A 137,164-nucleotide genomic window follows, 5' to 3' on the forward strand; every position below is an offset into this window, starting at 1 on the left:
CATGGCAGTGAGAGTTGCACCTCATTGGATACAATTACCTCCCGAGGAGCCGGTGTCCCCTTTCATATTGGTAGGGGGCCAGGACGTGACACAAGCAGCCAATAAGGACTGTCATTAGGAAGGGTTGAAGTTACAAATCAATCGATGACCGGATACATGACCCTGACATAGTCCCCTCGGCTGAGCTTGGGTTAGTTGTGGACATTATGTGTGTGTTCATGCTGCAGACTCCACTCACTCCGGATTTATAAAGTTGATATTTAATACAACATGAGTGAGCTGCTGGGGACGATTCCTCCCAAGAGCTCACTTCCTGTCACTTTGATTTGACGCAGTCTGCCTTTTGTCCCGCCGCTCTCGTCTCTTTGCTTTAACACAATACCACAGACACGTTGAACTGCTGCCTGCGAGGCTCGCTTCTGCGGTCATGTGATAGGGAAGATGAACTCTTGTTTATTTTCAGAGAGGCAGTATGAAAAGATTTGGACGTGAGACAGTTGCAGAGTTGCACGCGATGAGGCAGGTGTGCACAATCCTCGCCTTATAAATCTCAGCTTACCTTCATATCCTGCCTCTTTGTTTGGCTTTCCAGAATCCACGCTTCTTTTCCTCATGTCTTTGTACTTCTCTGTATGTTTAGAGATCTTTTACAGCCATCTCTGCTGACCTGCCAGGCCACCCTGAAGACCAAAACATCACCTGACCTCACTTAAGAGCAGACTAGAGGGCAAAGGTCGTAAAGAGGAAGGGTACTTACTCTCAGAAACACGTACTTGCAGGTTGATGCCTCATCTTCTTCTGTCGGTGCTTGTTTACCGACAGCTGATGCTACCTCAGACAAGTCGTCTTGATTGATGAGGCAAGTCTCTGATTGGTTGGACAGATGGATGAATGGATGAAAAAGCTACGGTATGTGTTTGACTTTGAAAGCGCATCCTCTTACAGGAAATATCTCAACAATGAGAAAGTGGGATAGGATGAAAGGTGAGACACATGAAAGAATGAAGTGAATAAATCATTAAAGGAGGATAATATGAGAGCTAAAGCATGTGTAAACATAGGAGAGAAGAAATGAAGACAGACGCTTCTGGAAAAGTAGAAGTGAACTATAAATACATACAAAGAGAAGATGAGTGTTTAAACATATGAACAGTGTTTTATTCACGTGTGTGTGTGTGTGTGTGTGTGTGTGTGTGTGTGTGTGTGTGTGTGTGTGTGTGTGTGTGTGTGTGTGTGTGTGTGTGTGTGTGTGTATATATATGAGACTGACAAATGCTGGTTGGCACGTTGTCCACTCTTTATGGCTCATACTAACTATGCCCGGAATCTGAAGTCATCCAGCATGAGCCCTTTAACGTCGGACCAAAACATCCTCTGCTGCCAGTGTGGGTGTGTCCCCGTAGAGCGGAGAGGATAGAAATATCTTGTGCACAAATATACGATAATATTGTAACACTGATCTATTTTTTTCCTTTTCTTTTCCTCTAAGTACACACTAGGTTTGCACTTAAAGCAAATGACTTATGACTCTGTGAGACCTGAAAACTGTAACATTTGAGACCCCTTTACAACCTTTGATTTCAGTCCAAGAGAGCAAGAGTTACTTGCCTCGAGTTACTCCCTCGCTCTTCTTCAAAGCTTCAATAAGAACATCCTCCCCTGCTGTGTGCTCCAGCAATTAGTGTGATCTGGAAGACCATCTGCCATAAATCAATGAAGTAAAAGACCCCTGAGGACCAATTGAATGTGTACTCCCTCAGAATAAAGGGGTTGGCAGTGCTGGCTGAGCAAAGGGCAGAGCTGTCGGTGTGTGTTCGCGTCTACTGTCGCTGGAGAGCAGCGAGTCTGTCAGAACCATAACGCTTCACGGCCTCCAGTCCCACCGACTTTAGTGCCATTTTGGGAATAAACACTGCCAGTAAAGTCACAGAGCAATAACAAAAAGTTGGGTAATGAGAGGAGAAAAGAAAGCTCAGGACAAGAATATCCAAAGTGGGAAAGAGCCAAAGGGATGGCATGACGATTAGTTTTTTCCCTCTTCACCTCCAGCCATCTTCTTTTTTCCCCCATTTACCTTTTCAAAGCTGTTCTCCCTCTGATTGCTCCATCCATCCTCCTCCAAGGAAGAGAGCCAACCGAATAAAACCAGATGAAACCAGACCAGTGCCCTTTAAAATCACTTTATTTCAGAGCATCCGTATATCACAGTCTTCCAATGCAATGCCAGAGTATTGTACATCATTACCAATATTTACAGCTAAAATAAATTACAGTCAAAATAATAAAATTACAATGTATTATACAGTTCATTAATCCAGACACAATGACACCTATGTTTGTTTCACAGCTCAACTTCTAACTTGCATCCATTAAATCACTCCTGCTTCAAAATAATGTAACAATACAATGAGTCAAACTCAGTGGCGACAGGAACACCAGCATCCATACAAGCAGCACATCGAGCGCCCAGAGAAGAACTTTCAAAATGAGGGGGAAAAAGACAGAAGCAGTATTAAAACTGAAGAGAACCATGTGCAGAGTGAGAAAACGGTTTGATGTCACCAGCAGGAAAGTAGGACAGCCGTGACCAGAGGAGGAAGGTGAGATGGTGAGAGAGTCGAGGGCCGAGGAGACATTCATAACCCGGGTGTTTTAGTTTGACTGTAGAAGATAATAAACTATTCATGGAACAGAATCATTAGAAATATGATGTTCTTTCTAGGCCCCTTTCAAGTCATCTGCACTGATAATGACAAATACCTTATAGATGAAATCACTATCCTGTCAGAAACTCTTTTTGATGATTAAAAGAAGCCAACTATGCAGATGAACCTCAGATGTTCCCTCTCCTCGTGTTGAACGGTGCAATGTGCTTGTGCTCACAAAAATGTTCCCTATAAATGCTCTCATCCTCCGGCACAGAGAAGAGCACGTGGATAGACATCTGAGGTTCATTCGATAGATGCTAAGGCCCTCTTTATGTGAGGCTGCTGCAGCAGATTCAGACCAGCTAAAGTAAGAAAACAGTTGGCATGGACTTCCTGTCTTTACAGTGTCTATCTATATTGTGTAATAATGCAAGACCAGGAGTTTCCCTGTTACCAAGGCAAAGACAGGGCCCTACATGTGATATGTTTCATGGCATGGAGCCCTCCTTCACATTGACTAGAGGGGTAATTTACTCCCAAACTGCACTAAAATATCCCCGCAAGTCGCCTGTGTCCCCTTGCTGTGGATTAGTTTCAAACCAAGGGTCAAACCAAGCCTTAGTACTGATCTCACAACAGATTTATGTGGAAATACCAATGATAAGATCGGTATTAAGGGCAAGTTGAGGTCAGATCCTTGGGGGTGCACAGGCTGACACTGAGGAGGGTGATTGGCGCCCCCTAGCTGGAGTGGAGGACTGTGTGCAAAAGAGAGAGATGAAAGATTCTCCCCCATCCTTCTCTTCAGACACTAGCGATATCGCAGGATCACTGGGACTGAAAGAGAGAAAAGAACAGGACATGAAATGATAAGTTCTGCACATCAAGTCAATTTCATCTGCATGTTGATCTAATACTCACTGATGATTATGAGCAGGAGAGCAATGACTACCAAGGCAATAATCAGCTTCATCTGTGGAAGAAACAACACACCATGAACACATTCCTCAAAAGTCTAGAAAGTCAAAACAAGTGGATGAAGAGACGCAGTCAAAAGGTGTCACACGCTTGAACACACACACATAAAACAGACAGCCCCACCTTCATGTCTCGCCACCACATCCTCCTGTGCAGGTGTTTGGCTCGGCTACTGAAGGCCGACGCGTTGTCCGATAGGCTCTCTGGGACATTTCATGACCGCAGCGCAGACGAGGACACGCGAGGAGGAAAATCATTGGAGAAAAAAACAAAGAAAAAACATTAGTTAATCACCACGTAAACAAGAACCAGGCTATTGTTTTGGCATTGATGCGGGACAAGGTGACTCGGTCTTGAACTGTTGTCAAATGTTATGTAAGAAGTTGCTATGCTGGTGAGATCATTCCTATTAATAGTTGTTTTTTTGTACTTTAACTCAATTGGCATTAAATGGTAAACAACAACTTGCCGAATTTAAACACATTTCGTCAATCTTCCTCTCTTCTGTCCTGATATTCCACTCCAAAGCACTCGCCCACACAGGCTCTCTGTTTCTTGGATACCGTTGTTAACTGGAGGTTTATGCACATTAGCAGGAAAGTTACAGCTCCATAGCGTGCAGTGATGTGCTGGTCCAAGCCCCCGACCCTCTTTAAAGTCTCTGTGCCCGTCATGTGTAAGCTGTTCCCACATGCATGTGCCAGTTAACGGCCGGCCGCTACCACAAAAGAGAGGCACTCAAGACGAGGCTACTGAGAAGATGCTTGTTAATCTGCAGGAATTTGACAACAGGTTACCTGCACATGGAGCTGAGACCTGTCAATCACAGGATTTCATATTGCTCACACACTGCAGACACACACAGACCGAGAAATACACCAAACTCACATGTACACAAAGCCTCATTCACACAAATGTGTTCCAGATGTGCATCATTGTTTTGGCTTGCTCGTGGATATGACGGGGAGAAGCAGTTATATAACATCTGTGAGGATGAGATGATGAGGCTGAAGAGACAGGAGCACTGCAGCCTCTTCCTCTGGTCCATGCGGAGCAGAAGGAGTAGACCTGTGCGTGTCCTGTTGAAAGCTTGGCATGTGTGTGAAGTTGAGTAACGGAGCGAGCTAAACACATTTCACACACCTGCTTGATATACACAGGGTCAAAAGAGAGGGGGGCGTTCAGAAAGAGAGTGTGAGACGCACACCTGGTAAAACACTAAACCTGGTCATGTCATTAAAACCTTAAATGAGCGTGTTTACAGTACACCTGCAGGAGAGATTCTGGATCAAGTTAATGCTTTTCAAATGAAAATATGTGACATATTTCTAAAGAGCTGAAAAGATGAGTTGCTTTATTGATTAGTCTATAAGAAGAACATCAGCTGCTTTTAGTTACATAATCAAGTTTCAGCTTCTCAGGTGTTAGGATGTAATGGTTTTTCTCTGATATATTTTAGTAAACTAAATTACCTTTGAGTTCAGGACTGTTGCTCAGACAAATATAATACATTTGAAGATGTCAGTGAAAGTCTACTGCTTTTTAACATCGGTTTTTCTGCAGTTTTTTTTAATCAAATAAATGTAACTACTTTATTAAATGATTTGTACAGGCACACACATACACTGTAAATGAAGCAAATTCAATCACTCATTGCTCTTTGGGCACATCCACCAAATAATGATTGAGCCCATCATTTGTCTATTCTTGCTTAAATGTACTTACTTTACACGCAACAGATGAGAAGTTTGTCTCATTTGCAGGTTTGAGATCTCACCAGAGATTTATATACCTAAACTTTCTTTGCTTGATTTAAAAAGATACAATTAAGATAATTGGGCATCTTCAAACAAAATGTCTTTCAGTTAAACGGAAGCACATGGGCAGATTTTCCCATTAACAAATACCAAATGGCAAAATAAGCGTGCATACAGTGAAGATAACAATCCTCAGAGCCATGTGTAAACCATGTGTGAGCTACCGGGGGAGACTAACCATTAAAACAAATGAGACTGATAAAACATTCCCTGTAGAGTTTGTCTCAACTTCATTTCACTTTGTAAATAAACACACATTCTGAACATGTGGACACATAGGAGAACACGTGCTGTCTCAGAGTGACTCACCTGACTTGTCCTGCAGGTCCTCGAGCCGCTCGCCCCTCTCTATCACCTTGGAGATGTTCTCCTGCATCACATCGATCACCTCGTCAACCTGCGACTGCACCCTGGGGACACACGTTGGTGTAAGACATTGATAAATAATAGAGATGAGGAGTAGGATTTGTTAATGATTGAGATCTTCTTTTGTGGTAACCCACCACATCACCCGTGTTCCCAACAATATCCTCTCCTCTATATCCAGCTTTGACAAGTTGGCAGGCAATATAAAAGCCTTTCAAGTGTTTTTTTTTGCCTCACGCTGACCTGCCTGCACCTGTTTTAGTATCTGAGTGAATCTTTTATTCATGGTGCCTCATCTGGGCTAGTCATGGTTGCATGACTAGCCCAGATTTCCCCTCAGTCGCTATTATTTCAAAGCAATACATCTTGGAGGAATTCAGAATCAGTGGGAGGGGCCACATTGTCAAAGAAGTGTAAAAGGAGATGCAAGACAAAGGACTTTGTATTTTAAACAACTGATCACATTTTCCAGCACCATAACACTGATCGTCTCAGACAAGGAACTGCAGGAATTTATCAGTCTTGGACTTCAACTTGATTGCAGGTCGAAGACGGTAATATTAAATATAAAAAAACCATAGCCAGAAAGAGATCTGGAGGACATAGAGAAGCATGAAACTACTGCAGGGACCTGACCTGACCTCGGGGGTCCAGACAGACGCAGAGGTGAAGAGCCTGGGTAATGTGCAAACAACATTCCTGCAGTCTGTAATGATGGCATCTAGTTTCAGGTACTCACAAGAAAATGACAAACTGTCAAGGACAAACAGAGCGTGGAGAAATGCTCCGGGTGCCAGGGAGTCTTAACAATGACCGTGTTTGTTCTCTGGCCATCTCTGTGGAGGTTAATGTGGAAACAGACTGCAGAGGGACTGGGGAGTCTTGGGAAGGTTACACAATAACATGGCGGCCTCTCTTACTCAATCCACTATAAACCGCAGCTCCTGGTAAACATGACGGGCCGCAGTTGCATAACACCCACACCAAAGCTCAAGATCGTTGGCAGTACTACTCTGACCTCAGGCTTTGGGTTCTTATGAGCAATGTGTTAATACTTACTGTTTGAACTTGTCATTCTGAGGTCCAAATCTGGGTGCCGTGGGTCCTCTCCTGAAAAACAAGTTTCAGTGAAGCCAAGGGTTACCAATTTATAGTCTTTCTACTAAAACAACCTATTTTACTGTTTATTTTGTATACTCTGTGTTAGTATTACTGCTGTCATCGTAGAGGTCAATTGTACTTTGTATATATATATATATTTGATTTATTTATAATAATCTCAGTGACTGAATGGAATATAAAACTCACAGAAAGAAGTCTTCCTCCTCATCAGAGTCCTCTTCAAGTAGGTTCCTCTGTAAAGTGGAAAAGGTCAGATAAGAGTAAGTTCTGGATACTGAATGACTGTGATTTGAATGATCTCAGATTTGGTTCAGCAACAAGATCCAGTTCCAGCACCTCAGCAGCTGAAAGGCCTCACCAGAGTACATTCTTGGCACTAACAAATGATGGTGCTGATACAGAGAAATGAAATTGACCTCCAGGGGCAAGATAGCTGATAGATAACTTTCTCTGGTCTGTCTTCGGAGAGCAGATATTCCCAGACACTATGCTATTCTAGTGCACTTACATTATGATGACTTGTACAAAAATAAACGACTGTTGTTGCTCTGTTATCCTGCTTGCCAGACTCCGTAAAAACTCTTCCTCTTAAAACATGTCTACATCTAGTTCTGGCAAGGAAAATCCGTCGGTTTGAATCCAAGCAAAATGCATCTGAACATATTCCAATAAAATATAGAAAGGGGTTTCTGCTATCCAAGAAGTTTTAAGAAAAACTTTACCAGGATCACAACCATGTCTTTACCACTGATGGCTTCAATAGAGGCAGGAAGCGCCCTGTGTAAAGGGCTATTCGTAGAGAATTAGTTAGGCCAGCTGCATTCAATTCTCATAGGAGGAGAATTGGACTAGCAGAAAGTAAGGGTCTGTTTCTCATTGGATGGCACACCAGGACGTTCATTGCTACAGGAACAAATAGAGGCATACATGCTTCCTTACATTGTAGTGTTCCATGAGTTTAGAAGCAATAATTCATTACATTTGAATAACAGTATCCAGAAGTAGTTTAAGGTAAATGTCAAATGTTTCTGTCATTGGTCATCACCTTATAATGGCATCCTGCGACTACAAAAAAGAAAAATCCATGGCTGTCCAGTAATGCTGACAGCCGCAAGAAATGCCAGAGCAATATAGATATTTGACTTTCTTGTAAATACAGTGTCATCTGCAAAACAGCTGACCATATGATTATAAAAGACTTTATAAGTGAAGGCACTAACACTCTCCTTCTGGTCAACATATTTGTTTTTACTTTCTTTCCACTGTCTAGGATGAGAGACATGAGGCAGGACTGGAAGTTATTAGCATGGATAATGAAAACCTCCCCGTAAGCCCTGTTTTTGATCCCAGTTCGCACAATAGCAAAAAGGATTGGACTTAGAAACAGAGGACTGAGTGAAGTACAAAATCAGTGGGAGGACAGGAAGGTGGAATTGGGTGGGGAAGCTCATTTCGATGAGAACCAGATATTTGGCTCGAAGAGTTGTTCACTTTACCTCCTTCAAAGATCCAATGTCTTGTGTGCATTCCCTGTAGTTTTTCTACTACTTCTAACAGTAGAATCTGCATCTCAAATCAACACCTGTTTTTGACTTTATTGGACATTTCTAAAAAGGTCTATCAATTTCTAAACCTTGTACACTAACTTTTTTCCCATTTTGTGTTATGTTTGCTTCCTCCTGGTGATAGGCCACAAAACAAACACCGCCACTTCCTCCATCTATATCTTACCCTCTCGCTGCGAATCGATCCGGTGACCTCGTCATCGTTGAGGTGTCGTTTAAACTTGGGGGGCATGTTGTCTTCAGGCTGCTCCTCCTGGTCTGGCTCCCTCTGTTGGATTGGAAGAGAAGAAGGTCAATACATGCACAGTCTTTGACGTTGCAAATCATCAAGTGTATGTACTATGTACAGAGTTAGTAACCTCTATCTAAACATGCTCGGTAATGATTCCATCAATGAAGCTGGTCATGGTTGAGCAATCTGAGGAAACTTCTAGTCCCAAAACTTTGTGGTAAACAGTCTGACATCATTATGAGTCACAGAGCGGATTACATTCATTTTATTTTTAGGAAAAAGAAGGTGGTTCACTCATTATACCAGCTGTCTTTGAAATTATATTCCTCTCCTCTCATACGCATTTTGAGAAAGCAAAGAAATACAAATATTAAGATGACCTGTTAAGATGTATTCATTGGTTATATTTCTGGTGGGAGCCGGTTTAAAGTCTCGGAAATGTGGTCATTGCAATGTGCACCTTTGGGTGAAAGACTTTAAAAAACGGATTTGGAAAACATGCTGTTCTTCCAATGAAACCCCCTGGAGTCAGGGTTTGGGTGTTTCTCGTTGCCAACACCGTTTGTAACACTGCAGCTAATCACAACAGGGCCTCATTAAAGTGCTTTGGCAACACTGAACTAAACAACATGTGCAGAGTCTGCAGACCCTTCCGTTACGACCGGTGGGGGGAAATCACAGCAGTCTTACACATACACACCAACTCTCTCAACACAACAACAGAAGTTGTACCATTGAATCCAGTTCAGTATGACACTGTGGCTTTCACAGCAGCGTCCTTTCTGGCACTGCAATTTGGAAAAAGGCCTCAGAAGCCAGGAGAGGAGAGGAACTTTCCAGTAAACAGAGTTGAAGAGAAGCAGGAGACACGGCACGCTCTGAAGCAGTGACAGCGTGAAGAGAAACAGAAAGAGAAAGAAGAGAAGCCAACTCTAACATGTTAGGGTTGCAGAAGGAAGCCGTTTTCAAGAGAGGAGGTTTAAAGTGCAATCCACAAAAAACGGAATTAAATGATGTCAAAGCTGTTATTTATAAAATAGACAACTGACAGTCAAGATTGGACCAAACTGATTGGAATAAAACTAAGAAAATGACCTCATGATGACCACGTGAAGAGGATTATAGATTATCGTTGATCAAATCAATTTATTATGGATTGCAATTTCTCTCCTTTCAGAAGAAAAGCGTTAAATTAAGTTAAGCTATTCTTAGCTGTTTATACTACTAATGTATTCCTGTTAAAGTCTAATCATGACTCCTTAAAAATGATCTATTACTGAAAATGAAACCGACATCTCAGAGTCCTATGTTCCCGTGCTCAATATCCTCTTAATATGACAAATTAAGGAGACTTTTCAAATATACTATGTTCTCATTTCCTGGGTCATTATGTTAAAAATCACCCACCTACAGTTATTACCAACTGATGTCATACTACTTAATACACCCTTACATTTGCAGGCAAGTCTGTTTACTTGACTTTTGACATTTCACAACGACTGTACAGTTTTCCCCTTCAAACTGCATTTGAAACGCCCATCTCCCTTCTTTCTTTTTGCAATTTGAGCTCTAAGGAAGCTCCAACCAATCTCCACCAAAGTACATTCATGTCAAAAGACCAGAGGTGGAAAAAGTACTCATATGTTGTACTTGAGTAAAAGAAGAAAAAACCCCAGTCTAGGAGTAATCTGTTACAAGTAAAAGTCCTGCATTGCAAATGTAAAAGTACAAAATTATTAGCAAAATATACATAAAGTACTGAAATTAAAAGTACTCATTATAAAGATTTTCTCATTTTCTCATTTTCATATTATATGTTTTGATTATAATAAATGATGCATTGATTCATGTGTTTATCAAAGCTGGTAAAGGTGCAGCTAGTTTTAATCACTTTGTATGCTGCAGGGTAGCTTATGAATGTTCCTCAAGGTGTGACTAAAGTCTTATTGAAGTGTTGATTATATCACATCATTAATCCAAATCCGTAAAGTAACTAAAGGGTAAAAGTACACTTTAAACCTCTGAATTATAGTAGAGTAGAAGTACAAAGTAACATTAAATGAAAATACTCTAGTACAAGGTCTTCACAATTGTACTTAAGTAGTGTACTTGCGTAAATGTACTTAGCTACTTAACACCACTGCTGGGAACATAAGATCCTGGGAACATGATGAGATGATCCCAATTAACGTTAGATAACAACCTCTTTCCGAGACGTTAGCTGGTGAAACGTTTGTTAGCATACATGTAAATACGTCAGAATATCGTTGTGTACCACACTCAAACTATTTAAATGCTACACCACAATAATTAAAATTAAAGGGGGCCACTGTTAATGCCAACACAGCTAGCTATTAGCTAATCTAGCAAGAGAGGCCACTTGGTACATTGACAAATATAGCTACCGAGCTAAGCTAAGCTACTAAGGATGCTAACGGGGCTAGCTACCTGCTGTTTTCCACAAGATCCGAAGCCCGATGCTGAAAAACACAAACACGAGAAGACTCAGGTGTTAATCCAGGGTATTCAGGGTTTAGGTTGGCTCCTTCACGGTGTTGATACTTTCATTTCAAATGCTGTCCGTGACGATGAGACAGGATAATCATTAAGGATGTTAGCGGTCTGCTGTCTCTGCTCCGTCAGAATCAGCTGACCAGGAAGCACCAACAGCTGGAAGAGGAGAGGGACGATGCAGATGTTTCACAGCCCGGAGAAATATTGATATTTTGGTTTTTTCTACACAGCAAATATATTTTTAAAGGTTTTTATTAGGGTTCTTCAATTATAACACATATTACATAATCATAGAATGCAATAGTTGTATGAGTAGGCTGCTCATATCTTTTAGGCAACATTTTATCACTTTATCCCAGTTTCCCCCACATGTTGTATTTGTTTTCATTCATTCTTTATGACAGAATGTTCCTTTAGCACTGTTGCATTAAAGCAGGGCTATTCAATTAGTTTGGAATGGGGGCCGGTTGATGAAAATGATCCAAAGCAAGGGGCCGGGAAAAAGATGGCTTGAAATATGAGCAATCATATTTAAGAGCTTCAGATACAGTAAATACTACAACAGCATAGTGGAGTGCATATATTGTGTTTAATTCAATCAAACAACATAGCCCCAAGGCCTTTATAGATCTAAATGGCAAGTTCAGAACTCAGTAGGCCTACATGTTTCATTTGATTTCATTTAGGTGAAATGATCTAATCATTCACGCAGAGATGCAATCAATGACAGGAGTTGTCACTACAGTATAGTAGGTGGGTTCGAAACCCGAGCCCGTCGAAGTTTTCAGGCATTGTCTACCCCTCTATCTCTCAATGTAACACCCTCTCTGGAATAAAGGCACTATGGCAAAAAAAAAAAAAAATCTTAAAAAAAATTTGTTATGACTTTTTAACATTATACTCAAAGGGCCAGTAAATATCACCCCGGGGCCGGATTTGGCCCGCGGGCCGCCAATTGAATAGCCCTGCATTAAAGCATGTATGTATCATTATGCATCTTTTTAGGCCTACTTCTGCTCTAATGCATGCCAGAAGGAATTATTATTCTTTGTTAACAATGAAAATAAAACAAGTGAAGACTCAGCAAATAAGATAAGCAAAAAATAATACGTTTTTTAGATTTATTTTACTTTAATAACAATATGTTATTGATAATTTCACTACGGCCTGTTTTCGGGTGTTTGTCCGCCTCACCTGTAGGTGGCAGCTGTGCGCGTGACATGCATAAGGCGTGCCAACAATTCACCAGAAGAAGAAGATAAACTTTCCCCGGAAAGGAGTTCTGGCTTAGTTGGTAAGGTATATCTTTATCACACTTGATTTATAGGTTTATTATAACGTTTTCCAATGTTATTTATTTAAGCATACTGAGTGTCTGTCACTGCAGGTAGTTAAAAGCAGGCTCTGTTTGTTGCATGTCTTCACATAGAGATGCAGAGCAGAGCCGATCAGTCCCATCCTCTGTTCGGAGGAGCGCTGTCAGCCGTCCTGCCTCACAGCGCCAAAGACACCAGCGAGCTGAGGGAGATCCCAGACAACCAGGAGGTGTTTGTGCATGAACACACCGACCAGAGCCTGATCGTGGAGCTGGTGGAGTATCAGAGTCAGGTGGAAAACGAAGACGCTGCAAGGTATCACTTTGAAGACATCGCAGGGAGTAACAAAGCTTTAGAGCCAGATGCTTTTGAGGTGACCAGTGTTGTGCCCCTTTCCAAATCTGAGCTGTCCCTGTCGGACTGCAGCTCTGCCTGGATGCTGACTGGCACTCAGTGTGTGTCCAAATTCAACGAAGAAGCGAGGAATTCAGTGACCCTTCACCTGGGTCTCTTCCGTCTGCCACAGTTCTCCACAGATGTCCTGATAACCTTCAATGACCCGCAGAGAATCAGCCCTGATAGCAGCAGTGCAGCTTCAGCAGAGACACACAGACAGCCATGGACGGTGCAGGACTTCCAGCGCCTGTTGCAAACTCTGACTCTGCACAACCCAGGGCTGTTTGGATAGAACTTCTGCTACTTCATCAAACCCCCTGAGTTAAAGATTTAGTCTCAAGCTCATTTAAACCCCTGGGTTTAGCTGGGGCCCCACAGGAATCAGGCCTGCAGCATACTTTGGGTCCCAACCTGAACGTTTGGGAAGCAATTCCTTCTAGCTGTGGTCCGGTTGCTGCATGGCACAAATCCTGTTTTCGCCTTGGTGGTGACTTTGTTGTTACATATACAAATGAATTGAAAACCAAACATCTCATGATATGAAGATCAGAAGTCATAATAAATGTTTTTGATAGAAAAACCTTGGACCTTCTCTTTATTTCTGGATCACCTGATTAGAAAATATTTGTAGGTTGAAGATGCTTTAAAATAGGTCTGTATTTTGGAAATCTAAAGTAATTCACTCATCAGAACAATCTGGTCACATATTTTTGTAAGGCATGTCTGTTTTATTTGAAGCTATTATGCACATAAGAGAAATGTGAGATTCGAGACATAACGTCATAATGCCGTAGACACATTCTCCTCCTACTCACTCAAGCATTTCCTCCATCCTCATCATGCTTTTTGTCCTTTTATTTTATTCCAAAATACTGCCACCTTCTTTGCATACACTATATTTATGCCCCGATACAAACATCTACCAGTATCCGTAACGCACAAACCTCATACAGGCCACCAAATATTCACTCGCTAACAGCCTACCAATGCTGCTTTGCTCTAACCTTCCCATTTTTTTTACAGTATGGCAGTACAACAAACATACAAGTGATGGCAAAGGTAAAAAAAAGGGGTTAAAGGTCAATTGAGGTTCCACATATGACCTCCCTCTGGAGCCATTCAAATGCAGTTAATACTCATAAAGCTTTCAGTAGGACCTGATTGGTCATAAACCGTGAAGATTTAGCAACTCCCAGCAGGAATATGTATTAGGTCAACTTTTTCCATCATTCACTGCAGTGGCCTCATGGTGGAATAATTCATTAGCCTGAACCGTGACAAAAACTTTGGAAATACTTCAATCACTCAAGGGTGAGTTTGGAGAAACACAAAATGTATGGAGTGAAAATTGACCCTCATTAATTTTTGCTTTGAAGTCAAACCAAGTTAAAACTTTTCCACAGTTATACGTGCTGTTATTTCAAGAAAAATAGTTTTGACTTGAGTCTGCTGTTAAATAAAACTCATCACAGCGAAGGAATTCAGGTAAGCCTTGCATAACAAATAAGAGGAAGTACAGTCTGTCTCTCCAAAGCCACATCAAACCCTTTTTTTATAACGGATTAAGATCTCATAAAGTCTGGTCTCCTCTCACTGATCCCAGTGTAGAACATTCCTTCATTAACCAAAACAACATTTGCAGTAACAGCAAAGACTACCTTGGATAAACATGCTGTTGTCTTTTAAAGTCTGAAAACATCCTGTCTTAAAGAACAGAAGCTTTTGGAACATGCTTCGGATGTTCAGGTCATGACAGGAGATGATCCGATACATCACAGACTTTTTTTGTCCAGGCCCTGAAAAGGAAAACAGAACATTACAGAGCTCATATAGGGCAACTATTGAGCAGTAGTCTCCAAAAAGTTGCCTCGTGATGCAGAGTGGTAAACTGTTTAACAAAAGAATGATTGTCTAGGTTATTTTATCATTTAATACAGCCATTCCTTCAGTTATTTAATGGCCCTCCAACAGTTTACACAACTGCTCTGGATGTCCACAAATAAAAGCTGAGGGCAAAAGCTAACTTGGGCAGCTGCATGCATCTTTTAGGATTGCTTGGTTAAACTCTTAAAACTGCAATTCGGTTAGTTTGATATGTTAAATATGTAGTGTAATTCATGGTACCACGGCAGACCACTGTTTGAATAACTTTGAAAGAAAAACCTAAATAAATTGTCCTTATGGGCAAGGTTTAATATTGAATTAATTATCATTATGTTCTTATACAACAGACAGTGTGCAGTGGAACAAAACACAACAAATGTAGAAAACAAAAAGCGCACATATTGTGGTTAGAAATGTAAGAACAATGCTCTGGGTTCCCTTTAAAGTAAAAATACATTTTCAAAAGTCGACAAAAGTGTTGTCAAAAAGAGACAAGGCTTTTGGAAGAATCACTGTAAGCTGGCTGCTAGAATAAAGTGAAATTAAACAATATTATTTATTTTTGCACTGACATCCTTAGCATTAAACATCTCCACCATACATCTACTCCTGTATAGGCAGTAGCTTTTGGGGCCCCAGTGAATAATACAGCACTGACAGTAACTGTGTTGACTTTAAGTCACTGAGGAAAAAGCTTCATAGCAATGTCTTTGACCTCCAGTGAGCTGACGTCTGGCACACATCTTCGCTGTCCTGTTGAAAACTTGGCTGACAGGTGAATTGATGTTTCCCTGATGATGACAAATACAGCTTTCCGGTTCATTCTCACAACAACTTGCCATTTCCAGGCACGTCCTCAAACAAAACTTGAGGTCCAAGCAAACAGATTGTTCCAGTCACATTATGACAAACAGCACCTTTTCTTCAAGAAGTGTCACTTTTACTTGTTGAGTAGCAACAATCACCCATAACCAGGTGCAAAGGTTTTTCTTGTACACAATTGAAAGGTTTCATAGGCAACAGATAAATTAGTGGCAAACTCAAAACTGCCATTAGATCTGTGTCGGGGAAGGTTGTTAAAACATATTTAAAAACACAGATAATAATTAGCAAGTATTTTTTGAACGTCTGACATTTTCAGTACATCTGGGAGGCATCAATCACAAGTGTATGCATAGTTCCTGCTCAGAGACTCAAAGCTCCAGGGTAATTTATTACTCAAACCCCCGTTATCACTGTTGCGTTTGTACTATACGCCGCCCCCAACTCCTTCCGAGACCCTCTTCCACAACCATCTCTTTGGAATCAAGCCTGAACATCCTTCCCTCTTCAACTCCAGCAACATTCTCTGCAACAGAGCGATCTGCTTCTCTCATCAGATTCCCATTACTCCTCTTTTTATAATTTATGCTTTCTTCAATTATGTCTACCTTTGGAAGCATAATCCCAAGAGGCTCATTGTGGAACAAGGAAAAAAGTCTTGCAACAAATTCTGCAAGACATTCTTTTTATACGATAAATTATTCAACATCTAACATTACAACAGCTGACACATGGTACTCTTTAACATAATAACAATGAGAGGGAATTTCTTTAAAAAATACTTTATTAAAAATGAGGCAAAACTGATATTATGCAGCACATTTTCTACCAGATTCTATACGCGTGATAATAATCTTTGTTATCTGACAACCGTTTCTGACCCAACAATAACATGTCTAAATATGAACAAGTATCCTCTACAATGTCAAATCGAATGACTTGAGGTTTGTTACATTTTTTCTCCATATTCTGAACCTGTAGATGGTTTTAAATTGCGTTTTAATCCTGCGGCTTCTTCTTCTTGCTCTCGGGTGAGGTATTGTTGGTTTGGGAGAAGTGCTCGGACATGGCAGCAAGCGCCCGGTAGCGATGAGAGATAGTGTTCTTCACCTCTTTGGGAAGTTCAGCATAGCTGCAAAAGAGAGGGAAGTAGTTACAGTCACTAAGGATAGTTCTTATTGTTGGCATGAGAGTGACAAATAATCTCTTATGCACAGCATAAAGTGAAAGGGGTCCTCACAACCACTGGCCTTTGACTCCCCCTTGTGGTTTAAAGGGGATATTTCAAGCCGTCTTTGCTTACGTTTTGTCATATCCCTCTGGCTGAAAACAGGGATCCCATCCAAAGTCTCGAGGCCCTCTGGGTTCAACAATGTGTCCCTTGAAATAACAAGATAAAAAAAAGAGTGAATATTTAATAATAATGATATGACACATATAAGAGAACATTGAGGCAGTTTTAGAGAGCCTTTTACCTCTGTTATCCCTCTGAAGAGCTGTACTGGTTCATCTTTCCCAGCAGAGAAAGCAAAAGTACAGAGAGCCCATGCTGATTTATCTTCAAATCCAGCTAGGAGTTTGTACAAGCCTACAACAAAACAATTACAAGATTGAAGATAATAATAATAAAGCTTTATTTATAGCACTTTTCATACAACACATGCAGCTCAAAGTGCTTTACAAAATGACACATCACAAGTTAAAAACAAGAAATTCCCCTCAGATTATTTGTTAAGAACTTTAAAAAGGTACATGCAGCAACATTTAACATTTGATCAGGTTAATAGACACAAAGATGTAAAATGTATGATAATACAAATAAAATAAAATAGAATAAATAAATGGTGGAGATGCTGTGTTCATCTTTTTTACCCAGCTTTAAATAACTGTTAAACAACTCATGAGGGTTTAATCAACTAAAATACTTGCCTTCTGGCTTGAGTTTATCCAGGAACCATTTTCTACAACAACAAAAAAACAAGTTTGGGTTTAATTATTACTATTCACTTCCACTACTAAAGATACAATGGTTATACAGATATAAAAGTTATTATACGAACATGTAAGGACCAGGCATGCCTCCCAAAGCTTTGAAACATAGACAGGTGTCCTCCACTATGACAGGCCCTTCAACCTGAGGGTGGAAAACAAACAATGCATCACTTTCAATCATAGAAATGTACATACAAAATATTCTCTTGCATCTTGTATGCAGGGTTTAAATTGGGCCGGGGCTGTCCGGGGCACATAGGACGATGCTCTGACGTCATCACCCTCGCTCATTTGTCATTTGTTTAAGCCATATGCTTTAACAAGCATCTCTCGTTCTTAATATAGACTTTATTTAGGGTCGATATGTGTTGACTTCACTTTAAAATAGCAGATCTCTGTGACCGGATATAGTTTTTCCGCTTAGTGAACGTGTCTCTGCTCCGATCAGGAGCTGCAGCACCGCGGCTCCTTCGTGCAGAGAGTCTGCAGCGCGGTGTGTGTGTGTGTGTGTGTGTGTGTGTGTGTGTGTGTGTGTGTGTGTGTGTGTGTGTGTGTGTGTGTGTGTGTGTGTGTGTGTGTGTGTGTGTGTGTGTGTGTGTGTGTGTGTGTGTGTGTGTGTGTGTGTGTGTGTGTGTGTGTGTGTGTGTGTGTGTGTGTGTGTGTGTGTGTGTGTGTGTGTGTGTGTGTGTGTGTGTGTGTGTGTGTGTGTGTGTGTGCAGAGAGTGCAGCAGTACCGCCAAACCCCCGACCCCTCTTGTAACACGGAGCCCGTTTCCCATCAGGGCCGGTTCTAACCAATTTGGTGCCCTAGGCGAGATCTTAGCTATTTTTGTTGTTCATTCATATCTTATTTTACCTGGTTAACATTTATTTATGCATATTTTTTTATCTCTCAAGTTTTAAACGATATTTTTGGTTTACTGTCCTATAGTATACATTGAAATGATTTCAAACCTGTTCATCCCAATAATTATAAAGGAGTGCCTTGGAAATATTTGTTTACATAAATTGCATTTATCTCTCTCGCTCGCTCCCACGCCCACTTTAGCTGTGAGCTGCGGACGCCTGATAAGCCAACACCACCCACTTTCATCACTTACAGCGCCCATCGTACAGGGCAAATGAAAAGTGTAACCGGGGTGAAAAGGGTGTTACCTTTACTTAATTATGAATGTTGTTACATCAAGGCCGAAAATTAGGATGAGCGCAAACAGTCAAAAAAATGTTTTTCCCTCCCAGAGCTGCCAGCGCAGCGCCCCCCAGATCTGGCGCCCTAGGCGACCGTCTATGCCAAAAACCGGGCCTGTACACCATGCTAAATGTATGTCTGCATAAAGCTGAGTTATGATCGATCATAATAACACAGAATTTGGTGATGATTAAATAGTTTACAGTGAGATTTACTCCCATACTTTTGGCCATACTCACGCAGCCCTACAAATGAATTGAGATTTCCACACAAATGTTCTTTAGCAAGTGTTGATTTAAAAAAGCAATTTGAAGGTTGGATATTTGTAAACCTTTTTTTGTATATATATATTAATAATTTAAGATGTAAATGAATTCCAGTTTATTTATAGTACTTTCTATTTTTATTGTGACATTTGGTGGCATCAATGTGTGCATTTGATACAGATAATGGAGCAGTTGCTTTAGGGCCACAGTGTATAATAATGAGATCCTCGACCTCCGCCCCCCTCTCGCACCTCCACACAGAGCCCCCCCACATATCAAATCCCAACTTAACCCCTGCTTGTATGTAGTTACTGTACCTGCCGTGCAGCCTCCTTACACTTATGTATGGAAATCTCATCTGGCTCTCCTTGGTATTCAGGCACTGGATAAAGAAACAGTAAGGTGAGCATTGACTATAGTAAAATATGTGTTCTACCGGTCAGTGTGTCTCTTTTTTAGATACTTACAGTCAATCTTTTTGGACACCAGTTTGTAAGGAAACCTATCTCCAAGTATCTGAATGACCTGATGGACAAAAAGAGTAAAGAGTGAATCTAGCAGGACTGATTTGTTGTCAAATGAAACCAGATAGTTTGGTACTTAATTACAACTCATATTCACTATATATATTTAGCTGACACACTATGGAGCAGCATGAAAAAGGAAATACGTATAAATGTATCCTGCCTGAAAAGGTTAAGACAGTACAGGAAAACCGTGAGCATACAACCTGTATGTGGAGTATAATTTTTAACTCTTACCTCTTCGAGCTTTTTTGCATTTCCAGTCACGAAAACCACAGACCTTCCAGCAGGCACAGCCATGTTGAAACAAATCCGGAGGACTAACAATTCCGGACCGAATGCTTCCGGCTAAGTAACAGCCAATCAACATAGGTCTGGGAGCCACAGCCAATCGGTTGACACAATGTAACTCCGCCTCCTGATACTTCCTCCAATCAGCGAGCGGTACTGCCGTCAATGTTGTCCGGCTTCAAAAGTCAGAATTGCCATGTGGAAAAGTGTCTGTCAAGAAGCTTAATCTGAAACGTTTTGAATTTGTTGTAACCACTGCAGCTGACAATGAGTCTTTTACCTCGCACTGCCGAGGAGTTTAGCTCCGCAGAATACTGGGAGAGGTTTTTTAAGAAACGCGGAGAGAAAGCGTTTGAATGGTATGGAGACTACAACAAACTCTGCGGCGTGCTGCATAAATACATCAAAGTCCAAGACAAGGTACGATAGCTTGTTGTCCAGGAAACGCCTAATATACTTTGTTTGTGTGTGTCTATAGCCCCCGCTTAAAAAATAGATGTTACATCTCAAAGGTCTTTAATAAATTAAAATAGTCTAGCTCTAACATGTCATTAAAGCATACAAAGTTTGTGTTGACAATTTGTATGTTATGACCATCACTTCCAGCTAATGTTTACTGTAGTGTATAAGTGTAACATTCATTTATTTGATCTTTATTAATAAGGCACTCTCGCTGAGATGAGGAACTCAACAAGAACCATTCAGCAAACCAAAGACAACACACCTACATAACAAAAAGGAATTCAAAACAGATAAAAATAATCCTGAAAAGCATTTAAATGCTGTAGATGTTAGAAGTGAAGACAATTTAATCTACATTATGAACTGTTGTGTAGTTAAATCTATGCATTACAGTGCATAATAGAAGTATATTTTAGTATAAAATTGATATATTTAAGTAATTAACAAGTGTCTCAAAACCTTACTTCCAGTACTTAAGTAAATGTGGTTAATCACTTTTCAACACTCCAAATGATAATTACTGATTTAACAGTGTTTTGTATATCTGTCCTTCAGGTGTTGGTGGTCGGCTGTGGTAACTCTGAGCTGAGTGAACAGATGTATGATGTTGGCTACAAACATCTAACTAATATTGACATCAGTGAGACAGTGGTGAACCATATGAACCAGAGAAATGCTGAGCGCCGGCCGGGCCTGACCTTCCAGCAGATGGATGCCACACAAACTCCTTATGAGGAGGCCAGCTATCAGGCTGCTCTGGACAAGGGCACGCTGGATGCCATGGCATCAGAAGAAGAAGGGGCACTGGCCAGGAACATGCTCACTGAGGTAAGAAAACAATGGCTCAGGCTGTGAACAGACGATTTATTATTTACTCAGTTGGTACTATCCTCAACATAGTCTTTGCATTTGCGTCAAAGCAGTGTTCTTGTGTCTGCAGGTGGCTCGTGTGTTGAGTGTTGGCGGCCGGTATGTCTGTGTGACATTGGCTCAGGAGAGTGTCATCAAGTTAGCTGTAGATCGTTTTGTGCAGCTGGGGTGGGCTGTGAGGCTTCACTGCCTGCAGGAGGAGAACCGGAGCGTTGAGGACTCCTTTGCTCTGCCTGTCTTTGTTCTGGTCTGCACCAAGTTTCGTCAGCCTATGCCCATGCCTATTCTGGAGATGTGTCTTGGGGAGGATGGAGCCCCTACTCGTCTCACACAGGTTTCAGATTTGTTGTCCGCTGTGAGGGAGCATCAGGCTTACTCAGTCTTGAAAAAGAGGCTCCGTACAAGCACAGACGCCAGCTCGAACCTCTCACTTACTCTCTCCCACACCAAGACTGGCCTCCCCAGATACACTCTCACAGTACAAGATTGTCCTCCAGGTGCCAAGGTGCCAAGATCAAACCAGTTTGCTATTTTTATTGGTGAGCTCTCCTGTTATTTGATCATGTTTCTGCCTCCATATGTTTCTGCCTCCCTATGTAGGTAACAGTAAATGTGTTTTGTTCGTACTTTGATGATTTTTTTTCTTTCTGCTCATCCTGTCAGTGCCTCAAGGCAGTGAGACAGCTTGGCTCTACAGCTCCAGTGAGGGGCGAAGGCAACTAGCAGCCAGTGCTAACTTTCGCCGTCTGGTTATTGTGGCAATGCACAGGAATCAGGAGTACACAGACATGCAGGATGTCCAGTCAGAACTGTCACCAATGGTGATGGACCTGGCTCCCCCGGGTATGCCAGCCAACCAGCAGGTAAACTCTTAAAATATTTATTTTAGAAATATTCTTCTCCTATATGAAACATTTTATGCTGCAATAATGTGTCAGTAAATACAGTTGAGATCTCATCCTCTTTTAGGTGCCGTTTTTGTCTGTTGGAGGAGACCTGGGTTGGCGAGAGGAGGTTAGCAGGGGTGTGAGTGAGCTGAGCGGGGAGTACTGTGTGGAGAATGTCAAGGGAGAAGACGGAGAACTCTATCGGAGACTGGTTTTCTTGTCCAATGCTGCCCTTGTCCAATCAGAGAGCCGTCTTGTCCCTTCAAATACTGGTCAGTTATTTTTCCCTGATTATTGCATTTTATTATGCTCTTTTTTTCTAATAAACTATTTGATTGCTAAATAAGCAAAACTAAACATTTTAAAATTGTTTTGTAAACATTATATAGCAATATTGCTATAAGACAGATGTACATTGATTGTATGAATGAATGTTTAAGTCTCTGCAGCATCAGGTCACAAGAAGAAAAACAAAAAGAAGGCCAAGCCAACAACTGCTCCATCAACATCCTCCACCTCTCTGTCAGTGGACAGTGGCTTCCTCTGCTGCGCTCACCATGAAGTTATGGTGGCTGGCCTCACCATGCTTGGGGTTGGCACGCCACAAAACAAAGGTCAGTTCAGATGCAGTCTTGTCGAGGTCATAGAGGGCAATAGCAGGAGGAAGTACTAACTATACAGCATAACTGTTCCAGCGCCTTGCATGAAATATCACACTTGATCGAGCTTTACCTTTTACTTTTTCCTCCCCACTATCTTCTCCCTTAGATGTCCCAGTGTCAGTGCTCCTGGTGGGGCTCGGTGGAGGAGGCCTGCCTCAGTTTCTGCGGGACTTTGTGCCAAATGTAACTGTCGAGGTTGTAGAACTGGACCCTGTTGTGATGCAAGTAGCAAATGAATGGTTTGGGTTCCGACCAGATGATCGCTTGACTGTGACTCTCGGGGACGGCCTCGAACGCATCTGTGCCCTGGAGAAAGAAGGTTAGTGAGGGAGGAGTCAGAGATGGGGCAGTTAAAAACAATGCTATAGGCTACACCAGTTAATATATTACCAAGAAGTGATGAGGTTTTTTCTTCCTTTGTAGGTGGTCGTTTGTTTGATGTCATCATGTTCGATGTAGACAATAAGGATAGCACTGTGGGTATGAGCTGTCCTCCTGCTGCCTTTGTAGAGACCTCGATCCTGCAGAAAGTCCGCAGCCTGCTAACCCCCAGAGGTAAAATATTTGTATCAGTTGATTTACCTCAATCGTCTGGAATGTGGCATGTTTACGCTTGCATAGGTTTAGACCGTTGTGGATTTTCTTCTCCATGTAATCTTCTCTCCTATCTGTCTCTCTCTGCCATTCAACCAGGTATATTCACATTGAACCTTGTGTGTCGTGACTCAGTATTGAGGAAAAGTGTGTTGGAGCGTGTAAGTGCCGTGTTTCCCACAATCATTTCCCGAAAGATTGAAGGGGAGGTCAACGAGGTTCTTCTGTGCTCTCATGGAGAAAATGCGACATCGAAAGCTGCCACCATCCTACCATCCCTGAACCAAGCAGGCAAAAGTCTGCAGAGCGCACTGTACTCCAACAGGACTGGACCCAACAGCAGCCCACACATAGACATTGCAGAGTTGTTAAAAGACCTGAAAATAGAGTAAAGCTTGCTTGAGACCAAAGTGTGATGGGATTTAAGACAGTCTGAGACAATATTGTGAAGATAATATTACAATAAGTGCTTTGACTTTGCCATTTAGTTCAATGAAATGTATTATAATGTTCATCAAAAACAAGTAAATAACATTTTATCTTAACATCTCAATGTGGTGCTTCTTCTGTTTTTCTTTCACTTGCATATGGACTACAGTGTACCACAGTGCTCACTCCCTCATTGCCAAAGAATGCAGCAGTGTTATTTACAGTAGATTAATTTTACTCTCTGGTTCCAGTTGCAGTGATCACCCACACCCTGGATGCATGGGATTTAAAATAGCTGTATGCTAGAGGAGTGAATTCTTACTAAGCGTCTGATATAGGTCACTACTCTCAATTGGCAATGAAGCTCCCTCTTCTGAAGGAGGGGATTGCCGTGTTGAATTTTCTTTTCACCGCGCATGCGCACATCATTTGATTCCCTTAGCTGTCAGTAGAAATGTTTTCCTCATGTCCATGGACCAAACTCGGTTTAGCGACCTGCGGCTAGCCACTTAAATGTATCCTCGGTTTAAGGGAAACAACTCACCGCTAACTTTTGGAGTTTTAACCCAACAAAAATGTCTATAGCGAACTGTTTCCGGAGGATTGGGCACAAACTTGGACACTACTTTCGTTACCAGACGCACCCACGGTAACGTACTATCAACAGCTAAAGTTACGGAGCTTTCAAAAGTTGGCACCGTCCTTTAAGTAGAGTTTTATTTTTAGTCGTTGTAGTTATCCGTATTAAAAATAACTATGGTAGCCACTTCAACGACGGGGGTAGCATAGAAAAGGGGTGAAACAGGATTTAAAGGAGCCGCTGGGCTGCTCGGTTGCGATGGGCAACCGCGGGATGGAGGATCTGATCCCGCTAGTCAACCGCCTCCAGCACGCGCTGGGCTCCGCGGGGCAGAGCTGCAGCCTCCACCTGCCGCAGATCGCTGTGGTGGGTGGCCAGAGCGCGGGCAAGAGCTCCGTCCTGGAGAACTTTGTGGGCAGGTAAGACACACAATGAACTCGGAATGACCTGTGCAGCAAGGGGAATCCTCAACATAAACAACGCTTTTTAATAATTTATATTATATGTGAACATGTGATTTCTATCTTGATAGTTCAGGTTAAAACCTCATCAAAATCTGAATTGGAAATATACTGCAATCTTCATATAAAAATCCATGGCAACTGTTTTTTAGAAGCTGGGACTCGCTTTATACACAATGATTTTGTGTCACACTGAACTGAAACCAGGACTTCAGGCAATTACTGCCACCATTCACAATGCACTGCTGAAATCACTGTGTTCATATATGTCACATTCCCCACCCAGCAGTAGTGATATGGTGTGAATTGCCTGTGTGAAGTAGTTGATGCCAGTATGCCTGTATGACAGTAACCAGTGCAGCGCCTTATCTCACTCGTGGGCTGTGTAGGTGTCGAGGATGGTTTTAACATGACTCCTGGAAAAGTAATCAGAAATATTTTAATGAACCAAAAAGTATTTTAGTCAACCAATAATGAGCTAAATAACTGAGCTTTGTTGTATTTTCATCTTATTCTGACCTTAAACAAACCTCAAACCTTAACAAATAAAGACTACACATGAATACCAGTGTTGTTTTGTAAAGTTTAAATCCTAGTGAGACAATTTGATTTGAAAGGAGGAGACTAAGTATTTCCATCCTGTTGGAAAAGAATGCTGGTGAGTAACTGAGTTTCCGGCTTTCAAGACAGTCAAGCTCTGTCTTCTAAAGGAGATGTATATATTGTCTACAGAAGAAGAATATGTGCCATTGCCAGATGTAGAAGGCTATTATTGCTTGCTATTCAGAGTGTGTATTGATATTTAAACACACATTTTTGTTATTTTCCTTAGCTATGATTATGTTATGAGTATGACACCCATTTTGTCTGGGACTCTGCCAGCTGTTTTATGTGTGACAGGATGCAGTAAAACAAACTTCCTGAACCTGATGTTAATAGGAAAGAGGAGGATATGCCTGAGGAGTGTATTCCTGTGCATTCTGTTTCTTTAAAAGCAACACTTTATTTAGCTTTCATTCTTTATATATCTGATGGGGCAGATCATATGACAAATATGTTCTTAGCCTTCCTGTTCATGTTGCTGATGTTTTAGATAGTATGACAACGTAAACACAAATACTTTACTGCTTACTGTTGGTGCCCACAATGCTTTATTCTGCCTATTAGCAGCTTACACATACTTTTAGGGTAATAGTCTCACCTGTGCATGCACAATATTTAAGGTAATTGTGGATAATATATGTCAAGCTAGTGTTCAGACTAATCTTGATGCAAGTTTGCTTTGACATTTAATGTGCCAGTGTGTGTCTGTGTGTATCCAATTTGCTCCAATCTCTTTCTATTCTCACAGAGACTTCCTTCCACGGGGTTCAGGAATGGTCACACGCAGACCTTTAATCCTCCAGCTGCTTACCGCTGACACTGGTAGGTAAGACACACATCACAGTCATCACTGCCATTCTGAAGCTGCCTGCCACCAGATGGCAGTATGACATTTTACAATGGCTCAGCCCGACTGCTGGGACAGTGCTTGAATTGTCATCTTGTGATCTAATATGGTTTCATATGATCCTATCCTGTATCATTTGGCCCTCTTGCAATCTCATATGGCTTTTAGGACATGGACTTTATGAAATAGCATTTAAGTATCCTGCTGTATTGTACTAGGCTTTTGTCGTCTGGCTCAAAAACTTTTTTTTTTGGACTGGACAGGCTTGATTACTCTATGATTCTACCATTGTTTAACTGATCATGTTCCCCCTGCTCATTCTTTATTTTTCCAGAGCACGGTGAATTTTTACATTGTAAAGGAAAGAAGTTCACAGACTTTGATGAGATTTGCAGAGAGATTGAGGCAGAGACACAAAGAATCACAGGATCAAATAAAGGCATCTCTCCTGTCCCCATCAACCTACGGATTTATTCACCAAACGGTAACACAATGTGTACTTGTGTGTTCAACTAGAAATATCCAATTCAGTTTATTTATCTGAGATATGAATGACTTGTGTTTATTTGTACCTTTGTGCATGTGTGTGTCTGCAGTGCTGAACCTGACTCTTGTAGACCTGCCTGGCATCACCAAGGTGCCTGTAGGCGACCAGCCGGCAGACATAGAGTACCAGATACGAGACATGATCATGCAGTACATCTGTAAGGACAACTGTCTCATCCTGGCTGTCACGCCTGCCAACACTGACCTGGCCAACTCTGATGCACTCAAACTGGCCAAAGATGTTGACCCACAGGGTAAGTCAGGCTTGTAGAGTATGGGGGGTTTCATTATGGCCTGAGAATAAGGCTCGTCCCGCTAATGTCTTCACAGGAATTAATGATCAGATTATTACAATGGTAATGTTTATGTCTAAAAGGTTAAGTGGTTGTCATTAATCTTTTATACTTGATATGATTTTACATTTGGAGCCCATGAAATGTCCTTATATTCTTCATCTTCTTTTTAGGCCAGCGCACGATTGGTGTAATCACTAAGCTAGACCTGATGGATAAAGGAACAGATGCCCGGAACATTCTAGAGAACAGGTTGCTTCCCCTACGCAGAGGTAGGTGTGTGTGTGTGTTGTGTGTGTGTGTGTGTGTGTGTGTGTGTGTGTGTGTGTGTGTGTGTGTGTGTGTGTGTGTGTGTGTGTGTGTGTGTGTGTGTGTGTGTGTGTGTGTGTGTGTGTTGTGTGTGTGTGTGTGAGTGTGTGTGTGTGTGTGTGTGTGTGTGTGTGTGTGTGTGTGGTGTGTGTGTGTGTGTGTGTGTGTGTGTGTGTGTGTGTGTGTGGTGTCGTGTGTGTGTGTGTGTGTTGTGTTGTGTGTGTGTGTTGTGTGTGTGTGTGTGTGTGTGGTGTGTGTGTGTGTGTGTGTTTGTGTGTGTTTGTGTGGTGTGTTGTGTGTGTTCTCAGTATGCCATTGAGTATGTGCATGCACATTTGGTTCTTGTGTGTAAAGACAGATAGACAGAGATCATATTAATGGCTTGTAAAAATGTGGAGAGAGAGAGAGAGAGGGGGAGAGAGAGGGAGAGAGAGAGAGAGAGCTCCTGTGAGAGTGTAATGCAGACTGAGTAAAGCCTCACCAGGTGCTAGCTCCTTCATGCTTCTCCTCCAGTGCTAATGCATTAGCCATGGAGGCCCATTGAAATAACTGCCCTAGTAGCAGCAGAGAGCTAAAGCATTAGATATGGAGCCTGGTTCTATTACTGCACTAAACAGGGATGTTTGGCCTGCTCTATAACACATGCTGTGCTGTTTAACACACATATTAATATCCTGCTTATGTGATAGTCCCACTGGAACAAATGGCAGTATGGGAAGAATTTTCAAGGACATGTTAAATGAAAGTTGAATCTGTCTAACAACAGAGACCTTGATTGTTCCTTCCTCTTGTTGCTCATTGTCTCACTTACAATGATCACATGCTCTTCATTTCCCTTCTCATCTCTTCCTCCCAAGGTTACATAGGGGTGGTGAACCGCAGTCAGAAGGACGTTGTTGGGAAAAAGGATATAAAGGCAGCCCTGCTTGCAGAGAAGAATTTCTTCTTGTCCCATCCGTCCTACAAACACATGGCTGAAAGCATGGGCACCCCATATTTACAAAAAACACTTAACCAGGTTCAAAATGCACACACACATAGAGAAATGATATATTATGTGTGTATGTATTGTTACTGATAATGTCTATTTGCAGCAACTGACAAACCACATCAGGGAAAGTCTGCCAGCCTTCCGCAGTCACCTGCAGAGCCAGCTTCTGAGCCTGAACAAAAAGGCTGAAGAGTTCAAACAGTTTAGTCCTGATGACCCTGCTCGGAGGACCAAGACACTGCTACAGTCAGTCAGTCAAACGTTTTTGAAGTGTGTGTGTTTGTTGTCTTTTAAACTATTTATGTCAGTGTTTCTCCTGGTTTATGTGTTTCTGTCTTCCAGGTTAGCTCAGCGCTTGGCTGTTGACTTTGAGAAGCTCATCGAGGGCTCAGGTGACACAGTGGACACTGTCAATCTGTCAGGAGGAGCTAAGATCAACCGAATCTTCCATGAGCGCTTTCCCTATGAACTGGTCCAGGTGTGTGGGCGTGTAAAACTTATGTTGTAGGGACATACATCTGTAGTGACATTGTGCTTTTCTTTTGGGGACAAAATGCATGTCCATATAATGTAAGTCATTACATTTTAGAATAAGGACTTGTTTTAAGGTTCGAGAAGGGTAAGTATTAGGCAAGTTACAATAATGGTTAGCGTAAGTCTCCAGTAAAGTTAAATCAAATTAGAATCCACCAAATATATAAGTGCTCATCTTACAGTAGGTCCATGAAATCTGTACGTGCATCAATAACTTTTGAGCTTAACTGTGTTCAGCTTTGGCTGACAGTGTACTCTGTGTCGTCTTCAGATTGAGTCAGATGAGAAGAAGCTGCGGCAAGAGATCAACTATGCCATCAGAAATATCCACGGTGTCAGGTGTGATATAGAGTACTGAACAAATGCTAATTTATAAGTAATTATTTTTGTATCTACCTTATTTATTTGTTCTTCCTTTCCTCCATCTTCCTCTCTCTGCCTATAGGACAGGTCTGTTCACTCCTGACATGGCCTTTGAAGCAATAGTGAAGAAACAGTTATTATGTTTAAAGGGGCCCTGCATTAAATTTGTTGACATGGTCAGTCAAGAACTAATCACCACTCTGTACCAGTGCATCAACAAGGTACACATGTGTATGTGTGTTGTGTAACTGTGTGATGTAGTGTGTGTTTGAATGTGTCAGAACTTGCTTTAACTTCTGGTCTGATTTCCCTCTGTAGCTCAGTTCTTTTCCCAAACTGCAAGAAGAAACGGAGAGACTTGTTACCACTGAAATACAAGAGCAAGAGAGTAAATGCAAAGAGCAGGTTGTTCACACATATTGGAATTGCAACTTATTTTCAAATAACTTTATTGGATACATCATGTTTTTCTAATTAATGTATATCTATTCTGTTCAGGTATTGATGTTAATTGAAATACAACTTGCCTATATAAATACCAAACATGAAGATTTCATTGGCTTTACCATGTAAGCATCCTCTTCAGTTTTGAAATAAAAAAATATACTATATATTATAGCATGTTAAAAGAGTGAATAATATGACCTCATCCTCTCCTTTAGAGCCCAGCAGACGAACAACCAAGCCAACAAGAAGACTAATGCAGGGATGGCAGCAAACCATGTAAGTCTTTCAGTAGTACTGAATTAATTCATCCATATCTATCTATCTATCTATCTATCTATCTATCTATCTATCTATCTATCTATCTATGATTAGCCAAACATATATATTTGTACAGTATTTTAAACCATTCTTACCCAACTGGCAGTTATATGGTGATGGCAACAGATAGACTAAGTAAGCCAGGCCAATAGTCCATAACTTTTGTCAGAGTGAAAGATCTCCTCCACTGTTAAATACATCGACTTTGAATTGAGTAAAAACACACATGATCCCAGGAGGATGATTCAGAATTTCTGATCTACAGTAGTGTCACCAGAAGGTTAGGAAAAGTCTGTCTATACGCTTTTAGTCTTGTTTTACTCAGTGTTATCCAGAATCTTAGTCAAATAAATAAACACAATCTGTGCATGACAGTTTACTCCAATTAAATGATAATACTTTCAGGTTTAAACACTCATATTGCACATCTACTAGCAACGGTTCACTGCAGTGCAACATTGGAATGTGCATGGTTATGAACTGAATTTGTATCATCCATCTTACATTTTGCTTTATTTTCAGTAATGTCACCCTCCCATGTGTTATCCATTAGTCGGCACACATTAGAATTCCAAGCAGCAGATTAATTAGATATTTTGTGATTTTTACAAGAGGGGATTAAGGGTCCAATCACGCAACCAGAGTTGATCTTGGCTTCTCATAGGAATGCAGGAAAGCGAAAACGAAGCAGGATTTTGGTTTCAATCTGTTATGATTAATTTGTAACAGAATACTCGTGTGACACATTTTAAAGCAGGAATAATTAAAAACACTATCCCACTATTATTGTGCTTTGGTCTGGATCCTTAATTTGAGATTATAAGATTTGTGAACAGCAGTAAATGTTAACCGCAGCATAAGAAATCTTGTCAGTTATTTACATAACTTCTCATGTTGCTTTCATAGTAGCAAGATCAGTATCAGTGTCATCCTCGAAAAAACGCAATCGCCCCTTATTATAGTAAACAAATTAACTCTTGATTTTGCTCCCTCATCTCCTTGTGTCTCCAGGGTGTGGCCGCTCCTTCAAGACTAATAGTAGGAGTCCAATCTCTTTAAGCCTCCTCACTCACTGCTGCCTCTACTGGAAATATTTGTGTGCGGGATTCAATCTTAAAGGGTTCTGGGTTGGCATGCGACTTATAGCAAACATGCACACTGGCACATGGCTTATTGCAGCTTTCTTTATTACGTATTTCATCCCCTGCAACTGATGCACTGCTAACCTTTCAAACTATTTTCCTCTTACAGTTACAGTTAGCAGTGTTTCTTCTCTGTCAAAACCTAATCATCTTCACTGTTTGCAGTTCCTCTGCGCCATAAATATGTGCAGATGTTAATATCCTCATAATCTGCAGGATGTCTGTTTCATTTCTTGGTATCTTTATGTTATCTCATACTTCCTGTTCTCTTATTCATCACATATCTTTCTTCCAGTCCCTCGCATCCTGTTTCTCCAAATGTGTTTGGTTACTTGTGTTTCTATGCTTACTTTGCATTTCTTTGTGTGCATCCAGTTTCTCTTTGACTGGTGGTCAGTGGAATGGTAATAGGTCATGGCTGCATTATCAGTCATATATCTGTCCTTCAGTGGCAAATATTTACTTTCTTCAGTGTCAACTATTTACTGTGACCTGCTTTGCACCATCATACTAGTTGTTAATTGCTATCTTTTTTTCCATAAAACTGTCCTTTGAATGCTATTGTGGTGTTCCTATCAGTTCTGCCATCTGGTCTCCTTATCCTTGGCTGTTGTGCAGGTCATACGCAAGGGCTGGCTGACCATCAGCAACCTCGGCATCATGAAAGGTGGAGCCAAAGAATACTGGTTCATCCTCAGTGCAGAGAGCCTGTCCTGGTTCAAGGATGATGAGGTGAGGCACTCACACTTGAAAAAAGATCACACCAAGACAACACAACAGTACACTATTTAATTAACACATGTTTATTAACACATATCTCAGCTTGAAACAGAATATCAATTTGGAGGATGAGAGATAATTAAACACAAGGGGAATCTCTCATCTGTTGATTCTGTTGTCACAGTTTTGGTCAACCCTCTGCCGTTTTGTTTGACGTTAATTGAAGATGTTATGGCCCTCTGTTGTCATGTCAGGTGGGCTGCCATCTGTCTGCCTGTCTGTGCCTGCTGTACAGGAGCAGAAGGTCTGCACAGCAAGTGTAGACAGGCAGACACATCACAACAGACTCATCCTGTCACTGTTGATGTCATGGGAAGAAGGAAGGGCAGAGGGCAGGATGTGTGATCAAAAGAGGGGAACAGCATTTGTAAATGGATATAAACAAGAACCACATCTGGATGCAAATGCTGTAGACGTGGTTGTTGTTTGTTGTGGATTAAATTGAGTTGTGTTTCGGTTGACAGTTGACTCTGTCGTGGTTACATCTAAACAGACAAACCCTCTCTTTATAAATTATTTGCGACATAAAAAAAGCAAACTAAAAGAGCATCTGTAACCCAGTTTGCTGTCCAGCTAACTGTTTGCTTTGCTTTTTCTCCTGCCACCTGGACCTGCTAGTGAGCCCCTCCGTTTCCCCCATTCATTCCTCTGACACCCCCCCCCCCCCCCCCTTCCCTCCCTATTCGTCCCGCTCTCCGCTCACTCTTCCCCTCACTCCCCCTCTTCTTCCTCTTCTGGGAGTTAAGGCATTTGGAGCGGCTCACTCTGACACAGCTGGAGCTGCCCCAAGCCAAACTGAGACACACACTTACACACACATGCACACGCAAACACACACAGTGGACAGACTTGTATATACAGTATATAGTACACATGCAGAGTCTGATGTAAACAAACTGGGATGCAAAAGTGGACAAAAATATACACTGAGTCAGACAGACACACAGTCACTTTTCAGATAAACACTGGCCCTCTTGAACACAGTGTTCCCAGACACAGCCCCAGGCATGCATATTGTACACACACACTGTTATAGGTTTTCCTCTCACTGTCAACTCCTTAGGATCAAATCAACTCACACACACAAAGACTTAGCACATCTGCAACACATAATACAAAGACAGGCACGCAGATATCTGTTGACCACATCAGAGCAACAAACTTTGGCTGTCAGCAGCTCACAATGAGACACGCATGCTCCACTATATGATAGAAGCTAATATAAAAGGCTACAACTTTTAATTATTTTGTGGTTCAGTTGGTCTTGGTCTTGTCAGTGTTTAATCCTTGCACCTCCTTATTACACTGGTTGGTTTATCTGCTGTGTTTAGAAGGCCTGAGTGCAAAATTAGTCACCCATATTATTATAGAAGATCAAATCTACTGCCCTTCCACATGCATGTGCACACACACACACACACACACACACACACACACACACACACACACACACACACACACACACACACACACACACACACACACACACACACACACACACAGGCCAAACGTCTGCTTCTTCTCTCTCACAGTTCCCGCTCTCACTCTCCCTGCCCACACTACCTTCCACAGGCATTTCTTTTTTTGCTTAACTATTTTATTTTTCTTTACCTCTGTTGCCTTTTCCTCCTCCGCTCTCTCTCTCTCTCTCTGTCTGTCTGTCTGCCTCTCTCTGTCTCCCCCTCTTTCTCCTTCTCCCCCTCTCTGTGGTTGGCAGTCTCCCTGGGACTGTGCACATTCCTGGCTGGAAAATCTGAAGCTTTGTCCAAACACCAGCTTCCAAGATCTGCCCAGAGAAATCCCACATGGCTGTTTCTACACTGCAGACCTCCCCCCTCTCCTCTAAACTCCTCCACAGTCTCTCTCTCAAACACAACCCGCCCCCCCCCCCCTTTTACTTTATCCCTTTCAACCTCCACTCTCCATCCCTGTTGATTTCTTCTACACACTCCAATCTTTTAATGTCTGAAGGCCGTACAGTTCATCTCCTGAACAGTTGTACCCTCACACTGACCTCATACTGAGAGTGCAGTATAGTACTTCAGAGTTTAATCTCCACAGCACACTGAACAGACATACATTCCTTCAACCCCTCCACTGCCAGGGCACCACCAGGCAGTCTGAAGAAAAACAGACGGCTCATGCATATACACTTAATCTACATGCTCCCCACTCTGTGTGTAGGTGTGTGTGTGTATGTGAGGCCTGCTCAATATCTCAAATCCATTAGTCTGGACTAAAAGGAGACAAAGCGGCTCTGATGTATGATACTTCACAACCACCCTGACACAGCTGGGAATATGACACACACATGCATAAACAACACAGTGCCACAATGTCTTTGAACGCTAGAGTTATCATGTTGCCACGCAGATGCACATGCAGGAGCTCCAAATACCCAATGAGAGGAACAAGTCCATTTTGAGATTTTGAAAAATAAGCTAAATGAATTGGCTAGTTTAATTTAATGAGCTTTTCTGCCCTAATTACTGGTAAAACAACAGTCACTACTAAAATGTGATGCATTGTATGTAGATAGCACCTAATTAAAGATGATCAATGCTAGAAAATGGATGCATTATGCTTGAAATAGAGTTAGTGACTGCATTGAAAGAGTGTGATAGTGAATGCACATTTAAAGGCATTTGCATCAGTTCAGGAAAGAAAAATCATATTAATAGACCCTTCATTTGCATCAGAATAGCGTACATGCATGTTTTCAATGTCTCCCGAATCTTGCTTTTCCTTGCACAGTCTAACCAATGTGCAGACTACTGTACACCAGTAAGATCCTGAACAGGTAGTCTGAACACTGGGATGACGGAGCAGGACCCTTTCTCACTTTCTCTGCGGCTTCGGCTTTTCCCGCTCTGGCTGTTTGCTAGCAGTCCTGCCAGTGGCGGAGAAGATTCGGAAAGATTTGCTCTGTTATACTACTATCTTATCCTCGGTGCTGGGTCACAAGGCGAGGGGTCTCACAGACATCAGACATCCACTCCGATGGTTGTCCCTCCTCTGGAGATGTGTCTTGAGTCGGGCGTCCGCAGGGCTGTGTCCCGGTGTAGTATCCAGTCTTGACGTGGCACATTCACTCATTCAGCTCGGGATCTGCCTGTTCACTCGAGGAAGTCATAAGGAAATGCAGGGAGGGAGAGAACTAGAGAGAGTTAGGGAGGAACTTAGCAGCCATATATGGGTTGATGGGACCCATGGGGAATCAACTTTGGAGAGGTCTGCAGTTTCTCCCAACTTCTCCTGTTCACTTCCCTCTGCTCTGTATGTCCCTCAACCCTTCCTGTTCTATTCTAGCGAAAATTCAAATCCATCTGTCCACCTCTATCCCTCGTCTTCCTCTCTTCATCATCTCTACTTTCTATTCCTACCCCATCATAGGACCCTATACGTTCTCCAGTCTCCTCCCCCTTTGTCCAAAGCGATCCCAGATGTTGCTGAATGAGCGCCAATCCCGTCCTGTCATTTCTTTTAGCCTCTGTAACAGGAAGTGGGCCCCTCTGGAAAAAAGGAAAGAGGGCCGGAGGAAGAGAGTCGTAGGGTTCAGGGGAGGATTGAAAGAGGGAAGACGGAAATGTGCAAATGCACTCTTGCATCTCATACCACATGTGTGCAAAGACACAAATGCATCCACATGCACAACGTCCAAGATTTTTAGGACTCCATCTTTTGCATGCATGCTCTAGTTGTCTATTATATAGAAGTTGCCTCTCTATCTCATACTTCTCCCTCTCTTTACCTCACCCATGGCCGTTCCTCTAACCAACCTTTCTGCAAGCCTCCTTCTCAAACGTTAGCAGGAGGGAGCAGGCCGAGGAAGAGAGATGAGGGGGAAGGGCTTCACTTTAGGAAAAATGTTGTGTTAGAGCTTGAGTCTGAGTAATGACTTTCACATGTGGGCCCGGCCTCTCTCCCTCCTTTTTTTTCGTACTCCTTCTCTCATTCCCTCCCTCCCTGTTTCACTTCTCTGTACCCTGCCTCCGTACTGTCTGGTTCTCCTCACACTGGCCGCTAGTCTCCTCCAACTGTTCCCTGTCGCTCACAAGTCCCCATGGTGATGACAGAGTGCAGACTTATGGTGTCCCCTTTTTTTCTTTGTCTCCCACTGTCTCTATTTCGCTAGTAAGTGGGCTGTGACTGTGAATCCGTCTGACTTGCAGACACATCATCATGATATGAACTCAGGTGCTCGTTCACCTTCACCTTCTGACACTTGTACAGTCTCTCTGCCACAGTCTTCCTTAAAAAGGAGCAGAAAAAAGAATATTTACTATGAGACAAAAAGCTATTTTAGCTAAACTCAACTTGCTTAATTGTCTGTTGTGTTGGCTATCAACATCTGTGTTACCTCTGTGATTTCATATTTGAGTCATCAGCATTTGTCAAGCTTTATCTCTCTGCATTCTGTGTTTTCCAGGAGAAAGAGAAGAAGTACATGCTCCACCTGGACAACCTAAGGTTCAGAGATGTGGAGAAGACCTTCATGTCCAGCAAGTGTGTCTTCGCTCTCTTCAACACAGAGTTAAGGTTTGTTTTGTGTGTGGCTGGAGGCCTCTGTGCGTACAGTATGCGCATGAATCAGAAAAAAGGGAGTTCTGCTCTCGTCACCTGCTTGCTGAAGTTTAAGGGATGTTTCACAAGGGTGGACATGACAGAGGAGGAAAAGGGAGGAGATGTCAGAGTGGTGTTTTGCCCTTCCTTTGACCTCTTCCATTCAACTTTGCCACCACTGGAATTGAAAGGATATCCAGTGTGTACTGCAGCGGGTGTCGTTTTTTTGCCTCCAAGTATATGCCAGGCTGTTGAGGGTAGGGCTGTGTTTGCTTGGTTTATGTGTGAAACAGATTGGGAAAGACTGTGAGACAAAGAGAAGGAAAGAGAGAAAGAGACAGAGAGTGTTTAGCAGCTGGATCTGACCCAATGCCTGACTGATTGTACCAGAGCATGTGGGCTTTTGTTTATAATTCTGTGCTATGCTGCATTGTGTGTGTGTGTGTGTGTGTGTGTGTGTGTGTGTGTGTGTGTGTGTGTGTGTGTGTGTGTGTGTGTGTGTGTGTGTGTGTGTGTGTGTGTGTGTGTGTGTGTGTGTGTGTGTGTGTGTGTGTGTGTGTGTGTGTGTGTGTGTGTTGTGTGTGTGTGTGTGTTGTGGGTGTGTGTGTGGTGTGTGTGGGTGTGTGTGTGTGTGTGCGTCTGTGTGGAGATATAGACCACAGCATACCGACGGCAGGCTCATTAAGCAGCTAATCAAAGCCAGAGAGCTTGGATCAGAGTTGAGGCTGCTCTTGTTTGGAAAGAATTGCTCGACTCACACAAAAAGGAGGGAGAAAGAAGAATGGAAGGGTGAGAGCAGAAAGCAAAGAGGGAGAGAGAGTATCAGAGAAATAGGCACAGGAATGTGTCAAATTCTGTACTATGGCCGCCCCCCAAAAACAATTTACTGAGCTCTTTCTCTGTTATAGTATATTGGTGTGTGTGTGGTCGTGTGTGTGTGTGTGCTGTGGTGTGTGTGTGTGTGTGTGTGACATCGTGATGTGTTGGTGTGTGTGGTGTGTGTGTGTGTGTGTGTGTGTGTGTGTAGTGTGTGTAGTGTGTGTGTGTGTGGTGTGTGTGTGTGTGTGTGTGTGTGGTGTGTGTGTGTGTGTGTGTGTGTGTGTGTGTGTGTGTGTGTGTGTGTGTGTGTGTGTGTGTGTGTGTGTGTGTGTGTGTGTGTGTGTGTGTGTGTGTGTGTGTGTGTGTGTGTGTGTGTGTGTGTGTGTGTGTCAGACATTGCAGTGGTTTTGTCCCTGTCTAACAGTAATCCAAAACCTCAGGAAACTGAGTGAAAAAAAACTCACACTGGCTACAAGCTGAGGAGAGGATAGCAAAGGGGATGAAAAAAGTTGAAGTGAGTGATAAATCAGCGCAGAGAACAATTTTAATGTGTGCTCACTGGTGTATACGCATGTTAGTGTTCTGATTTGAGTGTTATAGCACTCTAGTATTGTCATTGTTGGCCTGGCTCCCCGTCTGTGAGCCACCACACCCTGACTTATTAACCTCACCCATCCTAGCTCAGCCATAAGCTCTCCAACTGACGGCTAAATCTGTCTGTTTCCCTTTATGTTGCTGCAGTCTATCCCTTTTTCTCTTTCCATGTCTGTTTCACATATTTGAGGTTAATTGCTATGTGTTCTGAATGTGAGAATGGAACAAAAGGAGGAAAGAAAAAACGGAGTGATTAAAGAAAAATGTTTAACAGATGGGCCGCTGCCTGCTCCAGATCCTTTGATTGTTTCTTACGTTGCTGTGTTTCCATCGCAGCCAAAGCACAGAGATGCTGTGATGGTGTGAAGAGAGAGAAAAGATGGAGTGGAAAGAAGAGCTGGGAAATGTAGAGAAAATAGATGATGGAGATAAGGGTTGCACTAACTGTGGTCATGTCAAGCACAGCAGTAGAAACTGATAAACTGATTTATTGTGTGTCTCTGTGGATGTGTGTGTATCTGCCTTGTTGCAAGCGCTTGTGTGCGTCTCCCTCTTTTTATATACAATATTGCATTTAAAGGAGTGTATCACATTTTGGTGAAAACGTTCAAACTTGTTAAACAATTCTTCTTCCGTCAGTGATCTGTGTTCAATCTGTGGTTCCCAACACAGGGTTCACTCTGGTGGGGCCCTTTTTAATATAAACTCAATGACCTGTGCTACCCATGGATGTATACCCCTGTGTCAGGTCATTTACACAGGATGCAGGAAGAGGGCAAAGGTCAGCCAGTGCTCCATTTATATAAATGTCCAGTGTTAACACACCGTCAACTGGACCAGGCTGTTCTGTTCATATTTGTTTATACATGTTGCATGGAGGTTCTGGCAAATAATTGACAAAATTGTTTTTTTTACAATTTATTTGTAACATTGTGCACAGTTAAAGGTGGGGTAGGTAATTTGGGAGAAACCAGCTCGAGTGCGCTAGAATTTGAAAATACACAGCCGGAAAAAATCTGCCACTTCCTTACAGAGCCCCTCCTCCAACACACACGAACGCGCACATGACCAATGAGGGCACGAGATAAGTTTGTACACAGATGGAAGGCTGACAGGCAGGTAAGCCATCCAGTCATTTTAGCCGGGCCGGCTAAAATGATTGGTCGTGCTTTTTACAGTACTACGGCTTCCACAGATGACATTTTTTAATGGATTTTTTGTCAAGGCACTTAAGATATTCATTGCTATCAGGATGTTAAGAGCATTCCATGGAATATAACAAAAAGTGTATCTCGAGCCGGTTTCTCAAACTTACCTACCCCACCTTTAAAACAAGAAAGTCCATAACTAATTATTATTTTTAAACAACAAATGTAAATTCAAAATCTTGTCAATGGGCCATTATGAATATATATTTTCATTTTTCAGGAAACTACGCACTAACTAATAGTAAATGATTGGCCTCCTCTCAAAAGTAATAGCTCAAAAGATACGTGATAGTCTGAATTTGACAATGTTTAGAAGGAAACACTTTACTTGAGACTACTCTCCTCTCTTTCCACAAGACCTGAAGTAATACTTATTTTGTTTCCACTGGAAGTTAAACTGGTGAGAAATAGGAGACGTTGCATAGCTTTAAATAACTAAAAACATTGTTGCTCTAGCTTAAAATTATTCCACACATTGGGACAAAACCCTGGCTACATAACCTATGTTGCCACGGGAAGAAAAACACAGTAATAACCAGTCATTACTAAAAGTTCAGAGTTCCTTTTTGAGTAATTCTTGTCTTATAGGCTCATTCAGCACTTCTGTGTTTATTACTCTGTATTGTGAAAAACGCATTATTATCCAAAGCTTGGAGATGTTTGACAATGTTGCACTGATTTGCAGGAACGTGTATAAAGACTACAAAAGCCTGGAGTTGGCGTGTGGCTCTCAGGAGCAGTTGGACAGCTGGAAGGCGTCTCTGCTGCAGGCCGGAGTTTACCCTGAGAAAGTCGCAGTTAGTACTCTGACCCCCAATTCAACCAAATTAAACCCCACCCTGACCTTCAGCTGTGGGGAGCTGCACCTTTAGCGTTTGTGTCGTATGCCCTCATTGACTTTGCTCACCTTAATCCCTGACAATAACCCCGTACCCTTCTCTCCATGTTCCCCCTTCTCTTCCCCTGCCAAAAGCAAAAACTGCAAGTCCCCCACCCCTTCCATCTCGCTCTGTCGTTGGCTCTTCAGCACAGCATTCTTGGTCCATGATGTCACTACAACATGTGTGTGTGTGTGTGTGTGTTCCAGTCTGTTTCTAATCAACAGTTCCTTATCCCTCACCCACTCCCCCTTTTCTTTCGTCTGCCCCCTCCTCCCTACCCCCCTCTCCTGTGCTTCCCCTATTCTGCTCTCCCTGGTCCTATCGTAGTGGCTTAATAAAAAAAAGCATAGAATAGATTAGCAGATTTGGAAATACACATAAGACAAATCGTAATTGCTTCACAAATCTGTATTAACGTTATTAGCTTAGTTTTTCTATCACACTATAGTATGTATCCTTGTTTAAAACACATGAGGACAATCTTAGAATTGTATATGCTCCTTACTCCATCCCCTCCTTCACCTAGGTGGATGAGCAGGGAAATGGAGCTCCTGAGAACTTCACAGACCCTCAGTTGGAGCGTCAGGTGGAGACCATCCGTAACCTGGTGGAATCCTACATGAGCATCATCTATAAGACCATCAAGGACCTCATGCCAAAGACCATTATGCACCTCATGATCAACAGTGTAAGACAGACCAGACTCTTTAACTGTTTTGAATCATTTTTGCTCACCACAGTCCAACAAAATCAGCACTTTTCTTGTCTCTCAAACCCTTAAAGTGACTTTGTTTGGCATCAATCTTCCTCATTACTTTTCCATATGAATATGTGTTTCTTTACAAGTCTTCACCAATTTGAAACGCTATTTGATCATATTTCAATGAATTAAAAAAAGAAAGGGGAGACCAAAGAAAAAAAAAGACAATGATTTGCACAACGCCTTCAAGAATTTGGAGCCAAAATCCCAAATCGGACTAAAATATCACTTTACAAACTCTTACAATTTGACTGGTCACAGCTGTTAATAATCCCTCTCCGTAGGTGAAGGAGTTCATTAGCTCTGAGCTCCTGGCCCAGCTCTACGCTCTGGGAGAATGCTCAGCGCTGATGGATGAGTCAACGGAGCAGCAGAAGCACCGGGAGGAAGTTCTCTGCAAGCACGCCGCCCTGAAGGAGGCGCTCGCTGTCATTGGAAAGTTCTCCACCTCTACCTGCACAACCCCTCTGCCTCCACCTGTAGACTCCTCCTGGATACGGCCCTCCAGGTACAGACATATATAAACTACAGAGATGCAAAGGTACACTGAAAAATATTAGGTTCAACTTAATATTATTGCTTTCAACTAACCTTATACAATTATGTTTAATTTGTTGACTTAAAGGTGGGGTATGTAATTTATTTCAGAAACACTTTTTGTTATATTTCATGGAATGCTCTTAACATCCCGATAGCAATGAATATCTTAAATGCTTTGACAATAAATACATAAAAAAAATTAATCTGTGGAAGCCGTAGTACTGTAAAAAGCACGACCAATTATTTTAGCCGACTCGGCTAAAATAACTGGATGGCCTACCTGCCTGTCAGCCTTCCATCTGTGCACAAACGTATCTCATGCCCTCATTGGTCATGTGTGCGTTTGTGTGTGTTGGAGGAGGGGCTCTGTAAGGAAGTCTGAAGGAAGAGGCAGATTTTTTCCGGTTGTGTACTTTCAAATTCTAGCGCACTCGAGCTGGTTTCTCCAAAATTACATTCCCCACCTTTAATACATTCAATTCAAGTTTCAGTTTTTCAGTGTACATTCAGAAAACTGTGCTACCTCTCTACCTGTCACTCAAAGTTCTCTTCTCCACCTAGCCCGACACTCCCTAAAAAGACCAGTGGCAGTGTTCGAGGCCATGCCCCATCCGTCCCTCGAGTGCCCTCTAATGCTTCTTCCAAGAGCACCGACAGCCTTCAGCAGATCGCTAGGCAACATCACCGTGCTCCACCTAGTGTGCCAAGGTGACTCTGAAACCACGCCATAACCTCGCTACTTTATGATGTCCTCCAGTCTGCCATTTAAACATGCACTGGCTTATATGCATGCTCACGTACACACAATGAAACCTTGCGCTACAGGGGCAGAGGGAATTGTTATTTGAGCTGGGTGGGGGTCTGCTGGAAAATGTGTTTCTCATATTCTCTTTCCCATCAGCCTCAGTAGACTTCTCTGTGCAGCTTTCTACTGGAGCCAGAGACAACAGGCTGAGCACTCTGTCAAGTTTTCATCTTTCTCTCTGCGCTTCATCCCCCCTTTTCCCTTTTTCTCCTAGCATGAATTTGTTTTATTGCCCTTCCCCAGTTTCTCTCATGCAATAACCGTTATTTTCCCTTTTTTCCCCCCGCTTCTTTTTCTCGTACATTTCTCCCCTTCTCCTCTTTCACTGGTTCCTCCCCTGCTTTTGGCCGGTCTCTCCTTTTTCTCTCTGCCTCATTTCCTCTGTGCTCTCCAATGGTTCTTTAGGTTCTTTCCCGCATGGTCTCCCTCTTTCCTTTGACTCTTTCCATCCTACTTTATGCCTCTCTCCTTACTCAGACTCTCTCCCCTATAGATATACAGTATGTGGGGGCATGATTTTTATTTCTTGCCTATATTTATTGAAAATCACTGTAATGTCTGTTAATCCACGAGGCCATGAATTGTTTAACAATCTTAATATGGTGCAGTATTACAGCAAGTTAAAAATAAATATTGCCAAATAAAAATACCAAAAAATTGTATATGGAAATATGTGAGGGAACAATGAACCCTGAAACAAAGTGCTCCAACATTTTGATTTGCTCATCTCCAAATTTCACATCATATCTTTTTTGTTCTGTAACAAACTGCTGTCTTATGTATATTATAGCTATCTCAGATAACAGTAATATAACCATTATTTCCAAGCTGTTATTCACCAATCCTTTTCTGTGTTCTTTTTCAAACACTACCAAACCAATATACTTTTTAATGTAAAGGTTTTTACATGTTTCATGGTAAGCCTTTAGACAAGAGCTCATCAGATAAGTGAGGGCCTTTTCCCTTTCTTTTTTTTTATAGCTGCAGTAAAGACTTTTGTTAGAAATGTACACTTTCTTTATTTTTATTTTATTCATTTATTTTATTATACATTTTGAAAGGTTGTTTTTTCCTGGCAACAGCAGAGTTAGCTGCAGTATAACTACACTTATGAGGGATCAGACAATATTATCTATATTACATTTATTTTGTCTGCCTTAATTAGAACCAAGCACATCAATGGTGGGTCATAACAACTCACAAGAACCAGGCACAGTATTGCATTTGTCGCTCCTTGTAAAATATATTTTTGGACTGTAGAATGCAATACTGTGTGTTTTGGTAATCTTGTTATATTATATTGAACATTATATTAATATATTTAATCTGATCTTCTCTCCAGGAGGCATCCTCCAGCTATCCCAAATGTGAAATAACAGTATTTTCTACTCAGAACTCCATTACCCATCGATACAAGTGATCCTCTAAACCTCAGCTCGCTGCTGCTCAGAGACCTCTGACCTTTGTGATGTGTCCTCCAGCTGAAGCTCTGCTGGGCTTCTCTCCTCTGGGAGCTGCCGTCTGCTAATTCACTGAGTCTTGAGCGGCCTGTTTTGTACATAATACCATTGGCCATAAATGCCGGAATGTGCTCGTCTGCCTACTTTCCAAGAGTGCCTGAACCTTGTGTAAATAGAAATACCAAATTTGAGTTATTCTACTAAAACAGAACGCACATGCACTATTTTCAATGTTTTTGAATAAACAGGTTATATTTTTTAACATGAATCCTGGTTTCTCTTATTTTAGGTTTTCTGTGGCAGTAATCAATTCTAACACTTTGTTACAGATTGTTTTTATCTGTGGTATTTCTACTTTGCCAAATCACTTTACTCACTTTTACAGCGGTCGTGTATGCCAGCAGTTTGCTAACTACGGTCAAAAGATGTATAGAGGCCCTTGTGGTTGGTGTAAGGGGCCACTACATAATAATTACAGCTTAATTTCAATGTCACAATCAAACACTATTTTCCTTGACAAGAATGAATCAGATAATATTTAAGATGAAATATTATGAGTTGGTGTGTCTGCTCCAAACGTAGATAAATAAATTTAATTTTGGGGACTGTGCCTCTTTAAACATTTAAGAAATTGCAAAGAGAATTAACTTTTTGCAAGCCTTAAAATAATAATGTGAACTGTGATATTCTACTAATGTTTTTTACCGAGTTCTGTATTTGTTTCGTTTGTGTGTTAACCAGTGCACAAAAAAGGGCCAAGACAGGCTGCAACTACAATTCAGTATAGTGGGGAAAACCTAGTACATTGACCAAGAAACAGGCAGTAGCCTATAGACAACTCATCCAACAAAAACAGGAACAAAAATCTTACAGGATAGTTTACCCCTACTCCAACTGCAGTCTCAAAAGCAATCCGGCCCTGGTAAAAGAGACTCAAACATAATAAAATACTATTTTATCAAACCGTAATATACAGCTTTATCAAGAATTATTTTGCATGTTTATATGATGTTTTAGATTTCTTTATATTGGATGGGGATTTGAATTGACCTTATTGTTTATTCTGTCTCAGTCTCAATGGGATCGAATGTGTTTTATTATGAGTATGAATGTGTTTTAAAGTAGCCTAATTCTATTGTTTTTTATTGTGGACTTCATTGTTTCCTTATGTCTGGACAACTGGACCAAAAATAATTTCTCTGTGGGATAAGAAATTGAATATGAGCTAGCCTACCAAAGATATGTTTCTTGTTTTGTGTCCAAAGCGCCGATTCAAGGTTTAATAGTGGTAGTTTTGGCTTATTATACAGGGGCCCCTGACATTGAATTGATTTTGGTGTCTTATTACCAATATCCATTTTGCCTCCAATCAATGTAAATAAAACCTTATCAAATCAAAATCAAAACTTTAGAACTCATTATTTTACATATACCCAAAAATGTATTCTGGCAAACCTGGACTGTGACGCGTGGTTACTACGACGCACTTCCAAAGGAACCTAAAAAGCGTCCTTTGCTTGTTTGTGGAAGTGCGGTTCTCTCAGGGTTCTCTGAGGGGAAGGGAGGACGCAGAGTCACCGGCAGCGCGGCTGAACTGTGTGTCAAAGTCGGGCTTCATCTGCGGATAAATGGCGCCACCACAGCGGGCAAAACCCAGAGCAAGGCCCGCTGTAACATTTCAAAACAAGCCGGGGAGAGGAGAGGCGAAGGTATGACACCTAGCGTCCATCACACATACTGTTTTACTGCATGTAAAGCTCCATTCATGCTCTCTAGTATCAAACTGTTCTCGTCACTCATGACATTGTTTCACAAATAGTAACCTAAACAATTAGTTGTATTTGTAGTGAGTTTTTATTTTGTTTAAAGGAAAGCCATAATCAAAAGAAAAAGATAGCGTTTTGTCTTGTAACGTTAGCTGACATTCAAACAAAAACAAAAATAAACAAAGGTTACTACAGTTCCAATCTTCTTCACATTGGATGTTGAACAAAAATAACACAATAAGTTAGCGACATGGAGGTGAAACGTGTTACTATTCTTGTTAAATAAATAGTTAGTGTGTCAAAGCAGAGGACTACTGCTCTCTGTTGGCTGAGGTTTTTTAAGCAGCACGAAAAATACAACAGGTGGTTTTCATCAGAGCCATATGGCGCTGGTTTTCATTAACCGGCAACATGACGTCACTGCGGGGTGTGACCGGAAATAGAAAACATTTTTTTATTGTTACTCACATTTGTAAGAAAAAACTGGAAAACATTACAAAAACTGAAAATATAGTTAAGGCTTGCATTTCATTAGGGCTGTGAATTGACATTTTTCCTTATCGAGTCATCTGGCAATCTTTTTTTTCAATTAATCAAATTAATTCATTTAATCTATGATATGACCATCACAAAGTCACAGAGCCAAACATGACATCTTTTAATGTCTTATATATTCCCGATATATACTTAAATCCTTGTTTTATGACAAAGAAAGACAATAAATCATCTCAGTTGAGGCTGTAATCAGAGAATAGTGGCAGTGTATCAATATTTGTGCACGAAGAATTACTAAAACAATCGGTTTTGAAAATACTTTTTTCTCCCGTTTATCGACTACTGGATTAATTCTTTCAGCTCTAGATCAACATTTGTAACCTGCTGTCCATGTAAAATAAACTTCTGGTAATTCCTTAGAACTGTATTAAAAGAACTCACACAGGGTTTCTTTATTGCCCTTCATTTTAACTTCAAATGTTTCCTTGTAACATATTTTGCAATTCCCTGGGTTAAACACTTTGGATCTGTCCATTTATTAACAACATCAAACTGTACAAAATCTATAAAAACATAGAAACATCCCCCACATATATTAAAATATCACTTATATTAAATTGGTGCAAGCAAAACTGGAATATCCAGTAATGTAAGTTACCATTGCATGTCAGTTGATATCTTCCATTACATGTCTGAGATCAACACTTTAAACACAGTAGCAGCATTAAAAACATCTTAGTTTTCACTGTAAGAGTATAAAAAGTTGTAATGGCTGTCAGATGTGGACCAAAGTTAACATTTGTCAGTTGAAAGCAGCAGCATAATACTGCAGACTGACAGTTATCCATATACAATTCTCAGTTGTCTTGCAGCTTTAAATGTCAGCTATACACCTGTGTGCTTATCTCGGCTGTGTCCATTAGTGAAGGAAGTGACTGAGATCCTCTTGAATCTCAGCCTCATCCCAGGGTCCTTGGATGTTGTCCTTGTGCCTCTGCAGTCTGACTAGCAGCAGGGGGCAGAGTAATGTAACGCTCCCCAAGGCCAGGGCTAAGAGCACAGCCCCCCCTGGCCACTGGGACCCCAGACCACCCACTCCTGCGAAACACACTCCTACACACACCCCTGTGAAGTGGCTCGGGGCTTTCTCCCTGAGCCTCTGCAGCAGGCAGGGCCACAGGGCAAACACCAGCAGGGCACAGCTGAGCATGGCGAAGGTGTGCAGAGCCCCAGGTAACCTCGAGGCCAAACACACAGAGGCAAACAGGGCTGCATTCAGGGAGAGGCTGCCTGGGGGGGAGGGCTGGGCGTAAGGGAACGACACCAGGTGGGCAAGCAGCATCATGGCAGACATGGCGTACACTGTGTCGGTACTCACAGACTCTGTTAGTGTCTTCAGAACGGGCGAGAAGCCAAAGGTAAAGGAAAGAAAAATAGTGGCACTCTGTAAGTCAGCTAGACGGGTCCGCGGCTCACAGCCCGACTGCACTTGAGACGTCAGGGCTTGGTGCAGTCCGTAACCCAGCAGAGCGCAGATAAGGCTGCTCCATAACAGCCTCTCAGGGGACAGCTGACCCTGGGAGGAAAGCACAACATAAATGTATAATTATTGTATTTATTTATTTATTTATTCAGGAAGGTGATAGTTCAGTTTTTTTAAGTAGAGTTGTATTACCTACAGTAGATATCCATCCATAAAGGTTTGTCGCAATATTTGTTTGTGTTATTGTGTGACTTTGGAAATTCAAACGTACTCTTTAAAACACTACAGTCTCAAAATTCAGGTCCCCATCTAAAAGGGCTGTCTGTCAGCAAGGTAAAGCTTTGAAAATATTCAAAATATATTGTACACTTCAACTTATTTCTTTCTTTCGTGCCTTTCTTCGTCGAGTAAACCTGCTGCAGAGCCACTATTTCAAGTATACTACTTCATCGAGTGGCGCCGAATGACTGTTTAAATGCATGTTAAATGCCCAGCATTCGGCGCCACTCGATGATGTAGTATACTTGAAATAGTGGCTCTGCAGCAGGTATACTCGACATTGAGAAACGGCCAGTGACTATGACTTCGTACCTTATACAACTCCACTCCAAAATCTGAACTATCCCTTAAAGGCACAGTGTGTTCTACGAGACAGTTTTCTAAAGCTTTACCTGCTCCATGTAGAGCCAGAGGGTGATAAAAATGGCCACACAGGACAGCTGCTCTCCGACAAAGCCTGCCTCTTTCACCACAGTCCAGTATCGGTACTGTCGGATGCCCTCATTCCTGCGTAGTTCCTCCAGGAAACGCTGGTCCACGTAGTTGTCAGGGAACGGCTGTCGCTCCCACAGCACCTTCCTCCAGGGCACAGCTGGACCCGGGGCTCCGTCAGGCCCCATCACCCTGATCACACACACATAAACACAGTCACATTTATGAGCAATAATTGTACATATCCCCAGCTCAATACCCTCTTAATATGACACATTATTATGCTTTCATTATTGCACAATCACCTGAAACTAAGTATCGTTGTTATTGTGAATATATTGAGAAAGAATACAAATCAATATATGTATTAAATGTGGTATACATTTTCCAGTTTTCATTATAAACAGCAAATACAGTAATTATTCCATAATAATAAAGTATTTTAATAAAATAAATTGTAGAACAAATGAGAACATGTATGGATAGTAAAGAATAGACAAAAGGGAGGCTGGATCTCTCTGGATCTGCTAAACAATTAAACTACATTTGAAATGCCTAAATAATAAAGAGGTAAATAAAGGTTTTCATTTGTGGTCAAACAAATCAAGATTTACATTAAGTTATCTAGTTAGATTAGATGCTACAGAATCCTACACACTGGATCTTTTGAGTGCGTCTTGTGCGTTATGATAAGGTCAGATACTATTTTACAAGGGAATTATTGCTCATTGTAGCAGGTGGACGTCAACGTTAAACAGATTAATCAAACGGTTTTTTTCAAATGTTGGCTTGTAAGCTAATGATCTATGTGTCATGTAATTTCTGTATCTAATTTATTGATTTAATTAAGAATGGGATGATAACAGGGTTTTAACTTTTCACTGGCAACCAGTGCTGCTCTGCTGCTAGCATGAAACTATCGGTACTTCCGGCTGTAGCACGATAATAAAAGCACACATATACCAGACGTACATGTGTGTTTATGAACACGAATACATTGATGATTGAGTTTAACAGTCTCCACACACATCTCTAAAGGTTTTCCACCTACTTGAGCTGGGATTCTGTTCAGCGCTGATGCTACAATCTCATCCTGTCACAAAGCCGGAAGAGAAGTGAGCAGTGAGCACTTTAGCTCTCAGCCAGAGACGCCCCCTGCGGGTGGATAATCAGAGAAAAGACAACAGCATCTGTAAAATGTATACTGATGACTTAGATTTTATTAGATTAGATATATTTTATTGATCCTAATGCAAAATTTAAAAAATAGAAAATTAAAAAACAACAATAAAGATATACATATCCACTGTAGAAGATAAACAAAACAGTGAATATATACATATCAATAGTTTAAGATATGTATTTAGAGTATATCTATTGAATACACAATATAAAAATAAACAACTTCATATTTTTCACACTGTGTTTATTTGTTTTAACATGAAAATAAATAAAAATACATGTATTTTTTTCACGGAAACAGACAAATGAAATCAAGTATGATAAAACAATATAATGATGCCTCCATTAAAAAAAAACATAAACATAAAACAAAAATAAGCAACATAAGCAAATTCTATGGGAAAAGTTTAAAACGCAATACTACAACCTCAGGGAGCCCTGCTAAAACACACATTTAATGACTGATCCAGTGTTTTCATGAGGCAGGTGCCCTAGGAAGATGATCGTCCTCACTTTGCATACCAAAAATGTCCTCCTTTTGTTTTTCTTTGACAAGGTGGCGGTGTTGGATATTCGTGGCCCCTTCTCTGACCAACAGACCCTGAAGTCTGTAAAAATGTAATGTATAACTTGTTCACATGTCACTGAAGGTTTGTGTCACTTTGCAATACTTTTATCGTATTGAGTGTGGTACTCTTCGATAACCCTAATCTATATTCTTTCAAACAGGAGCAACTCTGTGGAAAGGCCACCCAAGGCCTCTGTCTCCTTTGTGACAATTCAGGCCGCCTGTAAACCTCACAGGTCGGAGTCAAAGGAGCCACAAACACCAAGCACCATGGTAAATTCTTCCTACTGAAAGAAACCATGGTTGGGAACCTAATTTTAACCTTGCATTTCAATTTAAAAGATAGAACAAGCACATTTCTTACAACGGCTTAGCCTACATTTTCTTACAGATGTTAACTGATGCTTCGTTGTCTCTTACATATCACCCATCGTTGATTTTAGTTGAGGATATCATGTGTAAAGGGAGACCAGGTTTCCAGAAGAATTGCGTCATCCACACAGCGTCTGATAGGCCAGTAAGTGCCTGTATTTGAATCAAAGTGTAAAATTGTTAGGAAAACAAGCCCCAAACCACTTTCTCTTTTTTCAGTTCTCCTAGGCTGCGTCCGCTGTGTATGGCGGGGGGCTCGGGCTCTGCACTGAAGGAGTGTCTCATCATCAGAGCTCTGCACCTCGAGATGCACAAAAAGAAACCAAAATGTGCCAAAGCGAAATAATTTGGTCACTTCCACTTCGTCTGAACTGCTGTATGCTGAAGAAGCTCCAGCTCCCCTACAGGTATCTACACAAGTTTGATAGGATGTCTCTAACGTTACAATAACCAACATGTTTAAACATAGTGGAACACAGGAGTCAGAAAAAGGTATGACTGTTTTATTAGTTTCATTTATACACATTTACAACTGCAGGACATAAGTTGAATAAATATTTTTTTAACGTCACATTCCCTCCAACTCCACCTCTCCTTCGGGGTAGTAAAAAATACTTTTCAGTTCTAAAGTTGACCCAGAAACTTTGACAATCTTCTACTCAGTAACATAAAAATATTTGTTTTCTTTATTTTTGTAGAACTCTGAAGCACATTACAATCCAACACTACATACTTTTAAATTAAAAACTGCAAACCACAGTGAGATAATGGCGGGCAGAATAACAATGAATGGTTGAAAGCACTTAAACAAAGGCATAGGATGATTATTTTCTTACACTCAAAAGGCATCACATTTGTTATTGCAGGGAGAAACAAAATGTACGGCAAAACTGTGTAAAAACTGTCTTATTTTCAACTGAAGGCTGTTGAACTAGGCATGAACTCACTGTGTTCTTTATCTTACAGCTCAGGTTAAATCAGAAGATGGCAACATGAAGCTTCCAGGAGGGTAGTGGGTTACCAAGTTTCACCTGTGAAGCTCAGAATTAACAATAAAACAAATTCTCTCAGCAACCATTTTGAAAAGCCACAGCAGTGTCTTAATACTTCATTCTTCTTTTAACCAATGACAGACAAATCTCTAGAGCTGCTTCCTTCACTCACACATCAGAACACGTTGTGGACCGGTTTCTGATTGGCCCCCCATTATCGTGAAAAACACACTTTGGGGCCCACAGATAATGCTCTAAAGAATATGAATACAAAACACAAGTTGTTCTGTGGCATCAGAGGCAGTGCAATGATCAGATAGCTTGTAATAGTGGCTAATAAAATGTAAATATCCAAAATAATTCACAGAAATATTTTTAAAAGAATGCTGACGTAGCCAAGGCAGTAAGTGGCCCGTGCATAATGAACTGAGCAGTGCACCAATAAAGTAGTGGTAATGACCTTCCAGGTGTCGGGAAGATATAAATAGACTTTAGTCACCAGAGAAACAGGCAGACTCCACATCTCCACACAGTAGGTGGCTGTAAGCAGACACCTGCCAGCAGCACTGAGCTTCACAGCAGAGGAGTGGAGCTAGCTGTCATTAAGCCCACAAATCAATGCAAATGAGAGGAGGGCAGAAGTCTTAATGAGATTTGGCCCCTTGATCCATGGCCCCTTGATTGCTAAAGAGCATATCTGACTTTCAGTATTGGCATGAAAGGGAAAATCTGTCTGAATTTCTAGATATAACAGAAATGTTCAAGGCAATGGAAGAAACACTCACAGCTAATCACAAACAACTGAGGCTTCTCTGTAACAGTATCTTTTTTAAAGTAACATCTGTCTAGGGAAGACTTGCTGTTTAACTGATTGTACTTCCCACTATATCATTTCTTCATCTAGTCTATCGCATATAAAAACATGTCCGAGGCAAAGAGGACATTTTTTGCAATTGGCCACTGGCCTGTTAACTTTAGGCTCTGTAAGAAAAAATATTCATATCATAAACATGCTTGTTATGCTGTGCTTGTCACTTTTTGAAAGAATTACAGCCACTAAGGAAGACTATTAAACAATATACAAGTTTAAAAGAGAGAGACAAAGAGACTTTTTCTGTAGCATGGAGGAGTTTGCAAAGCAGAGGGGTCGATAGTTAAAAGGTCCTGTTCCAAACCAGGGAATCCTGGCCACCAAACTCCAGTGGACCAGGGCAACAACCCTTTGTTATTAATAAGACAAAATGTCTGTTTGTGTATGTGTGGGTGCATAGGACATCTTGTGTTAAAAGTAAGAAACCAGTTGAAAAAAAATCCCAAAGGTGTCTAAGGGCGTTAGTTTCTCTCTCTCTGTCTGTCTTTTCGTTCGGGGTGGTGTTATGTGCGGATTTTCCTTTTATCTTCAAACAGTGATCGGACAAGGTAGACCTGGGTCGCCGCTATCATCATCATAACAACAAGGTTTGTGATGGACCAGAAGTTAACCCTGTCAAAGTTACTCTCCTGGATGTTTCTGTCGCGAGCCTCGAACGCCCGCAGCACCGTCTGGATGTGCACGCTCTTGCCCAGCCGAGCCTTAACGTTGTTGATGGTGTCCTGGAGGAGAGGAGACACACAGGTCAGGGTGACAGAATCTGAAGACTTTCAACATTAATTCTCCATGACACTAAAATCTTTAAAACGTACAGACTTACAAAGCAGAGTGATTGAAATGAGAGTCAGATCTCTATAGGAACTTTAAATTAGTTAGGTATGTTCCCTAATTATATGGGAAATCAACTTCCTGCACAGCTGGAGGATACATTTCCTGTCTTTTGAGTGAGGCTTATGGGACTTCTGACACAAATTACGGCAGTTCCTGTTGAAGAGGCGTTGCAGGCTTTTGTGGCGCAAGCTGAGACAATTGGCTGTCCTTAGCCAATAGGTGAGGGTTCATGAGTGACAATGTCTATTCTTGGGACACTCTCCTTGTGACTTTGCATGTTTAAGGGTATTTCCATGCGCCCAGATTAGTCTGATTTTAGCAGTGCTGTGCCAACATGTGTTTCCTCACTACAGCTTACTGATGCAGTCATGTACTAGAGACTATAGAGAAAGCTATGTTCTAACTGTGTTCAACCTTCAGTACTTTTGTAGCTTTTATCGGCATCTTTGGGATTTTGAGTTTAGGGTTTGTTGCATTAGTAGCTATCCACTTGCAAAGCAAAAAGCAAAAACAATGGGCCACCCAGTTACAGGAAATTCATTAGAAAGCAGGTCTACTCAACCAGATATGGACATGTTTTGCTCTATTTGGTAGGTAGATCAGTCAGAAATACTGCAGGAAAGGGTGGTACTAACAGAAAGAGTCACAGTGATCTGAAAATAGCTGCAGCCGCGGCTTGGTGGAACTACCCCCAGCGTTTATTTTATTGACCGCCTGTTGGGTCACTTTGCACCTCCTATGTCATCTTTAGAGCATAGGTGGCACAGTGACAAAATCATGGCAAACAAGAGAGGTACAAAGTCTGAAACACCCGGTAAGAATAAAACAACACTTTGAATTAACTTCTCACTAGTGCCATTCATGCTAAGGAGGTTCAACACAAACAAACCTTTTGTACGATTATCTATTTGAATATGCATGTCAAGTTAAATATTTAATACATAACATAACACATGGTCTATCTCTGTTCCCTCACCATTATGTCTTCCAGCTTCATGTCCAGTATGTCGGTTCCCTGGACGTACGCCTTCCAGTCGTCTTGTTCTTCTTCTATTTCCATGTTGTCCAGGATCAACTCAAAGAAGATGAGCTTCTCGGAGACAGAGCTGAATGTGTTGTCGAAGCAGAACATGTAGTCTCCATCCACAGTCTCAACACTGGAGGGAAACACAGGTAGTAAGAGCTTACACATGCGTCTGTGTCAGTCATGCATGCATGTTACTAAGATCACCTATGTAACTCACGTGTGTACTCCATCGGACTTGTGGTAGTCACTGAACAGCACTTGACCAGAAGGAGAGGCAATTAAGAAATCTACATCGAGACCTGCTCCATCTAAAACCTGTGGAAAATGTAGGACATCACACTTGAAAGTTAATGGGACAGAGTACATTTGGAAAACTGAGACATAAAAACAATACTGAAAGATTATATGTGGGTTATTATTAACTTCAATCAATCAATTCATCTTAGTATCAGTATATTAAATGTGGGGAGCTCTAGTTTCTCTATCTAGGCCCCCCTTTATTCTACCTTGTGCTCCAGGGTAGACACTACAAAAGACGTGTAAAATGCTCGGCATGTCTCCCACAGGCAATTTATGTCCAATCCCTGACATCACCTAACTACTACAACCACCAGAGAGTCAGACTCATGCAGTGTAGTACACTGTGTATACTAACAGGCAAAACAGGTTCCCAGCCACATGAACATAGAGGTGTGAGCTACATAACCTGTTGGCTCTCTGTCTCATAGAAATGATATGGTCATTTTTTACAAGGGGTTTGCATTAATGTAACCTGTAAATGAGGCCCACAACATGCAGGAAACTATAACAGTACCATATTAAATGTGATTATTAAAAGTGTAATGTTATGTCAATGTTGACTCAGGCTCAGGGGTTATCATTGAATTGGCACAGTCCAGACATAAATAGGTGGTTTGCTCAGCTTACGTTACAATGTATTAAAGTATAATTGTAATTAAGAGAGTTTATATCACCTGGTATTCAATTTCCAGTGAGGCATCTTTCTTCATAGTCTGGAAGAAACACTCCTTGCGACCGGCGGCTAGAGTAAAAGTGAAGTCGCTGTCCATAGACTGAGAGAAGGAAGCCACTAGCACAAACCTGTCCGAAAACAGAGCGACAAACACGGACAGGGCACACGCAATCACCCGGCCTACCTCCATAGCCAAGGCCGCCTGCCTACACGTCCAAAAGAGGGGAAAAAAGGTGTTACAGGAGTTTAAAAGATGAGTGAGTGAAGGAGAGGCTAGTAACGCAAACTAACTTCTGATCAAATGTTCTGGATATCTCACTTGACGGGCCAACGCTAAGGACCCTGCCTGATCAAAACAAAAAACATATATTTAGTTTTACTTCAAACAATAACGGATTAATTCTCTGTTTTATTGGGTTTACTTTGGATTAGATTATTTGTCATCACTAGATCTACACACTAGATACAACAACAAAATTGCAGGCAGATGTTTAGGGCTCTTCTCAAGTTGCACTCTGGGATACGTAGTTTATCTATGCCATGTGGGGTAAATTGATAACACGATGGAGTAAAATAACATAAATTAGATCCTATGTTTTAGCTACAGTTTGCCAATACAAGTAATACATTTTAAAAAGTTAGAGGATTGGCTTTAAATATAAATGTGTGATTACATTTTGATACATTTTTTTTAATTAAGTACACCAAAAAAACATCAGCATCAACATACATCTGGTACATCTGTGATACTGGACATGGAGCATTTTTACATTAGTAAACAAAAACGGTACTCATGTTTATCTATATTATCCACATATTATGACATTTCTCCAATGCAAATCATGTTGTGGGAGACATATGGGAAATGGAGGAGGGGTTATTTCGAAGAATGGAGGGGCGAATAATATTTTTGTTGAACTTTAAAATATCCCCCTTTCCACCCTTCACCTGAATGGCACATGGATAAGGTCAACATAAAAGCAACAACACTGAAACTGAAAACTAGAATGTTAAAATATACTGATACATGTTTATATGAGAAATACACAATACAGATTGAACAATAAAGTTAAGGTTTATTTCAGTGAGCGTTGAGCTCTATTAACAAATGGCTATTTTTTTTAAATCCCTTTCAGGATGTTTTGAGGTATACATGTTTGTACAATATGACGTTTTTAAGGCTATGAGGCAAAAAGTACACAGTGTTCAGATTCCTCCTCACACACCTCATCAAGTGATTTGGACTAGTTGCATATACATTGCCCTTAGAAACAACAAAGGTATCAGCATTAGTCACTTATTGCAACGTTTGACATCAGAAGATTGAGCAATAACCGAAAAATATTGCATGCATTAGTGATTTGCTTATCAAGATATAGGTGACGCGTCCGGCTCCACAGTATAGTCACATACATCATCAGTCCAGGGGGTGTGTTGTTGAAACCACGATGTTGCTACGTGCCCTGTGATTGGTTGACACATTCTGAGCTCTGATTTGATTGGTCGGACGTGGAGCAGGGGTTGAATTTACCGAGTAACAGCGACCCATTTACAGCAGTCGCAAGCTGAAAAAGAAGCGGACAGCTGGTCCGCACAATGACAATTAGCATACCTCTAGTGAGCGTTTTAGCCACAGAAGACAGTCGTTTATGCCTTTCTAATTAACACAGGGCCCCAGCCAACAAAAACAGCTTGTCTTCGGTTTATTGTGTAGACGAGAGAGATAAGACAAAACCCCAAAGAGCGAGGATGTTGGTCCCCGCGGGAAGATAATGAAGAGGCTGCGCGTTTTGTTGGTGTGCCTCATTGTAGCTCTCCTGTGCTGGTAAGCTAAGTCTGACATCTACATTGACATTAGTTATGACATGACAGTTGTATCAACAATTGAACCATGTTTTGTGATTATATTCCTGTCCGTCACGTCGCTCTGAACGAGTGTTTTGCCGCATAATATGATTCAGTCATCAATGTTGAGCGGCATGAGTCTCCTCTGCTACACAGCTAACACTCAGCTAGTGACAGGGTGGCTGTGATGGACAGTTGCCTTTAACCTTCGCATGGGTTTTGTCGGTGCTTGACATGACTGGTTTATGTGTGTTGTTTCAAATGGTTTTAAGTAGGTTAACTAGCCAGCTGTGGAATAGCAACATGGCTAGCTAACCCGAACCACTGAACATGGGCTTTGATAGAAAACGTTACTTATCTGATGGCTGGTAACGTTATTGTTGACCAAAAATATGTAAAAGGAACAAGCTGTGTGTATGCCATTTTTTCATATCAGTTCAAATTAAAAAAGTTATTTCCCTGCAGTTTATGCTTTCAACCTTGAATTGTTCCTCAATTAGTAATGTTTTACTCGAGGTAATTATCTGGAAAATGGTTTCAAATCAACATCATCAGCAAGACGAGGCTAAAATTATGTTAAAAGATTGGTTAGCCAGTCTACGACACCTAGTTGAAATCAGAATTATTTAATATATTATTGTATGAATAAGAAAACAAGCATTTCTTAGTATTTGTGAAAACAAATCCAAATATATTTACTTTGTTATTATTAATGAACGTTTTAAAAATAAATAATGAGTGGTATTAAACCAGTTTCTTTCAATTAACCAATGAATGTCACACATTACAAGACTCAACAGTATGGTGAAAACCTCAGTGTAACATTATTACTTAAAAATCAACAGATTTAACATATCCATTGTTGCCTTCTACAATGTAAATAAGTTGCATTATGTGTGTACTTCCTCTTAACTGTACCTGCAGTAAAATGTGACATCTGGTAGATGAACTGTGTCACGACTTTTTAAAATCTCAGACTCATGGCGCAGGTAACAATATGCAGGGTTTAGAATAATAGGATTACCTGGTCCGCCAACATGCCACCTTTAACAAGATCGGTGCCTCAGGGGCAGCAACGTGGCCTGCTGACTGTTGTGTCTTTCTCTACTGGTCATTTCTTTGTGATGACCAGCTCACTGTCACTTTTACTGACAATGAGATGATTTTGTTTTTTGGGAGACTAAACAGTAATGATCGTATCCTCAAACATATTTTAATGTTCATGTTTTATTGAGCATAACAAAAGATAAACAGGAAAAAGTACTAGCTCACTGAGTCAGACAATGGTAAATACTCCAAATCCCAGACAAAGATAAGATTATTTCCGAAAGAGATCAGGCATAGCTCTAGCAGTTTTTGTGTACTGTTTCATATTCATGGCAGGAAAACAAAGTAGAAAAAAAGAGCATGAGAAAATGAAAAACACAGTTATGTCAGAACAAAGTTTTGCTCTCCCGCCAAAGGATGTGTCCAAAGGATAATTGAACAACAAATGAGACATTATCCCTTGAAACAGCTTTATTTGATTGCATATAAGGTGTTTGCCTGCTTACACCTTGGTGCACTATTTCACTTTCCCACCAACTAATGACCATGCAACCACACGCACAAACTTCATTAATGATGCAAACCCTTTTTAGCGTGCTGCTGTCGGCTTCTCACTCCTCTGTGCCAGCTCTCACACATCCCAGTAGGAACAGAGAAACGGGGAATGCACTCCTTTCTGTAATCCAAAGGTTACCAAGGCAGCAGTCTCTTTAGGCAGAAAGGGGCTCTCTATCGGGAGGCTGGTCGTAAAAGGCTGTTGTGTGAAGTCTTGTTCTCTGTTTATCACTGTGAGACTGATGTATCTGCTCATCTAGAGATCTTTCAGCTGTAGTGTCAGATATGCACAGCAGAACATATCCTGTGTGTGTCATGCTGCCACATTCAGCAACTGTCAGGTCTTAATAAGCTTAGGGTATGCTAGTTTAGGCTGTTGACATCAGCAACACTGGAGAAAGTGTGCTTGTGAACTTGAGAGTTTGTGTGAGGGTGCATATTTCTAGCCATTTTAATTGTCAGTAATGATAGTTCACCACATACATATTTTCTCCACATGTAGACTTTAACTTTAGTGCCTAGACTTCAGCTGAGTGTGGTGTTTGTGCATTTGTGTCTGGAGTAACACATTTTGGGAATTTCTTTGAAACAGTTTCCATCTTTCTTCTTATTCTTTCTTGTGTATACTACCCAAGAGGCAGAAAATAAACAAGAACAAATTGTGTGCGGCTGCTGTACTGTGTCAAAAATATGGTGTTGATGTAAATGATCAGGTGCTCTTCAAGGATAGGGCAATTAGTCAAGTAAGAATATAACTCTATGACTATTTGCTTATATTTAACAGACTCCAAGGTATATGTTTGAGATCTGAAAAAGACACACTATCAATAAGTTGACAACCAACATGTTTTGACTAAATTATTGCCATTGACTTCAATTACATTTTATTTCCTGAACAGTTTGATTTTGATCAATGCTTTTGTACAGGAGCATGCTCAAGAGAAATAGCTCGAGTCCTGTCATAATCCCATTCTGTCCCTGTATCTTCTCGGCGTATTAGTGTCACAGCCATTTAAAGTTACTTGGTATTAACCGATGTGTTAACACTCATGAGACAACTTACTAGCCTAGTGTCCAACTGGGGATGTTGTGTAATATTCTAATAAGTAAAACAAAATTAGCAAAGCATTACAATTGTCTTGAGATTATGCAGTTCAAATTCAATTGTCCAACCAGTGCTGTTAAATGTGATTGTTTCATTAAGTTGTTGTGCTGTTTATTAATCCATAATGTAATTGCACAGAGGCGGTTAAAGTTGCTCTCAGGTACTGCTGTGTGTATTGCTTGTTTGTGATGTCTGTTTGACCAGCATCCCAGGAACAGAACACCATGGGGTTTATCTTGCCCAACCTGTTTCCTTTCCTAGGTCATCTATAGGATGAGGCGCTCTATAGGGGCTTTCACATTCCCTTTGTCACTAGATCAGGATTTCCCAACTCACAGCTCTTGAGCAATGAGGTTTTCCAGCACACAACAAATATGTCCAACAATGATTTAGCCGGCTAATGGAGTTTTTCAAATATAGCTTCAGATATATTCCTCTTCCCTACACAAACACAAACAGTCACTCACACACTTGACGTTTTATGTGTAGGCAGATGTTGAACAACACTTCTCTCTCTATCTGAACCGTGTACTAAAAAAGTAAGGTTATAGCTTGAAGACCCTCTTGTTAAAAGAACTATTTGTACTGACCACATTTTAAAAGTTCCCTTTTTTGGGGCTGTTGTTGCATAAGTAGATCCGCCTTGCGTTGCCCATGTGTGCAAGTGACCGTGGAGATTGTTGTCACTGATCACGGATAATACTACTTGTATTTCCCTCCCAGTAGAGACACCCCCAGCACCTGTACTGGTTACATAGAACACTGACAGAGAAAGAGAGAAGGCTCTGTGTGTGTTTGTGGCTGTTCATGCCATGAAAGACAAGGGGGGTTAGAACTTGAAGGTAACAAAGGCTGCATTGGTTACTGGCAATGTTGCTTACTAAAGCCCTCTCCTGAAGCTTATAACCAGTTGCCTTGTTGTAACTTTATTATCTTTTCTTACTGTATGGCTACTGTGATGTGCAGCATGTGTGACTCCACACGTGGTTGTTTTTTCTCTCCCCGTCTTCACGAGACCACTTCTTTGTTGCTGTATTGTCCTACTGGGTTCCTTGTGAGTGCATTCTGATCTTGGGAGTATTCTTGAGTTTCTGAAGATGTATACTTCTTGTATTCTCCTAGTTTTTACCCCATTTCACCTATTTGAATGGCACGTTTTGTATATTCTGACCAAATGTTGAGTCATGGGTTGCGGTCGAATAGTCCATTTAGCTTAGGAACCTTCCTAACGGAGTGAAATGACCCGGAAGTCCCTCAGTGGCAGCCATGATAAGTGCCGTTCGAATTCTCTAAATTAAAAGGAAAGGAGGTTTCAAACTTCCTTTATAACCTCCTTTAGCTTAGGAACCACTGGACCTCCCTAACCGAAAGGAGAGGAGAAAATGCTGCCCCACAATGCCTTGCGGCCGCGCCATTTGCCGTCACACAACAGTCGGCCGTTCACGGAAACAATCGATTATGAACGAGAAATGATATCATGAAAGTTACGGTTCAAAACGTATGTGGTAAGTTGCCAAAGTGCTTTGTTTTGAACGTTCATCAGTATTATAATCAAAAAGAGAAATATGAACGTTAGTTTTTACTGAAATGATCAAATAAAGTCAACATTTCACAGTCTTTACTGAGCTGTGTGGGGTTTGTTCAACTTTTAAAAAGATGTTTGAATGGTGATATACACAGTGATAGATGTTAAGGACTAACGTTTATAATAAATACATTTGTATTGCTTTTAAGATCTTTTCATAGTTCATACAATCATACGTATTGGGATCATTTGTATTAATGTGGACCGGAGGGAGAGGGTGACGAGCATAAGTTTCACTTTCCTTTTTTATTTCAATTCCAACTTTGGTCATGAAGAATATGTTTCTCTGTTGTCCCCGTTCATAAAGCATAAAACAACAGCATCAGAGCACGGTGCAGAGTTTACAGTAGTCCCTCGTTCTTATTAAACATCCATGTTGTAGTCCGCTGTATAGAAAACTGTAGTTTCCATAGTTTCCCCACCGCAGCAGGCGCACATTTATGACCTCCGCTGGCGCATCATAAACACGTCGGATAGTGAAAGTGCAGTCGGATTCTCTAAAGTACCGCAGTCTCTTCTCCTAAATCCTTTTGAATTCTCCTATCCACTATCCCTTAACCCCATGACGTTTCACTCCGAGGTCAAGGAATAGACGATAGGGTTAGAACTTAGGAGCTGTTTTTTTGGAGTATTCGACCACAACCATGGTCGGTTGGTCAAAACAGTGATCTAACCCAACCTAAGGGTATTGAGATACATTACCGTCATTTATGTAGTCTGAAGAACGTTGTTGGTATGAATTTTTAATGAGTTGCAGATGTATAAACTTCTTTGATAATAACTTATTCATAAGCCTCTACATACTCTACAGTCTGTCACGCTATGCCAGTCGTGTGCATGTGGACACACAGAATACAGATAAGACATGCATGTTCTAATGGAATTGTGTTCAAGTTGGATCCAATGTGTGTTTTACAGACTCATTGCTTTATCTTGCAGTTGAAATGATCTCATCATGTAAAAAAAATCTATTAACAATGGGGTTAATTGATACAGTGAATAGCTCGGAGTCTATGCTGTTTGTTACTAAGATGTTCTCTGATTGGTGTCTGTCCTTATCCTTTCTTGACAAACTTTCTGAGCAAAGATGTAGCATATCTGAACTCTCATCTGAATTGCATCTAAAGTACTCCTTTTCAACATTGTAAATTAAAGCATTGATTAACTTGCAAAAAAATCGTTTCTAAAGCAAACAAAAACAAGTGACAAGGGTTATCTGTTAGAACAAACATGACATTTGTCAAACATGTCAAAAATAACAGAATCATTCTCTTGAGCAAGAAAAACCAGGCGCTTGTATTTTGTTCCAAGACATAGCTCTTTGTTATCCATTCTTTAAGTTTATTCAGTCTCCGTTTGCATTTCAGAGTAAGTAGAACATTTATAATTTAAGTCGGTTATCAAATATTTGCTTGGCTCAGGCTTGTTATTTATTTAATTTATTTAGTTAAAATCCCTTTTTGAATGAAGTTGTGGAGTGGCAGAAATATCCCGGCCTCCAAATAGTTTACTACAGACGTCATAAAACCAATTTGTTTCCTACAGATCCTCTTTAAAAATCATTAAATAATGATGCGAAAACGATCAATCGCCCCAACAGCGCAATTAATATCACGATATCAGCCAAAAATAATCTAAACTATATTATTATATTTTCCAAATTGTGCAGCCCTTCTATCATCCAAATACATTGATTCATCAAAATCATAATAAATAAGTCAACCAAATCCTCAAGTTAAAACAACTGCAATCAATTGGAGAAGGGATATAATTAGCACCCAGTGGGTACACTAGCTACACCTTGTAAATCTGTGACGGAACATGTGGTGATATAAACATTCCCTTTTCTTTAAAGTTGGCTTAGAAACTGGAGGCTCAGTAAGTGAGTCCACGTTTCTGTTGTTGTAGCCGAGTTCAGCCCTGAAGCCTGGCAGCTCTGGTTTTATGTGAGGAGACTGAGCCGGACTGGCACTCCAGAGCCCACCATTGTTCCTGCCCACTGGCCGTGGAAGCTGCAGATCACACTGCGCTCTCTCCCAGCTGCATGGCTCTCTCTGCATTACGCTGGCGGCTTATTATAACATGTAAAATGTGAATTAGTCAGTGAGCCAACACCTGATATGGATCCAGGTGAGATGAGTTCAACACGGCGAACACTTAGTGGAGGGCAGGCTGGGCCGTCACAACAATGTCAAATCCAGATTGAAATGAAAGAAAGAAACCCAGATAATAATAATGATCCGAGGATACTTGTAGTCATATGATTTATGGGATGTGTACTAATCAAACTCCAGTCACAATGAAGTTTAAATGAGCTGCAACAAGCTCAGGAACAGCTAGATAACAGACCAACAAACAAATCTGCTTTGATGTAACAGTTTACCAAATTCTGATTGAAGAGTTATGTCTTAAATACAAAACCAACAATCTGCTGGGAATAATATTCAGTTGTTTCTCCATCTTGTTTTTTACTTCCACTACTCACAACATCTGATATCCCTTTGTGGGATGTACCAAGGTAACTCTTGTTAACCTTGAACAGTGCTCTTCACTGATATCAACAACATTTTTGCATGTGGGTTTTATCTCACTATCTTTCATTACGATGTTGTAGGTTTGTTAATAGTACAGAGATGATGTTAATTGTTGCTGTTCTCTGCGATGAGCTCCTTAACAGTACCATTTTGCAAAAAGACACCATCAAGGTTTGTCTTTATCTTTCGGGAGCGGAATGGAGGTCCTGCGGCTCACATAATGTTTTTCCAGGAACAGGCAGGCCTACACTGAGAGTTGAAAACAGGCCAGTTGCCAGAGGCTCTTTCAGTCAGTAGAAAGAATACCACTGTTTACTGTGCAGGTGAAAAGTATACTGAGGGTGGAGACTGTAAGGTCTTAAAGGTGAAAAGCTGCGTCAAAACACACAGCAGGGTTATTGTGTGTGTGTGTTTGCATCTGAAAGAAGTTAATTGGATTAAATATTTGGCGACTGGGCATTCAGTTTGGAACTTATTTTTGGTTGGAAACTGTTGTGCTCATACACGTAACAAATGTTCTCAGCAAATAGCAGTGCAAGTTGTTTACCAGGTGTTTAAATGGGCATCTAAAACTAGTAAAAGCTTAAAAAGTTCTAGCTCAAGTTGTGTAACATTTCAAGATATTCCTAAATGCTGGATTCTATACCATTAAATCAGGGGTTGTTTAAGTTTCTCTTGCATTCCTAGAAAGAGGCAGTTTTCTTCCCTTCTGAAAAATGCCCTGCTTTCCATTCCTCCCCTCCCCCTCTCTGTCTCTGCTCTTTACTGTTTACCTCATACAGCTACCCTGTCATGCATGTACCATGTGTGGTGGTCTTTATCTCTCTATTTCTCTGTTGAAAGATGAGTTTTGTATGCAGAAAGTACCGTATGCCTTTTACTGTCTGGCTGAGGGCAATGTACAGAAAGATACCCTGTCTGTAGTTGACGCACAGGACAAAAGAACATTGTGTTCTAACTCGAATAATGGCACGTTTTCACTTAAGTTTGCATATAAAGGCATACCAATACCATCAAATCTACTTTTCTCAAATCACCGGCTATATGTAAGATCAAATTATCTTATTTCACAAGCCAAAATAATTAGATTTGTATTGGACATTATATTTAAGTTGATAATATGCAGGGTAGTAGGCTCATTGTTTCAGACTTGCTAAATGTTTAGTATGCTAGTGTATCAGTAATAATGTACCGTTCATATAACTAACAAATCACAGTATTCCTCTCTGTTACCAGTGTTTTAAAAAAGGAAGGAGAAAAAGGTCCTTGCTCATTAGGGGGCCACTGTTTGCATTAGTGAATGTATAGTACATGTAAATGTTTCACTAGGCTGCAGCACTTAGAACACTGTGTACTAAAGTGAATGTTTGATGAGCTTTGGTTCTCCTGCTGTGTCTGACCATGCAAACATACTGACTGAGCACGCATGTATTGTTTTATCCAGACCCCCCCATGCCCCAAAGTGGCTTTTCCTATCAAATGACATTATATCACATGACTGCGTCCTTCAGTCCCATTGTCCTCGGCCGATGTTCCTGATGTCTGATTCCCAAGCCTCTTTGATCCCGTCTGACTGGAGCTGCTGCGACGCTTCACAGTGTCACAGCCTCCATACTGCCACTGTAGGGAACTTAGGTTTGTCTATTTTACTGCTGGTGAATACAGTGTTTCGAAGGCAGTAAACCTATTTCCACCTGAATTCCTTTAGGGTCAAGATGATAGAATTACTTAATTGTATCACTTAATTGTTTTGTATTTAAAGGTCCCATGTCATGGCCATTTCTACTGATCATAATTCCATTGTTGAGGTATACTAAAATAGATTTATATTGTGCAATTTTCCAAAATCGCATTGGTTTCTCATACAGCATCTCTGTATAGTATGTGTATTCACTCTCTGTCCTAAACGGCTTGTTGGAGCTCCTGCCCCCCCCCTCCCTATGAGCCCAGTGGCCGTCTGCGAGACAGCGAGACACAGCGAAACCCAGCCCGAACACACACACCCGCAGCCTGGCTGGGAGTTTGTGTGTGTGTGCTCACACACCGACTCACAGCCTCGCCGCGTCCCGCCGTCTCAGGGAGGAGAAATCGGCGCAGCTGAGAAAAGATTGAGTGTGTGCGAGGAAGTCCGCGGATTGGTCAATTTGGACCAATCCACGGACTTAACGTAACGGCTCCGCGGACGTAACATAACGGCTCCACGGATTGGTCCATTTGGACCAATGGGTCCATTTGGGTATGGGCACGTCACTGTACCCAGGAAGAAAAAGATAAATCTCCAACGAGGCGTTCTGGGGCAGCATAGACAGGTATTTTCTATGTTAGAGTTTTACTCGCTACAGGGTGTACTTTGAGGGTTTGTGACTCTGCAGACCGTTTACATGCATAAAAACCTTCATAACACACAAGGGGACGGGTAATAACCAGAAAAGCATGACATGGGACCTTTAAAACTTGGTGTACCGGTTTGATTTAAGATGGTATTTACATTTCATCTATTGCTTTGATGCATTGTTTTGTAATTAGACTGTTTATGCTAATCACTGGCCAAGAGTCCTTAATCTAGAAAATGTAAACACAATGCTCATTGGTTGGTTGTATACTTTAATTGACTCATTAAACACAAAACAATACGCACAGGCATGCCAACCGCTTTAGAGGAGTCACAACTATCTGTTTGCTCCAAGAATTGACCAAACACTTATTTGCATTTGCAAGACAGTTTATTCACGGTGTATTCAAATCCTTTCTGCCAGTCAAGTCTCAAGGTTTTCATCCAGACCTTAACAGTCATACATAATGTTGTATCTACCTGTCTCAGTTCTTGGTGAGGTTTAAATGATGTTATCTAAAGTGTTGCATCAGTGATTTAGTGGACAACACAGGGTTCTATACAGTTATATTTTTGGAGGAAAATGTCCTCAATGTCAGCATGTTAGGTGAACGTGACCCTACAGTAGCAGCAGTCTTTCCCTAACCAGGTGACTTGGCCTACTTGGCGCTACAGTCACTCTTCCAAATAGAGGTGTGTCTGTTCACTCACACTACATCCTTTTAAAAAGGCTCCTGAAGGATTTGCTTCCGTCACAGGGCCAATAGAGCCAAAGAAGGATCCTTATAGATCAACGAGGTAAACAAGCTTGCATGAGACAAGTTAGTGGCCTTTCATTATATAAGATGAGTTACGTTTTTCAGACCGTAATTATGTGGCTTTATGAGGTAACAGAATGAATTGGTTTCACTCTGCCAGGAACTACTGGGCCTGCGCCAGAGCGTTCATTTGGCATGGAATCTTTACAGGAATAATAAGAAAGCGACCAATCAAGTTTTCTATGAACTGCTCTTTGGCACTTTGCTTTTACTTTACTTTGAACAGAGCTTCACTAAATCAAGATTTTATAAAACACACACATTGTACCTATTTATTTCTTGAAAACAGGTGGTAGATGATATTTAAAGCTTGATTACTGTCACCACATTGTGTTCAATAATTTACAAGTAGTACAGGTCTACTGGTTTCATATCTGAAAATGAATTTAAGTACACATAAAGATCACTGTAACATATTTAAGCTTTAGGATCTTATTCTTTAGCATAGATGTAATCAAATCTTTTTATTTAAATCAAAGTGTTATGGTAAACTTTTAACAAACAGTTTTCGTTTACTGTCTCTTTTTTTCTATTACATTATTTTAAGCAGTGATGGGTTTGCCATTTTGAGACTATGGAGTCTGGCTAGTAAAGATCAACAGATCATTTGTGTTGTGACCTGACAACTTTAATTTACATTGAAAAGGGTTAGGGTTAAGTATGGTATTTCATAACATTGACCTGAGTTCCTTACTTGAAACATGCCTGATCACACTTAACCTTTCTGGTAACAAATGATTGTTGTTAACATAAGTCATGGAGAATGCAACATGTTGTCGCATGGTGACTTCAGGTCAGGTGGAGGATTTTTCAGGTCAGGTGGAGGATTTTCCAGTTCTGTTGGTTCTCCATCATCTCTGACAAGCGGCAGTGGCTGTGATGTCTTGGCAGATGCAGCTGCAGGCTGTTTGTAAATGTGTTTACGTATCTTTGAGTTGAAGGCTCCAGTAAAATATATCTTCCATCCATCTTCTCCCGCTTATCCGTGGTCAGGTCGCGGAGGTAGCAGTTCCATCTTGTTGCTACAAATGTTATTTTTCTTCCGAAGCACACAAGGCAGGGATGGAAAGAGAGAGAATTGCAATTTACTTGAGGTTCGAAAAGCATGACATTGGTTATATTTCCACAGCTTTTCAGTTCTTAGCATTGATGTTTATCCTGTCGCTTTCCACTTGCATGGAGAACTCCTACCACGTGATGATATAACTATAACTCTTGAAAAGAAAGATGATTTTACTTTAAGGCTACAGGATGAACCATAGAAAACATCACAGAGTTTTGGAAAGTTGAGACTGATTTCCTGCTCCGAGATGCTTGTTAAATACAGGTACAGACCCTGGGGCCAGGAATAAGCCTCGGGTCAATATTCTTTGGATGGAAAGTATCATGTGTTTGCTCTGTGGGGCTTTTTAGTTCTGTAGCAGTAAGATAACCATTCGTTAGCTTGATACTTCCCTTGACCCCGCTGTTTATTGATGTGAAGTCTCTTAAAACAAGCTTCTCTTTGGTAATGATTGGTTAGCATTGTATTCCAACAGCTAGAGGGCATGTGCTTAAGTATATACATAAGGATGCATTTACCTTTTTATTACTGATAAATAACTGTAGGATACATTTTTTTCTGAAGATTGGCTGATCGTCTGTTCCCAAATCTTCTGCGGTCCAAAATATTTTCAGCAAAAGGATGAGGAAAAGGATCAGATGTACAAAAAGTATGAAGAATTTGAAGCAGTCTGCAAAACATCTGGCATTGACTGTTCATTTCTGAATCTGTGCTTTGAGTCCGACAGTCCTAGTTTCAGGCAGATGTCAGAGCCCTCATTGTTTTCATAGAAATATCATGTCATGCCCCGAGCTGGATTTGCACGTTTACATAGGAAGAGGAGTATGGGGAAAGCAGAGACCCACACTTTAGTCTTCGTGTGGGGTAAATGGAGAACATTTGAGGAAACAATATTTTAAAAACTGTATTTCCTGAAAGTAAAAAATAACCAAAGTGAATTGCAAAGCCTTTGGATACCTGAGCTAAACCTCCGGAATGTCTAAACTTTAAAAACATTTGTGTGTACATGTTAGAAAGCTATTTACCAGTCCAGCCACTCTGTCCTGACCCAGGATGCACCAGTAGAGAGGATTATGGAGGATCAGCAGGCTTTACAACAAACTGCTGCTCTACATTTTTCCACGCTACGATGCGAAGGAAAATTTGAACGCATGCGCAAACATGCATACAAACACGCTCAGTCCTCAAAGACTGGGCTTTTAGGCTCTGCCCCCATTTTTCCCCTTAACTGTGACGACATGTTTTCGTCTGCCTGTCTGATGCACTGGCCTACTTTTTCTTGTGAGCCCTGGCACACCTCACTGCCCAACAATCCACCTCTGCCCACTGGACCCTGCATCCCAGGATTTTCTTTCCCCAATAAATACATTATATTTCAAACCAACTATGCAAATATACTATTATTTCCTTCTGCGTCCAATCACATTTTGCAGTTTGAAAGCTAGCGTGCTTTTCTGGCTGCCCTGACCCACAATGCGTGTGTGCCTGTTCGAACTGACTAAGCATGTTATTTGACAGATCAGTTTATATGAAAACCTTATCTAACTCAGGTCATCATCATACTGTTCTCCATCACCCTCTTTCACATTACTAACCCAGCTCACAGCACCACACATTGTATATTAAGATTAATCTGAACTTTGGTGAAAAACATCACAAGACTCTGCCTTTTGGAAAGATGAAAGACACTCGGAGTTCATAATCAAGATCATTAAAACATAAAACCACTGTAGTAATTTTTCCTCTGTCGCAGCAGTTGACACAATGATAAAGATATTTTCTTTAATTAAAGCCAATTAAGGTGGGTAAGGACTTAATGTCCATCACATGCTGTCGTTTAGTTAAAGGCACAGAGTGTGTGTGTGTGTAAGAGAAGCTGGTCTAAGATTTAGGCCAAGACAGGGGACAGCAGCAACTAATCTTCCCAGGCCAAGTTTATATATATACTTTGTATCTTGCCGTGTCATGCTATTAGAACGATCTGTCCTGAGAGGGCACAGGGTCAAAGCTATCAGGCTCTAAACCAATCAACCGGTGAAGAGTCAATGTGAAGAATACATGGTGATGAGGAGAGAAGGAGCAGGACCCACCAACGTTAAAGGGAGCACAAATTCACACAGTCCTCTTTGACACCTCTGAAAATGTCACCAGGCGAACAGCGTGCCTGCGAAGAGATCGGAGCATGGTTTGCATGCCATGCAGCTGGTGATAACGTTTGATCGCTGCTGGCAGATAAATCTATCCGAAGCCTGTTGTCTCTGCAGGTTTTTCCGCTGTGTCCACACAGTCTGTTGGTACAGTGCAGTTTATACCATGTCTATTGGTTCTGAATGGTACTTAAGCAAACAGGAAATATCAGAGGATTTGGCAGTTCGGAACCAGCGGAGACGATGTATTAGCCAGACAACTAGCTGTCTGTGTGCATCCGTGAAAAGCTGTTTTGCTTTAGCTGTGTTATTGTGCAACTAAAGTCAGTTTGATGGCACACAAAGTATAAAACAGTTTTCAAAAGTTATGGCCAAGATTGTAACAATGTCCCCTGGCACTGACTATAATGGCGCATTTCCACTACAGCGCGGAGCTCGCTTTAAGCGTGCCGTTTTTGGTTGCGTTTCCACTTAGCGTAGTTCCGGCTAGCAGGTACTATTTCACAGTTTTTCTGGCCCCATAAAATCGAGGTTCTTTCCGGGCCAACAACCAGGCTGAGTCGGGCTGAGTATGCTAAACTAGAGAGAGAATCGCTGGCAAGGGGGCTACAACTACAACAAGATGAACATATTTGACCGTGATTTAATTGTAATACATGTTTCAAAATGATGCCGAAGTAACAACATACTGATACCGGTTAGTAAAAACCATGAATTAATGCTTTGACAAGTCTGCAGACAGACGGCAGGCGAAAAACCTTTTAAAATGCGTGTTGTCTAAATGGAGATCGGCTAAGCTAACGCAGTATATGCTCCGACCGTCCACACTCACAACGGCCTATACAGACATAAATAAACCAGCGACTGTATTCACCATGACACAGGCAGTCTGTGGTTTGTACTTGTTTAACTTTTGTCTAGTTTCTGAACAGATATGAGGAGCTCTGAGTGCTAACAGCTAACGGCTGATGTTGTTTTTCTGGGGTGCTCATTGAAGATGACGTCACGGCTCCGCCTACACTGCGTTACTATAGTTACTGCCCCAGCTACTAAACTAATGGAAACGCAGCATAAAGTGAGCCAGTCCTAACAAGGCCTAACGAGGCCTAGCCATACCGAGCGAGGCCCTGTAGTGGAAATGCGCCATAACATATCTCTGTAGTGGTTGGCTAACAGGAGCCTTACTAAATGTGTTGATCCTTGGTTGTCGCCTCGTCATTCACTTGATTGTCCATTTTTCCCCCATACCTGACTGGTTGCCTCCTCATCACATTGAACCTGAAACTGACCTAATTGTTTAGATGATATCCCCTAAACCCAGCTATTAATTCATGTTTCACAAAATGCAACATTGCTGGCTCTAGTTTAACAGTAACTGTAATCTAGGTTGTTTTTTTCCCTCTTCAGCGCTTGGATTCATTTTACAAAGCGAGTGAGCCGTTTTGTAGCCAGAGAAAGGAATGAAAGGCTTTTTTAGAACCCCTAGGTGCTTCAGAAGTGGGACAGGAAACGAGGATAGTGAGAGAATGAGGAAGAGTATATAGAAAAGGCTGCCGACTTATTAGTCTTGCCTCAGTCTCTTCCGTCGTTAGCTTGGCATTAACCCCAGATGTGGCATGTACCCTACAGTAGACACCACACTTAAACATGTAGTTGTTTTCAGTGATCTCTGCATTTGGTGGTCATACATTCCCTTTCCACTGTTGCATTAGATTTAAAACAAAAGTAGGTCACTGCACGCAAAGCAGCCCCTTCTTCACCTTTTCTTTCTCGCTTAATTCTGCTAACCTCGGAATGTCAACACTCGGGTGTTTCTATTCATTCATGGAGATGTTGCGGAGTAGGGGCGGGACATGCGTTATTGACACTTGTTTCACAGTTTGAGCTTTGATCTACACGAAGCTCAGTAAATGTTCCTGAATTTCATAACTTGTTCTAATCTCTGTGTTTGATGTAGCTTTCTGGTAAACATTGGATCAATGAGTCACATTGCGGAAATTGGGAGTATTTGCATCATCATCACGGAAGTTTATACAGGATTGTTTACTCTGTGACGGGCTTAGTTAAACCTGCACTCTGGTATTTAAACCGTTTGTTATCTAGGTGTGTTTACACAAATGTTGACTTTTCCGAGGGATTTAAGTTATTTTTATAACAAGATAAGTTTGGGGAAATAAACAAAGGTCGTATTGGGTACTTACAGCAACTCTAAATACACATTTAAGGAAAATATATTACAACATTTTGAGACATTCATGAATTATTTGCAGATAAATTCATGTGTTTTTCTGAAACTAGACTATGGAACATCAAATACTTGTTTCAGAGAATATTCAGGAACAAAGAGGCCTTGATATGAAATAAGCATATCGTCACTTATCAACATATTCAAAGCATACCAGACATGGTGAGACTGAGAAAAATATGTAAAGCAATTCTAAGACTGTGTGGCATCTTGGGTAAAGACGCCAGTAGTGATGTTTGGAAGGCTTTGTTGAATGTTTGCATGATCTGTTTACTGATCCACACAAGTTATCCTGTGAGCACCTTACAGACACAAAGGATTGAACAAAGATTGATGAAAGCTTGCATATAGGGTCTTGTGGGGAACAAAAATAGATTTAAAAAGAAAAGTCAGCTGCAGCCACTTCGTTGTAAACTGTGTGTGTTGTGACATTATTTGGCCTGTTGGGGGCAAAGAGGGGCTCTTACTAGTAATAAAAACAAACAACCATTAACAGTAGTTAGGGCTTTATCTGTTATTGTAGTTCTACTCTGATAGTCGACTAGGGCTGTGCGATTATGGCAAAAATCCTAATCACGATTATTTTTGGTCAATAATTGATATCACGATTATTAAAAACGAGTATGCATTTACTTTGAAAACATCCATTTATTGAAACAAAAATGTGAACAGTATGTTTTTAACAGTTGATTACCCTGAACTTTAAGTATAATTCAACTGAAAAACCAAAAAAAAATAAAAATGAAAAAAAATAATAATTACATTTTTTTATTTTTTGATAAAAATAATAATCGTTTTATTTCGATTACGTTGTTTTCGTAATCGTTGCAAGTCAAAATCGTAATCGAGATTAAAATACGATTAATTGCACAGCCCTATAGTCGACTGTCAGTTACTGAGTTACTAAATGAAAAAGTTACATTTTCATAGACATGTTTTTTACTACCAAAGGCAACAAGGTATACCAGACTTTAACATGGCCATTAATCAATGTCTTTGTTATGCAGGGCTAGCATTGTGTCCTTGTATTTTACGATCATTTCCTTTTTTTAATAGCCTGTTTCATAATAGTTGTGTTCAGTAAAAGATGTGGGCCATGTCCTCCCTGTATGTTGGTGGGTGTTTTGGTAGTAGAGTGTGAAGGGAACAGAGGAGTCACTTGAAACGCAGCACAACATAGTTTGAAGCTATGGATCTAAGTTTAGCCAGGAGCCTATATTAGCCTCCTGTGCATATCAATTGCATAGTATCTGTACAGTACTCTGCTCTTATGTTTCCTTCACTTGCGTGGTAGCACCTCCCAGACCTTTTTGGGGAAAGTATATGTGAGGTGCCAACTCATATAGGAGCAGCGGTTCATCAGCAGGGATCCAAAACAACAACGCCAAATGTCACGTCCTGCTGTCAGAGTCAGCTGTCCCTCAAAAGAGACGCCATTTAAAACATTCACACAAAGATACATCCATCATGGAAAGATATATCAACTACTCTACTATTTTGTCATCTTGACCACATCATAGCCAAAAGATGTGGTTTTTCAGTAATTGGTCAAATCTCTTGTCTAATTAATTTGGTAAATGAATGGCATGTTGTAATAGAAACATATTATACTCACTTACTTACTTTAAGAAAATCATTGTGTGATTCTTATTTGCTAATGTTTATCTATATTTACTACTTCTCCCACTTCTTAGCTAAGCTTGGGAACATTCCTTATTAAGAAGATGTGTTAGTTACACTCTATGTGCACCAACAGTATGACCTTCAACTCAGGTGAACTGATAACTTCCTGATATGGCCTCCCTAACTTCCAGCATTCTCCTTTGTTATCACCAAGCTTTACCCCTCCTCTCTCCTCTCTCTGTGTTTAAATATGCAACCCAAACTCTGTTCTTCATCTTTCACTCTGCAGACTGTATGCTCTCTGTATGACGGACTGAACGTTCTTGCAAGAAATCAAATACGACAAAGACAGCTGAATGGTTTGATTCTCTATCCACATTTGATTAATAAATTCCCGCCACACATGTCCACTTAGGAGAGTATCTGATAAGGTACAGAGCACACTTTGAATAAGATCCTCTGACAAATGAAGTCCCATCTGGATGTCATACGGATGGAGAGGTGCTGTGAGTGACGGGACTCCGACGTGCACAGATGGTTGTCTCTGTGTGATTGTGAGCTCATTGCTCATCTCTTCTCCTGACAGCCAGGCTGACAGGGCGCTAACATGACTGTCCATGTGTCCCGCTCTCCCCTGACATTGATATTTGACCGCTCAAGGGGACCTGCTCCAGTTTCAGAATCACATGATGTTTGTATCAGAGCGCTGCTTCTTTGTGCCTCTTGTCTCTGACGCAAAGTGTTGTCATGCTCCGAGTTTCATTTTTGCATTAGCCTTACCACATTGAGTACTTTCCTTCAGGTTTAAACAAATATATGAAGCACATGCCAGTGTCTCTGGTTTCCCATAATGGGCGTTACCGAGGTATTTGATCTGATTAAGTAGTTTAATGTGTTGGGTGTCCAGTTTTGGAAGTGCTTGCCTAACTCGGTGTGTGAAAAGGTCTTTGTTCGATGCTTCTTCTGCGTTTAACCTAATCGATGATTGACGGATAGCTCTAACAGTTTACTGATCGTGTCATTAAAGTTAAAATAATTTAGGTTGCTGAGGTTTGGGATAACCCTGTTTGCGTCATAGCTTAGGTAACATGTCAGGACAGACCTACACGTTCTACTTTCTACTCTCTTCATTTCAACTCTACTGATAAGGACACCAACTGGCCTCTTTTTCGTTTCAGTTCTGTTCCTATTGCACTCTCCTCAGGCCCATAGTTATAACGTGCATATCACATCATAAATCCTGTATTGAAAATATGCTCATGCTTCTACAGTAGCCCCATTGTCTGGCTGATTGTAGATTAGCATGTTAGCATGTTAGCCTCTCTCTGTGTTAGCCCTGTTGGTCCTGAGCTCACAGCAGGTAAAGAGCAGTGTTGTTCTGCTACCATTCTGCACATTTAGTATCCAAGCATAGTTAAGTGGACAGTAAAGCAGTGTGCAAAAGAAGTTTAAATGAAACTCGTGTCACACATGCACACACAGATTGTCCTGTTGAGATAAGCTTGGGGGAAGAGACGAAGAAGAGATGACTGGCTCTAAGAATTTGCCTTAAGCAACTTAAAAAAAAAAAAAACGACATGAGTGGAATACCACGTAATAATTCACAGTCTGCCTTTTTCTTTATCTCTGACTCTCCTTGTAGAACTCATTTTACCGTCAGTCCTTAGGGTTTGTCTCAGTCTCTTTTGTGAATCTCTGCTTTTCTTTGTGCTGATTCAGCCTCTTTTGCTCTAATGCACTCACAGTATTTTCTTTCCCTTTGCCAACAACGCTTGTTTCAGTTGTGCTCCCCCCTAGGGAAGGAAGTGCTCTCGCCACGGAGGATGTGATGTAGTACAGCCTTTTTTAAGTCATAATCACCCAATTATTAAAAGATATTGTGCTGATCTCCTAATCGTCGTTGTAAACAATGATGTGGAAATGGCAACAGGTTGATGCAAGCCTTTAATTATGATATTCTTTCATTGTTTTTGGACCTACTTGTACTGTTTGTACTTTGATTTTTTAGGTTCCTGTTCCTCTTTTTGATGATTGAAATAACTTTGCATTGTGTTAATACTCGATTTTTCCTGTTTTTGTTTCAGGTACCCCGGTCAATATGTGTATTGTTCAGAGCAGAGCTTGTCTGGCCCTGGTCAGTCCGCGGGGGACAACAAAAACCTGGAGGGGCAGGAGTCGGAGCAGGACTCCACGCAACTCAAGGTGTGTTGACGTTTTTTGCGCTGTAACACATTAGGCAGCTTAAATGCCATAAGTGCATATTTCACGTTTCAACCCTCACATACAGAATGTCTAAGAGGTTAATAGTGACCGCAGGAATGAGACATCAGAAGGGAGCTCACTGTAGAGCAGGGGTGTCCAAACTAAAGTCATTTTAGAGCATCATTTACCTACATTTCATTGATTTTGCCAACTTATAATTGAACTTATGAGGCGATATACCTCACTTCTAGTGAGTGGCCCAGCCCTTCGTATATTTTTCTGTATGTGGCCCTCGGTGAAAAAAGTTTGGACACCCCTGCTGTAGAGACACAGATTTCAAGTCAACAAAAAACAAAACACCATATTTCTCTTTCATTTATTTTTCAATGTGTTGTGGAATCTTCTCTGCTGCGATCAATGGGTGTGACTGAAGAAGAAACACAACATATCACTCTTTTCGCATTATCTCTCTACCTTCCAACTGATAATCTTGTTTATGATTGTAACTGTATAGGGCTGAACACCATGTATAGTACATGAAGATTAGAGTGTTTTCAAGGTAAGAAGTAACTTGGAAAGTAGCCCAGTTGAACATTGTCCAGAACATAGGCTTCTCTTTATAATGAGTCATAGAGCTCAGGTTGTGAAATATGTCCTGACTTGCTCTGTGGGGTTAAAGTTCAGAGTATACAAAGCTTCCTCAACTCCCTGCTTTTTGTCCTTTTTGCAACGTTGGTGATTGATGTTAAAGACTAATCAATCTTCAGTGTGGACGTCATTCCTCTATAGTCAAGCGATCTTGGATGAATTTGCCTGAGGTGGACTGATGCTGGGTTTAAATGGAATATGTGACACCCTCAGCTCTTGAGAATGGGCCCTTAAAGCTTTGTGTGTCTGGTAGTATTGGAATGAATGATACTTTGTGGAAGTGAGTGTGTTTTGTTGTGCATGTGTGAGCACAGAAGAAGGAGGGTCATTGTTAGAGGTCCAGCAACAAACAGGCGAGCCAGGGCAGTTGGACAGGCCTGGCAGTCTGTCATTGGTGTTAAAACACGGTCTTTGTCCCTCAACAAAAGGCTTTTTCAGAACCTGAGATGCAAAGACCTCTTTTGCATTTGACATTTTCACAGAAAATGTACAATTATAATGAAAATAATCCATCGATAATGTCGTGCAGAGTTTGAATTGTTGTCCTGTGGCCGGCTCCACTTTTAGCCAATTATATATTTCAATTTTTAAACTGCTTTGTCAACCAGGGAAGTTCCTGTGTGTGTAATGTTTTTTGATTATTATTATTTCTCTTCTACCTAGGTGTTGGAAGAATGGACGACACATACATCATATGAAATTGGACTAGAGATAGAGAAAGCAGCTCTAGAGACGCTATCATCACACAATGAACACCAAGAACAGGTAACACCATATACCAGTTCTTAAAGAGTCTCAAAAACATCTGGTGCAAATCCTAAAAAAACATGCATCAAAGAAACACAAATAGAGATCAGGGTATTTCAACTGTTATTCAAGCAACGAATAGACAAATGTTCTTTTCTTCATTGCTGCCAACTTCTAAAGGATGGTTGTCTATTGTATTCACAACTTATACATTCCACTACACCCAGTAATAGGAAGGAGGAAAACTGAATAAGGAACAAGTTGGTTGTAGTAATGTCCACTTATGGCTTTTAAAGCTATTTTTCCCTACTTTGTGCCTCACAATCTTCCAGTTTAAATATCATAATTGTGACCCAATACATGAATCAAGAAAGGCTGTATATATTCTAAGAATCTTGAGGATTTACAGAGAATTGTTGCTAACTTTTTTTTAAGATGTTGATTGGATTTTCTTCTAAACATAAATGTTTTTTGTGTTGTCTCTAGACTGTGAATGCTCTGGAAGCTGAGGTGGAGGAGACCAAGTCGGACCCACAGTCCAATACTGTACTTGTTGCTCTTGAGCCAGAACCCCACCCAGACCCCCAGGCTGATGTGGAGCAGCAGACTGACACCCAGGACAATGCACAGGAAGTCCCTCTGTCCTCCACCCCAGAACCAGTTCCAGCACAAGGCCAAGTGTCTCCCGATGTCCCGGCCCCAGCAGAGACCCTCAGTGACCCCTCTGCTGCACAACCCAACGTGGACTCACACCCAGCCACATCCCCAGATGAAGCTGAACACACACCTACCTCACAGAGTGCCAGCCAGACCCACACAGGGTAAGCTCAGATTCACTTCCTCATTGCAGAGACTGTTCTCTGGCATACGAAGTTGGCTTTAACCACAGACAAGTAACATTGGAGAACTAAAACTAGAAAGACATGTTGCTTTCAAGATGGTTCAAGCCAGTTTCAACCAAATGTTGGTATATTGAAGGTACAACTATTTCCATTGCACCTTTGCTTTGATATTTATGTTGGTTTGTTCTGTTCCTTCAGTTTGTATCTTATTTAGTTTGTTTTATTTATTTTACCACTGTCAATTAACTGATCACAAATGGAGAGAAAAGAGAGCTGGTCTGACAGCCTGGACATTTGAAAGGCACTTCAAGGAATTGGTGACAAGCGTGGAGAAGTTACAAGGAGCTCAACATACACAGTGAAAATGTGTCTAATGGACTTTGGTGGACATTGTGGAAAATCACCTGTACTGACATGGAACTTTGGCCAAGACAATTCTGGATATCCCCTGCGTCCAGTCTTCAAGATCATTATGTCCATCCGGTGGAAAGTTTAGATTCAACTCCTCTCCAAAGAACATCAGGACATTTCAAAAAGGACACATCAACGGCATCTCCACCGTTCTCTCCATCCCTTTTGTCCTTCCAATTCTCTCTGCTCTCTCCCTACGCTCTGTGTCCTCCTATATCCTCTTCCTCTCTCTCCCCCCCCCCCCCCATCTTCCCCTCTCCCCCCCCCCCCCCATCTTCCCCTCTCTACCCTCCCCATTGTGAAGAGGTGTGGTAAACGCCATGTCCTTTCTTTCCCTCAGTGCTGTGCGGGTTGCCAGTGCAGGAGATGAACTCCCAGTAGACAACTTAGTCTTTGCTGAGCACTCTGATTCACAGTGCAGGGTCATTCCCCCCGAACTGGCAACCTGTCCTCTCTTAAGGTGAGTTTTTAACCAGGAAGCCAATCAAAGCGCAGAGACAGGTAATCAAACTACACCTCTCTGCTGTGCGCAACCGTGGACCGCTGGCCTTGCTCTCCACTTCTGCTTTTTTTTATTATTTCCTTTTTCCATCGTTTTGCCTGTGCACAACCAAGGACTGTCAATTCTGTCAAATACGTTTTGCATCGATGTGTCCAACATTGCCGAGTACTAACTTGTGTTCTCAACTCTTCTTCTCCTTATTCCTCCTCCCTCCACCTCCATCTCTTCCCTCCACCTCCATCTCTTCCCTCCACCTCATCGGCCCCGTGTCTGTAATATAGTGTGGATGAGGCCGGCCTAGAGGACCAGCAGCCGGACCACAGCCAAAGCTCTGGTTCTGAAGCCGAGGTCCAGTCTACTCCGGGCCCTGTGGACCAGGAACAACAACAACAACAACAACAACAACAACAACAACAACAACAACAACTACAGCAGCAACAGGAGGCGCAGGACCTGGAGGAAGGGCTGGCTGATTTGGACCAGGAGGGCAACACTTCTCAACACGATGAACCACAGGTCGGCAGCGTGTGGTTTCTAAATATATTTATATGTATTATAAATGTAAACTGAGAAACAGCCAACATCCAAAGCTTTAAATAACAACTAAATGCAACAATTATCAGTGCAGGAATAACCAGTTGGAGCTTTAATCATAAGCAGAATAACCTCGATATCTTCAGGAACGCAGGCATTTCTACTGTTCCTACGAGTCTCAGTGCCTGTTTTGATTGTGGATCTTTTCAGTAGGCGTGGGCAGAGACGATGCAGTGCGCCAGGTGTCGTCATGGAAAATGTAACTAATAGATCCTAATCAGAGAGAAACAGACAGGTGGTGAGAAACCACAGCTGACAGCTTCAAGGGCATCTTGTATCTCTTCCTGTTAACTAAAACACCTTAAACTGGTGACAAAAATGTCATATAATATAAAACTATTCTGCACACTTTTTCAATGTTATTATATATAATATATATTATTATATTGTGGGGTATTTAAACATTATAATGCTGTTTTGGAATCAAGATCTAGTGAGTAATGTGTTACTGGTTGTAAATGACTCCTGCCAAATACTTTGAAGTGTTTAACTTAAAGAGGCTGTCTAAGTTGATGGATTTTTAGCATCAGACTTGCTTTTGATGTCCAAAATGGTGATTATATAATCCATCCAAATATTATCCACAGCTCCGTGCATCTCAATGCTTTAGCGGCCAGAGGCTAGCTGACTAACATGCGTGTGTTCGTGACTGGTCAAAGCATGCAATCCTTGTAGTGGATCACTGATGCCAGGATACAACATTAGTCACAATAAGCAATACTTAGATACATTTACAATGGACTGTGCTCAAGATAACAGGGTATAAGGATATTAGGTGAATGTGGTGATGGAGGTAAACTGTCATTAAAGGCCTGTGTGTGATACCACTGTGTGTGTGTGTTTCAGGCAGGGGAGGGCAATATTGCCAGAGAGCCTGATCCCCCAGTGCCCCGCAAAGAAGACATCCCCACCTTCGACGAGTGGAAGAAACAAGTCATGGAGGTGGAGAAGGAGAAAAGTGAGTGCATAAATGATTAAAACACATCTAGATACAGACGCTTAGCAACTACTGAGTGCAATGACCCATTAAGTTTCTGCTACAGAGGCTTTCTTCAAGGCGCCTTTTCTCTCAGAGATAGAATATTCTAATAGCATGATGATAAACTCACTATGCTATAATCTACATGTCAGCTGCTTCGTTTTTCCTTTTTGCGACTATTGTTTTATCTCCATTTATCATCTCTCTTTTGCTTCCTCCCCCCCGGTTCTATTCCTGTCCATCTCTCCATCTCCCTTCCTCTTCTCTCGTTCTGCCTGCACAGTGTTCAGCAGAGCATGTGTTTATGGGTGTTGCGTAACCTCTCTACTTCTTCCTCTCAGGGCTCGTAATGTGACTAATGTAACACTCCCTCTGCCCAGGTCAGTCTCTCCATACCTCGAGCAGCGGCAGCCCCCATCCAGTGAAGAAGGTCCAGAAAAACTTCAAGAATAACTACGCCTCTGTGGAGTGTGGTGCCAAGATACTCTCGGCAAACAACGAGGCCAAGGTTAAACACGCATCCTTCTTTCATGTTTTATGAGCAATTTTACATTTGAGATAGGAATGAAAGCTTAACCTGGGACAGCAGATTAGGTTTACATGAAACAATGTTCACTGTGTTTGGCTGTTATATATTAACTAAATGAATTAAACTAGCTATAATGGCTGATGCTAATGTTATCACTCTCGTTCTTGTGTCTCATGTTCAGAGCACTTCAGCTATTCTCATGGAGAATATGGACCTTTACATGCTAAATCCATGCAGCAACAAAATCTGGTGAGTACACCGACGCACCCCACTGGTACATAAATAAAGCCTGATTCAAGATGTACACAATTCACATCATTTTATTGTATAATTAACATTTTCTATTTACCTCTCTCCAGGTTTGTCATAGAGCTCTGTGAGCCCATTCAAGTCAAGCAGCTGGACATTGCTAACTTTGAGCTCTTCTCATCAACACCTAAAGACTTTTTGGTTTCCATCAGTGACAGGTATACTCCCACAGTACAATATCAAGTCATATTCAAATTGATAGGGTATCCAGTCCAATTGTTTGCTGTGTCAGTCACATTGCATCATCCTTTGCAGTTGATTATTGCATGTATTGGCAGGGTTTGCTGAAGAAAAGGTAGAAGGAAGCAGCTGGCCAGTACCTGTGATACAAGTCAATTTGGTTTACATTTCACAATATTAAATTGTATTGGCAATATGTACAGCATCTTCTGTCATTAAACCCAGGAGGAGCAGCTGAGCATAAATCCCTCTCCTGGGATGGAAAGACATGCAATTGATACATAATAAAGAGTACATAATACAATTACAATATAGACAATTAAGGGTAGGTTAAAAATGGTATATTGAGAATAATTCTGAGGCATAATCATTGCTTCACATGGACTGACACTTCTAACGCATTTAGTTTAATGAACAAGCCATAATGTATACAAAATGTATTATTTAAATTACACGACAGCCTTTGGAATGTCAGTATTTTTGTAATGGCATAAATCCCTTAGCCACTAAACACTTTTTAGTTGGACAGGTTGATTTTGATCTTGATGGGTGGGAGAAAATGTTTAATTAAAGGCGTCACTTGTTGTTCTATTAAAAGAACTGGTTCAAATCATTTTCTTCCTCCTGTATTATCAGCTTTAACTTAAATGCTGGTAGAGTTGGTTTTGTTTGTGTTTTACCATCACCATTTTCATGTGACATGGAGTCACATGAAAATGCAGTGGCCTTTACACCCAGCCTTAGAGAGAGCATGCCACATCGTGATTGAATAACCCTGTAGCCCTCACACACATCTTACCTTCCTCCTGTTCTGTCTGCAGATATCCTACCAACAAGTGGGTAAAACTAGGTACTTTTCACGCCCGTGACGAGCGCATTGTCCAGAGCTTCCCACTGGATGAGCAGCTTTATGCTAAATATGTGAAGGTAATGCTTTGTTCTTCTCTCTGCTACAATATGCCACTTGTGCGTCTAAATATGAGAAACAGTAACAATGGATAAATTCATTCTCAGTGAAATGACGGTCCTAGTTAATGAAAACACACATGGACACATTCATACACATGTTTGTTGAGCTCAGGGGACCCTCTTATGACTTCATGGTAAGTTAGCCATGCCGTAAGCACTGCTGTCAACCTCTCCCTCTATTGTATGAAGACATGGGACTGTGTGCATGACTGAGGGGTGTGTCCATGACAGAGTGTCACGTGTAAGAACTGAAGGGCAGATTGGGCAGATACACATTACTATTTGGTTTAATTATATTTGGGTGTCACAACTCATCGGGCCGAGTTGGTCCACGTCTGCCAGTCTTCATATTGAATCATCAGTGTGTGACGTGAAAGGATTACAGTTGTTTGCTTAAGTTACTAACAGTTGTTTTCATTAAGATGAATTCAAACTCTAGACTTTTTTTACCATCCACAAATTCACTCTGAAATACATGTTGCTGTGACGTGTCTGTGCTTTTCTGATCTGTCTGTCTCCTCACATGTATGTTGCTCACTTGATATTCACTTTAATTTCATTGAAACAGTTGATTAATGCTCTGAGGATTATCCTTATGTGGTTTGGGTTTTATGTTTGGGTGCTTACTGTGATTCACATGCTCTATCATGAAATAATTGTGCTGTTCATACTTAAACAGATTTTTGTCTAGAAAGTTTCAGGATTCTCTTTTTTTGCTAACTCGACTGATCTGAGCAGCTGAACACTTTTGTGTCTTTGTCTGATGTTTAACCTCTGTCCTGAGCGTCTCTCTCGCTCGTGCTTCTTTCCTACTGCTTGCCAGAAACCTCTTTCTAGTACCTTGCCTGTGGACTGTTATGGAGAAATGAGCGTGTACCAGCAGTGTGTTTTTGTCTCACGTGATAGCCAGACTGTAAGCAAAAAATGCTTGACTTGCTTGTAGCGTGAATCAGTCTTTACTGATTTCTTTCTCTTTGTTTTATTTCTCTCACCTGTCTTTCTCCTGTCTTCCTCTCGCATCAGATGTTCATCAAGTACATAAAGGTTAGCACTCTTCTCTATCTGTCAGAGGTTATGCTGTGCTGTATAATGCACTCTTGTAATGGCCGTACACTGTAATGGGTGAGCTTTGGCAGAGGATCATCTTTAATGCATGTGATAGATATTAAGCATTAGAACATGCACATAATATAATGTCAACGCTTGGCAATTCTAGTATTGATGTTCACATATTTGGTGGGTTTATGGAGTGGGCACGCATAAATGATTGGCATTGTTACTTGTGAATGATACTTTGAATTCAACAGTTTATCCATTTCCCCTGCAGGTTGAACTCCTCTCCCACTTTGGATCAGAGCACTTCTGTCCACTCAGTCTCATTAGGTAAGACGGTAAATAGTTAAGGTCTTTAGTTAAAATTCAAAGGTCTTTTTTAACATTTCAATCTATGAAGTTTGGGTACAGCTGCAGCTTACTTTGTGAGAAAATACTATGCTTTGTTCTAAAGAAATAAAAACACTGTATGGGAACAATAAATAGTTTGTACTTACATCCACTCACTTCTTTATTTTGGGAAGAAGTGTCAATCCACTTATCATGAAGTCACTTGACTTTGATTTTACACATGGGGAAAAATGTACTGTACCCAATGTTTTTTTTATCAAGAAGAATGACTCATGTTGTTCATTATGAAATTGATCAATATTAGATTATCCAAGAAATGTAGTGGATCTTTTGATCACTCTTTTATTCTCTCCCTCTTCTAGTGGTTGTTTGGAATGCTTCATGTCACCGGTCAATGTGTTTTTTTACCTGTTTTCGTATACGATTTACTCCAAAGGTCAAACCTTCTAGTACATACAGCTTATCTCACAAACACACATGGCACGTATATCTATACGTCTCTCCCAGATCACCAGGGTCATCGGGGCTTCTTCTGACGGCAATGCTGTTGGGGTTTAAAGCGGCTGTAAAACAATAAACCTACTAGAGATTACACTTGTCTTTCTTTGATTCTGATCCGAGCAACATGTTTTTAGAAAATGTGCCCCTCCCAGAAAGCTTTAGCCAACAATGTAAACCTTAACCTATTTCTGTAGGTAGGCTTGTTTGTGTAACACAGTGTGTGCGGGTGTTTTGTGTAGGGTGTTTGGTACCAGCATGGTGGAGGAGTATGAAGAGATTGCAGATTCCCAGTATCCCTCAGAGAGGCTGGAGTATTTGGATGAAGACTTTGGTAAGATGCCGGTGACCCGTTTTCAACATCAGCTGAAAATGTACTCTAACTTAACTAATAGATGAATGGACTACAAACAATAACGTTTTAAAGCTGCCTCACCTGGCAGAACAATGCACTGTACTACAAAAGACCCTGAGAAGAGTCAAATTACATTACTGCTTTCTAACTAAGTCACTAAGTAACTGAAGATGGAGTTAACTATTAATATCAACGGCCTTATGCAGCGGAGTTCCCTTCGTTGAACCCTAATTCTGTTTGGGATATTTCATTGTAGAATTCCATAAAAGCACAATAATATTTATTTAGTGTTGAACAATATATATTTTTTGGAGTAAAGTTAAGTATTTTGCTGAATATAACATGCAGTATTTCCTTTTCTTCAGACTATCCACCTGGCTACCAACCTTCAGAGGACATGGCGTCTAAAAACCTGCTTGGCTCAGCAACCAGTATGTACACACACACACAGACACACACAGACAAACACACATGTATATATGGCTCTATTAAGAAAGTTGTATAGCAAGTTAAGTGCAACAATTTAGTACAAAAATATTTAAAAAGGTTAGGTTTGTTGTGTGTTTAGCATTTGCATTATTATCCTTTAACTGTTCCAAAGATATATAAGACCTTAAAAAGAGGAACACATTACTCAGGAATTTAAAGGACTGGAGGTCGGGTATTTTTCTAGCTTTATTGGTTTTATTTTTGCCAAGAAATCCTCCTCATTCTGTAACGGTGGCAGCAGTGTATAATTTTGAGCTTTCATATCTTAAAACTGAAATAGTCTGGTGAAACTGATACTGTCTGTAAAGGAAAATAGTTATGAAAGTATATTTTGTTTTTGCATCATGTGAGTATTCTTGGTCCATAACTCTCGGAGTCGATGGAGTCCCACACACCAGTGTGTTTGCGGAGTTGGATATAGATTCCCTGCACAGTGTTTCCTTGGTTTTCTTAACCTAGTTGGTATCACACATGCAGACTGGGGTTTTGGTTACAACATTATGCAGATTCCACAAGACTTTTTTATTTTAGTTTTTTAACCACACACTCTTGCGCAAACACACTGGTGCCCCTCTGTCTCCTGAGCAGAAAGAGTACTGGTCAACCCCTACACACACAGGCTTTACAAACAAACCTTCGGGGCTAACCCTAAAATCTGAAGAAAGATCTGGAAAGAAAGTCATGTAGGGGATATAATGTTAAAGAAGTTTAAAAAAGCTCATGTTTGGCCCCAAATCTCTGTGTTGACTTATTTACTAGGAACTTCATGCGTTATAAAAGAACTGTTTTATTTTCCTTTTTATAGATGCCATCCTCAACATGGTAAACAACATTGCTGCTAACGTGCTGGGCGGCAAGCCGGAGCTGGAGGGTGGAACAGTAGCAGGAGGTACTCATCCCTCAAACACTTAAAGCTTCCTGTTCCTATTTTCCATCCTGTTCACCTTTCATGTCCACAACTCTCTTCTGTAAATTGTGACTTATCGGATTTTCCCTCTATAGCTCTGCCCATGCTGCATACAACATCTTTCACTAGTTTGACGTATTGTCATAGTTTTGATTAAAACAATTATTTAATATCTTGGAATACAGAACTATATGCATTCACGAACTTTAGTTTGTAGTGAAGATTGACATATTTTAAAGGTAACCATGGTATTTAAAGGTCTCTTATGGGCAAAGTGAAACTGTTCTGGAAGCCATTTACACGAATAGTTTTCAAAGCTGCTTGACACGCAGTAACAGGCTTAATTATAGTTTAAGAGATAATAGGGTCCAACATTATTACGGTATTAACCCAGCCTCTGTACATACTCTCTTTTAATAGAAGGCCCTGACATGCATTTGTTTTTATTCTGTTTGAACAACCACACCTCCTAACAGTCGATATAAAGTAAAACTGGTTTATCCATTTAAAACCGCTGATCGTTTCCATTTCTCAGAAAAGGTTGTTCGGCACGAGTCGCCAAACTAGTTTTGAATTCAATCACAAAGTAGTCTTTTGGAGCCCTATTGGATAATTCACTGTCACTTCTGATTAATAGTTAGTAGGAAAGGTGTTCACATTCATTTATTCTTTATTCATATTTTGTTTTTGTGCATGCAAACCTGATTGGAAACATCAGGAACGAATATGACGAAAAGTTTATAGTCTTGCCTGAGGAGGAAAGTTGATTAATTGATACGAATAAAATGAAACCAAAAGAACACCTGAGTTTCTGTTTCTCCCAAGAAATAGCATATCAAAAGGAAAGCTAATAACAGCTCCATAAAGTATTAAGAAACAAAGAAGAAGAAACGCATTTAAATAAATACTGAGAATATTGCACAACGCTAGTTAGTGGAAACGCTGTTATTCAAAGACCTTTTTAGAAGTACTATAACTATTTTTAACACATTCCATATAAACCACCTCTTCTGTTCTTATTTTGCGGCGCTCATCCTGCTCATACTATCCTTTTTCAGCTGTTCCTTTTTCTTTCCCTCTAACTGCCAGCTTGCCACATGTCTGCCCACATATTGTTTAAATTTACTGCTGCTCAAACTAGGTCATTTTCTTTCCTTCTCCAGTGTGAGCATATGCATAGCCTTGAATGTCCATGTGTATGCCAGCTGAGAGTCAGATGTTTATTTGACTGTCGGCTGGAGGTCTCCTGCAGCGTTTCAGCAGAACTTTGGCTATCTGTGTTTTACCTTTTGGCAGTGGAGAGTAGATGAATTCAGACTGAGGGGGGCCTATGACGCCACAGCCTGCTCCTTGTCCTGTTTATGCCACAGAGAGTTACATCAAAATGACTCTCTTACTCAGCTTTCCCCTGATGCATGGAGTTAAAGGGAAAACTCTGCTTTACACACAGATTTCACAGAATGTTTATATTTTTAGTTTCTGCTCTTGAACAGTTTCTGTTAAGATGTGTGTTTCTCTCCTGTAATTAAACAAGTATCTTTTGCAAAGACCAACTGAGAACACCCGACCACTTGTAGTCGGGATGTAGATTTATTTTACTTTGAGCTACCGCACAAATTAAGTCTACTTTATAAAATTCAATTTGACACAGTGAACTTACGCCAAAAATGTCATTAAATTAAGTCAACCTTTCTTTATTGTTTTAGCAAAAAGTGTCTTTGCATTTCTAGGGCTGATTTGCATTTACACCCGCAGGGAAGAGAGAGTGTGGGAGAGAGAAGTCGGTTCTAACTGGACTGAACTGGTTCACATTATTTCTGGCTTTCCCAAACATGGGCTTGTCAGCCATTCTGTGGAGCGAAAAGGGTCTCTGTTCCCCACTCTGCCTCCTGCAGGCAACTAGGATTTGGGAGAAACTTGCCACTGCACTAAAAGTGATATCTTCCTGTGAACTCTGCGACAGTGACCAACTGTTTGATTGTTGTGTTTTTCTCAATGCAGTTAATACAACAGCAGAGGTGGAGGAAAAGAAGGAGAGCGCAGAAGTTGCACCTAAACCAGCTGAAACACCTCCGGACCCTGCAGTGTAAGACCAATAAACCTTAATGAATTAAAAATGATTTATAGGTCACAGAAGGATGAGTTCAAATAAGATGACAACAATATAGTGTTGTTTTACTTCACTTTTCCTTTTACTATCCTCCAGGAAAACCAAGCTCTGATTTATATGCTTCTAAATCAGTATCTGTCCCTCTTCCAGACCGGAGCCTGCAGAGCCAGATCCCCCTGCAGCCCAGGAGGACTGTGATATCTCCAATGACTCTTCCACGCCTTCCCCCTCATCTACCGACTCCCAGGAGGACAGACAGATTGTCACTTTGGTAGAGGAGGAGGAGGAGGACGAAGAGCCCAGACAGTCCACTGTCACCCTGATGGAGGATGAGGCAGACGAGGAGGAAGAGAAGACTGAGGAGTCATCGAGGAAGGAGGCGGACAGGAACCAGTGGGACAGCCAGACTTACTGTCCCTTCTCCTCCTTCTCCTCCCTGTCTCTGTCCTGCATGGCCACCCTGCCGGAGCTGCTCCACCGCTGGTGCTCCGCCCGGCTGGCCAAGGAGAGGCAACGCAGCGTAAAGCGGAAGCAGCTGAGCTCACAAACACAGACTGATGTAAACCCCCCTTCCCTCACTCACCCACCTCCACTTATCCCTGTCCCTGTTCCCACACCCCTTAAAGAAGCCCCTCCCCTCACAGAAAAGGCCCCAGAGCCCGAGCTTCCCGTTGAGGCCCAACATGAAGGGAAAGCCTCGGGTGAGGTGCCCACCACACATCCAAACACTGACACCCCTGACACACAAACTCCAGAGGTTAACATCGTCCTGGAGCCTAGCAGGACCGCCACTATCCCCCCTCACAGTTTCTCAGACATCCACAGTTCCCTGACATCGCCCACCCCCAGCCACGAGGAGAAGCTGCCCCCTCCCATTAAAGACGCGGCTCTCGACCCCGTCCCTACTCCATCCCTCCCTGCTGTCTCCATCCCGGAGACGCAACATGCCTCCAGTGCCACCCCAACCTTAACTTTCAGCCCCCCCCCACAGCCTGGAGCCTCTGAGACGGCCTCTCCTGGTGCTGTGGTTCCCCCCGCCAAGGAGCAGCCCGTTCAGTTGCTTCCCACTGCGTCGAGGCCTGAAGACCTGATCCCCCCCCTCACTGAACTGCCCACAGCTCTCCCACCCACAGACACAGAGACTGTAAAGCCAGGCGCAGACAGTGGGGACTCACAGAGACAAAATGTCCAGGCCTCACAGACTAACGGGGAGCAGGGGGACTCTCTCACTCACACTGGAGATCGTGTGGAGGACTCAGTGGACGAGTTCCTGTTGAGCACCAATGGGAATGGCAATGTCCATCGCACAGCTACAGACTTCTATGCAGAGCTGCAGAACGGAGGAGATTATAACGGTGGAGCAATGACCGGGAACGGCATGTTGTTGAACGGGGGAGCGGTGCACGGCTCCAGCCAGAAGGAGAGTGTTTTCATGAGGCTGAACAACAGGATCAAAGCCCTGGAGATGAACATGAGTCTGTCCAGCAGATACCTGGAGGAGCTCAGCCAGAGGTAACCCTCTGCACACAATAAGCCTTAGTATTATAAAGTTATATTAAGATGGTACTTCCCTTAAGTCTGTTGTTTGGATATGCTTCAAAATGAATGGCAGGGCTGTGTACCATGAATTTATAATGTTTGCACTTTGGAAGAGTTTCACAAAGTTTGTCATTTCTGTGTACCTCTCAGATACCGTAAACAGATGGAAGAGATGCAGAGAGCGTTCAATAAGACCATCATCAAACTACAGAACACCTCCCGCATCGCTGAGGAGCAGGTCGGTTTACAAGAAGGCTACAAGAGCAAGAAAAGCATTCACAGTTGTGTGTGTTTGTTTGATTATTAACTATCGACATTGGCTGACAAATTAGTAACTTTGTGATTTGACAGGACCAGAGGCAGACGGACTCAATCCAGATCCTGCACAGCCAGCTGGAGAACGTCAGTAAACTGATGCTCAACCTCACCGACACAGTGAGCCAGCTTCAGAGAGAGGTAAATGAAACCTTTATCTGTTATACTGCACACTGCTTACAGGAGTCAGCAAATAGTGAAAATGTGAAGTTCAAATCTAAGCTTATTTGTTAACATGACACAGCATTAAGCTTACTATATTTATGGGTTTTATACAAGAGAATAAATCCCTGGAAATTAGGATTTCATTTGTTTATCAGAATCAGAAACAGCTTTATTACCAGGTAGGTTGACACGTACGAAGAATTTGACTTGATGTCATGGTGCGTACATACGGGATCATCACTCGCACCAACTCATCCGACCACATCACCCCCATTCTCACTCAGCTACACTGGCTTCCTGTACGCTACCCTATTGACTACGAAAACCTTCTACTCACTTATAAAGCTTTCCATAACCTTGCCCCCATCTACATCACCAACCTCCTTCAGGAGTACACCCTCTCCCGCACCCTCCGCTCTTCGTCCGTAGGATTTCTCACCGTCCCAAGCTCTCGCCTCAGCACCATGGGTGCTCGAGCTTTCAGCTGCTCGGCTCCCAGACTCTGGAACTCCCTGCCACTACATATCCGACAGTCTGATTCCATAACAACATTCAAAACCCACCTGTTCAAACTGGCATTTTCTTTATAAACTGTGTCCTTTTGTGTCCTTTTGTGTCCTTTTGTGTCCTTTTGTGTCCTTTTGTGTCCTTTTGTGTCCTTCTGTAGTCCATTTCCTGTTTGTCTTGTTTTACCCCGGCTGATATTTCACTAAATCCACTGTTTTAATTGTTCCCTATATTGCCCCTATGCCCTGTAAGGTGTCCTGGGGTGCTATGAAAGGCGCCCCCCAAATAAAATGTATTATTATTATAAAAGTAAAACAATAATTAAAAACACAGACGGAGAACTAGAAAAATATAAAAAATAATAAAAAATATAGTATATAACAGTATTTACATAGAAATAGAATGGAATAAAATATGGAATAAAAATCGGCAGTAAAAAAAAGAAAACGGATATTGTTGTACATTGTGTGCAACCTGTGATTTAAAAAAACCTACTGTGTCCATGTTTAATAATACACTTTAAATCTAATAAATACTTTGCCATCTTTAAGGTATTAATTTGTTAACATGTGTGCATACATGGGTGAAGTTTTAAATGATTGTTGGACTTGACCAGCCTCTCACTGTGTGCCTCTCCTCTGCAGGTGTCGGACCGGCAGAGCTACCTGGTGGTGTCCCTGGTCCTGTGTCTCACTCTGGGCCTCCTGCTGTGTCTGCAGTGCTGCCGCAGCCCCTCTCCCTCCCCCAACCCCATCGCTGCTGCCCTCCCCAAGAGCAACCACTACCCCAGCCCCAAGAGGTTTGTCTCACACACACACACACACACACACACACACACACACACACACACACACACACACACACACACACCACACACACACACACACACACACACACACACACACACACATTCACTTACACACACTCCCCTTACATGTGAATATGGCGTAGGCTTGAATGTTCCTCCAGTTTTAGATCTGTCATCATGATCTCCTACACCCAGTTTTATGATGCTGCTTTCAAATAAAACATATTACTTACATCACTTGTGACTTCATTGCCAGAGGCTGTCACTCCTGTCCTGCCACTCATGTTAAGACTCTGGAACAGTGACAATGCAAACAACACAAATGTCAATGTAATTCTTCTTGTCAGGTGTTTCTCCTCCTATGACGATATGAGCCTAAAGCGCAGGGTGACCAATCCGCTCGTTCGCTCCAAGTCCTTTCACTTGTCCTCTACAGAAGGTAAGATCCCCCCCCCCCCCCACACACACACACACACACGTACACACTATACTCAAGTCTGCCCTCAAACCTTTCCTCTGTCCTTCTATCTATTGTTGCTCTTTCTTCTGTAATCATTACGTTATAAGCTACATTAAGGCTTGACACTACAGTCATAGCTCATTGCAAAGATCACATTATCGCGGCTATAGACCTTTTTAAGATGTTGCATCAGACTGCTGCGCCTCTTTCCGCATAACTGTCCCTATTTAAGTAGTATCCTTTCCTTTCTACTCCTTTTCTCTTTCAAACTCTCATCTGGTTTCCTCTCTCACATGTTGCCATGCTTAGTGGCCGATATCTCTGTTGTTGCCAGTTCCTCGAGCGACACGAGCCCAAAGGGAGAGGCTGGTGCCGGCAATAAAATGAATAAATTCTTTGACTCATGAAACCTTAAACTCCCCCTGCTGTTCATTATCCCCTCAACTATGTGATTGAGTGTGCGGGTGTGTGTGTTTGCCCTTGAGTCTGAGGGGCTGTCATTGCCAGCTTGTGCCCACATGCAGGCTTAAGAAATGTATAATAATAGAGCATGGTGCTTTGCTGGCTCATGGTAGACATTTGCAAGTAGTAACAGATAATGACATAACAGACTTTCACTGTGATTTTAGCTTTACCCTTGTTTTTAGTTTAAGAAAATACAATTAGCGATGATTAAAATGGATGTTTGCATCTTTAATTAAAACTACTTGCAAGGTCACTTCATGCTTATTACATGTATGTATTCCTGTTTGCCATTCCATCATTAACCTAGCCCCTCTCTCCCCTCCCCAGTAGGTCCCGATGACTTGTACATTGTAGAACCTCTAAGGTTTTCTCCAGAGAAAAAGGTACAGTGTATGTTCCACCTGCTGTTGGCTGTGACGGCCGTCGTTTTAATAACTTAAGTGCTGTGTGTTTTCTGGTGTCAGTCAGTCTGTACTATAAGTATGCTGAAGCAGTGAATGGCTTCTTCGCCAGTCACTGCTTTCTGATCTCAGTGGAAGAGCTCCGATAAGGGGGCACCTGAACAGTGTTATTATTGAGACCAAATACCTGTTAACCACTTCTTTGCGAACACCGTGGGCAATTTAAAAACACTTCCCACTCAAAACAGTTTGCAATGTGAATCATTTGCTGTGTACTTATATTACAAGATTCAAGGCTTTATTGTCATGTGCACATTGGCTACAGTGTAGATATGGCAATGACAAACTTCAGTCGCAGGCTCCTCCAGCAGTGCAACATGAATATATAGAACGGATCAAATGGTGCAAGAGAACAGTACAGCTTTGGGATCAGTTATAAATACGTTGTTTAGATAAGAAGCTTTGATACTTGGTTCCTCCAAACCCTAGATTCAATCTTTCCCTATGGAACTTCCCCACCCATCTTTGTGTGACCTTAGTGTTCAGCACAGTAGTGGTTAATATGGCGTGACAATATTTGATGTATCTTTGCTTTGTCTAAATGTTTTTTCATCATTTCTTCCCGTTTTCTGTTTTCCTTGCAGAAAAAGCGCTGCAAGTCAAAGTCTTTGGACAAGGTTGACATTCTGAAGCTGGCCGACCCCTGTGCTCCTCTCACAAACGGGGCTCTGAACTGCAACGGCTTCCAACCTTGCCCCCCTTCCCCCCCTCCTCCACCACCACCCCCTCCTCCTCCTCCTCCTCCTCCTTCTCTTCCACCACCTCCTTCTTCCTCGGCGGAGGAGGCGTCGCCACTGCCCACCTGCACCTCCTCAGAGACCAGCAGCTGCAGCTCGTCCACCCACTCTGAGGAGTCCTACACGAGCCGCCTCCCCCCCCCCCTCCCCCATCCGCTCCTCCACAGACCTGTGCAATGGACACAGCCTGCCTTTCTCCCTCCAGCAGTCTCACACCAAGTCCCGGCAGGAGAAGCGCTCGATGAAGAGGAGGAAGTCGCGGCAGATGGAGCTGCAGTTCCCTGCCCTGCGTGGGGGGGGCGTGGGTTCTCTGCCCAGCCTGCAGCAGCTCATGAAGGGAAACAAGGAGATCAGTGTCGGGACCATCGGGGTGACGGCAGTCACCGGACATGTCTGAAAGCCCACACTTTAACACAACTTTCTACTCGCAACACACACTATGTGGTGGCAGATCTATGAGGAGATGAGGTACTTACTGCATCCCAAAGAACCACATTTCCCATGAGCACCCAGGCGCACCGTGGAACTGAAATGGCTGTGGCAGCAGAAGCTCCACAACAACCAGTCCTTATCCACTCCTGTCAAAGAGCTGTTTACGGTTATGTGCCTTTATATCTGTTCTAGACATTTTAAAGCTAAAAATATTAAATGTAAAGAATTGTGCGTACAAGAGAGAAACTGCGGTGGGGAGGGAAACATTTAATCAAGTCAAATCCATTGAAGTGTGTTCAAGGTGTTTTTTCTTCTTGATAAGCACATTGTCCCATGACAGTTGAGCACCAGTAAGCTTTTATCCCCACAAAGTGAGGAGGCCTCAGCTCTACGTTCCTTCACCCCCGGGGGCATCAAGAAGTATTAGGCTTCTCTTTTGGATGAATTGTGTCGTCGTGACAGACGTGGGGAGCACGACAAACTACTTCTCTTCTTTCATTGCCATCGTTTAATCCATTCTGCCTCTGTATTGCATCCTCACATGACTGCAGGTGTGTGTCATGGGACCAGAGTGTTTCAGCTTTCATTGCACAGCCATGCAATGCTCCTCTTCCTCTGTCTCCGTCAGTCTGTTCCAAGCCAACCATCAGAGCTGAATGAAGAACATCACGTTACCTGTCTGAATGTGTTAGTCCTCTCAGTTTAGTGTCCTGTTTAACCTCAAATTACAAATACAATCCCAGCAGTCTGTAGGTCCTACTAGGCCACGAAGAGATATTTCCTACTCGGTCAGTTTGGGCTGGGCCCGAAAAGCTTGCACATACACCCATTACAGAGAAATTGCAATAATACAGAAAAATGTTGTGACTGTGAGGAATGTAAAGTGAAGAACAGGCTAGAGGCAAGCCATGGTGTTCTATTTTCTTTTTCTTCGTATATAACTGAGCCATGCTCCTCTTTTATCGTTGCTGGTGTGGTTGGTTTGAATTATTCACATTACCAGTATGTAGACATGCATTTCCTGTTTTCGAGTACAATGTACTTTAGGAGCACATTGGGCTGCAGAGCTGAATGTTTACACACACACACGCACACACACACACACACACACCTCCTACTGGGAATCCGACAGACCAGTTTTATTTATGTATTTATTTATTTAAATGACTACAGATGTTTTTAACCTAACTTGCATGTCTCCCGATCCTGCAGTGTCAAATTAGTTGATCCTCGCGAGTATGTTACAGAAATATGACAGTGAAATGCACTCAACCGCACTGACACATGGCCATGGTAGATGGCTTAACCACGGACAGTTTTCTTTTTTTTACATTTTATCTTCGGCTCCGACATTATGGCCGCCACTTATTCTGTTTACCTCGGCCTGAATGATCAGATGTGATAGCAGTCACATGTCCTGCAGCAGATAATATGATCCTTTTAGTATTGATTTACACAACTGCAGGCTTTTTAGGATCGTCACACTGCTGGTTTTGTATTTGCTAAGAGCTGCTGGGTAGGTGGAAATAGTGGAAGTGAGTGTAAATTATTTGTCTTTCTTCTGTGTGCTTGTTTTAGCATCTTTGTTGGATCGCTATCCAAGCGATTTTAACTCGCCCCGTTTATGATCACATGACTGACCTGCGCTAAGACTCAGATTTGAATATGTGAGAAGGGGTATTCTTTTCTCGTTTTGTTTTTGAATAATAAAATATATTTTTTATTTTCTTATGTATGTCTCTGACTGGCACTGTGTGGTTGGTCTTGTGAACATTATGACCGAGACAGAGATTTTTCATCTTACTCCATCAAAAGACACCATTACCTCTGCTTCTACAGCTCCTTTGTCTTTACATATCTTTACCCACCAAGGTCACCTGACCTCCATTGCACGACTTTCCGTAACTGTGAACAAAAGTTGAATATGCCTGCATTTATTAACCACTCTAACATGTTCTCATTAGGAGATAAAAGTGCTTATCACTCTTCACGCCTGCTTTCCCGACTAGCTAATTATTTTCATTGTGCATCTTCACTCTCATTGTACGCTCTAGTCTTTTAATCACTTGTCATTGCTCTTTGACTTCGGTTTTTTGCCCCACCTTGAATGATACTTGTGGTTTGTGAGGAGAAGATTACGAATCTATGAATAAAGGGAACGCAGCAAAGATGGTTAAATTCGGAACACTATAATTGTGATTCTGTATGTTCCACAAACCAAGCAAATCATGAGTTTTTTTTTTTACCCTTTTTGAATGTGTATGATCTTACGTTTGTGTGTGTGTAAACCCGTATGCATGTGAGAGTTATTTGTTGTTGATCTCATGTATGTGTGTCTGTGCTGTGAGAGACTACTTTGAATTTACTTACCCCGAAACGCAGCGAATAGGGAGAATGTCCTCGGAGAGAAGTTCTAGGAGCTCAGTGTGCACTTTGTATAACTCCTCATGCCTTTTTGTTTTTCTACCTTAAGCGTCAAGTGCTATCTTTTCTCTCTCCCTCTCTCTGATTACTCTGAAGAGCTGCAGAGTATTTTGGAGCAACAGTGAGTTACTACAAAACTGTAGTGCCATTACAAACTGTGAATTTCTAAATAAAACCTTTTTTTGTTGTCTTTCACTTTGTTGTTGGTTTTTATTATGGATGAAGAGAGACTGACGCTCACTACCCAAGTAATGTAGGATGCTTTGAAACTGACTGTTGGAGAATAATTCACATGAATGTGCATGTGATATATCCGGCAAACTTCACCTGCTTGGCTTATAAAAACAACACGTACTTGGGCTTTTTTTTTTGTTAAGTGTTAAACAGCAGTCAATACGTTTGGGTATGATAAACAAGCTTTAAAAAGCTCTTGCTATGAATTGAAATCCAGCAGGGCAGTTTGGGTCTGTCTTAAGCCATCATCATGCACTGTGCAGCTATATTACTTGATAGTAAAGATACATAATTGTACATAAACACTGTGATGAGGACATTTATATTTTTGACCGAGATTCTTGTTGACTTTCAAAAAGTGAATGTAACATTAGACTAGCGCCTTTAGGACAAATAACTTAACACCAACCGACAAAAGTAACTTCTTTGGTGACTTGTTTTTCAAAAGGGTTGATCTATTGACAAGAGATAAAGAAGAACAGGAGCACATTGTGCAATTAGATAAGAGTCTCATTGTTAATCATTACGTGATTACTTTCAATAACATGTATATGTTTATATAACATGGCAATTTTTAAATGTATTCAACTTTTTCCTGATGGCTGTACAAAATACAACAGCATTCCACATGTTGTCAGTTCTGTTTTCGTAAGGCTATTACATTTGACCAACTGTCAAATTCTGAAAATAAGAGCATTTTATTTTCATTGAATATGTTTTGAGATGAGAGAAGAAATAATATTTTTGGAGCCCAAATGATTGTGGCAGTCAACTTTTTCAGTTTAAGAAGTAAAATGTGTCATGTTAATAAAGAGAATTCAAATTAGATTACATTATTGTAATGAAAAGCAGTAGCCTGCCTTGCTTAAAATGGTCATATAATCTTTATTCAGTAATTGACTTTATTTCAAAGTAATCAGACTCAACCCTGACTGATTAAACAGTGGATATGATACCTCCCACCACCAGGGGTCACTGTGAGCGGAGCTGAGCGCTGTCTTCTTTCCGCTCTCTCTCCTCTCATGTTTACGTTTATCCACCAAGATGGAGGACGAGGTGGATGTTGACATCGAAGGAGACGAGTTTGATAGCAGTATAAGGTGAGAATATTTCCTATTTCTGTTTATTTAACATTCATGCAGTGTGTTAGTCTTGTGTGGTTTAGTGCGCACTAGTTACGGAGACCTGGTGGTTGTTTTCAGTCCTCAGTGAAGGCTATAGCTGCGGCTCTTGTGTGTCAGGTGGATGATATCTGTCTCTTCAGTCCGTGTTACTGTTGTCTCCTTGTGTTTGTGTTGCAGTGAACTGGGTGGAGGAGGTTTAGTCCAGGAGAAGTTCATCCAGTCTGCGTGGAAGAGCAGCGCAGGGATACTGGTATGAGTTCGCGGAGCTAACAGCTAGTCCTTCAGCTCTTGTGTGATGCTTGTTGTGTTGACTGTGTGTGTGTCTCTGTCTCTGTGTTGTGCAGCCATGGGAGCTGGACAACTCCATCAGCGCAGAGAACAGGGAGGTGATAGAGAGGATGCTGCTGGAGGAACAGTATCCTTTCACTGGCCTCAAATGCATCTCATAACACTGGGAGGGATGTTGTCATAATGGCTGCATAATGAACAGTCTTAAGTGGCTATACTGCAGATCTGAGAGTTGCCAATCCGCAATGGTAGGGGTTCATGCTAGTGCAAAGGACAGGCCATGGATTTTCAAAAAGAAAGGCAGTGGTCACAAGCAGGAGGGGGGTATTACTGAGTTACTACATTCAAATATCAATCATGTTTTTCCACAATCACAGACTCCCCCTTTATAATTGTCTTGACCAGATTATGAAGTGTCTTATTCATTTCTGTTTAGATATTTTTTAATTGAATAAAACTCCTTCACAGATGCATCTAACTACCGAAATGTGAACATTTTCAATTACAAAGATTAATGATGAATCATTTAATATAACATCATTTTTAGAGCGTTTTAAAGAAGTACATTTATTAAACAATTTCTTAGTAAAGTTTTTTTAATTGATACATTGGGTGACATTAATGTGTTTTTCTGTTCCCCGTCGTTGTCACCTGTACTGTTTGTATAATACATTTTGAATATATTGGTCCTGAACCAAACATTTAGATACTACCTGACAGGTGAGGGGACTCCTAACCAGATTTGGGAAGGTGATGTTAACCACAATGCCGAAGTGAAGAAGTAAGTAAACCCTTTCTCCAGCATTCACATGAGCAGAGTGCACCTCGTGGATTAAATCACACTTTCTCCTGTCTAATGTTCAGGTCTCCAGCTAAGACCTCGTCCTCGGCCTCAGGCTCCTCTTCTCGTTGGTCCAAAGAGGAGAAAGACCTGTTTGAGGAAGGACTGGTAAGCTTACCTGTTAATAAATTGTTGTAAAGGTTAATAGGCATGTAACGTATTACTTTTTAGTGTATTTTTAAAGATATTCGGTCGCTAAGGTGTGTTTTTCTGCAGACTCAGTTTGGTAGGAGGTGGACTAAGATTTCCAAGTTGGTTGGAAGTCGTTCCATTCTTCAGGTCAAGAGTTATGCCAGACAGTATTTCAAACACAAGGTGAGATTTCGCTTTCTACCTTTGTTTGTCTGCTACCTCCGCAACACTCGGCACACTCACACATTTCAGTTAGTTAACTCTCGCCTGAGGTTTATGCTACTTAGAATACCTTTTGTTTTCCTCATTATTTAAATGATTTCACAAGCAGAACACATTCCTCAGGACGGCTCGGTAAATAAGAATGAGGAATAAACAAACTCTTTCGTCATCTGCATTTCTTTTCAGGTTAAATCAGAACCCAGAGCTGCAGCCCCCTCTGCTGGTCCTTCAGCGCCTCTACAACCACCTCAGCCCACCTCCAGTCATGCATCCATGCTTACAAACACTGTCCGCATAGAGAGGCTTTCTGATGAAGAGGACGAGGAGGTGGACATCACTGATGACCTGAGTGAGGACGGAGATGCTAAACCGCAGGTTGTGATCAAAACTGAGATCTGTGAGCCAGAGCAGCCACAGAGCTCTGAGATCCAGAAAGATTCAGAGGAGCAGAATCATCTGACTGAGACAAGGGACCAGCCCAGCCCCCCGCTCACTGTCTCCACAAAGTCCTCAACACTCCCCCTCTTCCTCAGAGAAGACTAGTGTTACTGGGATAGATGAGAAAGACAATGACAGAGAATATCTCCAGCCAGAAAACGTTCAGGCAGCAGCTCAGACAGACTTGGAGCAAATGACTGATGAAATCAAGGGCCAGAGCTCCCAGTCTAAATACTCAGCAAAGTGGGATCAACTGGAAGAGGCCTGTGGTGATGGAACAGGTAAGATTAAAACCTGCTGTTTTTATGGAGATCTACCACATCATGATATCACCAAGTTCTTTGCTTGTGAAGTAACACTGCGTTCGTTTATCCTCCCAGATTCTGCCGATAAGACCGAGCAGAGTCCAACCGATGAAGATCAGGAGGTGGAAGAGTACGAGGAAGAGGAAGAGGAAGAGCTTAAGGTGCCTGAGCAGGAAGTAGAGTTGGAGATGGACACCATTACCGAGGATGAGAAACAAGCTATCCCAGAGTTCTTTGAGGGAAGACCATCCAAGACCCCCGAAAGATATCTTAAGATTCGAAACTACATCCTGGATCAATGGTAAAACTGCATAGACATTTGGGAATTTGTTCCCAACTGTAGAGAATAAGATGTTAATAATTGTTTTGTTCACCAGGTTAAAGATCAGGCCCAAGTACCTGAACAAGACGTCTGTCCGCCCTGGACTGAAGAACTGCGGAGATGTAAACTGCATCGGGAGAATACACACCTACCTGGAGCTCATCGGAGCTATCAACTTCAACTGCGGTAACCTCACTGAGACGCCATTCTTCTCTTATTCAAAAATAAATCTTGCTTCTGTTTCATTTGGAGCTGTGCCTCTTCTCTCACAGAGCAAGCGGTGTATAATCGCCCAAGGGTGTTGGACCGCTCCAAGCATAAGGAGGGCAAAGATGTGCTGGAGGCCTACCAGATTGCCCAGAGGCTGCAGAGCATGGTAGGTACCCATATTCTCCCATAATGCACCCAACATCAAGAACCTAACATATGAGTTTGTTGGACTTTGTGCTAATTGCTGGGGGGCTTCACGTTTTAGCGGACCAGGAAGCGCCGTGTGCGGGACGTATTAGGAAACTGGTGTGACTCTAAGGATTTGGAGGGGCAGACGTATGAGGTTTGGACACACAAACACACACTGCAGTTGTACAGCAGATTATTGATTACTAATTTGCTTTGGTATTTCATTGTAACTGTGTTGGTGGCTTTTTTAACAGCATCTCAGTGCCGGGGAGCTCGCTCTGCGGAGAGAAGAGATGAAGAAGCACCCCAAACCCTGCAAGATCCCCAGATTCAAAGGGTGAGCTCGATGAGTCCATGTGCTGAATGTTTGAAAGGCTTGTAATGTATACATTTATATTTCTGTAACTATAATTGGTTTCCCTCCTTTCTCTAGGTCTTTTGATCCCTTCCAGTTGATTCCCTGCAGGTATTTTGGAGAGGATGTACAGGTAAGTGGCCAGCATTTATCAGTTATGTGACGTGTATGCTCTATAGATTTGTAATTATTTAAAGCCCTTCTTTGCTGTTCCCCCAGGAACCATTCCAGGTTATTGTGTGTGCAGAAACCCTTCTCATAATGGACATGGTATGCTATACACACAACCACACATGCTGGATGCATTGGATATCACAATTACATGTTATTTAGCTTGACGTTTCTTCAGTGTGCTGCATGCAACATGAACTGTTAACTGTTTAAGAACGTTTAAGTAAGCCCTATACAATCTTTATTGTTTTGTTATTTAACATTCTGAAACAACTCTATTTGTTATTCTGTATTTTATTTATTATACTGTATTGTATTCTAATGTTTCAAAAATCCAATGTGTCATGATTGTCAGCATGCCCACGTGTCTCGAGGGGAAGTCATTGGCCTGCTAGGTGGAATTTTCAATGAGGAAGACAGAGTATTAAAGGTAGGAAAATGTGATAGAAGTGCAAAACAATGAGAAGTGAGATCTTTAATTACTATTCAGTATTTGGAAATGTGTTTTTAGTAATAGAGGATTCTGTGTCTTTGCAGATCTGTGCAGCGGAGCCATGTAACAGTGTGAGTACAGGTTTGCAGTGTGAGATGGACCCGGTGTCTCAGACTCAGGCCTGTGACGTGCTGTCCAACCTGGGCTTCAGTGTGGTGGGCTGGTACCACTCACATCCCACCTTCCACCCCAACCCTTCAGTTCGGGACATCACCACACAGGACCAGTTCCAGGTAAAAAAGAATGGATGAGAGAAGATGGAGTTTGTCTAAGACCCTGATTACACTTCTATGATGATGGGATCACAAGTGGAGAGCGATAAATATATGTGTAAACTACTACATAGACATATTGTGATCACTCAGACCTGTGCATCACAACTTGAATGTATCTCAGTCTAAGTTCTGTTTGGTTCTCAAAGCTGGCATTATCCACTATCTAAATGATCAAAAGATTTCAAAAAGCACAGAGACGTTTAGGAATACACAAAGGATTAAAGAGTGTCTGTATTCTTTTGTTTTGTTTGGATGTGCCTTCCCCTGAATAAAATCAACTGCAATTGGTCTTAGCCAAAATAAATGAAATACATGTCTTTTTGCATTTTGAGCAGGTAAGTGAGATCCAATCAGAAGTGGTCACTCGAGATGCGTTCTATACCAGGAATGAACTGACTACATGTGATCAAATCACCCAGGAGGCATGTTATTGCCAGGTATTAACAGGTCCCATATGAACATGTGATCTGATTCCCTTTTTCCTGATTGTTACAGAGTTATTTCTCGCGTGGCGGCGCCCCCTTCATCGGGATGATCGTGAGCCCATATGACCCAGCCAACCCCTCCCCCCACTCCCAAACTACATGCTTGTTGGTGAAAGAGAGCCAGGAGCCTTCAGGCCCACAGAGTACGTTCAACACACACACACACACACACACACACACACACACACACACACACACACACACACACACACACACACGAAGACATGATTCAAAACAGTTAAGATCAAGAGGCTTTGAAATCAAGCTGACAATGTAGGTCAGTATTTTCAGCACACAGTGACACAGTTTATCCTCTGGCTGAGTATATCTCTCTGTTCCTCCCCCAGAGCTGCCCTACAGATTCGACTTCCTGTCATCACAAGATATTCCAGACTGGGAACAAACATGGAGGAGAGCTCAGTGGATCATCCATAAATACAGTCAAACACCATGGTGAGTGAGAAACAAAACAGTTGTGTTTATCCTGACATGCGTTGGGGTAATGCTGATCCTGTGTTTGTGTGATTTGGAACACACTCTTCAAAACTTCTTAAAGCTTAATATTGGAATAAATAAACTGGTTTTTTTCCACTCTGGGTAGGAGTGTGAAGATGGACAGATGTTTCCGGAAAGACTCCACTCTCACCTTTCTGGAGAAGGTTTGTCCAGGCTACCTGCTTTTCTCACATCTTAGTGGCTAATGGCTTTATTCTCTGATTATATCTTATGTCATTTTACTTGACCTCTTCCATCCATCACCTCCCCTCAGATGCTGTCGTCTCTGGCCAGGTACCTGGAGCCCCTGCCAGATGAGGAGGGAGACCCCTTCCTCACCCGGATCCAGGCCCTCTTCCAGTCTGACTTTATTTCCAAGCAGCAACCGCCTGACCAGGAAGAGGGGGAATCTTTAAATATCTCATCCAGACCAGTGGACTCAGATGACTTTGCTTTTGATCAGCTGATCAGTGAGGATATACCTCCTGAGGCAGGAAGAGGCTCTGATCCAGAGTCTGGCAGAGCTTCAGACAGCAGTGTTCAGACCACAGACACATCCTCAGAGATGAATAGCAGCACAGTGTTACATCTGGGCTCTGTGCTGTCATCTGAACATGACTATTTACTGTGAGGGACAACATATCATAATCTGACTGTACTTGTACGTAATACAGTATTAAACAATGTATAAACATGTATGTAAATATGATAAGGTTTTGTATCAGTATTATCATTTAGTTTTCTAACAATTTTATGTTTTTAGTGAAGTAATTTAGTCAAAACTAAATATAGAGAGAAGTAGAAAGAGAGGAGATTGGGTTATTGAATGAAAATCATTTCACATTCTCAGTTCTGCAGGTTCCTTTTTAAACGGGAAAATAAAATCTATTTTCATATTTGGTTGTCTTGTCACTTGTTCCTGTATTATCTGCAAAACTTAAATACAATTAAAATAAATAAAAAACTATTATATAGTCTTAAAAGCGGGAACGTATAAATGTTTCTCTTACAGTAGACTACTGTTACAGTTTGTAGAAAACATTACAACACATGCCGACAGGAAATATTTTTTAAATAAATGGGTGGGGGGATATGGGCAAGGCAAGGCAAGTTTATAGCACCTTTCAGCACACGGCAATTCAAAGTGCTTTACAAATTCAAATAAAAATACATTTAAGAATAAATACAGCAGAAACACATTATACAATGGCATTTAAAAACAGGCTTTCAAAAGCAAAGATAATAAAATAAACACAACAGGTATAGAATACATGAATAAAAGCCATACTGCAGTGGATATAAACAATATATGTTTTTAGTCTGGATTTAAAAGTATTAAGAGTTGCAGCGGACCTGCAGGATTCAGGGAGTTTGTTCCAGATAGTCGGGGCATAATAGCTAAACGCTGCTTCTCCATGTTTAGTTCTTACTCTTGGAACAGAGAGCAGACCCGTCCCAGAGGACCTGAGACTCCTGGATGGTTCATAGTTTTGCAGGAGATCGTTAATATAATTTGGTCCTAAACCATTCAGTGCTTTAAAAACCAGCAGCAGTACTTTAAAATCAATTGTTTGACAGACTGGAAGCCAGTGTAAAGACTTCAGAATTGGACTGATGTGATCCACTCTTTTAGTGTTTGTGAGAACTCGAGCAGCAGCATTCTGAGTCAGCTGCAGCTTTCTAATAGATTTTTGAGTGAGACCTGTGAAGACACCATTACAGTAGTCGAGTCTGCTGAAAATAAAAGCATGGACAAGTTTTTCCAAATCCTGTTATGACATTAGTCTTTTAATCCTAGATATGTTCTTAAGGTGATAGTATGCAGACCTAATATCAGTTGCAATGTGACTGTTAAAATGCAGGTCAGAGTCCATCACTACACCTAGATGTCTTGCTTTATTTGTTGTTTTGAAGTCTGCCGACTGAAGCTCTGCGATGACTTTTATTCGTTCCTCAGTTTTCTTTTTGTTCAATTGGAGAAAGTTCCTACTCATCCAGTAATTTATGTGCTCAATGCACTTACTCAGTGTTGAAATTGGAGAATAGTCTCCTGGTGAAATTGTTATACATTTGGGTGTCATCTGCATAGCTATGATAACTTAGGTCGTTGTTTTTCATTATTTGAGCCAGTGGTAGCATATAGATATTAAAAAGCAGAGGTCCTAAAATGGAGCCTTGAGGAACCCCTCATGTCATATTTGTCAACGCTGATGTGTAGTTGCCTTGAGACAACGTTTTTTCTGTCCTTTAAAGGGGACCTATCATGCAAAATGCACTTTTGTACGTCTTTTATACATGAATATGTGTCCCCGGTGTTCCAGGGAACTCACCAAGTATCAGAAAACACAACCCTCTCTATTTTCCTCCATACCCAAATCTCTAAAAAAGGGGCTGCAACGGATCTGATAAAAACTGATCCAGATTTGAACACTGTCCGACGTCAGGACAGTGGCGCTACCGCTATTGGGCCAACTCCACCAATCAGGAGGAGACAGCCACGGCCATTGCCGTTCGAAAGCGCTGGAGACGCTGTAGTACATATGCCAGGCCAGTAGATGGTGCTGTTCTCACAGAATCAGCCCTTGCAAAAACAGAGCTAGAAATTGTCAAATTGAGCAAAATGAGGCATGGCTAAAATGCATGATCTGTTTGGTATTTTGAAAAAAAAGAAGTATAAATATGCCTTATATAGGTATGGTCCTACACTATATTATTCAAATATAGCATGATAGGTCCACTTTAAGTAGGATTCAAACCAATTTAGAACTGTTGCCGAAAGTCCCACCCAGTTTTCTAGTCGGTCTAGCAATATGTTGTGGTCAACAGTATCAAATGCAGCGCTGAGCCTGAGATCTAATACTAACACTGAGATTCAGCCACTGTCTGTGTTTAGGTGGATCATTGAAGACTTCAACAAGAGCAGTGCTGTGGTGTGGAGGAAAGCCTGACTGGAACACATCAAAACCGTTATTTAAAAGCATGAAATGACTCAGCTGTTGAAAAACTACTTTTTCAATAATTTTGCCTAAAAATGGGAGGTTTGATATTGGCCTATAATTATTCATTACGGATGCGTCTCTAGATTATGCTTTTTTAAGACTGTTTTAATTATTATCAGGGCCTGTGGAAATACACCCGAGTGGAGAGGCTTGTTTACTATGTGAAGTAGATCTGAGGCCATGCAATGAAAAATGAAGAAGAGCCTTCTTATTCTCTAATCAACAAATAAAAAAATAAAATACATACAAATACCACGAATTCATACACATAATACAAGCTTGTATATTGTGCGCCCGGAACCTTTATTCGCGGACTTGTTTCTAGGGGGAATCATTTTGGAAGCAGGAGCGTCAAATGCCAAAACAACCAAAGTTAACGTCCAGTATACTGAGGTTTTCGCGTCGCATGGAAACTTAAATGTTTAAACTTGACGTGGAAAAGTTTTATAATTAAACATACGTTTAGTATAGATGCAAATAAATAAGCATAAGGCTGTCGGTTAGCGGTTACAAGGTGACTTGTCGGTAGCGTCCATCGGTATCAATGACATTGACAGCTGGGAACAGTTGTTCGATATGATATTAAAGAAGCTAAGTAAAATAATATAACAAAGTTACGTGAACGTCCTACGATAGACATTTCTACATCAAGATGAGGAAGTCCAGCCCACTCAGACAATAGGTGTTGTCCGTAGTTTCAAAAGACCTGGCTGCTGTTTGCTTATACAGTACGTAGAGTGTTTATTTACCAGTAAGGACGATGGTTTTACTTTATGTTAATATCTTAAGGAGCAGTCGTTTCTGTTCTCTGTCTGCACATCTGACAAGAAACTACAAACAAGCTGGACTTCATGTGAAGAAGGCACCCTTCTCTTCTCAGATCAGCTGTTATAGAACAACAAACTCTGTTCACCTCAGATCCCCTCAGACAGCACCGCATCTCTTACTCTGTAGCAATGGGAGGAGAGCGTGTTTCCAGATTACTCCCAAACCCACCTCACCCCTGCCCTCAGGACCCCACTTCCACACCTCTGCCCCTGTGAGGGCCCTGCCTGCTCCTCTGCTGTGGCTGCTGCTCAAACCTCTACAGAAGATCACAGCTGTAATCCTGGGCAGGTAGGAGACACTGGTTATATACATTTAAATTAAGACATGTGTTCATTGCTCTGAAGGCACACTCTAGTTTTATTATATGTAATGTATAATGTGTTTATGTATAATGAACTGTTTTACCAACAGTTGTATCAATAGATTATTTAAATACTTGGGAGTCATTTATGTTTACCGATGGCACGTCATTATTGTTTGGCTATCTTTTTTTCTTGCAGTATTATTTTGGACACTTGGTCGCTTCCATAAGATGCAAAGGGTTACATATAGAGTCAGGGGCATTTGAAACAGGAATAGAAGGCACATGTATAGGCATACAGCACAAACAGTTTTCAGCAGACCACAGAAACGCGCTACAACTTGCAGATTAGGAGGATCTGTACGGTCCATGTTGTAACTGCCTCAAGTAACAACTAAACAGCAAATACTGCAGTGACTATGGAATTTGGTCTGGAATGGAAAGAAGGTTTTGTAAAAATTGCCTGAAAAAATAGTGCCTTCTTCTTCTCTAATCAACACTGAAGTGGCCTGACTATAATAGTTTCATTTGGCACACATAAAAAAACACTATCAGCAAAGCATCATTCATTTATTTGGTTTTATTTTGGGTCAGAGATCTGAATTTGGACACATTTTTAGCCCCTCATCATGGAACTCCCCGCAATACAGAGAGTTGCTTTGTTTAGTATCTATTCCAAAAAGTCCTGGCCTACTTGTCTACTTAAATATTTTACGGCTTCCTCTGGAAAGGCGCACAAAATGATGTCAACATTTTATGTTGTCAACATATATTATGCATGTTTTGAAGCTACTTTGAGATATCAGTGTTTCTTATCTGCTTAATTCCAAACATTTAAATTCTTCAGAAATGACAGGACCTAAAATTATCCTTTTAGTTGAATTGTTTACCACTTTTGGGCAGTATATGATTTTAAAGACTGTGTCAGCTACATAAACAGTTTTCACCTCTTCTGTGTGCAGGAGTATCAGGAAGTGGTGGGTGGCTCTACCACCAAACCGCCAGCATCTCATGCGCGAATGGATTCGTCATCGCCGCTGGCATCTGATATCTGGAGCAGGCGTTGCTATGGTGATTTTAGCCCTCCTTCTCCTTACCCACCTGGACGAGTCCCCGGTGACGGGGCGGACCCGCCTCCTGGTGTTCAGCCGAGAGAAATACATGGAGCTGGCAGCTCTGACTTCAGAGGCGGTGAGAGAATGAGGGAGGGGGATAACATATGTGTGATTAGCATGGTGATTATGTCCCAACCTTTACTGTCAAATGTACCCCCACAGCCCTTTCAAATGAGCTCAAGTACCCCTTCATCACCTCGACCAGTCAACTTCACCTGTCATATTAATCATTATTCATTACCCTTTTATTCAATTATACTGTCTTTGTGGGCCTCTGTATAGCTCACAGGTTAGAGCTGGTTCCCCATGAACTGAGGGTCAGGTCACTCTCCAATAAAGGCTAAACTTGCCCAAAAATCTTAAAAATAATAAATTGCTTCCAATGTTAAAAACATGGAAGTTTCAACTATTTAATCATTACTTTTAGCAAATATGTTAATCATACTTTTAGTAATTATACAACCCAGTCTCACGGCATTTCGTGTTATTAGTCACGAAATTAATTTAATCTATTGATTCGTGTTCACCAACACGATTTTCACATTTTTTTCGTGTCACACAGAACAATTTTAAATGCAATGTATTTCTATTGGTAGTATGTTTCGTGCCTGCAACACGTGTTTTTGTCCGGTCGGGTCTTGGAAGACCAGAAGCTGTGTGGTTCATAAAAACATGTTCTTACTCAATATCTTACCCTAAGCCTAACCCTATCCCTTTTATTTTAAATTGTATAATGTCTGAGTTTTTTTGCCATCAGTGAGGAAAAGAAATGGCTCAGAGCCTCAGAATACTGACATCTGTATTTTATGTCATCTTTTTTTCCTTCTAATTTGTTATTATTTGGTGCAGGCACGAAACATACTACCAATATAAATACATTGCTTCTTAAATCGTTCTGTGTCAGAATACTGAAATCTGTATTTTTTTAAATGTCTTTTTCCTTCTAATTTGTTATTATTTACATTGCTTTTAAAATCGTTCTGTGTGACACGAAAAAAATGGCGAAATCGTGTTGGTGAACACGAATCAATAGATTAATTTCGTGACTATAACACGAAATGCCGTGAGACTGAGTTGAATTATAAGCTTTAATAATTGCTTTTAGCTATTACAACCATCTAGCTGTTACTTTTAGCTACATGTTTCAATTTCTCTGCTCGCTTGCTAAAAGTTTTGTGTGTGCGTTGTGTGTGTTTTCGTGCGTGCTTTAGTACATGGAGGAGTTTGCAGAGCTCTTGGTTCCTGTCACTGACCCCCGTCACCAGGTGGTGGAGCGTCTGGTGCAGCATCTGGCAGAAAGAAACAAGGACATCCCTGAAGTGTCTGACGTCTCCTGGAGTGTCCATGTGGTGCAGAGTCCTAACGTCAACGCCTTCGTCCTCCCGGTCAGTAAGAGAGAGACAGCTGTGGAATTACAGATTTCTATGTCTTTGTGTCATATTATCATTACCAACCTCCATTAAGGTCATTGGTAAGTTCTTTTTTTGTACATCTGTAGAGAATGTAATCACAAAATGACTTGGATTGTTCTTTCCTTTATGTAGGACGGGAAAGTGTTCATGTTTACGGGGATGCTGGAGACTGTGGCTGACGTTCACCAGCTCACTGTTGTCCTGGGACATGAGATGGCTCATGCTGTTTTGGGGCACTCTGTAAGTAAACAACCCTCTACAGACTGCATGTGATTGTGGCATAGATTTTTTATCATTTTGGTCTTAGTCAACTTCGATTTATTTAGTTGATTAGTACATTCTTGTCGTACTCTGTAAAGCACTTTGGGCTGCGTCAAGCATGAAAGGTGCTGTATAAATAAAGTTTATTATTATTCTTTAAAACACTTTTTCTCGTGCTGAATAATGTTGTCAAGAAAGGAGCACTTCTCTGGTAAACACAAGTCTTTAAGTCCAGCATTTGTGTGATTATCTGATGAGAAACTCAGTTCTACAGATTTGTCGAATAAATCAAACATTACTTGTTACTTGAAATCTATTTATCCATTAGTCGAAAAAAGTACTCATAGAATTTGAATTTCTTTATTCAAGGTCACCCTTCAAGGTTCAAGGTTCTTTATTGTCAAACTGACATAGCTACAGAGTAATTATGTTGTTGAAAATCTTATGTCACAGGCTTCTCCAACAATGCAACATAATAACAATACAGATAGCAAGAGCAATACAAAAAGAAAAATAGTTATAAAATAAAGTGAGTATGTGGAATAGTGCAGTACGAGTCTATATACAAGTTATTGGAATGATATATATTAGATATTAGATACATACTACTGAGTAGCAGATTAATGTTTTGAAGTTGTTTCAGCAGTTCAATTGTTTAACAGTCTCACTGCCCGTGGGAAGCAACTGTCTCCGAATCTTCTTGTCCTTGCCAGGATGCTGCGGTAACGTCTGCCAGACGGCAACAGAAATAACAGTTTGTGGCTGGGGTGATGGGGGTCTTTGATAATCCGTAGTGTTTTCTTCCTGAGCCGCTGGGAGTAAAGGTCCTCCATGGATGGCAGCTCCGTCCTGGTGATGTGCTGTGCAGTTTTCACCACCCTAAATCTTACCATATTTTATTAATTTTTCTATAAAGAATGTTCTCATTATGATCTTTCACTCATTCAATGCATGCTGCAGATGTATGAGGGAGCCAAACCATTGAAATGGCACACAAAGACACAGCACTAGTAGTCTGACATTGAGAGGTGTAGTTGATAGCATCAGACCTTGCTGTGCATAACAATGAGTAATTGAAAAAACGTGGTGCAAATACTGTTCAAGAACCAAGTGATTTAAAAGCCCTTTGTAAACAGAGTAGATGCTACAGCTGGAAGCCTTCCAGGTCTCTCCCACACAAGGTTGTTAAATATGTATATATACCTCCTATACTGTAGGTGTGTGCATTCTACAGAGATCTCCTGACTATTCATCATCAGCCCCGCTCCGATCCATCCCAGAAGTAAAGTAGTAGCTGAAGTGGCACCCCTTGCAGTGTTGTTACATCAGCCGGTGATAAAGACTCCCTGACAATCACCTCCAAACGCTCACTAATCCTCTCTGCGCCATGACGACCAAAGTCCTGTGGACCCAGGGCATTGTGGGGCTTTATTCATTCTCCACAGATTACTGTTTTTTTACTCTGGCTACCAAAGCCCATTCGTCTTGTTCTGAAAACATTTCTAATGAAGTTGTGGGTATTTCAAGACTTTAAACATCCTCTGAGGAAATGCTTGAAGGAGATTTTAATTAGATGAAGGGAATGAGCATCGATGGGCTGGGTATTACCCAGTAGATGTGCTCTATTGAATTGGCTGTTAAAACCTCTAAATCTGTAACAGCGTAAAAGTTCCAGTGAAATGGGAACAATCAATATGTTCCAGCTGCCTTGTTCATCTCTCAAAAACGTTTACCTTTTAGTTTTTCCTCCCTATCCTATTCTCTTCTCTTTGTTACCCCAATCCTCACTTTCTACATTCCTGTCATGTCCCCCTGTCATCCCCCTCCCCTCTGCCCTCCTCCCCCAGGCAGAACAGGCCAGTCTGTCTCATGTCGTGGACCTGCTGTCTCTTATACTGCTGACAGCCATCTGGGCCGTGTGTCCTCGAGACAGCCTGGCTGTGCTGGGACACTGGGTACAGGAGAAGCTCTCCCAGGTGAGACCTAGTCCGTTTTGATTAATAATGTTGAAAAAACAGCAACACTTTCACCTGAAACAGGTTTTGATAAGGAAAAGAAGTTGGTACACCCTCATACATACATGATTTGTCTCTCCCTCAGTTGATGTTCAGCCGTCCCTACAGTAGGAAACTGGAGGCTGAGGCCGATCGAGTCGGATTACAGTTGGCTGCGAAGGTATCATCTCCGATTTGTTACTGATAGAAGTACACTTCACAGATTTTGCCCAACATTTTAACTCTGGTTCTGGGACAGTTTACATTCTTGTGTTTTAAGTATGTTTTTAGATTGATTTCAGTCTGGTCTGCTTTTTTGTCAGTAGCTGTTGCTGTCAATCCTTGTAATCTGTCTGCTGGCCACTAGGGGGCACTGTTGTCAAACTAAACCAAACTCAGATGATTAGTTAGTAAGGGTTTTCGTGTGTGTGTGTGTGTGTGTGTGTGTGTGTGTGTGTGTGTGTGTGTGTGTGTGTGTGTGTGTGTGTGTGTGTGTGTGTGTGTGTGTGTGTGTGTGTGTGTGTGTGTGTGTGTGTGTGTGTGTGTGTGTGTGTGTGTGTGTGTGTGTGGTGTGTGTGTGTGTGTGTGTGTGTGTGTGTGTGTGTGTGTGTGTGTGTGTGTGTGTGTGTGTGTGTGTGTGTGTGTGTGTGTGTGTGTGTGTGTGGTCCTGTCTCCTCCCCAGGCGTGTGCAGATGTGCGAGCAGGACCCGTATTCTGGCAGCAAATGGAAATCAGGGACCAGCTGACAGGAGAGACCACCGTGCCCGAGTGGATGTCCACACACCCCTCTCACAGGAACAGAGTCACTCAGCTGGACCGCCTCGTACCGCAGGTACAGACACACACAGTACTGATTCCTGGATCAGTTCAAAGAACAGCATGGGACGTTTCTTTTCAAACTAAACTACATAAGTAAATACATTCCTGCTGCTCTAAACCATGTGTTTGTCTAATGTAAAAGTCTCTTTGATCCGTGTTTCAGGACAGAGCCCTACACCTGTCTTTTGTTTAGGAGAAACGGTGCAGCTTTAGGAGCTGTTGCAAGGAGTCTTAATGGAACTAATGAAGCGTCTGGAGAGATGTATAACCACCGGCAGACATGTGGCGAGGAGGGCAGGCAGAGAGAAGGAAGGGACTCAGGGAGGAGAGGAAAAGATGCAAGGTTTTAGGAAGACAGGAAAAAACATTTTGCCACACAGGGGCAGGGATGCCTGATTAGTTAAATGTCTGTGAGGCTTCGAGTTCAGGAACTGAAAGAAAGCAGCCCCTCGGAAGCAGCTCGATCTCACACACTGTGCAAGCACTGTGGCAAGACAATCAATGGTGTCCTAAGGCTAGAAGGAAATCAACAAGCAGTTAAGACAGCAACTTCTATGGAGAGCGCCAGCATCCACAATCATTACGTTTCACGTTTCACCGAGTTAGTGTGTGTGTCTGAGGCAGAGAGAGAGAAAGATAAGGACAGATTAACAGTGTATTAGGCACAGGTACATTTAACCTTGAGTGTGAGTAGGACTGTTGGTACACTGTCAGATGCTCCAAGCATGAAAGATGAACAGATGGGTAAACCACTAATTGTCCATCAGGTGCCAGTGGTGTGTGTGTGTGTGTTTGTGTTTATGTTTGTGTGTGTGTGTTTTATTTGTTTGCATCATATCATATCCCTGTGTGTTAGATTGACCTCTAGCAACAGTCTCTGTCGAGGCCAGTCTGCAGCCACAGGCAGTGAAGTGAGGAAGACTATTGTTTGGGGATTCATTAGCCTCCAGTGTGTGTGCGCATGTGTGTTCTGTGAGGAAACTCTCCGGTTTATACCCTCCTCACACCCAACATTTCGATCCAGCATGGCAGCACATATGAGCCAGTTAACAGTGGAGCTCATTTGGCTGAAAGTGGTGCATAATGTGATGTTTTCAACCTTGCGAGAGGTGACAGCATCAAGCTACTTAACCCGACTCTTCTGAGGGCACTCCGCCTCCACTAGTGCGCTCATCATCCTTGAGCAAAGCGCATTAAGTCTCCTGGTAGCATGAGAGGGAGAGCCTGTTGAGTGGGAAGCCAAGTGCACGTATATATGAGTCTTGTAGGTGATTTAAGTGAGAGATTAATGAGTTTCGTGTGTGTGTGGGTGTGTGAGACGGACAAAGAGAATGTCTCTAACTTCTGGGAAGTGCTAGGTTTGTTCCTACCAGCACTGCTTATCCAACCTGTACCTGTTTGAAGAATAAAGATTGAATCTTTAGCCATATAGCCATGCTAGCAGTTTGCCTCTTGGGATAGCAATATCAATCTGTCGGTTGGTTCACCAATTTGACCAGACTGGAAGGATTTCAATTAATTGTTGTTTTCCTCTAGTGCCATCATAAGGTTTGAAAGTTCAGTTTGCCCAATAGATTGATCTGACAATATACCTGCAAAACTAATGACATTCCCATCCTCCTTAGCTGTAGTTTATGTTAATTGCAAACTAGCAAATGATAGCCAGCCAACATTTAAACTAAGATGTGTTAGCATTTAGCCCAGAGTACAGAAGTGCTTTAGAACGGCCTCACGGAGCTGATGTTCTTCTTTGGTTTTATCACAGTGTATTTGTTGCGTTTGTTTGTCTTTCCTTCATTTCAGTTCACAGCCACTCTTTGATGAAATATCTCCCTATCACACATTTAAAAGAACAAGTTACTGATTCATTGTTCTACTACACTTCAAACAAAAACAACAAATGACTCCACACAACACAAACAAACACATTAATCATAGACCAGTCATATCCATCTTTGTACTTGTTAATGAACTTCTTGTCTGAAGTTATGATAAGTCAGTACATACAGAGTACGTATGGTTTAATACTTTGTCTTCCCTCTGTCTCTGTCCAGGCTCTGGAGCTGAGGGAGAGCTGCGTCTGCCCTGCTCTACCTGCTACAGACCCTCGTGTCGTCTTCACCAAAAGTGTCCGTGTGATGCTGGAGGTCGCTAAGAACCAGGGGAGAGGAGGGCCAGAAGGGGCACACAAGCCCCCCCTGCCCCGCAGCCCAGCCTCACTCCTCACTGGACTGCCTGCTGCTCTACTTGCCCAAAATGACCTCTATCCTTCCCCAAACTTAGATCAAGAAATGAAAGGCCAAGTCTCATTCATAGCATCAGAGTCAGCGGTAACAGCCTCTGTCCCCGCTCCTTCTGAGGGAGAAGGATCCCAGTCTGTGGGGCAGAGCACCAGCTGACAGGGGTGTTAAATAGTCCCAAAATTGTAGTTGTCAAAGACTTTTTGAATGTGTGAATGAGTGAGTGATTGGTTTGTATATTGGTGAGCTAGCATAATCATCTTAATAATGGTCTATTCAATTTCAGTGACCTTGTTTTCATAAGTGTTAAACGGGGTAAAGCTTCCACCTTGGATCAGGGGAACCCAAGGTTTGTCTTTTTCTCTGCACTAAAGACTCCTATATTTTGCTAGAACAATGGAGGCTGGATGTGGGTTTGGATCTGGGTAAAGAAGTAGCTTTGGAGAATAAATGGTGTGTGTGTGTGTGTGTGTGTGAAAAAAAACTCATAAAACATTATATTAAAAGAATTCAAGGCCCCTCCGAACTCTCTATTGCAACACCCTGCTGACTGTGCTTTAAAGCATTTTATTCATAACTAGTGACTACAAAGAGGCCACATTAATTAGATAACCTCTCAATGCAGAATGAATCTTAGTAAAGCTCCCATACATTGCCAGATTAATATGTGCATTATTCATTGACACATGGCAACAGATGAGAGTAAGCACTTTGTGTGCATGTCGGAGGCTCCGTCCATGGCAGGCAGAGGACATCTACATTCTAATTATGACTGCTGCATTATCATGCCACACACACAGCACTTTATGTATTCTCTACGCTGAGGGACTTAATGGTGTAAATTTATGCCGTGTTGTTTGCAGGTTTTAAAACATAGCCTTCTGCACAGGAATGCCAATATCTAGCGTCAAGCTTTGTGAAATCTTTCATGGGATTTTGTAAATTCCTATTTAACAAGGCAGGTTGACTGAGAAAACATCCTTATTTACAACAACAGCCTGCGGGAGCAGTTGCACAATGAAGAGGGGAGAACAGTAATGGTTCATATCTCTGTACAGGAACAAAGTAGCACACTGTGTTAAACTGTGAAATCAAAAGTACTGCTGTGTTTTCATATGGGATATGTTATAATATTTGTGCCATGCATTTTAGGTTTAGGGTCTGTATCAGCTTACAAACCAAAAGAGAGCACTTCAGTTGCGTGCTGTGGAAGCTTTGTCTAACTGCATCAGGGTAGGTCGATAATAAAGGCTGTGTCTATATTAGAATAAGTGGTCAGTGATAGGATTTACACAAAAATGTGAAATGAAATGCCACAGGGATATTGGTTTATGCATATGAATACCTCCACAGGGACGTGCTCTGTTTGCAAGTGGCAGACAAAAAATAAAAACTTGAAAAAATACTTTTTGGTGGGGTTTTTTTCACTGCAAGATCCTGTGAAACTCAAGCTCAAATATGTTAATGTTTGAGCAGCAATAAATAAGGATCATGGCAACACAATGTAAAATGTGCTGTGTATGTTTGAATGTGGGATAGTTAGAGGAAATAATCAGCCTGTGTCATTGCATAAAACCGTGCAACAGGGTTTAAAGTCTGTTTCCTTATAATTGTTTCAGTGTTTGTATGAATGTGATGTTGTAGCAACTGTAGCAGAAGTTTCCCGTTGATGCCAGACTCCCGGGGAAAGTCCTTGCTGGCCTCTCTCAGCTGATCAGAGAAACAAACAATTTGGAAATCTCACACACAAGATTACACAGTCGTATTCAAATCAAAGCCACGAGCATTTCATTCAGTCAGATTCAGTGCAGTGCTCTTGTAATGCCTGCCAACTGTTACAAGCTCTTGCTTCTTGAATACAAGATCAATCCTGTGATATCTCAGTTTTAAAGACCATTGCAACATCCAAGTTCCCTCCTGAGCAAAGATATCATGCTTTAGTCCATGAGCGTTAACTAAAGTTAACATGACTTACTGTGTTGCGCTTCCTGCTCACACTAATTTCACTTTAAGGATTTTATGGATCCAAAGCTTTTATACATTTGAATGGAGACTTTCCATTTCCTGGTCACATTGTCGTGTGTACGCTGAAGCATCTGGATGCAGCTCCCTCAGCACTCAGACAGAAATTGGAACATGAGCAGGCAACAGATGACACATTCACACCCAGAGGTAATTGTAATGAGCGTGATACAACACATACACACACACACACTGCTCTGAGTAATTGTAGCCTACTGCTGGAGTCTAAACAATACTGCGACAGAGGGCTTAATCAAGGAAAACAAAGACACAGCAGTCAGAGGGATTGAAAGGACAGAAATAGAAAGTAGACAAAGTGGAACCATGGGGATTGAAAAAAGAAAAGAAAAGATTTATTTCAGGTGGGTGAAAGAGCAGTTATCTACATCAAAATTAAGCAGCTGTTTTTCTTACATATTTTAAGTCAAATGCTGGATAGGAAAGTCCTACTTATATGTATTTCTCTGTGTCTACATGTGTAGCCTTAGGCAGATAAGATCTGTTCCACGAAGTGAGAGAGAAATCATCGGTCTACTTTATGTCTCTATATTCACCTCGAGTCTCAGATTGTATTGTGTTTGTATATTTTTACGCCCACTAGAGACATCATACTGCTTCTGAGACCTCTGACAAACTGCTTGCAGGTATTTCAAGGTATTGACAAGCAGAGCAGCATTGAAAAGTAGAAGAAGTACAAAAGGTAGCACACCCACAAAAGAGAATGCTGAATGCACGATAGACGGCGAACTCAAGATGCTGTTTCCAAACAAAAACACTCCCAGAGAGAGTCAGGGCTGTGAGAGAGCAACCCAACACATCTGCTGTGTAGGTGGCTGAATGATGTCCCACAATGCAGTCTGGCTGCCCTCTGACCTCCCTGTGGAGTGTTGCTCCAAGTGGCTCATACACGGTTCCATTTCTAAGATCCACCCCGGCACACAACACACACACGCACACACACACGCAGCAGCTGGCTGCTGTGTGTGTAGAGGGAATATGGTGATGGAAAAATGTGTGTGTGTTAGTGTGCTGTTGTGGTAAAAGTTTCTGTGTCCTTCCGTTGTGCATTAATTATACATGTGGCATGTGGGTGTCTGATTGAAATGAATATTTTACTGCTTTTAATCACTGCCATTGCCAGAGTGATGGAGCATCTGGCTGTGTTACCTGGGTAATTAAAGATGCTGTCTCACACATGCACACATGCAAGTCTCAGAGGCTGTGTCTGCAGTATGAGACGGAAGTACTCCAGAGCCTTACTAATGGGTAAATTAAGATTTGCAATGTTTTGAAGCAATGGGGCCCATAGAAATAAATAAAAAATGCCTTTGTCTAACTTTGATTAGCAAAACGCTTTTCAAACAGGTCAGGGGTCTAAGAAGAAACAATCTTTGTTGATGTGGCATGAGTGTCGGGCAGAGGTAGCCTTAACGGCAGTTAAATCTTACAGGATAATATTTTGTCTAAATGTCAATTATAAACTCTATTTTATTTTTGTACAACTGGGGAATGGCAGCAAGAATGAACCATCCTACATTTAATTGTTTGCGTCCATCTCTTACATGAGCAATTGTGTATTAAGTTTTAATTTTCCACTTGTTATGCACTGAGAAGATTTACCCTGACTGAGCAAACCTGCCACCAGAATGTTATTTTTAGCAAATAGGGCAAAACGGTGGTGCGCAAGAGTTGTTTTTATCTGGTGCAGTCTACACTTTGAGCCGATAACACTGAGCTGAGTGTTTCTTTCCCATAAAAAAATCCAATCTAATGCAGATATTTTGTAAGCTAATGTGTTAATGTGTGAGCAATGTTTACATTGGTTATAAAGTAAAGCTTTTGCTAGCTAAAGACACACCCTTCACTCAAAGAAATTAGATAACGTAAATGAAAATAGATCTCCACTTCTAGTTAAAATGACTCATGAAACCAATATTTTGTCAGTGGTTTTTTTTGTGCTGTGTTGTCACAGTAAAGGAACTGTCTGGCATGGGGTCATTGAGGCTATCTGGATATTCTCTTTCAACACACAATACAGGTCCTCCTCTAATGGCTCCTCATGTCTTCCCCGTCTGTCTTATCTTCTCTATCTGAGGTTGTGTGTATGTGCGTGTCACGTGTGTGTGTTCATGGTTGAACTGGTAGAGGTTTTTATAGTCTGGCTGCTCTGATGCTATTAGAGATTAGGATGTTAACACAGTCCCTCATCTGACTGCATCGATCCCAACCCTGGCAGTGGAATCACATTAATACTAACAACGTCAGGTACAAGCTTTGTAACTCCCTTTACCCCTCTCTCTCTCTTTTTACATCTGCTTCTCTGTCAGTGTTGATTTGAATTTGAATAACCAGCGTTTTTCCCCGTCTTTCAACAAGTAGATGGTGCAATCTAATGAAGGGAAAGAGGGAAGGAAGATTGCAGAAGCAGAAGGGGACTAGAGGATGTGGAAATGAGATGAGATGAAATGGTTTAAATCAGTCTTCCTCAACTGCTTTGACACCAGTAGCTTTCAGTGTTTGAGCACATACATCAAGTTACAATTTAGGGTAAGCAAATCAAGAGATAGTGAACAAGTTCGAATTACGGGCCTATGAAAAAAATTAACAGCATGCAACATTACGGTTTACCTGAGGACAGATAGTGGCAATGTCAGATTGATGATAGTTGGGTTCAGAAGTCTAGATTTTGTACCTTTTTAGAGCATTTGATTGTCCACAAATTCAATTACTTAAGAAATGTGTGTTCTACTGGCGTAAACAATACAAAAAACAATATATGTAGCCTACCTTATTTTTACCTTTCTCAGTTCAGCTGACCATGATATTTTTTTCTCAAATTCACACCAACACACTGTCAGTGTCAGCTAAATTCAACAAACTGTGACAGATCTGGTTGTACATTCAGTCCAAAAGTGCTATCACATTTTTTTGAACAGCTGTCAACACTGTTATTATCCACACTTCTTAATTAACTTAGGCAAAGTTTGATTTCCTTCAGTTATTTACTGTTTTACTCAAAAATAGAGCTGCTAATTCTGACACGTTAGGATTTGAAGACTCTTACCAACTCATAATAACACCAAATTTGAAACTATAAAAGAGGTTCTTGCTAATGATGAAATGTGTTTGAATTCTTAGTAGGCAACCAGTATTAGTTTATGTTTACTGCCACTAAATAAATGTGTTTGCGGATGCTGTAAACCGAATGTCATAGTTCAGGCAGGGACAGGGTTATCAAAAGCCCTGCACTTTTAAAACAGGTGTTAGGCAGAGCTATCCCGGGCAACATAAATTATCCAAGGAAGATGGGGGTCTTTTCATGGTTAATCATATGCATATTATGAACATCTATTCAAAGAAATGCTACCTATAATTTGCAGGCGTAATTTCAATGCGAAACGTATAAGGATAAGGGTTGTGCCAAGCTAACAGGTGCAACAGGAGGGAAGGAAGTGTCAATCAAGTGGGAGGGTCTGTACACCCGCACAGTCGCGAGGGGATGTCTAATCAATGCACCTGTGTGAGATCAACATGCGCGTGTTGTGTCGACCGACAACTTTCTAATTCGCGAAATTGTTTTATCTGTACACTATTTTATCAAGTGACAAACACTATGGTTCAGTTAAATGCTGAAGGAGCTTCCGAAAACTGCACTTGCAAAACATTTGTCCATCTTAAACACAAGAGAGCAACAACTACCACGGATTTGAGAAGGTCGAAAATGGTAGGCCTACTTGGAGAGATAGCCACAGGTTAGTACTTTTAAAGACCATGCTTGGTGAGAACATACACCACATTATAAGGCGCTCTAAACACGTGAAAACATCCATGAAGTTAAATTGTATTAGTTTAAAGGTCCTACAAACTGCATTCACCTAGCCTAATTTGCTACAAGTTAAAAATGATCATCAGGCTAATGCTAGGCATAGTTTATCAGATACAAAAATGGTAACGTGTATACAATTGAATCATGCTGCATGTTGTTTATGTAGCTAAGCTTAAACATGGATATAGTTTATCAGACTTCAAAATTGTACTACTGTTACATTAAGTTATTGGAAAGTTAAATCATGGTGAAGGTTGTTTATTTTGCTAAAACATGCTACAAATATTTTTTTCAGCCCAAACATGCTTCACTATATAGTTTTTCAGACTTAAAAGGACTTAAAACTACTGTTACATTAAATCATGTTAAAAAATAGTTTATTTAGCTAAACCATGGAACAAGATACTATAAATAAGGCTATAAGTTGTTTAAGCTACTTCTACGTGGTGTTGTTTATTAAGCTAACATATCCTTCAAGATGTGGTTTATTGAGTTTAAACATGCTAAATAGGCTACAAATTATAGTTTATTAATGAATTGTTTTAGTCTAAAGTTTTCATGCTCATGCTAGGCATCTCTGTGTTTGTGTATGGGAGACAGATTGAGAGCATATGCGTGTCTGCCTGTTTACAGCTATTTACTAGGGATATTATGACGGATTAAGCCTGGAATAAATTACAATAATTTCACATTAATTCTTGTACGTTTGTTTCTGTGACGTTTGTTTTAAATTTGACATCATTCCAGTTTACTGCCAGGGTAAACCAGCATAACATCTGAGGAAAACCTTAATGCCAGCCACTATGCTGTTAGCTAAGGTTCACAGAATAGACCTGGTGCCAAACCCCTAGTGACTGGGAACAACTGCCTGCTTTTCACTTGGTTTGAGTCCAGCTGAAGTCTGTGGGCTGTACATGTCTAATGACTGACTTGATAGCTAAGAAATTGAGGAAATTTTAAAAGGAAAACCCACAGAGCCCTTACAAAACCAAAGCACTGACTCTCATTATGCCTCAAAGTCCTACAGATCTGCCAAGAAATTAAGTACCAGAGTGTGTGTATCTTATTGAAACATGCATGCACTGTTTCGGGGGGAGGGTTTTTAAAAGCGTTTATTTTTGTTCTCCCACGTCTTCCTACGTCACCTCTCCTTCAGTGTCCTTTTTAGAAAACCCCTCTATCCATCCGTCCTCTCTCCACTTAAGCAGTGCTGTCTGTTGCTCGCTGCTTCGTTGTCATGGTTTCCATTATGCTTAATGCCTGCTCTGGTTTGAAGGACAAAGCACTGCTGATGGTTAGTCTTCAGAGACAGAGGGAAAGGGAAAGTAGCGAAACAAAGTAGGGGATTGCACTGTATACATGATGTCGTTTTTATTTTTCTCGTCCCGAAGTTGTCTCGTGTCATCTCTCACACAAACACACAGATACACACTGCGGTCTTCGATCCACATCCCCAGGGTTCCTGAGAAGGCAGCTCCACGCAAACACCCCCTTTGGCGTCAGATGTTTTAAGACTAGCAAGCCTTATCTTTTAACTAATCAATACGCAGGCGGAACAGTGAGTCCTCGGCTCTCTGTGGGATAAACTGCAGTCACACAGGACTGCACCAAACCAATCAGCCGGCACCAGGCCTGTGTTATGCTCAATGAGTGTGCTGCACACTGTGGCAGTACAGGAAGAAAAAAAAAAAAAAGAATTTGCTTAAAATGAATATCTAATGCTTGATGACTAAGTGCATGCAGTTGGTTGTGTGTATCTGCGAAGGCTTCAGACTGTCAGAAATCAGGCTAAAACCGTGGACTTTATTTAGCCGACCTGGTTGGAGAGTAGGTCGGCAGATGAGTCGGGAGGGAGATGTTCATGGAGGGTGTGTGTGTGTGTCTTAATAAAAACAGGAAGGAAGAAAAGAGCTTAAACCCAATCCTTTCTACACCACACAAATCACCCCTTCCACTGTGTGATCCTCTCCCCCCTTCTCTCTTATTGTAAGGTTCTTAGGGCCTTTCTTAACTTTTAATAAGAGTCTTTAATAAGTCCCCAGATCATGGCTTGGTTGGTCAGGGTTTTCTATTTCAACCCAGCTCTGCTTAATCTTGCTCTAAAATAGATCTGCTCCCTCCACTCTGATACTCTCAGCCCCTCGCCTCCTCTGTCTGTGTTCCTCCAGAAGATTGGAAAAGTATTTATTAAACTACTGGGGGGATCAAGCAAGGTTGTTTTTCTCTCTCTGTGGTTTGTCTCATTTATCTATAATCTTTCTCTTTGAAAAACGACCAACAGTCATGTTTTTAAGAGAAAATACCTAGGTTTTCTCAGTGATAAAGCAATGACAGCCATAATAAAAATGTAAAATCAGATTTGGGCCTTGTTAGGATTTAGTCTATTAATTGTCCTTCCAGCCAGTGACATGTTTGACTCCCTGTCACTGTTGCCATTCACCAAAAGTGACTCTGTTGCACACATACAAAATCGCCTCCTAAAATGTCTTATCTTTGCTTGGAGTTCCCAGTTTGTTTGTTTTTCATGGTGATGCTATGGTGTGTCTGTGTGTCATACTTTAGTTTCAGTCTCTTTGGCCTACTTAGGCGTGTTGTAAGTAGCACACTGAGCTCCTTCTCCTATCCCCGTGGACTAGGGCTGAATAATTGAGTGGCGCTGAGGCCGGGTAATAAGCTACACTGCCGCTGTAATAACCTGCTGGACAATGTGTGTGAGTTTGTCAGTGAGTGTGTGCACTCACGGTGCTCGTGCGTGGTAATGACTGCTATTACTCCAGGGCTTGGGAAGCAGACGCATGCTGTCGAAGGTACCAGACATGTTAGGTGTGTTTTCTGTTTGCAGGCTACATGGGTACAGACACACATTTTTGTTGTAATCTTTGTGTTTTATGTGCCACGCAGGCAGGAACCTCCTTATGTCTAAGTCTAAGAACAGGTGTCCTGTCCTCATTCATCTTCTCATGCTGTTATAATCCCTTTTGTTCCAAAAAATATATTTTCTTATGTTGATTTAGATACTTGTTACATTTAGTTATTTGTGCGGTCAGTTGTCAAAGTCATCTGGTCATTTTATTTCATTTCAAATAAAGGTTCTTCATTTATGTGCATGCACTCAAAATCAGCCAATGACAAGTCAGTCATTTGCATCCCACTGATGAAGTAAGAATTTCTGCATTGTTTTTTATTATTTTGATTTGTAACCAGGAGGAAAAATGTATTGGCACTCATGGTTAATAAACTACACTCTGATACTGTATATTCTGAAATGATCATTGGGTCCAAAGCGTTCAGGTTCAGCTTAAACACTGGTAAATAAGTTATTTGATAAACATGATAATCCTTTTGTGCCTTCTACTAAGACCTTAGTTCAGAGAACTGTTCACAAAGTTGATTCAGTTCAAAGGTAGAAGTTGTTTTCTATCAACTATATTTTGTCTACCCCCACTATTCTCCTTCCTCCTCCTGCTCTTGTGTATGTGTACAACTGAGAAAGATCCCCACTGTTAAACGGTATACACAACTCAGCAGTTTCCCCCCCGCCAAGCACCGGTATCACTCTCCAGCTCAGTGAACCCCTCCCCTGCTGTAATCTCAAACCAGCATCGCTTAGGTCCTATAAATTGTTGATGCACAGCCCTAAACCTGGAATACTTCAAACCCGCTCTGCCTAGTCCCCTTCCCTCTCTGTGTATTGGATGACTGACTCATGGACTGCTTGTTTGATCTGTTGATTCCATTTAATAATTCAAAGCTAAAATGATAAGCAAAATGCAGGCACTTACATGATACACTGTATATCACACCTCCTGATGCCACCATCATTCCTCCTTCTGCTTTGTACCTTTTGCAGATGAAAGCCATGCCTCCTGGTTACTGAAACATGACAAATCAGAGGGAGAGTGGAAGAAAAGCCATTCATCAAAAAGTTGGAGATGACAACTGTGTTTCTCTGCAGTGTCCCACGTAGGTGAGTGTGTTCTTTCTCCTAGCTTTGTGTACACTTTGAAGTTCACATCACTTGTTCTTGTACTCGGTCTAAATATGAGAATTATTTGTCTACAAAGAATGTGTGCTGCAGACAGACATGCAGACGTGTCCTCTACGTCTCAATACTACTCTCGTCAGTCCGTCTATATTGTTTCTGACGTTCACCTATCGCCTCATGTTGACATCCAATATAATAGTTTGTCATTCCATCCCCCTTGTTGCTTGGCTTTGGTAGCTCCTAATAAAATCCCCCCTGTTAGCCAGCTAATACAGTTTTTAAATCACGCACTCTCTCACACATACACACTGAGTTAAAGCTGTCTGTGTGATGGATGTGACCTCTCAGACAGAACTGCTGTGTGTTGCATCTCAACCTCCAGCCTCACCTTCAGGCTATACCCACAACCGTGGCTCGTGTCTGTAAGGAGAGGGTGATCATTAATACTTTTCCTGAAAATACAGTGACATTAAAAAAACCTACATGCAGACACGCTGAGTTTCTCACTCACTCTCGCGAACAGGCTCCTAGTGGCTGATAAAGACCTTTTTGGCAGAGGTTCTCCTCTGTGCTGTGGGCTCATTAATGCTCCGAGTGTGTCCCTGTGACTGAGGACTAAGCCCTCAGCTCTTATCAACAAGACCAGGCCTGGTCTACTACACACATACACACACCCAACACCCTCACACACAAACACGCACACAATGGATTATGAAGAGTGTGGATAAGTCGCCAACATCAGCTCCGATATCCCCTTACAGGACAATGACAGACACCCCCTCTCTGTCCCACTGTCACAGCCTTGGATTGTGTGTGTGGGTGTGTGCTGATGGATGCAATGCTTTCCAATGGTCCATTTGTATTTGTTGATCCATCCGTACACAGTTCCTGTCATTGATAGGTCATGTTGTGATTGTTGAGTGTGTCGTCATTACAACAGAGGATGACATAAATGCCCTCACCTGAGGCCTGTACTACGAAGCTGGTTCAACCTAACCTGGATATGTTTGAGTTAGCCGGTTGGCCCAATCCAAAACATACGCGCTCTGGCTAAACTGTACTACGACGCTGGTTATCAAGTGGATCGCTCAAGCCAGCCGTGTCCTATCTAGTTAGGTGCGCGTTCACATGAAAGGGGTGGTATTTGGAGCATTCGACCAATCTCAAACACGGACAAGCGTACTGACAGCGCAGCGTCATATTTCCTGAATGAAAAGTGAACTTTAATATTAGTCAAATATGAAGAAGTTAAACTTTAAACATCCATGACTTAAACACTTTATCCAGGATAAAAGCCACATAGCTGCACCTGCAAGGTGAATACAGCTGGTAAAAGAAAAAGTGTTTGAATGCGTACATTAACAGGTTTATGAAATCACTGCCCCGTCTAAGACACGAGTGGATCTGACTTTAATTAGGAGAATTTGACTCGAGTGTTTCGTCAACTTAATGTGTTGCTTAAAATAATACTTCTGCATACAGTATGTGACACTGTGAGTGTTGCACAGCCAGATACGGCTCAAGAAGCTGACTCAAATAAGGAAATATATGATACATTATGATGTGATATGATATGAATGATAATGGGACACATCGACGTCTGCACTCACAGTGCCGCGGACTGTACTTAATGTTACTCTGATCCGGTTACTTATGTCGTGGCAGATATTTAAGTAAGCTTTCTTAACGCTAATATTATAATAGTCAGATTGCTCTGAAGATGGGAGGGGATATTCTATTAATTTTCACGTTCACACAGTCAGTTGATTTTGGCCGGCCGTCTTTCCTGCAACGGCAGTTTTTCTGTATTTCCTCTATCCTGTAATATGAATTGATCGCTTTAAACTCCGCACACGGAGCTCTGATTGGTCAGCAGGCGGTGCTTTCACTGAGTTGATCTCTTAGCCTGCCACCTAACCTGCTCCGGAGCAGGTTTGCCGCTCAGCATAAGTTACCATGGAGATCTAGCCCGCTAAAAAGAGAACCAGCGTCGTAGGACCGGAAAGCCCGAGATTTCCCTGAATTTAGCCGGCTAAGCGAAAATCCAGCTTCGTAGTACAGGCCTCTGCTCTAGTACTACTTACTTTTGTTTCCTCCAGCACACATGCATGAGGACGTGGGGTTGTTTACATATTTATTACTGCACGTTGCTTCTGGTCCACAAGTTGCTATTGTGTTTGTTTATTAACTGGGTGTTGGTGCAGAATACTGTTACAAGTTCAGTGAGGACAGTGTGGTCCTAGTGGTTTATGGCTCTTTCAGGCTGTTGTGTGTGAATTGTTTGTTCTAATGTATTGTTGGAGCCCTCCGGAGGCATCTATTGAGCTTGGTGGAGAATTATAACTGTATCCTCAGGGTGAAACCAAGTGACGTACTGTAACACCTGCCTCCCTCTACTATTCCCTGCTCCAGTACGCCGTCCACACACACTCACACACACTCACACAGACTTGATGTGCCTTTCCCTTTAGTTGCATTAACACTGAGGTCATGGCCTGGCTCTTGCACATGAGGGTTAGGGAACCATGCAGAACTTTTACTGTTATTTTTTTCTCTTTCCAGTTTTCTATTGCAAAAAAAATCCTGCATTATTAAAAAGCCAGGTTTTCAGGAATGTTACGCTTCGGTCTCATTTTCAATTTGTACAAATGTTATTATGGTGTTTGAGTGGATTTCTTAGCCCAGAGGTCACAACAATTGTTCTGCTTGTTAGAGCCCTTCAAGTAAAAACATGCGTATCACCAAAATTGATGCTTTATTTTTAACAACAGTGGCAGTATTATTTTACATCTCCACGCTCTTGGTTAAAGCTTTCAGCCTGAGGCTGTGTTGGAAGATGCAGGGGACTCTTCGCGCACAAATCCCTCTCTCCTTTTGTCCAACTCTTCTTCTTTTTCTCCTGCTTAGAGTAGCAGACGTTAAATTCACAGCAAAAAAAAAAGTATTTTTTATTTCATTTTGAGCTTTTTAATCTCAGCTCTCTGTACAAGAGAACAAGTGGACCAGATGTCCTCTGGTGGGTTCAGATCTAATCACGTTGAAAGGCAGCCAGTGTAGCCTGCAGCGCTCGATAATTGGTTGACCCCAGAAACATTCCATCTCTTTCTGAGGATTCGATATTTTACGGCTGATGTTAAAATGCAGACGGCTGGTACTAACGATGGTTTTTTTCTCCTTTACCGTCTAATTCATCAGCTTGTCCTCACAGATTTGGACCAGTCAGGCGGCTGGCTACTTATTCACAGCTATGTTACCATTACCAGGGCTAATTAAAACGGCATCTGGGGCCTGGAGAGGTTTCCAGTGAGCAACAGAGGGGAATCTCTGTCAGGGATGTAACACTTCACTATATTGCCGGACTCCATGACACTATCAAATTACATTTCGTCCATTTTCTCATCAATGATTTATGGAGATTTCTCTTGCACACTGCAGTGGATGCATGTGAAAATCAGTTTGACTCTGTGTGAGCATGTAATACTATGTGTGTGGTTGTAACCCCTCGTCGTGTCTGGTGCTAGCATGTGTTCCTTTTGTCTGGTGAGGGAGTTAGAAAGCATCTCTTTAATTTGGTCTATAATTGTATTTGGCCCATGGGCATGCCATACTCTTCTGAGAGATGGCAGCAGATGAGAAAGGGATAAAAAGAAGTGGCAGGGGAAAGGAGAAAGAGACGGCAGACATGGCAGTGTGATGGAGGGAGTGTGTAAAAAGGAGGTGGCATACGGATGAAAGATGGGAAAGTGTTCTGAGCTAAGGAAAGGGAGAGGAGGCTTAGGGAGGACGCAGTATTACACGGGCGAGTGGCTGGCAGTCAAGTCAATATGACATATGAATATTGCAGGAGCCATTCTCTCCCCTCCTGCCCCCCTCAATTATTAATGTCTGGCTCAAAGTTGGCTCAACTTTTACTTCAGACCATCTCCACTACTCCTGAACACAAGTGAGAGAACACAGAAGAAGATGGACAAAAGGACACAAACAGCAGAAAATAAGAGCTCACTAGAAAGGGAGGGAAGCATAACCCAGTATGCAGGGGGCAGAATGAGATGAGGTTAATCTACTCGTACTCTGATCATTTATTTCTGAAAGAGAAATAGAGCTAATTTTGAGTTTTCTGCAGTGCATTTTCAAACCAAACAAAGACAGGTATGATCTGTGGTATTAGCCATTGCCATCACCTCAGTGCTCATCACAACCTGCTGCAGAAATGCAGTTATCGACTGTTATAATCACCTTTAATGACTAGTTGTATATACAGGCTGCTAAGTTCTATGGGTTTTCTTAAAAAAGAATTGCTATGATATACAGTGTGCTCTCAAAGATGGAGAAAAAGCAAGGTCATTGTAGTTTGAGGCACCATGTTACCAAGATGTCTGTTATACTGCATATCCACTGATGTGTTGATGTTAAATCATTTCGAAGGGTGTTGAAGAAACCACAGCTCATGACCTTTTTTGAAAATCAACACTTTGGAGTTGTGTAAGGATGCTCGGGGTACATCGGGTTCAATTAAGGTTTTAAAATATGAGGCACATGCATAGTGTTTCTGAATCAACAAGTCACTGTTTGTACAGGTATGGGTTATTATTGGTCTGCATGCAGGTTGTCTATGTATTTCCTTTTGGTTAATGTCTAACCTAGGGTTGCACCAGAATCATTGCATACTATTAAAATGGACAGTTATTACGCCTTAAATATCAAGGTAATTTAAAATAACAATTTTTAAAAACATGTTTTACCATTACAGCCTTAGTTTTATATATGTTGATTTGTTATTATGGAAACTGTTAGAGGAATAGATGTAGGTCAGGTTGAGTCAGCTGTGCAACAGGTGCAAGTGTTAAGTGTTGTGAAATACAAAGAGCCACAGAAGGTGTCTATTGGCTGCAGTTGATCATGACCTATGTGGTACTGGCTACACTGGTTGACCTGTGTGTTTCGTACGTACTGGTTGGATGATAACCATTCAAATAACAGCTTGTCATTTCTAATTTGTGTCAAGTGTTATTTCAAGGCAATAAAGTGTCACATTAAAACTTCTGGGCGTCACTTTAGATATGTTTGAGCTGATGAGTTAAAGAAGACAGTTTTGAATATCTCAGGACGGCTTTTTTGATACAATGTGGATGTTTGTCCTTAAGTGACACCTGACTAGGCAAACTGTTGCCATGACGCCAGCCAGTTTGCTGACATTATGGCTCCTGTTGACCCTACCAGCGGGTAAGGAAAGGAGGTACGTTGGAGGGAGAAGGTTGGTAACAAGGTGATTTATTTTGTGTTTGTGTGTGAAGGCTAGAGGGTGGGCAGGGTCAGTGTGATTTGATGGGGTGTTGGCAGGATGTCGGCACGGCAACAGGGTGACCAGGGTGCAGGAGATCCGCCCCAGCTGGGTATGAGAACTTCGAAAGTAGATGTCAAGGTCTCCCATGCTGTTCACAAAAACATGCGCACGCACATGCACACTCGCACAGCTTGTGTTTTGAATGTTGACCTTGTTGGGCTGACAGAGTTAGCAGGAGCAACACCTCTTTGGCAGCATCATCTGTTTGCTTAAAGCTCTGCAGTGTGCTCCTACAATGTGTGTACTTGTGGTTAAACTCTCAGTGGACTCTGGAATTCATTCGTTACAAAGTTGAGAAATGGATGCAGGGAAACGTGGGAAGTGGGAGAAAGAGGGGAGAAAAGCCACAGTGGGTGTTAGTCTCTCTGCCGTAGGCTTGCAGTCGATGTTAGAGGAAGCTTGGAGAACCAGCATCTTTTTAAAGTGCGAAGATTCAATCAATTTCTTCTTTGAACTGAGATGATGAAAGCAACATTGACAAGTTACATGTATGCAGGCATAGTTTTTGGAAATGTATATCCATTAAATTAGATTCCTGCTGTGAACAGTGCCCCCTGAGTGAACCTGTAAGTGTGTTTGTTCCTGAGGAAAGATAAAGAATATCTTCCTGTAGTATATCAGTCTAAATACTTTGAACCTGATTTGGGTGACTGCAGTAGATTGTTCTGCACCTGTATGTTGACATGTATATTCAAGCTATGTGTATATACTCTATGGATATATGAGTATGAGTGTTCTTACATTCAGTCTGGCTTAAGTGTGTGTGTGTGTGTGTATACAGTATGTGAAGCAGTGTCTCTGCCTGTGTGTTGCAGCTCTTGTAGCAGTGATTGACGAGGAAGTGTGTGTTTGCAGTAGGAGCAGAACTCAACCCCATCTGACTGATCTGTAAATATTCCCCCTTTCTGCTGCCTCAGCAGTCTCTACTGGAGCACAACACATGGATCACACTGGCAGGGTACAGGCAGGGACGGAGTGAGGGTACGTGGGGAAAGCTAACAAGTACAAGCGAATGAGAGGGGAGGCTGGGAGGGACTGGGGAAGTGGAGGAGTGTTAGAAAGAGGGGAGGCAGAGAGTAGTTTGGCTGCAGAGCTCTCTTCATCAGAGCCGCAACATTGGGTCCTCAGGCCCTGCTGGACCCCAGCCAGAACCACACAGCAGCAAACAGAGAACTCTGTCTTTGTCCCTCTGTTGTTCTGACTCTGGGCTTCTCTGTCCTCATTTCCTCTCTCCTCTTTTAATCTATCAGCTCTGCTATAAAAAAGTATGGATTTAGAGATTGATGACAGAGAGGAAAGCTGATAGATCCACTCAGATAAGGAATAGTTTGTTAATCAAAAATAAATGAAGAATTTAAAATGGAAACATGCAAACATAAAAGCATTTCAAGAGTCCATATATACCTACATATCCAAACAAATCACAGAGGGAAGTTATAGTCAGTTTATAATTGACGTTGCTTTGCTAAGTTTAGGGTTGGGTATTGACCTTGAGTGTTTAGGGTCAGGATAGCTCATTGGTCAGAGGATAGCTACTGAACACATTTGGCTAGAATAAAAAACTGAAAGACGGCTAAGGCAGTTATCTGTTGCCTTGTCGCCTCTGTCTTTTTCGTCCCTGGTGTTCAGACACTCTGGTGAGAAGCAAATGTTTGGCTTCAGATGAAATGGACATATTGATATTAAAGGCCAGTCCTGCCGTGGAGCGTTACTGGGTAATTTTCTAAAGTAAAAGGACATTTTAGTCTTGACCTTTTCATGAATCTATTTCTTTAGACATTTTCCTCGAACACACACATCCTCATATTCACATTTCACAGCAGCGACAGGCAGATTGTTTCCGGGCGGAACTCAAATCTTTACATTACATTACATGTTACATGTTAGACGCTTTTATCCAAAGCGACTTACATACTCAATACTGTGGACAATCCCCACAGGAGCAATTTGGGGTGAAGTGTCTTGCCCAGGGACACAACGACATGCTGACTGCAGTGGGGTTTGCACCCACTGCGCCACACGCCTCCTTTAAAAGCCACTTTGTAAGGTTGGTCCACAAGCTAATTCCATTCAGTGTGAAATGAAATTGTGAGCTTGTGTGAGGCTTGTCCAAGTCTTGATTCGGAGGCCTGCAGCTCCTTTTTTAGAAGAGGATTTAAAAAAAAAGAGAGCAAAGGTTTGACACAAAGTGGCTTTGTTGATTGTGTGAAATTAGGTCCTGCATATGGGCTTCTAACACTCGTGCAAGGCCCTGTTATATAAAGCCTCCTAGCATTTCCATTACTCTTTTGACAGAAGCGTATGACAATAGCTTTCCTGTGTGGTAATGTGATTACATTAACATGGGGGAATGGAGCCAGCTGCATCCAGAAAGCTCAAATCAAACAGGCTTCCTCGGAATGGCTGCTTCACTGCATTTAACAATGAAGAAAAACACAAACAGACATCTTGCAGTGAGCTATACAAGACCTTACTCTTATAATTGGTCTTTGCGCCGTGTTTTGTATATTGGTTAATGCTCTCAGTTCAGCGCTTAAGGTCAAAATGCAGTTAAGGTATCACTATTTTTGCTTTTTTTAAGAGTAATATTATGCGAAAGTTATATGTGCAGAGATAGTTATATTTAGCGTCTATTAAAGCAACATTTTGCAAACGCAGTGCATTTCTAAATTGCCTTTTGTTGTAGTTCAAACTGCATTTAAACCTCTGTATTCTGTGCATGCTTGGGTTGGGAGGCTGTCAAAATCCCATCTAAAGCTTACTGCCGCAACAGATCCAGATTGACACTACTCTCCGTGGATATTATACAAAACACTTAAGGACACTAAACAGAGTATTATAAAAACACATCAAAGGAAAGCAGTGATGCAGGCTTCTTAATGCAGAGCCATTCAGCTGTCATTTTTTATATTTATCACATCTGAAGTACACATACTTCATAAAAAGTGTTTACTGTGCAACTGTAACACTAAGAAAAAGGCAATCAAACATGGATTCATAAATAATTCATTCAAATGTACTATCGCCAGATGCCTGATATTGACAGACTTACTGCAGCCCTACAATGCCTGCTGTCACATGTCTGTTACTGTTTTTAACTTAAATGTGATTTTTACTTCATATCTGATCATCCTGTAACTGTTTGAACCCCAAGCAGCTTACTGTTATTTTTGCCCATTAGTTTCTTTGTTGTTTCCTAATAATCACTGATGCAATCAACCATTTAAGCCACAGGGATCATGACGATTTCATATCAGAAATTACCTTCTTAGTTTGGAGTTTTTGTTTCATTTCTATAATTATTTTACTACTCTGAGACATTCGGTCAACATTCTCAAGAAGTGTCTCCAAAATATCCATATTTGAGTATAAACGGGACAGTGGAGATTACTTTAGACCCTTTTAACTTTAAGTTGCTTTACTTACAGTCATGCCAAACAAGCACTCAACACTCTTACATGTGACTGTGTGTGTGTTCATGTGTGTGTGTGTGAGACAACAGGAAGAGAAAGGGGCATTGTCACCTCGATATTGACCTCAACTTGTCCTCCTAATTAACAGATAACCTTTAATGAGGCATTGGCCTCACAAGCCCTAATCACTGAAATGTCACATTTATCTAGGCAGCGACACATCCTGAGCCCACACACACACACTTAGGCAAATACGCGTACAGTGGAGAATGTGTTGAAGTGTCCTGTCGTGCCATAAATGTCATCTGACTGTAATGTTCAGGGACTGCCTCTGTGCTCTTTACAGATGGATGGTGTGGGTGTGATGGAAACAGGCTGGGAAAGATCAGCCTGTCACAATGTGTTGTCATCTTATATTGAGAAGAAGAGTGAGCTGAACACATGAACAAATTAGTTTAATCTGATGACACTTTTGATCGAGTCAAGTGTGTCATAGCAGAACACACACTGCATGGTCAAATCCAATTATTAAACCGGTTTTGCTTTGAGAGAAAACAATGTCGGAATCATTTTATATGTAAAGTGGGAAACATCAAAAAGAGATGAGTTTCAATATATACTATATATCCTCTGCTCTTTACACACAACTTTCCTTTGATCTCTCCTGCTCTGTCTCTACTCTCTCTCTCTCTCTCTCTCCACTTCCTTCCTGCTTCCTTTGGGTCCTCTCTTTGAACACAAACAACTTTTTCTGACAGTCCATTTATGGGGAGGAAGATTGATGTGTGCGAGGTGTAGGTGTACTTTTAGATGCACACACACACACACACACACACACACACACACACACACCCCCCTTACATCCAGCCAGATATCCATCAGGGAGCTGTTGTTTGTAAGAAGGTTAAACTCTGCCCTGGATGTGGTCACTGAGGAAAGCTCTTAAGCTGTCGTTTTGCTATTGTGGCTAAATAGATTTTCCACTTTTTGGCGAGTAAATAAAAATAACCCCCCCCCCCCCCCATTTGACAAAAGCAATAACCACACACCTGAACCCTGTTGTCACCTGATGGATCTGTAGGTTTCTCATAATCTCTAAAATGCTAATCTCATTGATTCAGTGAACTGTATGCTGGTCTTTTGGAAGTTTGAAATATACCTTTTAATGATTGACATACAATAAATGTGTCTAGGTTTTCAGAATGTGAGAGAGATACTGATCTTCTTTACAAATGCATGCAACTTTATAGCATGTCGATGTTTAAAGTTGAAAAAATGTCGTTTGGCTATTCATTGGCTCTGCAGCAGTGAGTGAGGCTGTGTGACTCTTATTTCAATGTAAATCGCTTTAGAAGTGAAACTGTCACCTTGCATCAAGCAGATACGTGACGGCCTCTGAATGTTGAAGAGGTGTGTGTGTGTGTGTGTGGTGGTTCGTTGGCCGTTCTGCACTGTAGCCTAATGCAGAGATGTACCCGTGCACTGTTTTGGTCTCATCCCCCACCCTTTACACACACACACACACACACACACACACACACACACACACGCACGTCAAGATGTACGAACAGACACAATTGCATAGATATTCCCTCTGCTACTTGAGCTCTCGTCACGCCTCCCTGACTTTCTCTCATTGTCTGAATCCAAGATGAATACACACTCAAAGAGACACACACAAACACACACAGCTGCACAAATTATACCATCCGCACAAACACGTTTTCTTTAGGTTAGAGGACAATTTGTTCAGCATCTGTGAAATTCGACATGGGTTTACAATGTAGGCTTTTCAATACTGATCACTGTCATACTAGTGTGTGTGTATTTTTGTTTTAAAGAGTTAAGAGTAGTCCTGTTTCTTTCTGTAAAGTTATTTTGTGAGCAGACAGTGAGCTGCAATGCTTTCACTTATTTCAGGGTTTGCACGTCTTAATGTTCTGTATATTTATGGACCCAGACGGGGATTGTTTTTTGCTTCATGCATATAACCAAAATGCTTCTCCATGCAGGACCGCCTCAGGGCTACATGGATCTGTTAGCCAACTGAATTGCTCTCAACCTCCTTTTTATTTTCTGTTAGTGTGCTTTCCATTTACAAACCAGATTGTTACAGTTTACTATAACATGTATTGCTTAAGACAGGCCTGTATAAAATGTCCTGTTTTGTAATGTCTATTTGAAGGGGAAGAAGCAGTGCTTTTTAAATGTTTATTCTGAGATGCTTACAGGCTGCATTGCTATAAGGCTGAATGAAAAACACCACACAATGTACAATAAGAAAGATTAAAAAATATATAGTTTAAAACATATAATTGAAAAGAATATGGCAACGAAAGCAGAGCATTAAGTTGAATAGAAAAGTTGAGAGCCATCAAAAAAGAGATTTTGACGGAGCTCTACAAAGCTCATACTTCTGGGCAGATGTACAGTATCACTCAGGCTGCAATTCTGAATTTGACTTTTGTCTGAGGACGGTATTTTGGTTTAATGTGTTAAGATTTGTTTGTCTCCACTGTTGCAGAAAGTGTCAGAGGTGTCCGGTTATACTGTCGGTGGCAGTTGGCATTAATGTGCACAGTGACATTAAGGAGCACCAAAGTGCCTTGCTGCTAGACCTGGGCTTGTGTCCTGGCAGTTGCATATTTGCATGTAGGAGCTATTCTTCCAGTCTTCATTATGGTTGAAACAGTAATTGCTGGAAGAAATGTGACAGAACTGCAGCTCCATTATTAAATTACAATCGGAACAAAAACTAAAAAGAAATGTCACTCACCTTCAAAATTAGACTTGATTAACTTTACTCTGAATTTGGATAACAATCAATTTGATTCACCAATTAGCCCCTTAGCTCCAACACTTCTTTTCTCTCCAGCAGACTCGCACATTTTTCCAGCATCATGAATAAGTAAAATATGTAAATACAGACATGAACATAACACGTAAACCATGAACTATATACAGAAAAGTAATATAGTCATTTGTCACCATGCATGCACTCTGCCTAGGGACTGGCCTGACCTGTCCTGAGGGATGCACAGGCAGCAATGTGCAAGTGAAGAAAGACAGTCTGCGTTTAGAGCAGGGGTGTCCAAACTTTTTTCACCGAGGGCCACATACAGAAAAATATACGAAGGGCTGGCCCACTCACTGGAGGTATATTGTCTCATAAGTTAAGTTATAAGTTAGCAAAATCAA

At 41.4% G+C, this 137,164-nt stretch overlaps 10 protein-coding genes across 16 annotated transcripts; 6 read left to right on the plus strand and 4 right to left on the minus strand.

Annotated features, from left to right (window-relative positions):
* Nucleotides 1–2,164: 2,164 nt before the first annotated feature.
* On the minus strand, nt 2,165–11,386 carry vamp4 (vesicle-associated membrane protein 4). 2 transcript variants are annotated; one of them, XM_034146876.1, is made up of 8 exons: nt 11,177–11,386; nt 8,663–8,764; nt 7,118–7,164; nt 6,869–6,919; nt 5,753–5,853; nt 3,750–3,829; nt 3,570–3,621; nt 2,165–3,485 (listed from the first exon to the last, which is right to left on the minus strand). In XM_034146876.1, exons 2-8 carry the CDS (start codon nt 8,726–8,728, stop codon nt 3,460–3,462), a joined length of 423 nt encoding a protein of 140 aa, XP_034002767.1. In that variant the 5' UTR covers nt 8,729–8,764; nt 11,177–11,386; the 3' UTR covers nt 2,165–3,459. The 2 variants fall into 2 exon arrangements, with proteins under 2 accessions (XP_034002767.1, XP_034002766.1); XM_034146875.1 differs by lacking the exon at nt 11,177–11,386 and adding an exon at nt 9,461–9,556.
* Nucleotides 8,728–13,528, plus strand: rangrf (RAN guanine nucleotide release factor). Its single transcript, XM_034146874.1, has 3 exons — nt 8,728–8,787; nt 12,443–12,536; nt 12,672–13,528. Exon 3 carries the CDS (start codon nt 12,674–12,676, stop codon nt 13,244–13,246), a length of 573 nt encoding a protein of 190 aa, XP_034002765.1. The 5' UTR covers nt 8,728–8,787; nt 12,443–12,536; nt 12,672–12,673; the 3' UTR covers nt 13,247–13,528.
* A 2,898-nt stretch (nt 13,529–16,426) lies between these two features.
* Nucleotides 16,427–19,976, minus strand: itpa (inosine triphosphatase (nucleoside triphosphate pyrophosphatase)). Its single transcript, XM_034146879.1, has 8 exons — nt 19,869–19,976; nt 19,575–19,632; nt 19,425–19,489; nt 17,721–17,794; nt 17,590–17,621; nt 17,136–17,248; nt 16,964–17,040; nt 16,427–16,792 (listed from the first exon to the last, which is right to left on the minus strand). The coding sequence occupies exons 1-8, from the start codon at nt 19,929–19,931 to the stop codon at nt 16,660–16,662; spliced, it is 615 nt and encodes a 204-aa protein (XP_034002770.1). The 5' UTR covers nt 19,932–19,976; the 3' UTR covers nt 16,427–16,659.
* Nucleotides 19,977–20,053: 77 nt separating this feature from the next.
* On the plus strand, nt 20,054–23,946 carry mettl13 (methyltransferase like 13). 2 transcript variants are annotated; one of them, XM_034146877.1, is made up of 9 exons: nt 20,054–20,342; nt 20,940–21,212; nt 21,325–21,793; nt 21,918–22,117; nt 22,224–22,413; nt 22,582–22,755; nt 22,910–23,122; nt 23,227–23,358; nt 23,497–23,946. In XM_034146877.1, exons 1-9 carry the CDS (start codon nt 20,190–20,192, stop codon nt 23,787–23,789), a joined length of 2,097 nt encoding a protein of 698 aa, XP_034002768.1. In that variant the 5' UTR covers nt 20,054–20,189; the 3' UTR covers nt 23,790–23,946. The 2 variants fall into 2 exon arrangements, with proteins under 2 accessions (XP_034002768.1, XP_034002769.1); XM_034146878.1 differs by having other exon boundaries at nt 22,591–22,755.
* Nucleotides 23,947–24,259: 313 nt separating this feature from the next.
* Nucleotides 24,260–43,938, plus strand: dnm3a (dynamin 3a). Of its 5 annotated transcripts, XM_034147105.1 has the most exons (21): nt 24,260–24,825; nt 26,219–26,292; nt 26,652–26,801; nt 26,914–27,117; nt 27,330–27,428; nt 28,323–28,483; nt 28,560–28,702; nt 28,799–28,934; nt 29,262–29,329; nt 29,436–29,574; nt 29,672–29,758; nt 29,852–29,922; nt 30,016–30,076; nt 31,130–31,156; nt 31,879–31,992; nt 36,470–36,579; nt 39,910–40,021; nt 40,632–40,793; nt 41,150–41,373; nt 41,967–42,113; nt 43,553–43,938. In XM_034147105.1, the coding sequence occupies exons 1-21, from the start codon at nt 24,665–24,667 to the stop codon at nt 43,584–43,586; spliced, it is 2,484 nt and encodes an 827-aa protein (XP_034002996.1). In that variant the 5' UTR covers nt 24,260–24,664; the 3' UTR covers nt 43,587–43,938. The 5 variants fall into 5 exon arrangements, 3 of the variants coding, with proteins under 3 accessions (XP_034002996.1, XP_034002995.1, XP_034002997.1); XM_034147104.1 differs by having other exon boundaries at nt 28,560–28,934; XM_034147106.1 differs by lacking the exon at nt 31,130–31,156.
* A 2,413-nt stretch (nt 43,939–46,351) lies between these two features.
* Nucleotides 46,352–49,324, minus strand: pigc (phosphatidylinositol glycan anchor biosynthesis, class C). Its single transcript, XM_034147109.1, has 3 exons — nt 49,177–49,324; nt 48,086–48,317; nt 46,352–47,507 (listed from the first exon to the last, which is right to left on the minus strand). The coding sequence occupies exons 2-3, from the start codon at nt 48,311–48,313 to the stop codon at nt 46,851–46,853; spliced, it is 885 nt and encodes a 294-aa protein (XP_034003000.1). The 5' UTR covers nt 48,314–48,317; nt 49,177–49,324; the 3' UTR covers nt 46,352–46,850.
* Nucleotides 49,325–50,735: 1,411 nt separating this feature from the next.
* tmed5 (transmembrane p24 trafficking protein 5) lies at nt 50,736–55,265 on the minus strand. The gene is made up of 4 exons (XM_034147110.1): nt 54,943–55,265; nt 54,186–54,283; nt 53,918–54,098; nt 50,736–52,832 (listed from the first exon to the last, which is right to left on the minus strand). Exons 1-4 carry the CDS (start codon nt 55,129–55,131, stop codon nt 52,614–52,616), a joined length of 687 nt encoding a protein of 228 aa, XP_034003001.1. The 5' UTR covers nt 55,132–55,265; the 3' UTR covers nt 50,736–52,613.
* Nucleotides 55,266–56,512: 1,247 nt separating this feature from the next.
* On the plus strand, nt 56,513–97,023 carry suco (SUN domain containing ossification factor). The gene is given in 25 exon segments (XM_034146293.1): nt 56,513–56,766; nt 75,925–76,042; nt 77,354–77,455; nt 77,924–78,258; nt 79,031–79,150; nt 79,474–79,708; nt 80,633–80,744; nt 81,146–81,273; nt 81,476–81,543; nt 81,654–81,761; nt 82,605–82,710; nt 83,776–83,796; nt 84,080–84,135; nt 84,897–84,988; nt 85,375–85,440; nt 86,304–86,387; nt 88,407–88,491; nt 88,666–90,027; nt 90,205–90,292; nt 90,406–90,510; nt 91,686–91,840; nt 92,197–92,288; nt 93,102–93,157; nt 93,820–94,107; nt 94,109–97,023. Coding segments are annotated over 25 exon segments (4,296 nt in total). The 5' UTR covers nt 56,513–56,713; the 3' UTR covers nt 94,370–97,023.
* Nucleotides 97,024–98,087: 1,064 nt separating this feature from the next.
* Nucleotides 98,088–104,303, plus strand: mysm1 (Myb-like, SWIRM and MPN domains 1). The gene is given in 21 exon segments (XM_034146294.1): nt 98,088–98,162; nt 98,364–98,436; nt 98,531–98,601; nt 99,181–99,255; nt 99,339–99,423; nt 99,532–99,630; nt 99,856–100,152; nt 100,154–100,388; nt 100,488–100,713; nt 100,790–100,920; nt 101,007–101,110; nt 101,210–101,287; nt 101,388–101,470; nt 101,567–101,621; nt 101,708–101,758; nt 102,015–102,089; nt 102,197–102,385; nt 102,923–103,055; nt 103,260–103,365; nt 103,514–103,571; nt 103,682–104,303. Coding segments are annotated over 21 exon segments (2,637 nt in total). The 5' UTR covers nt 98,088–98,106; the 3' UTR covers nt 104,039–104,303.
* Nucleotides 104,304–107,166: 2,863 nt separating this feature from the next.
* On the plus strand, nt 107,167–116,781 carry oma1 (OMA1 zinc metallopeptidase). The gene is made up of 8 exons (XM_034146295.1): nt 107,167–107,522; nt 108,498–108,726; nt 109,862–110,035; nt 110,195–110,302; nt 112,171–112,299; nt 112,424–112,498; nt 113,000–113,149; nt 115,191–116,781. The coding sequence occupies exons 1-8, from the start codon at nt 107,167–107,169 to the stop codon at nt 115,533–115,535; spliced, it is 1,566 nt and encodes a 521-aa protein (XP_034002186.1). The 3' UTR covers nt 115,536–116,781.
* The last annotated feature ends 20,383 nt before the right edge of the window (nt 116,782–137,164 follow it).

This window comes from Trematomus bernacchii, unplaced genomic scaffold, assembly GCF_902827165.1.
Source record: "Trematomus bernacchii unplaced genomic scaffold, fTreBer1.1, whole genome shotgun sequence".
Taxonomy (NCBI): Eukaryota; Metazoa; Chordata; class Actinopteri; order Perciformes; family Nototheniidae; genus Trematomus; species Trematomus bernacchii.

Coding starts and splice junctions, on each gene's coding strand:
- vamp4 (XM_034146875.1), bottom strand. Junction 5,854..6,868: donor CAGAATGACAAGTTCAAACA/GTAAGTATTAAC, acceptor GTGTGTCCCCAG/GGTGCAGTCGCAGGTTGACG. Junction 3,622..3,749: donor TGTGGTGGCGAGACATGAAG/GTGGGGCTGTCT, acceptor TTTCTTCCACAG/ATGAAGCTGATTATTGCCTT.
- rangrf (XM_034146874.1), top strand. CDS start 12,674: ATGCAGAGCAGAGCCGATCAGTCCCATCCTCTGTTCGGAGGAGCGCTG.
- itpa (XM_034146879.1), bottom strand. CDS start 19,931: ATGGCTGTGCCTGCTGGAAGGTCTGTGGTTTTCGTGACTGGAAATGCA. Junction 17,249..17,589: donor GGATAAACTCAAGCCAGAAG/GCAAGTATTTTA, acceptor GTTTTGTTGTAG/GCTTGTACAAACTCCTAGCT. Junction 17,041..17,135: donor TCTTCAGAGGGATAACAGAG/GTAAAAGGCTCT, acceptor TGTTATTTCAAG/GGACACATTGTTGAACCCAG.
- mettl13 (XM_034146877.1), top strand. CDS start 20,190: ATGAGTCTTTTACCTCGCACTGCCGAGGAGTTTAGCTCCGCAGAATAC. Junction 21,213..21,324: donor CCAGGAACATGCTCACTGAG/GTAAGAAAACAA, acceptor TTGTGTCTGCAG/GTGGCTCGTGTGTTGAGTGT. Junction 22,414..22,581: donor TCTTGTCCCTTCAAATACTG/GTCAGTTATTTT, acceptor TGAATGTTTAAG/TCTCTGCAGCATCAGGTCAC.
- dnm3a (XM_034147104.1), top strand. CDS start 24,665: ATGGGCAACCGCGGGATGGAGGATCTGATCCCGCTAGTCAACCGCCTC. Junction 36,580..39,909: donor CTCTTCAACACAGAGTTAAG/GTTTGTTTTGTG, acceptor ACTGATTTGCAG/GAACGTGTATAAAGACTACA. Junction 41,374..41,966: donor TCCTGGATACGGCCCTCCAG/GTACAGACATAT, acceptor TTCTCCACCTAG/CCCGACACTCCCTAAAAAGA.
- pigc (XM_034147109.1), bottom strand. CDS start 48,313: ATGGGGCCTGACGGAGCCCCGGGTCCAGCTGTGCCCTGGAGGAAGGTG. Junction 47,508..48,085: donor TCTGGCTCTACATGGAGCAG/GTAAAGCTTTAG, acceptor CTTTCCTCCCAG/GGTCAGCTGTCCCCTGAGAG.
- tmed5 (XM_034147110.1), bottom strand. CDS start 55,131: ATGGAGGTAGGCCGGGTGATTGCGTGTGCCCTGTCCGTGTTTGTCGCT. Junction 54,284..54,942: donor CACTGGAAATTGAATACCAG/GTGATATAAACT, acceptor CATTTTCCACAG/GTTTTAGATGGAGCAGGTCT. Junction 54,099..54,185: donor AAGTCCGATGGAGTACACAC/GTGAGTTACATA, acceptor GTTTCCCTCCAG/TGTTGAGACTGTGGATGGAG.
- oma1 (XM_034146295.1), top strand. CDS start 107,167: ATGGTTTTACTTTATGTTAATATCTTAAGGAGCAGTCGTTTCTGTTCT. Junction 108,727..109,861: donor CAGCTCTGACTTCAGAGGCG/GTGAGAGAATGA, acceptor TGCGTGCTTTAG/TACATGGAGGAGTTTGCAGA. Junction 113,150..115,190: donor TGGACCGCCTCGTACCGCAG/GTACAGACACAC, acceptor GTCTCTGTCCAG/GCTCTGGAGCTGAGGGAGAG.